The following is a 121,718-nucleotide window of genomic DNA, read 5'->3' as shown; positions in this document are numbered from 1 at the left end:
GTTGGTATATTGGGTCCAGGTCGATGTGTTTGTTGATGGAGTTTGTGGATGAATGCCATGCCTCTAGGAATTCCCTGGCTGTTCTCTGTCTGGCTTGCCCTATGATAGTAGTGTTTTCCCAGTCGAATTCATGTTGCTTGTTGTCTGAGTGTGTGGCTACTAGGGATAGCTGGTCGTGTCGTTTCGTGGCTAGTTGATGTTCATGTATGCGGATTGTTAGCTGTCTTCCTGTTTGTCCTATATAGTGTTTTGTGCAGTCCTTGCATGGTATTTTGTAAACTACATTAGTTTTGCTCATGTTGGGTATTGGATCCTTTGTTCTAGTAAGTTGTTGTCTGAGCATGGCTGTTGGTTTGTGTGACGTTATGAGTCCTAAGGGTCACAGTAGTCTGGCTGTCAGTTCTGAAACGCTCCTGATGTATGGTAGTGTGGCTAGTCCTTTTGGTTGTGGCATGTCCTCGAAACTGAAACACCTGGTCAGCGGATCCAAACACTCCATACAATCAACACAGGAATTCTTGGACGCCATCAGGAATACACACATAGACAAAGAAGAAACCATGATCTCATTCGACGTGACGGCACTGTTCACTTCGATTGACAAAACCCTAGCCAGAGAAACAATAGCCAACCTACTGGACATACAGAACAGAAAACAGGAGGCGGAACCTATCAACAAAGATGGCATACTTAAACTACTGGACTTGTGCCTCACTACACACTTTACATTCAACAATCAGATATACGAACAAATCAATGGAACACCCATGGGATCACCAATCTCGGGACTCATAGCAGAGGCAGTTATGCAAAGGTTAGAACAAACAGCCCTACCACAAATTCAACCCAAACTCTGGGTCAGATATGTCAATGACATGTTTGTAATCATCAAAAACACGGAAATAGAAAAAACACACCGGATCATCAACGCCACACTCACAGGAATCCGATTCACGAGAGAAGAAGAAAAGGATAGCCAACTCCCATTCCTAGACGTGATAGTACAGAGAACACCGAACGGAGAATTCACCACAAGGGTACACAGGAAAACAACACACACAGACCAAGTCCTAAACTATGAAAGTAACCACCCCAACACACACAAATGAAGCTGCATCAGGACACTATTCAAAAGAGCTACAACACACTGCAGTACACCAGAACTGCGAAAAGAGGAAGAGGAACACCTATACAAGGTATTCGCCAAAAACGGATACCAGCGCAACTTTATCAACAGATGCCTAAGAGATAGACCACGGAACGAGGACATGCCACAACCAAAAGGACTAGCCACACTACCATACATCAGGAGCGTTTCAGAACTGACAGCCAGACTACTGCGACCCTTAGGACTCATAACGGCACACAAACCAACAGCCACGCTCAGACAACAACTTACTAGAACAAAGGATCCAATACCCAACATGAGCAAAACTAATGTAGTTTACAAAATACCATGCAAGGACTGCACAAAACACTATATAGGACAAACAGGTAGACAGCTAACAATCCGCATACATGAACATCAACTAGCCACGAAACGACACGACCAGCTATCCCTAGTAGCCACACACTCAGACAACAAGCAACATGAATTCGACTGGGAAAACACTACTATCATAGGGCAAGCCAGACAGAGAACAGCCAGGGAATTCCTAGAGGCATGGCATTCATCCACAAACTCCATCAACAAACACATCGACCTGGACCCAATATACCAACCACTACAGCGGACAGCTGAAACTGACACCGGAAGCGGCAAGGACAGACCACTATAAATACCGGAAGAAACATCAAAGAAGCGCTTCGCAGGAGGCTCCAGAGCACTGATGATGTCTCCTAGCCAGGGGACGAAACGTTTGCAACAAAAACTTCCAGCTCGGCGAACAGAACCACAACAACGAGCATCCGAGCTACAAATCTTCGCACAAACCTTGAGTAACATTTTTACTGAGTGGTTTTCATTTCTTAATGCGTTAAGATGCTGATAAACTCTACAGTGTAAATACCCTCTAGCAGGAAAGGATTTTACAAATGGATTGTAGCTCCACACATTCCAAGTTAGTTCTGCTGGTGAAATATTTTCGCTTATTGTTTCTTGGGAGAGGGGGGGGTGCGGGGGCATCTATTTTCTGTCATCATCGACCAGTATTCCCAGCATAGGTACAATTGTTTGTGTTCAAAATGGGAAGCTGATTTCCAACGATGCAGGTCAAATTCAATTTAGCATCTTGGAACCTCTTATACAAAATGTGGTGAAGCAAAAGGTCATAGGAATTTCAGTAAATTCCCGATATTCTGTGATAATGTGCAGGAGATGCTAATAGCCATCACAAAGGAAATCACCTTCCCAATAAATGATTGACAAATACCAAGCCAAATCAGTCGACAGTTATTGGGTGCATGTTGACAATGCAAATGTCATCACTGTTATTGTCAACATCTGGTCATCATCGAGAATGAGAAAAGTTATAATGATATGACTGTGACAGCCAGTAGCGACAACTGTTTGTATTCAAAATGGGAAGCCAATTTCCAATGATGCAGGACAAAGTCAATTTAGCATCTCGGTACTTCTAACAAAAAAATGTAATTAAAACTCTTTCAGAAAGTTTACTGTAGCACTCATAGAGACCTTATACCTGTGTTGTTATACCTCAAATTATGACTTGTGCATGGGAAGAAAATGTTTAATATTTTTCGTTCTGTGTGAGGAAGAACATTCTAATGAGCTGGGTGTCAGAGAATCCTCCGGGAGTTTCGAGCTGGTGTGAGTTAGTTCTGGAACACATTCCGTACGAGTGTGGTGCACCAGGAAACTAAATTGTCTTCCAAAACATGGCTGCCCTTTTTGAATTATGTTGATGCAGACTTGTCGGCTATACTGATCAAGGCCTTTGTGTAGCCGTGAGGGTTATGTCTGGCGGTCCGGGGGCCCCTGCAGGGAAGAAACCTGAACAAATACATGTTTGTTTACTATCGCTCCCAGTGGTGGGGAGCTTTGGTGAGATTGCACTGAGTGTCGTAATTTAATTGAATATAACTTAAGTTACCTTGTTATAACGTGGTTTAATTTTATTTTGTTTGTTTATTTATTTTTCTTCTTCTTTTTCCTTGGTTATTTATTGAATTATAGGTTTTGTAGAGTTTTTTTGTTTTTTTTTCATGTTTCAGTAGTTTGTGAAGTAGAGTTGTAGTTTGTTTCCTATTATTGTTATTATATTATAAAGTTGTCATACTATTTTGTACTGGTTCTGTAATTTTGTAAAAATCTTAAATTTTTTTTTCAATAAAAATATTTGTAAAACAAAAAGAACAGGACTGCGCTTGCAAATGTTTGGAGTTAACTGGGAAGCTCCAATTCACTTCAACCATTCTTTAAAATTCTTCCAATTAGTTCATAGAACAATTCAATCTATTTTAACCATTTTTAAAAATTATCTGCTGTCATAAATGCCCTTGTTTTAATTGGATCAATTTGGCTGGTGTAACACACAAGTTGGTGCTTCTGGCTGGGGCTTAGTGTCATGGGAGATCCATTTACACCTGAGAATGCTTCCATTGTTTATAATCAGATCAGTTATCCAAACAATCAGTTATCCAAACAATCTATTATCCGAGCAATCAGTCATCCAAGCAAAATGCTCCCCACTAATCTTGTTCAGATAATCAAGGTATACTGTCTCAGAGTATGAAGGCAGATTTTATCATGGTTTTTTGAAATGGAATTGGATAAATACCTGAAAATAAACAAATTGGAGCATCTGAGATCCTGACAGGTCTTGACGGGGCATATGCAGGAAGGTTATTTCCTCCTGTTGGAGATATTCCTGTTCCAAAGTAAGGAGTCATCCATCTGAGATGACAGAAAGAGAGTTATTTTATCCTTACAGAGAGTTGAAAATCTCTGGCTTGGAGGTGCCAGTGTTGGACTGGGGGTGGACAAAGTTAAGAATCACACAACACTTGGTTGTGGGCAATAAGTTTATTTGGAAGTGCTAGCGTTCAGAACGCCGCTCCTTCATCAGGTGGTTGTGGAGGTTAAGATCATGCTCACAGAACTTATAGCCAAAGGAGTCCAGTGTCATGGAGATGTGATACAGGAAACAATCTTAGATTCTTTGGAACTTTCTTCCTCAAAAAACAATGATAACAGAGTCTTCGAATATTATAAGACTGAGGTAGATTGATTCTTAATAAGTAAGTGCATGGAAGGCATTTGGGAGTGTTGCATTATATCACATTGTCAGTAGATCAGTATTGATCGTATAAGAGACATGCTTACACTACCATCATTGTATATCACAGCACTTGATTTAAGGGTATAAAGGTCTCATGATAATTCTCACCCCAGAATCACTTGAAGAATGACATGCTACTGGAAGCATGCTGCTCAATAGTAATGTTTATGTCTATCAGATACTTCAAGTCAATAATACCCAACCTCAGATTATTATGTTATGGTAGGTAACATAAGCATTACCACATTAGGTATAAATACCTTGTATCCCTCTCTCTCTCTTTCAGAAGAAAGACATATGACAAGCTGCTAATCTGATTTGTTAAAAGAAATGGCACTGAAATGGAGGTAAAATCACAAAGAAGAAAATGCAACTTAAAAACACAAAAAAAACCTACCATTAACAAGTCTTACCAATGTCCCGATATTAATTGACCCTGCCATTTTTTTCTCCAAATTGGTTCAACATTTTTTGAAAAACTGGGTGATGTCATCACCACTTATTTAACTAGAGTCAGAGATCTACTGCTACAAGTCTGCAATTCTTAAGGTGGAACAAGTAAAAGAGAAACATGTAATAAAAAGGGAGAAAAGAAGAGAAAAACTAATAAAAGAAGTAAGAAACTATTGTATTACTTGTACCAAAAGCAAAGATCTACAAGACAATAGAAGGCCAACATTTAATTACAAACAGCATCTAATGCCAGTTTTATTTAATTACAACTGTTGAAACTGTATAAATGTCATCACCTTCACTGGATCTTTTGTCCAAGAGAAAGGGCCACATCATTGACACAAGAGCTGAGGATGGATGTAAGTATGAAACCATAGTCATAAACAAACAAACATTGACAAGATTTCGATGTAGCCAACACTATTGCCACAGTCAGCATGTGATTTGTTGGTTGTAGCACCTAACCTAAAGCTGTCCAGCACTTTTTGAGAACTACGTGGGACCAAGGGACACTGGGAATATGCACAAAATATGGTTTCAAAGTTAAGTCAAACCCAAAGAACAAATCCCAGGTGACTAACATAGTATAACACTACAACAATGGTAGCAATGAAGGAGTTAAGAAAGTGCACAAACACAAACACATTGATGATGTTCAGAGCACACCAAAAGAAAGACAAGTTTCAGAAGATGACCAAGCTCTTCATATTGTTCACTTCACATGCCATATGGATATATAAATGTGATCAGAAACTTTTACAATCATTAATATCATGTGTTCTGCAAAGGCTGGGAAACACATATTAGAAGGTAAAATGGACATGGGTCTCAGTGCCAACAAATTACCTCAATGTTTCTTCAAAGACATGTATCTCAGCTACTGTTGCTCCATGGTAAGAGACCATCTCACATTATTCGGTACATCACCAATTCTCTATGTTGGCACAATCACATTGCTATACGATACATAGCTCATTTTGCTTCTGGACATCTTCTACTTGTTAGATAAGACCAATCCAGAAGTGGCAGGACTTCCAGTATGTATGATCTCAGAATAGTCACAATTTATAAGAATTAAACCACACCCAGTGTGGAGGAACAGACCACATGTGACACACTGAGTCAATGACCTCAAATGCCAGTAAGCAGACAGATTTGAGGCAATTAGAAATTTTAAGGATGGTGCAGTTTCGGGTTTTAAAAGATGATCTAATTCCATTTATGAATCCTCAGAGGCATTGCTGAATGCACAGTCAGGACAATCTTTAAGCAGAACTGAATGAACTGGAGCAAAATGGTGTAACTTGAAATGTGACCTATCACGCAGATTGATGGAGCACTATCACATGTCTTCAAGAAAGATGGCACAATAAAAGTTTAACTAAATCCAAGGGATCCTAACCTTTCCCTTTTAAAAAATAGTGTCCACACAAAACACTGATGCAGGAAGAATTGCATTATAAATTTTCCAGAGTAATATTCTTTTTCGATCAATACTCAATGGATACAGTTCTGTCCATCTAGCTGGAGAATCCCAAAGCTCACAACATTTCACATGCCATTTGGAGGGGATGGTTTATGACAGATACGACACTTGGACCGTCAATCAGCCCAGACCAGAAGCACTTGGGTATGATTCGTAACAATGTACCTGGCTGTGGTTGCACAAATTGATGATGTCATGGTCCTGTGTAAGACAAAGACAGAACATTCACCATCAGATGGCACCAGCACAGTGACATGGTGTCATGGATCAGACCAGACCCCCTCAAAGTATGTTAAGTAACTAGTCTAGACCCCAATTCTTTCTTATTTTAAAGGTAAAGATGAGGTACTGTGTTGCAGATGCATTTTAATTGGTCAAACTACTCGACATTAAGCAAAACACAATTTACTAAAATTCTAAAGTCTAAATACAATGAGAGTAAGAAGACCTTGGGATAACAATGCTATTGGAAAACATAACAGAATTAGAAATAGAGTAACTATTACTAATTAACGTTCCAATACAGTAACATCCCACAAATGCACTCTCAGCAAAAAAGCAAATTCAGAAAGTAAATTGTCTCACATGCTGTTCTCCATCAAAAGACAATTCTGAGAGAGAGAGAGAGAGAGAGAAAGAAAGAAAGAAAGAGAGAGAGAGAAAAAAAAAACAGCCGGGATAGACTCATTGCCTTCCAACCCTGCTGAAACCTTAGCAACAATTGCTGAAAGCTAGCAAAAAAATCCTGGCTCTGTGAGAGCTTGACCACTCAGGCTGCTTCTATTGTTCCAACTTTAAAAGAAGACCAAAGTCTCACAAGTTGTTTATCCTCTCATAGATTGCTCATTGCCTGTCCTCCAATCTCTTCCTTTAAAAAAGATAACAACATAACCTCTTAAAGCCACAGCACTGCCAAAATGGTTTGGTATTTAACAGCATGAAATGCCAGATCGCCATCAGACAGATAACCTTCTTGGGTCCATTTACTATGTTCACAGAAAACCAGCACAAGATATTAAGTACACTGGAAATCAAAAATTGTTGGAAAATTGATCAGGTCTGGCAGTATCTATGGAGAGAAAATAGAGTTAACATTATGGGTTCAGTGACCATTCTTCAAAACTGTTTGTAGCTCAGAGAAGATTGCTAGATATAATCGAGAAGGGAAGGGGTGTTGGGGGGAAACATAAACGATAGGTGGAGGTGGAAAGAGAAAGAAACAGTTGGGCAGCAGTTGGGTAAAGTTGGAAGAATGATTTTTGCTAATAGGGACTGATAGTTGCTGATTAAGGGCTGTGTGTGGTCGCAGCCCATGTGATGACAAGGCCTGGTGTGTGATGGTTGGAGTAAGGACATGGGAGAAGAAGCTCAGGCACTAAAGTTGTTGAACTTGATATTGAGTCTAGAAGGTTGCAGGGTCTCCAAGTGGAAAATGAGATGCTGCTCTCCTAACCTACACTGAGCTTTGCTGGAGCACTGTAGCAAGCCCTAAATCAGAGATGTTGGCCAGGGAACACAGTGTCATGTTGAAATGGAAGGCAACCAGAGCTCAGGATCACTTTTCTGGACAGAATGTAAATGTTCCATACAGCAATCACTCAGTCTGCATTTCATTTCTGCAATGTAGACAAGATGGCACAGTGGCTCGGTGGTTAGCACTGCTGCCTCACAGCGCCATGGGCCGGGGTTCGATTCCAGCCTCAGGTGACTGTGTGGAGTTTGCACATTCTCCCTGTGTCTGTGCGGGTTTCCTCCATGGGGTCTGGTTTCCTCCCACTGTCCAAAGATGTGCAGGTTAGGTAAATTGGCCATGTTAAATTGCCATTAGTATTCAGGAGTGTGTAGGTTGGTGCATTAGTCAGGGGAATGGGTCTCTTTGTGTTACTCTTCGGAGGGTCGGTGTGGACAAGTTGGGCTAAATGGCCTGTTTCCACACTGCAGGATTCTATGATTATGATAGTGCGAGCAGGGAATACGGTAGACTAAATTGAGTGGTGCAGATAAATTGCTGCTTTACCTGGAAGATGTGTCTGGAACCTTGAATAATGAGGAGGGAGGAAGTAAACGGACTGGTGTTACATCTTCTCCAATGGCATGGGAAGGTTACATGAGGGTGTGGGGAGTAGGAGCGGACAAAGATATCCTAGAGGGAATGGTCCCTGCGAATTCTGAGACGGAAAGGGAGGGGAGTATGTGTCTGGTGGTAGCATCTTACCGGGGGTGGTGGCATTGGTGGCTAATGACCTTTTGGCTGTGGATGCTGATAGGATGAAAAGTGAGGACGAGGGGGATCCTATCACTGTTGTGGGAAGGAAGAAAGGGATTGAGGGCCAAAGTGAGGGAGATGGGTCAGATATGATTGAGGGTCCTGTCAATTACAGTGAGAGGGAATCCTCAGTTGAAGAAAAAGGTGGACATTTCTAAGGCTTCCTTATTGGAGTTGGCAAACCACACCAACTCCCACTATTACCTTGACTGTATATGCTCACATCCTGCTTCCTGTAGATATTCTATTCCATTCTCTCAGTTCCTCCATCTCCATTGTATCTGTGCAATGATGCCAATTTCAACAAGGTCACCTCGGTCAAAGCCTGTGATAGGGTGAAATTCTCACTCAGTCTCCAGATCTCACTGAGCTAAATGGTGGGTGTTTCATTGAGGTACCTCTCTGGTGTGGATGACATGTTAATCAGTAGTGAACACATTTGTTCCCACACGCAGAAAATAAATTGAACTATTCAGCCCCAGGACATGTTAAGGAAAACTTAATCTGTGATCCTCATCACAATTATGAGTCAAACCCAGAATATGATTTTGGAAGTAGATGAGATATGTTGATATTGTGCTTCTAAAAATAAGGATAAAGTCACCTTGATTTTTTCCTGCAGAAATGCTAAGTACAACTGTCACCGGAAGTAAGCCATCTAATCCACTGCATTTTCTCCTTTTGTGAACAACATCATAATCAAAATATGATTTGAAAAACATAAAAGGAACTGAGTAGGATTGTAAAGGAATATCTTTATATTGTCTGGGGAAGGGAGATGTTCTGCTGCAGTCTATTCTGAAATATTTAATGCTTAAATAAATGCTGAAAATGGAGATAGTACCACAGCATGATGCAGAAAGTGATACAGCAGATTTTGCCATTGACACCGATTATGAAATATCAGAGTATTAGCAAACATTGAGGAAGTAGATTTAGATGTTGATTAATCCTAAGGGTTCTGAAAATGACAAAGAGGATGTAAAAAATGACTATGAGAATACGTACAATAAGCACATGTAAATCTAATTAAATTAGATTCAAGACCTGTAAAGCAAATAAGAGCCAATATATATTGAAAATAAATAACTTCTGTCAAATAATATTTTTGAGTAAAATAACTGTGTGATTGAAAGTATTGTGTTTCGTATTTGTTTGGTTAAAATGATTAATTACAATAAATTTATGAAAGAAGTTAATTAAGTGAATTGTTGAATCAAATCTATTGGATTTAAGAAATGTTTGAATTAAGTCACTTTGTTGAAGCATTTTTAAGTTGGGACTTTCTGGTTTAATATTTCTCTCATATGCATGTGGCAGTTTATGACTTCAAAAACCTATCCTTCGTTTTAGTTTTAACTTCCATCCCTTTATTTGTCAGATGTAAGATGGATAGCCCAGCTTGAAAACACATAACAGGAAATGCAGGGGATTCACATGCAGGGAAACCCCATTATATTCCTGTCATTCAAAAAAACAATAATTCAATGACCTCTCTCTGTGTTTCCTGTCAGTCAGTCAATTTCACAGCCACTGCATTATCCATTTTATTCCACGAGCTCAAGCTTCACTGACAAGCCTGTTACATGGCACTTTATTAAAGGGCTGTTGGAAGTCCATGTACTCCACATTGCTAATATTAACCTTATCAATCCTCTTTTGCTACCTGATCAATAGGTTCAAACATGCAAAACACCAAAAGAACTGCAGATACTGGATATCAGAGACAAAAACAAAAACAGAAACTACTGGAAAAACTCAGCAGGTCTGGCAGCATCTGTGCAGAGAAATCAGAGTTAACATTTCAGATCCAGTGACCCTTCTTCAGAACTCAAATACAATTTGCCTTGAACTTATCTGTACTGGCTTTCTCTATATAGTCCGTATTTTTTTGAATTGTCATTGTTATTTTTATTTTGAATTATTGTTTCCAAAAGCAACTCACCACAGAGATTAAACCTGAATGCTCATTTTGTACCCTCAGTCATGGCTCTATTTGTAATTCATCCTTTAGGTCCCTGTTTGGCCCCACTCCTGTTTTATCACCCTTTTAACAATTATAACTCTCTGGAAGACTTTTGAATTTTATTTGGTGATAGCTGTCAGTCCCTTCTCTCATTTCTTCCTTCATTTCCTTTCAGCACCTTTTGGATTTAGCCTAGTTCTCAATTGAATTAGCTACCTAACATCCATCATATTCACCTAGTTTACACTTGATCATATTCTTTATCTCTTGAATTCATTTGCCCTTCCTTTCCTCTCAAGGGAATAAGCTTTGACTGTACACAAATAATCTTTTTTTTTAGAAAAAAGCCAATTGTTCTATTACTGTTTAACCTGCCAATTATTGATTTCTGTTTACCTGAGCCAGATCTATTGTCACTCTATTGAAGTTGATTTTTAGATTAGATTACTTACAGTGTGGAAACAGGCCCTTCAGCCCAACAAGTCCACACGGACCCTCCGAAGAGCAACCCACCCAGGTCCATTCCCCTAACACTATGGGCAGTTTAACATGGCCAATTCACCTAACCTGCACATTTTTGGACTGTGGGAGGAAACCAGAGCACCCAGAGTAAACCCGCGCAGACACGGGGAGAATGTGCAAACTCCACACAGACAACTGCCTGAGGCAGGAATTGAACCCGGGTATCTAGCGCTGTGAGGCAGCAGTGCTAACCACTGCGCTGCCCACTAGAGATAGATTGGATGCTATCTATCAGATGCTGGAGGGTCAAAACGGATAAAAAGTGGAGCTGGGAAAAGCACAGCACGTCAAGCAGCATCAGAAGAAGAGGGGAATCAATGTTTCAGGTCGGAACCTTTCACCAGGAGCTGAATCATCAACTCCCACCCCCATCTGATGCTGCTTGAACTGCTGTGCTTTTTTCAGCTCCATTCTTTATCCACTCTGAAGTTGATTACCTCCTAATTCATGATTCAAATTTTAGACCGCTCCTAGTAATTTCCAAAGCCAACCTAAAGCTTATGATACCATGATCACTGTCCCTAAATGCTCCCCTCCTGATAATTGATCCACTTGAACCAACTCATACTCAAGAACCCAGTGAAGCAATGACACCTACATCATTAGACTGGAAACATAATAACGTGGCAAATTCACCTGAATACACTATGGAAACTCTTACCATCTGCCCTTCAGACTGTTAGACTGTTACTACCCTAACTTATGTTTTATCTCCTCATCCATCGTCATAGTTCCTGTATAAAAACTTCTCTGTTATTCTCTTGCAAATTTGTTCCTCTCTATCTGTCCCACAATTATATGGCCTTTAGACCACATCAAGCAATGTCCTGCTATTTCTATTGTCTCTTAGCTTTAACAAAAAAATTCTGCACTTGAACCATCTAGGACATCGTTACTCACTGTTACTTCACCTTAATCAGAATTGCAACCCATCTTCCTTTCGTTCCCTAACTTCCTAAACATTTCCAGTAATATGTATTATCCACTCCTACCATTCTTTGAACTAGATTTTCGTGATAGCCATAACATCATTCTCTCATGTAGTTGCCATTGCCTGCAACTCACCAACATGATCTCAAGGACACTATGCAATCAGATACCCGCTAAATAGACTTAAAAATGGATTTCATTACATTGACTCTAACTCAGACCACACGTAATATCCTACTATTCCATTCTCTAATTCAAGTCATCTTCTCTGTGTGGCTTGATTTTTCTTGCTAATGTTGCCTCCTATTACCAAAACCTTTAAACTTTCACTAATAACAGTAGCAAACCACCCCACAAGGACACAATGTAATTCAATATCAATGCAATCCATCTGGCTTGTGCAGGTTCCATTTCTCCAGAACTGGTCCCAGTATCCCAAGAATCTGACACTCCTCCTCCTGCACCATCATGCTATCTATTCATCTGCTCTATCCTTCTACTTTTAAAGATCATCAGCACTTAGTATAGATTAGATTCCCTACAGTGTGGAAACAGGCCCTTCGCCCCAACAAGTCCACACTGACCCTCTGAAGAGCAATCCACCCAGGCCCATTTAGCCCTAACTAATGTACCTAACAATTTAGCATGGCCAATTCACCTAACCTGCACATCTTTGGATTGTGGGAGGAAACCAGAGCACCCGAAAGAAACCTACGCAGACACGTGGAGAATGTGCAAACTCCACACAGACAGTCACCCAAGGTAGAATTTGAACCCGGGTCCCTGGTGTTGTGAGGCAGCAGTGCCAACCACTGAGCCACCGTGTACAGTAGGCAAGCTGGGAATTGTTACCTTAAAGGACCTGCTTGCTAGCTTATTCACTATCTTACTGAATTCTTCACATAAGACCTTCATTCTTCTTTCACAATCTTCAGAGTGGATAAAGGATAGAGCTGGAAAAAGCACAGCAGTGGACAACAATCATTGGCTATTCAGACTCCCTCCTAACATTTCTGTAAATGTACTGTCTATGAAATACTCATACTTCAATTAGAATGTTTGCAGCTGAGCTCAAAATTCGGAGTCCCAGATCCAGAAATTCCCGCAATTCACAATAATTCCCAAAATGTAGTTATGAATAGACCTGAAAATCCCCCAGGGAACAGGGTGTACACTCTGCAGGTCGTAGCCAGCCCACAATGACTATTTTTATTAGCCTTATAAACTTATCACTTAAATAGAGACTCACCAATTGCATGCCAATCAGCTGCTTTGCCAGAACGGACATCTTTTTGTTTTATGGAGACAATAAATGAAATGCTTTGATTTAACTCTTATCATCTAAAAAAACTTTTACAACTAAAAAATGATTTTTCATTGAAACCTTACTTAAATTTGTTTTGATCTCCTTGATTTAGTTGATTCATTAAACATTGGTTTTAATTGCATTATAAAATATCCAATTGTCTTTTTTCTAGATTTTTTATAACAATTAATCAAACAAGTTCCATTTTATAGTTGGATACTTTGGATTAAATTAAAAGTTTACCAGTATACTCAACCCAAGTCACTCCTTGGTCTGTGATTTCACTTTGCAATTATTTATTACACTCCTGGCTGGTTCATCCACAGAAGCCATAGCTTCATCCAAACTTGACCTTCACACTGGTCCCCGGCAATGCCTGACTTCAAATGACTCCATTCACACCAATCCAGTCCTGACCTGTTTCAACTGCTCCCATTTGGCATCACATTGCTCCAATCCCCGCCGTCACACTGCTCCCTGATTACTTCACTTTGCCTCAGTCAGCTTCACAATGCTGCAGTGAACCCAGAATGCTTCATACTGTTTGAGATTCAAGAGTATATTTTCTGCATACGATGTTAAAGACAACTAAATTAAAGGTTGAAGTACATCATGTGATTAAGGTGTAGCGGTCTTATTGCATGATATATGAATGAAACACAGTGAATAACATCAATACTTTGTCTTATTCATTCATGGGATGTGGGCATTGTGGGATGGGCTAGCATTTATTGCCCAGAGGGCATGAACAGTCAACCACATTGCTGTGGGTCTGGAACCACATATAGGCCAGACCAGGTCTTCCCTTCCCTAATGTTCCCTGAAGGATATTTGTGAACCAGATGTTTTTTTTCTCCTGACAATTAGTTTATGGTCATCATTAGAGTCTTAGTTCCAGATTTTTATTGAATACAAATTTCACAATCTGTCATGGTAGGTATCGAACACAGGTCCCCAGAACATTACCTGGGTCTCTGGATTATCAGTATCGCTATCATATCACCAGACTGTCACCTCCCCTACTTGTGCAATATCACCTGATCTTCCTGTGCCTTGGAGCCTCATGGCAAGCGGAAGCCAGAGTGACCCGTTTCTTAAGTAATTCGGCGATCCAAGATGGAGGGCAAGAAAAAAATTGTGGCTGTAGGAGATGTTCCTTTTATTTGAGGTATTTTCGGTGTTGGAGATGATTTCCTCAAATTCCAGGAGTAGCAATTACTGTTTTATATGCTGTTGCATTGTTTCGGAACTTTGGGGAAAAAAGATCAAAACAACGGCACTTTTAAAAGGACAAAGACAGACAAAAAACCACGACCATGCATGGTCAGTGAGGGAGAGAGAGAAAAAGAACCCTCCACTGCTAACTGACACTGCAGTGAATCTGCACAGTTACTGTCTTTGCTGTTCGACTTCACACATCTCCGGACATCAGAGTGCATCTAGGAAAAAGTAACAAACAGGGAAATTCACAGCTGACCTTGGAGGAATCTGTGTGGGACAGTTCACAGCACAGGAACAGATAAATGCATAGTTTTTAATGTGTAACCCTGCTTTAAGTCTACAGTAATGAATAGAGTGGGTTCTTTCTTGATTATATGTTTTGAGATCTGTCTCTTGATTAAATTTTTAAAATATAAATTATAAGTACTAAGTTAGCCTGGAGCACTGTTTTTAGGAGCAAAACAATGGTGCTATTTTCTGGGTGTGTAGATTATGAAGGAGCAAGGATGGCCTTTAGCAGAGTGATATGCTTGTCGTGGTGGATGTGGCGTTTAGGGAGAGTTTCCATGTAACTGATGGTTATGTCTGCAGGAAGTGTCTTTGGTTGTGAATTCTATCATGTCACATGGATTGGTTGGAGAGGCAGTTAGAGGCAATGAGGAATTTACAAGAGTTATGGGGTGTGATGAATGGCAGTTATAGGAAGAGAGAAAAGACAGAAACAGTCCGGTATATGGGTTAACTCCAGGAAAGTTAGGAGGGATAGGCAGGTAGTGCAGGAGTCTTGTGTGGCTATCCCCATTTCAAACAAGTATGCTGCTTTGGAAAATGTAGAGGATGATGGATTCTCAGGGGAATGTAGGACAAATAACCAAAGTTTTGGTATCGAGACTGGCTCTAATATAATGAGGGGTACATGGGGTACCAAGCAATTGATTGTGATAGGGGATTCTCTCGTCAAAGGCACAGACAGGCATTTCTGCAGTCAGAAGCCCAAAATCAGAATGGTGTGCTGCCTCCCTGGTGCCAGGATCAAGGATATCTCAGAGAGGGTGCAGATCATTCTCAAGGGGGAGAGGGCCCAGCAGGAGGTCATTGTACATATTGGAACCAATGACATAGGAAGGGAAAAGGATGAGATTCTGAAGGGACAATATAGAAAGTTAGACAGGAATTTAAAACAGGTCCTCGAGGGAAGTAATTTCTGGATTACTCACAGTGCTACAAGCTAGTGAGAGTAGGAATAGGAGGATAGAGCAGATGAATGCATGGCTGAGGAGCTGGTGTATGGGAAAAGGATTCACATCTTTGGATCATTTAAGTTTCTTCTGGGGTAGCAGTAACCTGTACAAGAAGAAAGAAGGGGACTAATACATTGGCAGTAGATATGCTTGAGCTGCTTGGGAGGATTTAAACTAGTTATGTTGGGAACAGTGGGATGCGGTTGGGGCCCATGGAAATAGTGAGGAAAGGGATCAATCTGAGACTTGTACAGTTGGGAAAAAGAATGAGTCAAACAGTCAGGGCAGGCAGGTCCAAAGCAGAGAACAAGGTAGGACTGAAAAATTAAATTGCATTTACTTCGATGCAAGGGGCCTAACAGGGAAAGCATATAAACGCAGGGCGTGGTTACGACCATGGGAATGGGATATCATAGTGATTACAGGAACGTGGCTCAGGGATGGACGGGACTGACAGCTTAATGTTTTAGGATACAAATGCTACAGGAAGGACAGAAAGGGGGGCAAGAAAAGAGGGGATGTGGCATTTTTGATCAGAGATAGCATTACAACTGTACTAAGGGCAGATATTCCTGGGAATACATCCAGGGAAGTTATTTGGGTGGAACTGAAAAATAAGAAAGGGATGATCAGCTTTTTGGGATTGTATTATAGACTCTCCTAATAGTCAGCAGGAAACTGAAAAACAAACTTGTAAGGCGATTTCAGTAACCAGTAAGAATAATAGTGTGGTTTTGGTAGGAGATTTTAACTTTCCAAACATAGACTGGGACTGCCATGGTGTTAACAATTTAGATAGATATGAATTTGTTAAGTGTGTACAAGAAAATTTTCTCATTCAGTATGTGGATGTACCTACGAGAGAAGGTGCAAAACTTCACTTATTCTTGGGAAATAAGGCAGGACAGGTGACTGAGGTATCAGTGAGGGAGCACTTTGGGGCCAGCGATCATAATTCTATTAGTTTCAAAATAGTGATGGAAAAGGATAGACGCGATCTAAAAGTTGAAGTTCTAAATTGGAGGAAGCCTAATGTTGACGGTATCATGCAAGAACTTTCAAAAGCTGATTGGGGACAGATGTTCGCAGGTAAAGGGATAGCTGGAAAATAAGAAGCCTTCAGAAATGAGATAACGAGAGTCGAGAGACAGTGTATTCTTGATAGATTTAAATGCAAGGCTGGTAGGTGTAGGGAAAGCTAGATGGCAAGAGAAATTGAGGGTTTGGTAAAGAACATGAAGGGAGCATATGTCAGGAATAGACAGGAGAGATCAAATGAATCTTTAGAACAGTAGAAAGGCAGTAGGAGTATACTTAAGAGGGAAGTCACGACCGCAAAAAGGGGACATGAGATAACTCTGGCAAATAGGGTAAAGGAGAATCCAAAGGGTTTTTACAAACACATTAAGGTCAAAAGGGTAACTAGGGAGAGAATAGAGCCCCTCAAAGATCAGCAAGGCGGCCTTTGTGTGGCGCCGCAGGAGATGGGGAGATACTGAATGAGTATTTTGCATCAATATTTACTGTGGAGTAGAACACAGAAGATATAGAATGTAGGGAAATAGATGGTGACATCTTGAAAAATATCCATATTACAAAGAACGTCGTCTTGAAATGCATAAAGGTGGATAAATCCCTCAGGCTTGATCAGGTGCGCCCTAGAACTCTGTGGGAAACTAAGAAAGTGATTGCTGGGCCTCTTGCTGAGATATTTGTATCATCAATAGTCACAGGTGAGGTGGCGGAAGACTGGAGATTGGCTAATGTGTTGTCACTATTTAAGAAGGGTGTTAAGGACAAGCCAGGAAACTATAGACCAGTGAGCCTGATGTCGGTGGTGGGCAAGTTGGTAGAGGGAATCCTGAGGGACAGGATTTACATGTATTTGGAAAGATAAGGACTGATTGGGTTAGTCAACATGGCTTTGTGTGTGGGAAATCATGTCTCACAAACTTGATTGAGTTTTCTGAAGAAGTAACAAAGAGGATTGATGTGGGAAGAGTGGTAGACGTGATATATATATTGACTTCAGGAAGGCATTTGACAAAGTTCCTCATGGGAGACTGGTTAGCAAGGTTATATCGCATGGTATACAGAAAGAACTAGGAGAAAGTGAGGACTGCAGATGCTGGGGATCAGAGCTTAAAAATGTGTTGCTGGAAAAGCGCAGCAGGTCAGGCAGCATCAAAGGAGAAGGAGAATTGATGTTTCGGGCATAAGCTGAAGAACGACTTATGCCCAAAACGTCCATACAGGAAGAACTAGCCATTTAGATACTGAATTGGCTTAAAGGTGATGGTGGAGGATTGCTTTTCAGACTGGAGGCCTGTGATGACTGGAGTGCCACAAGGATCGGTGCTGGGTCCACTGCTTTTCGTCATTTGTATAAATGATTTGAATGTGAACACAAAAGGTATAGTTAGTAAGTTTGCAGATGACATAAAAATCGGAGATGCAGTGGACAGCGAAGAAGGTTATCTCAGAGTACAAGGAGATCTTGATTAGATGGACCAATGAGCTAAGAGTGGCAGCTAGATTTCAATTTAGATAAATGTGGGGTGCTGCATTTTGGAAAAGCAAATCAGAGCAGGACTTATACACGTAATGGTAAGGTCCTGGGGAGTGTTGCTGAACAAAGAGACCTTGGAGTGCAGGTTCAAAGTTCCTTGAAAGTACAGTTGCAGGTATATAGGATCATGAAGGTGGCATTTGGTATGTTTTCCTTAATTGGTCAGAGTGTTGAGTATAGTTGTTGGGAGGTCTTGTTGCAGCTGTACAGTACATTGGTTAGGCACTTTTGGAATATTGCATGTAATCCTGGTCTCCTTCCTGTCAGAAGAATGTTGTGAAACTTGAAAGGGCTCATAAAAGATTAACAAGGATGTTTCCAGGGTTGGAGGGTTTGAGCTATAGGGGGAGGTTGAATGGGCTGGGGCTGTTTTCTCTGAAGCATCAGAGGCTGAGGGGTGACCTTATAGAGGTTTATAAAATCATGAGGGGCATGGATAGGATAAATAGACAAGGTATTTTCCCTGGGGTGGGGGAGTCCAAAATTGGAGGACAAAGGTTTAGGGTGAGAAGGGAAAGTTATAAAAGAGACCTAAGGGGCAACTTTTTCTCACAGAGGGTGGTGCACGTGTGGAATAGGCTGCCAGAGAAAGTGGTAGAGGCTGGTACAGTTGCAGCATTTAAAAGGCATCAGGATGGGTATGAATAGGATATGGAGGGATATGGGCCAGGTTCTGGCAAATGGGACTAGGATGTCTGGTCGGCATGGACGAGTTGGACCGAAGGGTCTGTTTCTGTGTTGTGTATCTCTGTGTCTCTAATTGAATGCTTTCTCTCTGTCAACAAAACTCTGCAAGTATTCTTTAACAGCAAAGACCAAAAATAATTTCGCAATATCGATATGGTATTATCAGTCTGGCTTCCTGAACACTCTGGCCCTCAATGACCACTTCCTCCCCCTGTTGTGCTCTGAGCTGTTTTTGCTGTTTGCCACGTTCATAAACAATATTTTGCAACATGTCAAACACCATGTCAGGCCTTTCTGACACGGCACTCTCTCACATGCATTCTAAAGCACTTGGCTATTCTGCAAACAACTGGCCAGTTACCTCCTTTCATTAATGTCATATCATATAGAGTTGAGAGCTGTCCAATGGCACCATCTGTCACCAATGAACTAGGTAACAGAAAACATGAAGCTTTATTTTAATTCATTCTTTGGAACGTAGGAGGAAGGGTAACTCTTTCAGCCCCTCGAGCCTGCTCCATCATTCATTATGGCTGACAAATACTTTAATAACTTATATTCACACTATCCATTGAATTATAGAATCCTTACAGTGTAGAAAGAGGCCATTTGGCCCATCAAGTATGCACCAACTCTCCAAAGGACATCCCACCTTCCCCCTCTTCACGATTATTTCACACTGTTCTAATCCCTAATGTCCTTTGTCAGCTGAAGTTCACTGATATTCTTTGAGTTTTTGCAGCCTGAAAGTTGTTGAGGCTAGATTAAAGCATGTTGGCTTCTCTGGATAGCCAAGCATTTATTACCTACACCTAACTGCCCTTGAGGAGGTAGATGTGAGCTGCTTCCTTGGATTGCTGAAATCCATTTGGTGAAGTAGACACACTGTGCTATTTAGGAGAAAGGTTTTTTAGATATTGACCCAGTAACACTGAAGGAAAGGCAATATATTTCCAAATCAGTTTGGTGACTGGATGGAGAAGACCTTGTGGTGTTCCCATGAATTTAAGGATTGCATAAAATCAAAAGAAAGATGGCTTGGAGGGATGGTCCACCCTTTCGCTCTCTCTCTCTCTCTCACTCTTTTGCTTTCTCTTGCTCTCTTTCGCTCTCCCTTTCTCTCTCTCTTTCTCTCTCTTTCCATCTCTTTCTCCCTCTCTTTTTTTCTCTCTTTCTCAATCTCTCTCGCTATCTCTCCCTCTCTCTTGCTATCTCTCATTCTTTCTCGGTCTCTCTCTCTCTCTGTTTTGCCCTCTCTCTCTTTCGCCCTCTCTCTTTCGCCTTCTCTCTCTTTGACTGTCTCTCTTTTGCTCTCTCTCTCTCTTTCTGTGCTGGCAGGTGGGACTAGATTGGGTTGGGATATCTGGTCAGCATAGATGGGATGGACCGAAGGGTCTGTTTCCGTTCTGTACATCTCTATGATTCTGTGACTCTATAAATGGAAATAGAGATAACTCTGAGAATTGGGACATTAGACAGACAGCAAAAGAGGACAAAGAAAATGATGAAGGAAGGAAGAATACAATATGAACACAATTTGGCAAAACATATTAAAGCAGAAATTTATTATGAACAACCAAGAATTGGCAGAGATGATTAATGATTGCTTTATATCTGTTTTTACTGGTGAAGATACAAGAAATCTCTGGGATTTTAAGATTGAAGTGACAAGGGAGAACGAAGAGTTGAAGGAAATTAGTATTAGTAGAAAATATGTCATCTGGCTTTACTCTTCTTTGGAGGGTCCTGTTGAAGGTGCATGCAAGTTTCTGCAGTGCATCTTGTAGATAGTCCACCCTGCTGCTGTTGAGTGTCGGTGATGGAAGAAGTGTAAACTTGTGGGTGTGGTGTAAACCATAGGGCCACTTTATCCTGCATGATTTCAGCTTCTTGCATAATGCTGGAGCTGGTGCAATGCAGGTGATGATGACTAGGTGCCCATAAACATAGCGTCTGTTCATCAAATTACTTCAGCAGTCCATTAATGCCGAATCACATTTTTACTTCAGTGGAGAGCAGATACAAAATATGGGCTCAAATGTCAAGACCTGAACACAGAAAAAACTTGAATCCTCTCTGACTCAAGTGTGTTGAGTTGAATATCCTTTATTGTCACTATGTGTCATCGTAGAGTCAGATTTATACATCTAAATCAGCTTTGCAGTTGAAATAAACTTGTGCTGAGAAAGATGTTTTATTGAAAGCTTTCAAGCTTGCTCGCCACAATCATAGCAAAATGTTAGTTTAGTCATCTGTGTGTTTATAACATGCATTATGTGTTTGTGTCAGAAGTGTTGGTACCTCTGCCATCATCTTGACCAAAGGAAGAGGTACGAACTGCTCAACTTCCACTATCGCTACAAATAAATTATATTTTCAAATTCTGCATTAACGTTGAGGAGGGTGGAGATATGACCAAGCCCTCAGAGTTGGAAGCTCAACAATGAAACAACAATCCCCTGGATTGTACCACCCAGTTCACCATGGAATTACTATTGAGTTCTGCATTAAACTTTCCCTGACATGTATGCCTAAGATCTTTAAGACAGTTCCTCTCATTCGGAAATCAACACAGCCAGTGCCCACACTCCCAGATGCATGCACTTACTATGGCAGCATAGGCATCCACCTGTCTGCATTGAAACTGGGCATGGCAGGTAAAACAGCTCAATCAGCAAGGATAATAACAAAATGGGAGATTTGATGGTAAGAATGAAGGACATCCTATAGATTGCGATAACACTTCCAGATATATAAAAATCAGAATCCCTACAGCGCGGCCATTCAGCCCATCAAGTCCACACCAACCCACCAAACAGCATCCCACCCAATCCCCTTAACCTAACATTCCCAGTGGCTAATCTATCTAACCTGCACATCCTGGGATATTACAGACAATCTAGTTCACCTCCACATCTTTGGACAGTGAGAGGAAACCGGAGCACCCAGAGGAACCCCATGCAGACACAGAGAGAAAGTGCAAACCCTACATGGGCAGTCACCCAAGGGTGGAATTGAACCGGGTCCCTGGTGCTGTGAGGCAGCAGTGCTAACCACTGAGCCGCCATGGAAAGAAAGGGAAGGAAAAATAGCAAGGGCAGTGTCAAGGTCAATGAGGCAGCAGAAAAATGAGTGATGGTGAACAGTAAGTTCCTGCAATGATAGTGTAAAATTATTGTCTCATTTCTACTCGCAGTGAAGATTTTGTCTTTTACCTACAGCTCTTGTTTAATGAGAAGATAATAACTTTTCCTGTAGGCAGCCGATGTTTTGAAGGAATATTCTTTTGTAAGGTGTGATTCAAGTATCTCTTCTTTATCTCTTTGCATTCCTTCAAAATTGCTACTGCCTTGTCCTTCATTGCAACAATCGTATAATCCTCTGCTGAAGACAAAAGGGAAATATTTGCTTAGAAGCTCCTTTGCATCCACAAGCAGAATCTGCCAAAGAACCTTGACAGGTTAAGTGAGTGGGCAAAACTTGGCAGTTGGAAGGTAATATAAAAAAATGTAAAGATAAGCACTTTGGCAGAAAGAATAGAGGAGGTAAATATTATTTAAGTAGGGAAAGACAGTGTTCGGCGACAGAGCTGAGGGATTTAGGAGTCCTTGTGCATGAATCGCAAAAAGCTAGCATCTAAATTCAGCAAGTAAAGACAGCAGAGGCAGTGCAGAGAAGGTTCTCTTGGCTAGTACCAGGGGTACGAAGGGACTGCCTTAAGGAGACGTTGGGCCTTTACTCATTGAAATTCAGAAGAATGAGAGCTGACCTTATTGAAACACATAAAATTCTTAGAGGGCAGACAGGGTAGATGTGGACAGGTTGTTTCCCTTCGTGGGAGAGGTAAAGACTGGGGGACACAATCCCACAATAAGGGGTTTCACTTTTAAGATAGAGGAGGAATTTCTTCTCTTAGTGAGTGGTGAATCTGTTGAAATCTTTGCCCCAGAGGATTTCTGCGGTGAAGTCATTAAATACATTCAAGGTTGAGATCAACAGATTTTCAATCAGTAAGCGAATCAAGGGTTATGGAGAAAAGGCAAGAATTGAGGATTATCAGCCATGATGTCTGGATTAGGAAAGATGGTTTAGGCTCAAAGGGCCAAATAGATTAGTGTTGCTTCTTTGCCTTATGGTCTCTTCCCAGCTCACCTGGCCCTACTTCCAATCCATTTTGAAAATGGAAGTACCGGTGGCAGTTTTTAAAAGTCAGATTTGTGGAGCGAAGAATCCCCCTGCCTCTGGGTTCCTGATCACAGGATGAAAATCAAAGTTGAAGTCTGCAGAAGATAAAGGGGATGGAACCACATTACCACGAGGTCTGTAGCATGACAGACAAATGAACAGGGGCTGCAGACAGAAGGAAAGCTCTGCACAGAGGAAGCGATTACTCCCTGCAATATATTACCTGAAATCCAAATGTGAATTCAGAAGAAACCTCCCCAGAGAATGGAGAGAATGTGGAACTCATTATCACAGGGAAGATGATATTGTTGGTACTTCAGGGGAAGCTATATAATAAGATGGATGACATACAGAAACAGAAATTGCTGGAGAAATCTAGCAGGTCTGGCAGCATCAGTGGAGAGAAAAATAGAATTAACATTTTCAGAACGCAAGGAGTTTCTCCTGGAACAGAGTGTTCCGGACCTGTTGAGATTCCCCACCATTTTCTGTCTTTGTTTCAGATCTCCAGTATCCACAGTTCTTTTTTTTTATTTATTCGTTTGAGGGAGATGGGCACAGAGGGTTAACATAAATTAAGAATAGTCAGAAGGAGGCTGAGATGTAGCAGAAACACAAGCAGGCAATGCCAAATATCCAATGTAAATAATTGAACATTTGTCCTGTTATGAACCTTAAAGGCTGAAGTGGAATTAGCCATTCATTCCAAGCCACAGCACATAGTGAGTGAAAAATCATCGAGCCACCCTCAAGGCAATTAGCAGAGAAGAATTTGTGACCTCTGATCAAGGTAAAGAGAGTAAACCAAGCTGAACTGAGAAGGTGGATGGCTCGAAAGATTCTAGAACATCTTTGGAATTGAAAAGCAAATGGCTTTCAGTCACAGAGCTGCTGCGGCAGTATAAGCAAAAGCAAGCATCCATCTTATCACAGCTCATTTGAAGGATTCATGCCAAGACAATACCCACTGTGCCAGCAATGCATTTAGAGTTTCTTTACATTGTATTGAAATATATAACAGCAAGTCAACAGGGAGGTAAAGGTATAAGTCATGTTGGAATTCCTCCAGGATTCATTAAAACCTCTTGCGTTTTGGCATGTCACCAGACATGTAAACTGACCGGCAATCCTTAACTCTCTTTCATTGTTCCATTAGATCAATGGAGGCAGCAATTTTGTCAGCTCTGATGTAAGTGGATTCTGCACACAGGGATGAATTTTCCGGCCTGTTTTCTTTAGTCCACACGGCATGTTATTAATGAAGCCATGACACTTTTCTGATAAGAGATTTAAAGTAGGTATTACTTTGACACAGGAGAATCACAAAACAGAAAGCAAGAATTAATCATGAAAGGTGACTCCAATCTTTATGACTGAATAAAATATTGCCTTCTCTGACAGTGCAACAGTCCCTCAGTTCCCCTCTGATGATGACAGGCAATGGGCACCGCATTATTCAACAAAACTGTTAATGGAATTGTTCCTGAGAATGTGAGAGATATTACTTCTTATAAAACATATTTTAACACTATATTGCTTAATTAACTTTGGCTTCACAATGTACCTTCAATGATTGAACTCGACAATTGTGTTGGACTCAATACCTTTTCCAAATCAGCGAGTTTAGATAAATGCAACTAGCATTTGCTGCTTAAATGAAAATATTCACAAAATTAAAATGGCCAGACAGAAAAATGTGGTTGGGTATTAAAAAGTCATGTTCACATCCAGCAAGTCAACTCAACTCTTGTGCTTGGAAGCTCAAACATTGCTGTCACAGAGGATTAGCAGGTTATGCCATAATGTAAACCTATTGCAGTCGTCATGTGTTCAGGATAAATGAGATCAGCTGAGATCCCCATTGCCCAGCGTACAAAGCAAGATTTCATTTAATCATTCTGCAAGGTCTGCTTTTGCTCCAATTCTGATTGTCATTGAATGGCTACTGGACTCCTAACTGGAACAAGCACAGAAGCCATGTGAGCACATTCTAATCATGTCTCAGTCAATCTTCAATCAGGAACTTGGGGCTTCTTTTGATTATGTAATGGAATATTTAGCTGTGATCCTAGCTATTGCCTAGCAACCTTGGTTCTGCTTTGAAAGCATGGGTGGCACAGTGGCTCAATGGTTAGCACTGCTACCTCACCGTGTCAGGGTTGTAGGTTCAATTCCAGCCCTGGGCATCTGTCTGTGTGGGTACTCTGGTTTCCTCCCACAGTCCAAAGATGTGCAGGTCAGGTGAATTGCCCATAGCGTTAGTCAGAGGGGGGTGGGTTGCTGGTCGGAGGGTGAAAGGGCTTGTTTCCACATTGTAGGGATTCTAAACTAATTCCCTGGTCACATGTGAGCAGATTGTACTGGTCTCTTTAGAATGCTTCATGAGAAATTAAATAATCAGTAACTTGCACTTTCTTGTATTTTCCTCTATTAATTCACCAATCTGGGAAACAGAGTTGGTTAGGCACGATCCAAGTGAGTAGGAGATGAGGATTTGGTAATGTCACTTGCTTACTTGTAGGAAAGATATTTTCTGAATCGACCTGCTCAGAGATATTGTTACACATGCCTTGAGCAGGTGGGATTTGAATCTGAGCCTCCTGGTACAGGTCTAGGGACAATACCACTAGGCAGCAAGACCCCTATACTGGCAGCTATAATGTAAGTAGTTATCAGATTGAAATGAATGTACTATCTTGTAACTTAAATTAATCTGTAAGGTCACTAGTTGTTAACTCACAGGGCATCAAGTGTAATAGCTATTTGATTAAGTAGTAAATGATGTGAGCTCAAAGCTGATTAAATAATTGCAAGTTGTTTGATTCTCAAATCTTATATTGTCTTATTTAAGTGATGTCAGCACTGCTGATCAGGCAAGCATTTAATGTTTATCTGGGTAAGGCTTTTGAGATTCAGTGGTACTGTCACTATCTCAGAATCAGAAAGTCGAGGTTCAAGTCCCACAATGTCATAGCACGACTGTATGAATACATTTAAAAATTAACAATGTAATATTCATCTAACTGCCCTTGAGAACATGCTTAATGAATCCCACAGGCCCTAGTTACTGTACCCCATTGTCCTGGACCGTGGTGGCAAAGATCTGTGTTATTGAGCTATTGCAGTCAATGTGGTGAATCTTCCCATCGTCTCGTTAGGGAGGGAGTTCCTGGATTTTGACCTGGTGAAGGGATGGTTGTATATTTTTGAGTCAGGACAGTGTATGGCTTGGAGGGGAACTGATGCTGCCAGTGTGTGCTAGTGGTGATGAGAGTGTATGTTTAATGTGGTAAATTGGCATGGATAGAAGATTGGCTAAAGGAATTGTTTTCAGGATGGCAGCCGATGACTAGTGGAGTTCCGCAGGGATCAGTGTTGGGACCACAACTATTCCAATTATACATTAACAATCTGGATGAAGAAACTGAGGGCATTGTTGTTAAGTTTGCGCATGACACAAAGGTGGGGTGGAGGGGCATGTTGTGTTGAGAAAGCAGGGAGGCTGCAGAAAGACTTGGACATGCTGGGCAAGCAGGCAAAGAATTGGGCAATTGTGAAAGTGTGAGGTTATGCACTTTGAGAGGAAGAAGAGGCATAGACAATTTTCTAAACATGGAAAAACTTCAGAAATCTGAAGCACAAAGAGATTTGGGAGTCCTGGTTCAGGGTTCTATTAAGGTTCTGTTGATGGTTAGAAAGGTAAATGCAATGTTAGCATTCATTTCAAGAGGTCTAGAATACAAGAGCAGAGATGTACTGCCGAGATTGTATAAGGCTCTGGTCAGACCACATTTTAAATATTGTGAGCAGTATTACAAGCCTCCAGAGGAGGTTTATAAGAATGATCCCAGGGATGAAGGGTTTGTCATATGAGGAGTGCTTGAGGACTCTGGGTCTGTACTCAATAGAATTTCTAAGGATGAAGGAGGATCTGATTGAAACTTACAGAATAATAAGAGGCCTGGATAGAGTGGATGTGGAGAAGATATTTCCATTAGGAGGAGAGACTAGGATCACAGCCTCAGAGCGAAAGGACAACCCTTTCGAACTGGCTGCTGTGGTGGCCAAATCATTGAGTGTATTTAAGACAGGGATAGATAGGTCCTTAATTGGTAAAGGTTACAGGGAGAAGGCAGGAGAATGGGTTTGAGAAACGTATCAGCCACGATTGAACAGCAGAGCAGAAGTGATGTGTTGAATGGCTTCATCCTAATCTTGTACATTATGACATTATGGTCTCAATTAGGTGGCAATCAAGTGGGCTGCTTTGGCCTGGATAGTATCAAACATCTTAATTGTTGTTGGAGTTACACTCATCTTAATAACTGGAGAGTATTCCATTTTGGGCAGTTTGGAACACAATTCCCTTCGGCTGTATGGCAGAACAATCCGGAATATATCATTAGGGGAAGAAACAGGCTGCTTGGATTCTGAAGAAGGGGTCTGAGGAAGGGTCACCAGATCCAAAACATTAACTCTGATTTCTCTACACAGATGCTGCCAGACTTGCTGAGATTTTCCAGCAATTTCTGTTTTCGTCTCGTAGATTTCAAGGAAAGAATTGATTTGTCTAGAGCCCAGGAACAGTTGTGCGCAATTACATTACTCAGTGTTGCATGGAGAGCACCAGCCAGCGTGAAGGATATAGAGGAATTAATCTGCAGGGAATTATAAAGAGAGACCAGCGTCATAGGGTAGTTCAATGTGATCTTTAATTACACTAATATAGGTTGGGATACTGGTAGTGAAAGGGGCAGTGAGGGGCGTTCCTGGACAGTGTACACTCCCTAGGCTCAGGAGAAGTGCCAAAAGAATGGACAATTGCAAACATTACATATTTGTTCATAAAAGGTTTTAAAAATAAGCAATTACAGATTGATCAATTTAATTTCAGTGGTGGGGAAATTTCGTGATAAAATTGCCAAGCTAGAGTTGGAAGTTGAATGGAAAAGCTGGACAGATTAGGAAGAGTCAGCATGAATATCGAAGGATATCTATTTAACTTTCTGTAGCTATTCGAAGAACTAACACAAAGGCCAGATGATGGTAACATTGTTGATACGGCATAACATGGACTTTCAGAAGGCATCGATACTTGTGCCACATAATAGACTTAGAATCATAGAACTCCCACAGTTTGGAAGCAAGCTATTTGGCCCATCACATTCATACTTACCCTCTGAAGAGCATCCCACCTAGACCCATCACCCTACCAAACCCGTGTAACACAGCATTTCCGATGGCTAATCCACCAAGCCTGTACATCCTTGGAAACTATGGGCAATTATAATGGCTAATTCAGCCTAACCTGCATGTCTTTGGATGGTGGGACGAAACCAGAGCACCCAGAGGAAACCCACACAGACACAGGGAGATTGCACAAATTCCACACAGACAGTCACCCGAGACTGGAATCAAACTTGGGTCCTTGGCATATGTGAGGCAACAGAGCCATAGTGCTGACCATCTTGCGAGAAATGTTTCAGCGCATTGAATAAAAAGGACAATAGCAATATGGATACAAAATTGGCTGAGAATTAGGAAACAGAATGTGGTGGTCTGTGTGTGCTTTGGGGGCTGGAGAAAGGTTTGAAGTGATATTCAGCAAGGTCATTATTGGGACCCTTGCTTTTTCTGTTATGCATCACTCGAAACAAAAACTATGTGCAGGATTTGCAAGTGCTTTTGCTGCCTGGTTAACCTAAGCTGGATGCCAGGAGGTAACACCAGAGCCCAGAAAACATGGAGAGATAGATAGGACGAGAATAGAGAATGGCAAGTTAATAAGTGAGTTCGGCATAGGAGGGATAATAGTGAAATCTGAGTTAGGGGTGACAGTGCATGAATGTAGATAGTAAAATTGATGTGTTATAGGTTCAGATTAGATTAGATTAGACTAGATTAGACTTACAGTGTGGAAACAGGCCCTTCGGCCCAACAAGTCCACACCGACCCGCCGAAGCGCAACCCACCCATACCCCTACATTTACCCCTACCTAACACTAGGGGCAATTTAGCATGGCCAATTCACCTGACCCGCACATCTTTGGACTGTGGGAGGAAACCGGAGTACCCGGAGGAAACCCACACAGACACGGGGAGAATGTGCAAACTCCACACAGTCAGTCGCCTGAGTCGGGAATTGAACCCGGGTCTCAGGCGCTGTGAGACAGCAGTGCTAACCACTGTGCCACCGTGCCGCCATAATTGTCAAGTGGAAATATCATATTGCAACTATCACAGAGACCTGACACAAAGTGTCAGACTGGGTATTATCTGTTTCTTGATATAAGATGTGCAGCAAAGATAAGAAAAGTGGAAAGGTAGGAGCATTGATTAAAGAGGACATTGCAGTGCTGGGGAGAGAGAATATAACTTGGAGAACAGTGAGAGTTGGATAATTTATGTTGTCACTGGAAAAGAACAAAGAAGCATCAAGAATAAGAATGATTAACTGTGAGAAGTCAACTTTAATGGGATAAGATTGGATCTGACCAAGTTAAATTGCATTTGAAATTTGGCAGGCAAATCTGTAAGAAGGGCTGAAGAAGGGCTTATGCCCGAAACGTCGAATCTCCTGTTCCTTGGATGCTGCCTGACCTGCTGCGCTTTTCCAGCAATACATTTTCAGCTCTGATCTCCAGCATCTGCAGACCTCACTTTCTCCAGGCAAATCTGTAACTCAACAATGAGCTGCCTTCAAAGAAAACAGAGTTCCAGCACAGTTAGGCCACTCTCCCATGAACAGGAAAGATAGTGCCAACATCCCTGAATGACAAAGGAATACCAATTTAGGATGAAGAAAAAGCATGCAACTGGATGTGGATAATCTCAGTATTATGTGGATAATACTGAGAACCAGACTGAGTATAAAAGGTTTGCAGGGAATTGAAAAGGAATTAAGAAAAAAAAGGCAATATGAGAGAGATTAGTGGGTAACGTTAAAGGGAATACAAACAGTTTCTACAAGCAAATAAACAATAATGGAAAAGTAAGTCTAAGCAGGGATCACTAAGAGAACTTATACATGGAGGTAGGGGACAAGATTGAGAGATGAAATGAATCCTTTACATCCTTCTTTACCAAGATAGATGTTGCTGCACAGGCCATGTTGAACAAGGAGGCAGTTCAGATACATGATGGCTTTATAAATGATGAAGTAACTCCACAAAGGCAGGTATCCTGTCACCAAGTCATCCTTTATTGATGTGAGACCACTCCAGCTCCTTCAGAGCCATCTCTCAGAGTGAGCAGAGCCTCTGACACACTTGTTTTTTTAATTATTTTTACCCCCACACTACCGCCTAACTGCGGTAGTGCTTATTCTTTTCCCCAGCACCCATGGTGTGTGTGTGCAGGTGTGAGACACAGTGAGAGACACAAAGTGTACAAATCTTTATTCAATTTCCACCACCAGGAAAATAGGAAAACACCCAGGTGGTCTGCGACAAGCAGTGCCCTTCACATCAAAGGGCAATGCTGTGTGATCAAACAGTGAAGGGAAGGGCAGGGACTAAATCAAAATAGAGTTGGAGGGGGAAATGATGCACCCCACTCCCTGCGGCGCCCACCTCTCCCTGAACAACTCCAGGGTGTTGGTGGACACCACACACCTGTTTATATGTGTCAGTCAGGCCTCCCTGATTTGTCCAGGTTAACAGCCCAAATCAGGGAACTCATATTCTAATAGGTCCATCTGGCTGACCTCGTTGCAAGCACTACAAGTGATGAGCAGGAAATATTGGGTAGGTTGACTTAAATTCAGGCATCAGGACCCCATTAAATGTATTCAAGGATGCTGATGGAAGTAACATGGAAATTGCAGAGACACTGGCTATACTTCTGTAGGCTCTCGTTGATTCAGGGATGGCCCCCAGAAAAGAGGAGATTTGCAAATGTAACAACCTCAAAAAGAATCCAAATGTAAGCCCAGCTACTACAGGCCAATCAATTTAACTTCAGTGATAGGGAAGCTTCTCAAACCAATAATTTGAGACATGATTAATTGTCACTCCAACAGATACACTGATATTAGATGAATTCAGCACAGATTTGTTGAAGGCAAATTGGTTTAACTGAGGTTTTTGTGATAATAGACAGTTGATGAGGGTAATGTTGATACGGTGCACGTGAACTTCCAGAATTGTTTGCTAAAATGCTGTCCAATAGACTTTTGAGTTAAATTGAATCTTATGGAATAAAAGATGTAGTATGGATTTGAAATTGGCTGATTGACAAAAGACAGAGGTGGTGAACAGTTGTTTTATGAACTGGAGGAAATTTGTGATTGTGTTTCAAGGACCCCTGTCCTTCCTGTTCATAGAATTCCTACAGAATGGAAACAGGCCTTTTGGCCCAACAAGTTTACACCTACCCTCTGAAAAGTAACTCACCCCAACCTATTCCCCAACATTTACCCGTGACTAATGCACCTATCTTATACATCCCTGAACACTATGTGACAATTTAGCTTGGCCAACTCACCTATTCTGCACATCTTTGGATTTTGGGAGGAAACCAGAGCGCCCGGAGGAAACCCGTGCAGACACGGGAAGAATGTGCAAACTCCATGCAGACAGTCGCCCGAGGCTGGAATCGAACCCAGGTTCCTAACGCTGTGAGGCAGCAGTGCTAACCATTGAGCCACCATGTTGCCCATAGTGTATATAATTGACCAAGAAATGGTGCTGAATGGTCATAACTTCAGATCACCTACAAACATATCAAACTTTTAAAATTCTGCATTTTTTTATTAACAGATACGGATAAAATGACTGTGGATGTAAATCCAGTGGCTGTCTGAAGAAGAACTCTGGATGTCCCATTTAATTCTATAAGCACGGTGGCACAGTGGTTAGCACTGCTGCCTCACAGCACCTGAAGACCCGGGTTCAATTCCCGACTCAGGCGACTGACTGTGTGGAGTTTGCACGTTCTCCCCGTGTCTGCGTGGGTTTCCTCCGGGTGCTCCGGTTTCCTCCCACAGTCCAAAGATGTGCGGGTCAGGTGAATTGGCCATGCTAAATTGCCCGTAGTGTTAGGTAAGGGGTAATGTAGGGGTATGGGTGGGTTTCGCTTCGGCGGGTCGGTGTGGACTTGTTGGGCCGAAGGGCCTGTTTCCACACTGTAAGTCTAATCTAAAAGAAACTTCAAAGGGCAAAATACACCACTAACTAACTTGTAATAATTGTCTCAGACTCTGAACTTGATGGTAAAAGAAAAGGGCAGCACTCAGAGTGAGAGACCCATTTACAAATTTCCTTCCAAGATTACACAGTAATGGGGCAAAAAGCAAGCCTCAACCTTGGTTTAGATAAGTAGTCTCAGATGCGAGAATGTGGTTCTAGTGTGAGCGAGGGTCAGGTGGCTTTGAAAACAGTCATTAAGCATCCCTGCACTGTAAGTAAAGAAAGGGATTAACTCACTCTAATTGCCGTCATTCTTGAAAAGAACCAGGACAAAGGAATTTCCATAAACCCCAAGGCCAAGAATCTTGATTCACTCTTAACTATCAGTGTTCATTCTCTGTTATTTTATCGAATTTTCATGAGCAAATCAAAGAAATAGATCTATACACCTTTGAATAACTATCTTACTTTGCACTCACTTTTCATTTCTAATCTGTGTGGACATGTTACTTCTTTTCACATTTTGTAACCAATAAACTCATGTTTTGCTAACTAAAAAAAGACTTGTGAAATTGGCTCCTTTTAAAATATAAATTCACTTGGATCTTGGAGAACAGTACGAATAAAAGAGGGGATCATTTAGAACCATGGCGATATGGGATAGGTGACTGAAGAAGGGAAACACTTTCTCACTTGATAATTTATGGTTTCTCAACTTGTGATGCAGACCTTGGGGTATAGGTTCATCATTCCTTGTAAGTGGAGTCACAGATAAACAGGCTGGTGAAGAAGGTGGTTGGTATGCTTACCTTTATTGGTCAATGCATTGAGTATAGGCATTGGGATGTTATGTTGCAGCTGTACAGGTTAAACCACTTTTGGAATACTATGTGCAATTTTGGTCTCCCTGCTATAGGAAAGATGTTAAACTTGAAAGGATTCAGAAAAGATTTATAAGGATGTTGCTGAGACTAGAGAGTTTGAGCTATAGGGAAAGGTTGTATAGGCTGGGGCTATTTTCCCTGGAGCATCAAAGGCTGAGGGGTGACCATCTAGAGGATTATACCATCATGAAGGGTATGGATAGGGTAAATAGCCAAGGTCCTTCTCTCAGGGTGGGGAGTGTAAAACTAGAAAGCATAGATTTAAAGTGAGAAAGGAAAGATGTAAAAAGAATCTGAGGGGTAAGTTTTCCATGCAGAGGGTGATGTGTGTATGGCATGAGCTGCCAAAGGGAGTGGAGGAGACTGATACACTTACAACATTTTAAAAGGCATTTGGATGGGTACATGAATAGGAAGGGTTCAGAGGGATATGGGCCAAATGCTGGTAAATAGGACAAAATCAATTCAGGGTATCTGGTTGATATGGATAAGTTGGACCAAAGGATCTGTTTCCATGCTGAACAACTCAATGACTGTGATTATCTGGAACCAAAATAAATTAGAGAACCTACCTTGGTTATAACAATGTAAAATTTGCAAATATCACAAAACTTGGAGCTATTGTGAAGGGTAGAGAGATTTGCTTCAAACTTCAGAGAATATAGGCTAGTTGGTAAAATGGATGGCAAATGGCAGATGCAGAAAGAAATGAGAACTCGTATATTTAGAAAGGTTTTGGACGGAATTCTAGATGGGGTGTAGGAGCAGAGTGACTCAGGTGTACATATCTGAAAATCATTGGAGGTTATAAGATGTATTCAGAGTGGTTAATAAAGTTTATGTTACCCTGGGATTTATCAATAGGTGCACACAGTAAAAGCAAGTTCTTGTATGAAAGCCTGCTTTGGCCTCAATTATTGTATCTAGCTCTGTCTTTCATACTTTAAAAAGAAGGGGAGAGATTTATTCATTCAGTCTTGGAATGTGCGCATTGCTGGCTCAACTTGCATTTATTTCTCATTCCTAATTGCCCTTAAAAAGCTGCTTTCTTGAACCGTTGCACTCCTTGGACTACAGGCGCATCCAAAGTTCTGTTAGGGAAAGAGTTCCAGGATTTTGAACTGGCAACACTCAAGGAGCAATGATATATTTCCAAGTTAGGATGGTGTGTGGCTTTAAGGGAACCTTGTATATGGTGGTTTTCCCACATTTCAGCTGCCTCTTTCCTCCAAGATGGTACAGAAAATATCCACACAAATGATTTCTGGAATGAAGAACTTTAAGTAGATTGGATAAGTCGGGATAGTCTTTTCTAGTGAAGAGATGTCAGGAGGAAATTTGATAGTGACAGTCCAAATCTTTAGTCGAGAGTATGGTGCTGGAAAAGCACAGAAGGTCAGGTAGCATCTGAGGAGCAGGAGAATCGATGCTTGGGCTTAAATGCCCTAAACATCAATTCTCCTGTTCCTCAGATGCTGCCTGACCTACTGTGCTTTTCCAGCACCACTCTCTTGACACTAATCTCCAACATCTGCAGTCCCCACTTATTCTAAATCTTTAGACAGATTTGGGAGAGACAAATGCTTGAAATTGTTAGAAGAATCAAGTACAAGAGGGTATAGGTAGAAGATAATTTGTAAAGAAAGCAATAGAGACATTCATACCCCATGATCCTGTAGTTCCATTCAAGAAGGTAACTGTTGATATGTCTGGAGAGTCAGTTTTAATTTCCTCTCAGTCTCTAGAATCCTAGACTCACTTATTAATCAGGATTCTGTCTAAATCCACCCAGAGTATTCTCCACAGCTCACTGGGTTAAATCCATAATAAATCTGAGAAATTTGAGATAGAAATGCCCGTCATGATTTTATAAACCTCTATAAGGTCACTCCTCAGCCTCTAACGCTCCAGGGAAAATAGTCCCAATCTATTCAGTCTCTCTCTATAGCTCAAACCTTCCTACCCTGGCAACATCCTTGTAAATCTTTTCTGAACCCTTTTGAGTTTCAGGAAAAGGTTAAGGATTTAACTGAAGTAGTTGCGGTCTCATAACAGCTCCACAAACATCCCTATCCTCAATGATGGTGGAGCTCGGCACAACAGTGCAAAAGATAAAGCTGTCACACTTGGAACAATCTTCAGTCAGAAGTGCCAAGTGGATGATTCATCTCAGCCTCCTCCACAAGTCTGCAGAATCACAGATGTCAGTCTTCAGCTAATTTGATTCTCCATTGATGTCAGAAAACAATTAGAATCATTGGATACTGGAAAGGCTATTTGACCTGACAACATGACAGCAGGGGATACTGGGTGAAATTCAGAAGGCGCAGATGAAATTTATCCCAGAGAGGAAGGATCATACTGAGATTAGGATGTGGCAAAAGGGAAGTCAGGGACAGCATAAAAGCAAAAGATTAAGCATACAAAGGTTAATGGGAAGCCAAAGAACTGGGAAGCCTTTAAAAACTCAGCAGAGGGTAACTAAAAAAGCAAGAAGTGGGAGAAGCTGAAATATAAGAATAAGCTAGCTAGTAATATAAAAGAAGATTGCAAGGATTTTTCAAAAAATATCCAAAAAATAGGAGCGTACACTGGATTGCTGGAAAAATGAGGGTGGAAAAGTGGGAATAGAAGCAAAGAAATGGTGGACGAACCGAACAAGCACTTTGCATCAGTCTTCATGGTGGAAGACACAAGCAGCATACCAGAGCTATAAGAACATCAAGGGGCAGAGATTAGTGTAGTGGCCATCACTCAGGAGAAGGTGGTGGGGAAGCTGAAAAGTGAAGTTGGGTAAATCATCCAGAATAGATGGACTACACCACAGAGTTCTGAAGGAGATAGCTGAGGAGATTGTGGAGGCATTGGTGGTGATCTTTCAGGAATCACTGAAGCCAGGGAGGATCCCAGAGGACTGGAAAATAGCTACTATAACACTTCTTTTTTATGAAGGGAGGGAGGCAGAAGACAGAAAACTAGAGGCACATTCGTCTGACCTCAGTTCATTAAGGGGAGGTCATGCCTGACAAATATGTTAGAATTCTTTGAGGAGGTATTGAGCAAGTTAGATAAAAGAGAGCCAGTGGTTTGAACTATTTGGATTTCAGGGAGGCCTTTGAGAAGGTGCCACACTGGAGACTGCTAAATAGGATAAGAGCCTACATAGGACTAAGCTGGATAAAGCATTGGCTGACTAGCAGAAGGCAGACAGCAGGGATAAATGGGTGTTTTTCAGGATGGCAGCTGGCAATTAGAGGAGTTGCAAAGGGGTCATTGCAGGGGGGAAACTATTCACGGTTTACATTAACAATCTGGATGAAGGACATTGTGGCTAAGGTGCAGATGATACAAAGGCAGGTGGAGAAACAGATTGTGCTGAGGAAGTGAGGGGAGGCTGCCGAACAACTTGGACTGGCAAGCAAGTTGGGCAAAAAAGTGGCAGATGGAACACAAGGTGTGAAAATATGAGATTACGTACTTTGGTAAAAAGGATAGAGGCTCAGACTATCTCTAAATGGAGAAAGACTTCAGAAATCTAAAGCTCAAAGGGACTTGGGAGTCCTAGTTCAGGAGTCCCTGAAGATTAACATGCAGGCTCAGTTGGCAGTTGGGAAGGCAAATACAATTTTAGCATTCATTTTGAAGGGTCTAGAATACAAGAGCAGAGAGATACTGCTGAGGCTATGTATTGCTTTGATCAGACCACATTTGGAATATTGTGAGTAGTTTTGGGCCCCATATCTAAGGAAGAATGTGCTGGCATAGGAGGGGGGTCCAGAGGAGGTTCACAAGACTGATCCCAGGGATGAAGGCTTGTCTTATGGAGGAGCAGTTGAGGATTCTGGGTCTATACTTGATGGACTTTATAAGGAAGAGAGGGGAATTTGATTGAAACTTACAGAATACTGAGAGGCTGGGATAGAATGGACATGTAGAAGATGTTTGCAATAGTAGGAGAGACTAGTACCCAAGGGCACAGCATCAGAGTGAAGGGACAACCTTTTAGGGCTGCGATGAGGACCAACTTCTTCAGTCACTAAGATTGATGGAGTAGCAGATAATGAAGGGTACTGTCAGAGAATACAGAAGATTATAAATAGCTTGGAGAGTTGGACAAAGAAATGGGAGATGGAGTTCAATCCAGGCAAATGCAAGGTGATGCATTTTGGAAGATCCATTTAAGAGTGAACTATACGGTAAATGGAAAGGTCTTGGGCAAAATTGATGTACAGAGAGATCTGGGTGTTCAGGTTAATTGTACCCTGAAGGTGACAATGCAGGTCGATAGAGCGATCAAGAAGGCATACAGCATGCTTTCCTTCATCGGATGAGGTATTGAGTACAAGATTTGGCAGGTTATGTTACAGTTGTGTAAGACTTTGGTTCGGCCACATTTGGAATCCTGCGTATAGTCCTGGTCACCACATTACCAAAAGGATGCGGATGTTTTGGAGAGAGTGCAGAGTAAGTACACCAGGATGTTGCTTGGTATGGAGGGCTCTAACTATGAAGAGAGGTTGAATGGATTAGGATTATTTTCATTAGAAAGACAGAAGTTGAGGGGTGTCATGATTGAGGTCTACAAAACCATGAGAGGTATAGACAGGGTGGTTAGCAAGAAGCTTTTTTCCAGAGTGGGGGACTCAATTACTAGGGATCACAAGTTCAAGGAGAGAGGAGATAAGTTTAAGGGAGATATGCGTGGAAAGTACTCTACACAGAGGGTGGTGGATGCCTAGAATGCGTTACCAGCAGGGGTGGTTGGAGGGGGGCACGATGGCATCATTTAAGATGTATCTAGACAGATACTTGAATGGGCAGGGAGCAGAGGGATGCAGATCCTTGGAAAATAGGTGACAGGTTTAGATGGAGGATCTGGATCAGTGCAGGCTTGGAGGGCCGAAAGGCCTGTTTCTGTGCTGTAATTTTCTTTGTTCTTTGTTCAGAGAGTGGTTAATCTGTGGAACTCATTGTCACAGAGAGCTGTGGAGGCCAAGTTATTGAGTGTGTTTAAGACAGAGAAAGATAGGTTATTGATTAGTGAGAAGATCAAGGTTTACAGGTAGAAGGCAGGATTTTGTGATTGATAAATATATCAGCCATGATTGAATGGTATAGCAGACTCAATTAGACTGAATGGCCTAATTCTACTCCAATGTCTTATGGTCTGATGATCTAATATGCCAGCAATAGTACTGAAGAAAGGCTCCAAAAATTGCCATATCCATAGCCAAGCTGTTCCACTGAGGTTACAGCACTAGCATCTAGCCAACAATGTGGAAAATTGTCCATGTATGTCCTGTACACAAACAGCAGGACAAATCCAAACCATCCAATTATCGCCCCATCAGTCTACTCTTGATCATCAGTAAGATTATGGAAGGTGTCAACAACAGTGCCATCAAGCAGAACCTTTTCAGCAATAACCTGCTCAATAATGCCCAGCTTGGGTTCAGGCAGGGGCATTGGTTCCTGACCTCATTGCAGCCTTGAATCAATCATAGCTAAGAAGTCTGAATTTCAGAGATGAGGTCAGAGTGACAGCTCTTGACAGCACGGCCACATTTGGCCAGTTGATCATTTAACCATATGACTATTTGAAGAAGCCCTGGCCAAACTGCAGTCAATGGGTATCAAGAGAAAACTCTCCACTGGTTGGAGTCAAATCTGGCACACAGGAAAATGGTTGTGGTTGTTGGAGGTCAGTAATCTCAGCTCCAGGACATCTCTGCAGGTGTTCCTCAGGGTAGTGTCATAAGCCTAACCATCTTCAGCTGCTTATTCATTGACCTTCCCACCATCAGAAGTGGGGATGCTCGATGATGATTGTACAATGTTCAGTGCTATTTGTGACTTCCCAGCTACTGAAGCAGTCCATGTTCAAACGTAGCAAGACCTGGACAACATCCAGGTTTGGGCTATAAAATGGGGTTTCCTCTGGATGTTCAGGTTTCCTCCCACAGTCCAAAGATATGCAGGTTAGGTGGATTGGTCCTGCTAAATTGTCCTTGATGTCCAGGGATGTGTAGGTTAGGTGAATTAGTCATGGGAAATGCAGCATTGCAGGAATAAGAGCGGAGGAATTGGTCTGGGTAGGATGCTGTTCCGAGAGTTAGTCAGATCTTGATTGTCTGAATGGCCTGCTTTAACAATGTAGGCATTCTATGATTCTATAATACACATAAGGGCCAGGCAAAAACCATCTCCAAAAAAAAGAATCTAACCGTCATTGAATTACCAGCTTTGGACATTCCTGGGGGTTACCATTGACCAGAAACTCAACTCAACTTGCCATATAAAAACCTGGTTACAAGAGCAGGCCAGAGACATGGAATATTGCAGTAAATAATTCATTTTCTAACTCCCTGTCCATCATACATAAGGCACAAGTCAGGAGTGTGATGGAATACTTCCAGCTCATCTGATGACTGCAGCTCCAACAATACTCAAGAAATTTGACACCATCCAGAATAAAGATGCTACCTGATTAGCACCACATCCACAAACATTTACAATCTCCACCACTGACACAGATTTTCATTAGTGTGCGTTATCCTCAAAACTAACTTCCAAAACCATGACCATCTACAAGGACAAATGTAGCAAGTAGATGGGAACAATCCATCTATAATTTCCCCTCTCAGCCACTTGCCATTCTTACTGAGAATTATATCATATTCCTTCAGTATTGCTGGCTCAAAACCCTGGCACTCCCTCCGCAATGGCATTGTGGATGTACCTACAGCCCAAGTATTGCAGTAGCTCAAGAAGGCAGCTCACTACCACCTTCTCAATATAATCAGAAATATCAGCACAACCAGAAACACCCACATCCCAGGAATGAATTTTTAAAAAGTCATATCAGCAGACCAGTTAACACTTTGAGACCCTTTCTGTTGTCTGGGACTTACTGGATTTGTCTACGTTCATACACTCCTATCTCCTTGGCCCTGAAAGTGGCTTCCTGCCTTTGGCAACCATTGGATTTTTTTTCAAAGCCATTGACTGTTCCTTTCCACTGTCCTCACGGTCACTGTATTCAAGGCCAGTCCCTTGTTGCAGGGACGTGTCTTTCCTCGCATGTCCCCATGCATCTCAGGTGCAAAACTTCACATCTGTGTGCCTTAGCTCTTGCATGATCAGTGAATGTGAACCATTGGCTGAGCAGCCATTCCAATATCCCTCACCAAGCAATGGTGTTGGCATGCCGAATACGGTAGTAACATCTGTGTCTGGAAGTCACTGCTGCACACAGGCCTCAGAGGCCCATACAGCTGGGAGGAAAATTAGAGGGATCGCTGTTCTCAATATGTCCCACCATGTTCAAAGGTCACTCTGTCCATACCTAGAATGAAGTCCATATCAGCACACCCTACACCTTCTCACAAAATGTATGACCTCATATGAAACAACTCCGCAGAGGCTGGTATCCCGTCACCAAGTTAAATTTGAAAGGATGCAGGAAAGATTTGCAAGAATGTTGCCAGGATTGGAGATTTTCAGCTACAGGGAGAGGCTCAATCAGCCACGGCTGTTTTCCCTGAAGCGTCAGAGGCTGAGGGAATGACCTTACAGAGGATTATAAAATCATGAGGGGCATGGATAGGGTGAATAGCCAAGGTCTTTCTCCATAGCCAAAGTAGGGGAGTCCAAAACTAGAGGGCATAGGTTTAAGGTGAGAGGGGAAAGATTTAAAGGGGACCTGAGGAGGAGAGAGTGGTACATGTTTGGACTCCCCCGCCCCAGGGAAAAGATCTTGTCTATTTATCCTATCTATGCCCCTCATGATTTTATTAATCTCTATTAGGTCAGCTTCCGACACTCCAGGGAGTCTAGCCCCAGTCTATTCAACCTTTCCCTATAGCTCAAATCCTCCAAGTCTGGCAACATCTTGTAAACCTCGGAAACACCCTTTCAAGTTTCGCAACATCTTTCTTATAGCAGGGAGACCAGGAGCACATCAAGACATGTACAAATTAACAGAGAATTTGACCTCTGGCAGTTCATCATAACATTAACTCTAGCATCTGCATATCCAGTGACATTCAGTCAGTATTCTCTATCTGAGTAAGCATAAGCTATAATAAGTATAGCATTCATGTGCCAGCCACTGCTCAACAAGGCTCATCTCACCTCCATGTCAGAATGTCAGAATTCCACATCAAGTCTTCAGTGTACAATCTAGACTGACACAGCAATGCAATTTTGAACAAGTGCCACATTGCCTGAAGTGCTGTCTTTCAGATGAGATGTTGAGATTCAGTCTTCCCTATCATAGATGTAAAACCTTCCAAGGTACAGCTAGTTCACTTATAAGTCCACAGTTGTGTTCCAGCAAAACCTTGCTTAATAGAAAATCACTTAATGTAAATGATGGGGCCAACGTAAAAGTGGGGTTGGAGCAACCAGCAAAAAACATCATTCACGATCGCTCAAACATCACCCATAGTCTAACACAAAGTATAGCACAGCTCAAATGAAGGTTGAAATCATATTTATTAATGAAACAAAAGCAAATTTAACACAGAACATTGAAAAATGTAAGAAAGCTGATCTCTGTGTAGTACCTCTCACAAAAGGTTTCTCTGTCAGCAGCTGACATCAGCGCATGTGTAGAATGGCACAGAGATTTTGGTGCTTGCGCAGAACAAAACCTGCAAACTAATGCTTGCTGGAATCATGCTATTGCAAACAGAGGTAGGTGTACTCAAAAATGTCTTCCCTAATTCTTCAGCAACGTTATCCCAAAACTACCTGTACTATTTTGAAGAAGAACAGAGAATTTCTCCCTGATGCTGTGGGGAATATTTATCCCTTAACCAACATCACCAAACAGATTATCTCCTTGTTGTTTGGTGATTGCAAATTGGATGGCCTGTTTCTGGCATGACAACCATGACCACGTTTCATCAGTAACTAAGCGGCTGTGAAGTACTTGGGGAAGTGTTGAAGTTGTGAATGGTATGATATAAATACAAAACCTTCTTCCTATGCACAACACTTTCAAAAACAACTTGCGTTTATACGTTTGCAATTTCTGTGAGGTGTCCGGTCGAGATACAGTAGCATTCACATTCTGAAATTGAAAATTCAGAGTCTAAATTAGTAATCTGACAGATTGGAGTCAAATCTTTCCACAGCAACATAACAATATGAAATCCATTAACAGACTGAACATGCAAGTATAACTTAACATAAAGTTTTCAAAGGGAATATGTAGTAAGTTGGAGTTCTCCAACTGCTCTTCTGCTCGTTCAATATTTAACTTTATTTCCTGTGTTTATCAAAATGTGGCTTGCTGCTTTTCTTCGTATAGAACCTGAGGGGAAATCTCAATTGAAATACCACTGAGTGATTGCAGTCTGACAATAACAGGCATAGAATATGCTGAAGTGTGTAGTCGCCATGAGAACACTGTGTGGACCTGTGTTCTCTTTACCATTGTTCTAGTTTAAAAGCTGTGACAAAGTCAAAGTCATTTGCAGCAAGTCACTAGATCACAACAAAGGAAAAACATAAAAGGGCACTGTCATATTCACCAGAATTCCCATCGTTTCTCAACCCGCCTCTTTCTTCTTTATAATGAGAAATGGGCACGGCTGGTTATGCCAGAATTTGTTGACCATCTCCAATCGTCCATGGAAAGGTAATGATTCCTGAATAACTGTGGACCATCTGGTGTAGTAACTGACATTGCTTTTAGGGAGGGAATTTGAGGGGTGAGATCCAGTGACAGTTCTGTCCTTCTATGTCAGGATGATGTATGGCTTGGAAAGGGTGGTGGTGTTCCCATGAATCAACCGTATTTGTCCTTCTAAGTGCATAGAGATGCCGAGTTTGGAGAGTTGGATCATTGCTGCAGTGCCTCTTGTAGATGATACACATTGCTGTGACTCTGTGTTGGGGATGGCGGAAGTGAATTGAACTGCCAAACAAAAGAGCTGCTTTATCTTGGTGGTATTGAACTTCCTGTTGGAGCTGCTTATGACAGGAAATGGGGAGTTTTCCATCGCTACCCTAACATTTTTCGATGGTAGTTTTGCAGAGTTAGGAGATGAGTTACCTGCCATTTTTACAGCCACAGTAGGTATTGCATTTCTTGATACCAGTACTTGGAGCTTCAGTGATAGTAGTACTGCTCAATGTAGAAGCGAGACGATTGATTCTTTCACGCCTAGCACTTCTGTAGCAAGAATGGTATTCTCTATTTATTAACACTAGATTGAATGTTTCCCTCTCCTTGAAAAAATGGAACTGTTTCATTAGGTTAGATGTTTCAAATGGAACTGTGCAATCATTAGCAAACATCCCAACCTCACATCTTCCCATGGAGGGAAGGGTCTATTTCCACACTCTAAGAAATCCAGAAATCTAGAAATCTAAGAAATCTAGAAATCTAGAATTCTGAGACAGCTGAAGATGGTTGGTCCAGGTAAGCTACCTTCAGGAACTCCTGCACTGAATTTCTGAGAGAGGACAACTGTTATTGCCATGATCAAAAACCTCCATTGACTTCTGGATTTTAATATGATAACACATCAACAGGATTCACAGGAGTGTGACAAAACAAAACATTGGAGCACAACCAATCTCCACATTGTCATTTAGGCTGTTCCAATCCCTTTGAGTACTTCATTCATCTTTAAAGAGTGTTGACAGTTAAAATACAATGTAACATAGGCAGAAACCTGAGGAGAGAATTTTAATTTCAAGGAAAATCAGAAGTGGCGTGACGAGCTTCTTTCAGATTTGATTGGGGTCAGCTTCAGCACAGTATCGTTGCCTCTCTCTGAGGGATGAGACCCTTCTCACAGCTGAGTGAAGCCCAGCTGATTGGACTGACAAAGGGGTTGAGAAAGTAGAAATACCCTTTCACCCGCGATAGCAACATGTGAACCACGAACACAATGGCATTGCCGAAGATTCAAATGACAGGAAATTGGGATCACTTTGGCACAACCTTTCTGTTGGCCAGTGTCTGCGCCAATGCATTCCGCAGCAGCTGTCTCTACTGGAGAGAGGTCATTTGGCAAGATGATGCTTGGGTGAACAAGAGTTGCTCACCTGAAATGACTTGGCCCAGCTCCAATTAATGACAGGTTACTGTCATGGCTCTGTGTCCAAGCTCTTCACTCCTTTTACACCAAGTTGCAGTGTGGGCCTGAGCAGAAGAGATGGCAGTACTTTGTCAGTGAAAGGTTCATGCGACTCTGGCTTCCAGGCAAGTCATTTGTTTGAAGTTTGTTCCAGCAGCCTACTTTTAAAGAACTGTTGAAGGTTTTGCACACATCCCAGGTGGTTATTTATCATTCAAAGCTTCCAACTCCTGAAACAGCAATTTAATGGAATTCACAATTTATTTTGAAAGGTTGTAGGGACGACTGAGAATGTTCCTCAAGGCTGTGTGCCTGCCCTTGGCCAATTGTTGAGAGCTGCTTTTATGTGTAGGTGTTTTGAGTTTCTTCCTAAGTGCCCTGTTCTGTGCATTGTCGACATTTCAATAACAGCTGAGAGCTCACAGTGCAGAGCCACAGCTCCCTATGCTGCAATCATCTTCTATCTCTGTCAAGAAGCAAAAACCATTGTACTCTGTCTGCAGCAGAAGCTTCACAGAATCAAAGACCTCAGGGTAAACATGCCCTTCCAACTAACACAGATCCATTCAGGGGAATGTACGATCCAAGGCCAACAACTGGAAGCTCATGTGTAAACTGAATAGCTGTGAGGGCTTTTCAGTTGTTTTGAGAGCTGTGGATTATTCGTTCCATTGTCTTTTCCCTGAACAATCTGCTGCTGGTGACAATAATTCATTTCTGTTGCTCCAAACAAAAGGTGTTGCTATGGGGTATGTGGGACTCCTTCCTTTTGTTTCTGTCCTTCACAAGCTCCCTTCCCCAAACCTTTTCTAACTTGCTGAAGACAGAATGATTGTTTCCTGACACTGAAAAACATCATCATTGCTTCTAATTTCCTCAGTTTCAATTGGGCCACCTCAGAGATTGGCTTTTTTGTTTGTTTTCATTGCTTCCATTTTTGCAGAGGGACTGCCAGTAATATTAATTCAAGTCTACTGACTTCCACAGTTACTTCAATTACACATCAAGCGCCTTGCATCCTGTAAGGAGTCTATTCCATTCTCCCTGTTTCTCCACTGCATTTAGTCCAATGATGCCACCTTCCACAACAGTGTCTGTCTCTGTCCTCAAACAAGTGGTTAATAGCTCTGCCTGTTGTATCTTACCACCTTCCGACAGTACTGCCCTTGCCCCTTCCTCCCCATCCCGGATCCATGACAGGGTTCCCCTCTCCTCACTTTCTAACCCACCAGCCTCTGTACTCAAAGGATCATCCTCTGTCATTTCTGTACAGTATAGGGCCCGCATCAAAACATAACCTCCCGTCCCCTGTCAGCACTCCAAAGCGGGGATGAGGTAGCATTGTGGTAATGTCACCGATCTATCAACCCAGTACCTCTGGCTCATAGTCTGGGGGCATCGGTTCAAATCTCACCTCAGCAGATGGTGAATTTTGAATTCAATTACAGGTTTAATGGCTGCCAATGCAACCACTCTGAAATCCTATCTCATTCACCAGTACTTTGTAGAGAAGAAAATTTGCTGTCCCTACCTGGTCTGGTCCACAAACTTCTTTGAATCTGTTATGGATACTAATAAAGTGCATATCCCAGTGAGATAAGCAACTTTGGATATCAAAAGCTCCAAATTCTCTTAAAATATATTGTGGATGTGAGCAGTGTACAGCAATATGGCTCATTCTGTACTGACTGATTTATTGTCACTTGCATTTCATAGTGAATACAGAATACAGTGAAAGCTTCAACTGTTGCCATAATCTGGCACCATTTTGAACAGTTTAAGAATAAAAAGATAGAGCTGAAAGAGAGTTTGTCTTTGTTCCACTCCCACTACCATAAGTCTTTAGCCATGAGCTGGTTCACGATCGAAAACTGCACTGCCATCCCTCCTCCACTACCTCACTGCCATTCACATAGGAGCCACCAATGTAAGAGCCAACACTTTATAGATGCCATCTCCTCACCCACTTTGCTGCTGCTGAATCCTATACTAAACACATACTCATGCCCCCCACCCCACAATCAGAAGTCCCAGACTCCACTGCCAGACCAGGCTACCACCATGCTAAGAGTCCTGCTCCAGCCGCTCTCCTCCGAGATGTCTCCTCGCCCACGCCACCATCTTGAAGATTTCTGTTGCTGCCATCTCTAGCCATTGGAGGAGCTTGCCACCAGCTGCTGCCACCAGCCCTGAACGCCAGGAGGATGTTCCCACTACCACCACCAATCGTCAGGAGGCTGCCGCCACATCGCACACTGCCCACTCTTGACACTGTACCAATGCCGCCAACCAACACGCCAAAGAAAAGAAAAACAAAATAAAGAAAATGGAAGATAAAGAGCAGAAATGAAAAGAAACAGAAAGAAAGCAGATGGGAATGGATGAGCCCTGGGTAAGAGCCCACACACAGCCCTGTCATTCTGCCACCATCTTGGATATAATTATGGGTTGGGCAGTGAACACTGGCCTAGCCAGAAATGCCTACATCCCATCAGCACATACGATGTTTAAAAAATTCCTCCTGACCAGTCTGCTCTATCATTCCCAACATCTCACCCCCTTGACATGGCATCATCCCACATAATTTAGTTGCTTTCTCCTTACTCCTTCTGAGGCCCCAAACACTCCATCCAGGTGAATGATCGCTTCACTTATTTCAATCTATTCCGCTGCATTCTCTGCCGTCAACGTGGTTGCCCCAAGATCGAGGAGACAAATTGAGATTGGGTGATGGCTTTGCAGAATGTGCTCACAGCCCAAGTTTCTTCTTGCTTCCGTTGTAGTGCACAGCACTGAGCTCTTGTTGTCATATATCTGTCCTTGGTCTGCTGTGCAGTGACAGTGAAACCCAACGCACACTTAATAAGAAACAATCCCCGAAAGAATTGCGGATGCTGCAAATCAAAAACAAGAACAGAAATTGCTGGAAAAGCTCAGCAGGTTTGGCAGCGTCTCTGGAGAGAAAGCAGAGTAATGTTTTGGGTCCGGTGACCTTTCCTCAGAACTGACGGTAGCTTGGAATGTATCAGTTCATACACAGAAGATAAAGGGTGGGGAGGGTGGAAAGTAAGGAGTGAATGTAAGTAGGGATAGAGCCCGAAGAGAAGAAGAACAGTTGGACAGACGAAGGAGTGGACAACCATCTCAGTGCTTAAAACTGCTGTCTCACAGTGCCAGGGAATTGGGTTCAATTCCAGCCTCGGGTGACTGTCTGTGTGGAGTTTGCACATTCTCCCCGTGTCTGCGTGGGTTTCCTCCGGTTTCCTCCCACAATCCAAAGGTGTGCAGATCAGGTGATTTGGCCATGCTAAATTGCCCGTACTGTTCAAGGATGTGTAGATTATTCACATTAGTCAGGGGGAATGTAGAGTAATAGGTGGGGAAATGGGTCTGGGTGGGTTACTCATCGGAAGGTCGGTGTGGACTCATTGGGCTGAATGGCCTGTTTCCACACTGTGGGATTCTATGAACTTTAAGGCTAACTAAGCCAATGGTATTGTTGTAATTTAGTGTGCCTACCTTCTCCCCTTTCCCAGACTTCCTCTCACGTTTCCTCGAATCCTTCTCACTTTCAAATGCAAACGTCTGATACATTTCTACCTTGCTTCTGTTCTGAAGAAGAGGCTTATTCAAGCCAACATCTCTTTCTATTCCCCTCTATTGATGCTGGTACTCCTGCTGAGTATTTTCAGCATTCCCTGCCTTATTTTCTTTTAACTTTTAAGTATTTTTATCGGCAGTGCATGGCTTTGATGATACATGACTTAGATAAGTGGCTGGAGGGTTAATAATTGCATTCCCATGATGCTAGTTTTCATCTCCTTTGCTGTCAAACTACATAACCATCACAAACCCATTCATGTTGATTAATGTGAACAATAATTGTTCAGAAACATTTTGCAAAATGGAATACAAAAGAATGGTTTAAAATGTGTTAAAGGTGGAGTGACACTCACTCGAGGTGGAGCCTAACCTGACTCCCCAGAGGCAGCTGATGTGAGGAACTTTCCTCATCTACTCAAAACTTTAACAGGTAAAACTGACCTCAGGAAATTTCTAAAGCAGCACTTACAAGGTCATGCCTAATTCTCCACTTGGTGGGAATTCAACAATCACAATGCTCCCAATATTCCCCCTTGCCCCTCAGAGCTCACTGACCCACTAATCAGAGCTTCCTCATCCCCTCTCAGTGTTCACTGATACACCAACCAGAACCTCCTCATCCCCTGTCAGTGCTCATTGATACACCAATCAGAGCTTCCTCATCCCCTCTCAGAGCTCACTAACCCACCAATCAGAGCTTCCTCATCCCCTCTCAGTGCTCACTGATCAAACAATCACAACCTTCCAATCACCCTACCAGTGCTCACAGATACACTAATCACAATAATCCAATTGCTCACTGATCCACCAATCACAGCTTCTCCATTCCCTCCCACTGCTCACTGATCTATCAATCACAATCTCTCCAGAACCCTCACAATGCTCATTGATCCACCAATGACAGTTTCCCCATCCCCTCCACATCTGATTGATCCATCAAACACAGCTTCCCCATCCCCTTCCAGCCCTCACTGACTCACCAATCACAATATTCCCATCAATCCACCCAGCCCTCACCAATTACAACTTCTCCATCACTCTCACAATGCTCATTGATCCACCAACCACAGCTTCCCTGTCTCCTCCCATATGCACTGATCCACCAACCACAACTTCTTTCCCCTTCCTGTTGGGTTTGTTCCTCGGTTTGTGTCCCCCAATCAACTCCCTTCTATCAGTCTCCAACAGGAATTCATGCTCCTTGATTCTGCAACACATGATATGGGAGAAATCAGAGAATTAAAGATGGACCAGGGAAACAGAGGTGGACAGCATTTGTTGGTTTATGGTGTGGAAGTGGCAGTGAGAATGGCCTTCCTGTCTCAGAGCATATCCAGGGAGCACTCACAGTTGGTCAGTAAAATGGGAATCGGAGCAGCTCAATTTTAGCTAGGGGTTTGATAAGGTAGGCTCATTCAGAAAGTAAGGAGGCATGCATTACAGGGAAATCTGGCTGTCTGGATACAGAATTGGCTGGTCCATAGAAGACAGAGGGTGGTAGCAGATGGAAAATATTTAGCATGGAGCTCGGTGACCAGTGGTGTTCTGCAGGGATCGATGCTGGGACCTCTGCTCTTTGTGATTTTTATAAATGACTTGGATGAGGATATGGAAGGGTGAGTTAGTAAGTTTGCCGATGACACAAATGTTGGTGGAGTTGTGGATAGTGTGGAGGGCTGTTGTAGGTTGCAATGAGACATTGGCAGAATACAGAGTGGGGCTGAGAAATTGCAGATGGAGTTCAACCTGGAAATGTGTGAAGTGATTCATTTTGGAAAGTCAAATTTGAATGCAGATTACAGGGTTAAAGTCAGGATTCTTGGCAGAGTGGAGGAACAGACAGATCTTGGGATTCACATCCATAGATCCCTCAATCCTGCCACCCAGGTCAATAGGGTTGTTAAGAAGGTGTATGGTGTGTTGGCTTTCATTAGTGGGGAATTGAGTTTAAAAGCCAAGAGGTTATGTTGCAGCTCTATAAAGCTCTAGTTAGACCACACTTGGAATATTGTGTTCAGTTCTGGTCGCCTCATTGTAGGCAGGATATGGAAGCTTTAGGGAGGGTGCAGAGGAGATTTACCAGGATGCTGCCTAAGTTGGAGGGCTTGTCCTATGAGGGAACTAAGGTTTTTCACACTGGAGGCAAGAATATTATAGAATCTCTTCAGTGTGGCAACAGGTTCTTTGGCCCAACAAGTCCACACCAACCCTCGAAACAGTAACTCACCCAGACCCATTATTTATCCCTGACAAATGCATCTTACCTACACATCCCTGGACAATTTAGCATGGCCAATTCACCTAACCTGCACATCTTTGGGCTATGGAAGAAAACCAGAACACTCAGTGAAAACCCACACAGACACAGGGAGAACTCCACACAGACAGTGACCCAAGGCTGGAATTGAACCCAAGTCCCTAGCACTGTAAGGCAGCAGTGCTAACCACTGAGCCACTCTACCATCCCAAAGGATGTGAGGTGACTTGATACAGGTGTACAAAATGATGAGAGGCATAGATATAGTGGGTAGCCAGGGACTTTTACCCAGGGCAGAAATGGCTATCGCAAGGGGGCATAATTTTAAGATGACCAGAGGAAGGTATAGGGAAGATGTCGGAGTTAGGTTCTTTACACAGAGAGTGGTGGATATGTGGAATGCACTGCCAGCAGTGGTAGTAGAGTCAGATACATAAGGGACACTTAGGCAACTCTTGGATGGGCACATGGATGATAGTACAATGTACGGTATGCAGGTAAGTTTGATCTTGGAGTAGGATAAAAGATCAGCACAACATCGAGGGCTGAAGGGCCTGTATTATGCTGTAATGTTCTGCATTCTATGTTCAGTGTTCTAAACCAGCAAATGGGCAGGGTGCTGATACTAGTTGTAGTAAAGATCAAAGGTCAAGCAATGGGTGAGATATCACAGTGGAATCTGATGCCAACTAGTGCACCTTGGTGATGGGTAATTATTGGAAATCTTTTGAAACCATTCGAGGACTGAAACTAGCCAAAAGAATTCCTGGACCCCCCATGCAGCTGTTAAAAAAAATTCCTAACTCTGAAGTCCTGGATACTGTGGAGATGTCAACCAACAGTTCACAGATTGGACCTGGGTGAAATTTCCCAAAAAAGAATGAATCACAACTGGATTAGTTTAGCAGCCATAAAAATAATATCATGACACAAGGAAGGACAATTCTGGTGACACTGACGTTGTCTATTGTGCGTTCAAAAGCTTAACTCTGACCGTATATCTAACAGTGTAATCCCAGTCTGAACCCTTGCCATTAGTCCCAAGCACAAGTCCTAACCAAAAATCACAAAACTTAAATCACTTGGGGAACTGAGAGTTATGTGGGACCATCAGGAATGTGGAGTTGAGGCCTCTGTCAGGCCCACTCATTGAATAAAGATCCTTTGTTTGAACTGTAGTTCAAATTTGGTTGAATGGATTGTATTTGAATTTGTAAAGGTTAAAGCCTTCTTTTTTCCCTCATCACTTTAAAGGATTCTGAAGTAACTCTAACACCATGTGTACAACAGAGTATGGTCTGCACTTCTGTCAATCGTCACAAGGACAGTGACACGTGGTTTTCTAGTGGATCAGGATCGGGAAATCAGACAAAATCGGTGTGTTCCTTTCCTGGAACTGTGATGGCTCTATCTCAGTCTCAAACTCACTTTGTTCCCTTTCTGTCAGGTCTCATCCTGCTCATTATCAAAACTTTCATCACTTCCTTCAAACTACAAAACACTTAGAAGGATAAATAGTGTAGATGCAGATAAGTTGTTTCCCCTGGTTTTGGAATTAGAATCTGGGACACAGTTTAACATGAGGGCGCTGCTATTTAATGGGAGAAAGTGAGGACTGCAGATGCTGGAGATCAGAGCTGAAAAATGTGTCGCTGGAAAAGCGCAGCAGGTCAGGCAGCATCCAAGGTGCAGGAGAATTGACGTTTCAGGCATGAGCCCTTCTTCAGTAATGAGGAAAATGTGTCCAGCACGCTAAGATAAAAGGTAGGGAGGAGGGACTTGGGGGAGGGGCGTTGGAAATGCGATAGGTGGAAGGAGGTTAAGGTGAGGGTGATAGGCCGGAGTGGGCATGGGGGTGGAGAGATCAGGAAGAAGATTGCAGGTTAGGAAGGTGGTGCTGTTTTCGAGGGTTAGGACTGAGACAAGGTTGGGAGAGGGGAAATGAGGAAACTGGAGAAATCTGAGTTCATCCATTGTGGTTGGAGGGTTCCTAGGCGGAAGATGAGGCGCTCTTCCTCCAGCCGTCATGTTGCTATGGTCTGGCGATGGAGGAGTCCAAGGACCTGCATGTCCTTGGTGGAGTGGGAGGGGGAGTTGAAGTGTTGAGCCACAGGGTGGTTGGGTTGGTTGGTCCGGGTGTCCCAGAGGTGTTCTCTGAAACGTTCCGCAAATAGGCGGCCTGTCTCCCCCAACATAGAGGAGGCCACATCGGGTGCAGTGGATGCAGTAAATGATGTGTGTGGAGGTGCAGGTGAATTTGTGGTGGATATGAAAGGATTCTTTGGGGCCTTGGAGAGAAGTAAGGGGGGAGGTGTGGGCGCAAGTTTTGCATTTCTTGTGGTTGCAGGGGAAGGTGCCGGGAGTGAAGGTTAGATTGGTGGGGGGTGTGGACCTGACGAGGGAGACACGGAGGGAGTGGTCTTTTCGGAACACTGATAGGGGAGGGGAGGGAAATATATCTCTGGTGGTGGGGTCCGTTTGGAAGTGGCAGAAATGATGATGGATGATATGATGTATATGGAGGTTGGTGTCATCCAAATGTTATTTCCGCCACCTCCAAATGGAACGTTTCAGAGAACACCTCTGGGACACCCGGACCAACCAACCCAACCACCCCGTGGTTCAACACTTCAACTCCCCCTCCCACTCCACCAAGGACATGAAGAAGGGCTCATGCCCGAAATGTCGATTCTCCTGCTCCTTGGATGCTGCCTGGCCTGCTGCGCTTTTCCAGCAACACATTTTCAGTTGCTGCTATTTAATAATGAGATGAGGATTTGTTTTTTCCTGAAAGAGTTGTGAACCTTCGGAATTTTCCAGGGTTGTGGAAGGTCAGTCTTTGAGTGCGCTTAAGGGAGAGATTTATAGATTTCTGATTACCAGTGACGAAAAGGGTTAAGGGGATGAGGCAAATTAAAGTGTTCTTACACCTATGATCACATTGAATAGTGGAGCAGGCTCGAATGATCTACTCTTGATTCTGCTTGCATATTTTCCAAGGTGATAGGATAGAAACATTTGAAATGATGTAAGGTAGGATGGGTTGGATGGAAATAGGCTCCTTACAGGGATCGAGGGCTCAAATCTAAACAACTGTGGAGATAAGGTGAAGTATTACAGATTTCAAACAGAGGGAACTGTCACACTGCAGAATTCCCTTGTAGGGTTAGTGATTGGAGCACAAAGTTCAATATTGGCAAATGACTCACCTTTTTTTACCGAAGATCAACCTTAGTCAAACCATTTGCTCCAAATATTCAGTACAATGGTTCATGTTAAGAGGCACAGGGGGATGCAGCAGGAGAAGGGTTTAGAGGGTGACAGTGGTGGCTAACAACAGCAATAAATCAAATCTGAATGTATTGCAATATTAACTCTGTTTCTCTCTCCACCGATCCTGCTGAGTTTCTCTAACATTCTCTCTATCAGGTTCGTAGGGGAGCGTTTCTCTGCTGTTCTTTGCTAAGGGCAGGAGAGTTATTAGGTCAGAGAAAGTACCTGCTCATCTGCTTGTCAAACAGCACAAACAGCAAGTGCTAGACAGAGCTTGCGATTCCACAAGCAATGCATCAGAATGAAGTTGGAGTCATGCAGCATAGAAACAGGCCTTTAGCCTGACATGTCTATGCTGACCAACAAATACCAAACGAGACTAACACTATTTACCTGGGAGAAAGTGAGAGAGCTGGAGATCAGAGTCAACGCATGACGTCAGCAATGTCACCAGCTGAATTCCGGTCAACTCAAACCCTTATTTACCTGCACTTAATGAGTCAAAGGGTCACACATCATAGAAACTGAACCTTTAATCCAAATTGTCTATGTGGACCAGACATTCCAATCTCACTCAGTCCCATTTGCCCCCATTTGGCCCATATCCATCTGAATTCTTCCTATTCATATACCCATCCAGATGCTGTTTAAATACTGTAATTGTACCCTTTCCACTACTTTCTCTGGCAGCTTATTCCATACAAGTACCACCCTCTATATGCAATGTTACCCCTCAGGCCCATTTTAAATCTTTCCTCTCTCACTTTAAACCTATGCCCTCTAGTTTTGGCCTCTTCTACGTTGGACAAAGACCCTTGCTATTCACCTCATCCATGCCTTTCATGATTTTATAAACTGTTGTAAGGCACCCCTCAGTCTCTGAATCTCTAAGGAAAAAAGGCCCAGCCTATTCAGCTTCCCTCTATAGTTCAAACTTCCAGTCCCAGCAAAATCTTTGTGAATCTTTTCTGAACCATTTCAAGTTGATGAGCATCCTTCCCACAGAAGGAAGACCAGAATTGAATGCAGTATTCCAAAAGTGGCTTCACCAATGTCCTGTACAGCCAAAACATCACATCCTAACTCCTACACTCAATGTTTTGATCAATGAAGACAAGCATGCTAAACACCCTTTTCACCATCCTGTCTACCTGCAACTCCTCTTTCGCGAGGTCTCTTTGTTTGGCAACACTTCCCAGGACCCTACCATTTTGGACTTACCGAAGCGATGCAACCTCAAATTTATCTAAATTAAGTTCCATCTGCCATCCTTCAGCCTATTGCCCCATCTGATCAAGGTCCTGTTATACTCTGAGATAATCTCCTTCACTGTCTACTACACCACCAATTTTGGTGTCATCTGCAAACTTATTCACCATGTCTCCTATATTCTCATCCAAATCATTTATATAAATGACAAAGCGCAGTGGACCCAGCACCGGTCCTTGTGGCTTGGTCCATAACCTACAATGACCTGAGTTTGTAAGTGCTCACCCAAATGCTTCTTAAATGTTGATACAGTGCTTGCTTTCACTGTCCTACCAGGCAGCTTGTCCATATTTCTATCACCCTGGGGATAATTTATTTTCTCAGGTATCCTCTAAACCATTTCTTCCTCACTTTAATTTTATGCCCTACGGTCGTAGACGCATCAGCCATGGGGAAAAGGTTTTCACTCTCTCATACACTCTCAGAACTTTGAATACCTCCATCAGACCTCCCTCAGCCTCCTCTGCTCTGGGGAAAACAAACCCAGCCAATCCAGCTTCCCCTCATAACTGAGACTTTCCATCCCAGGCAATGTCTTTGTGAATCTCCTCTGCACTCTCTCCTATGCAATCACATCCTTCTGACAGTGTGGCAACAGAATTGCACTCAGTATTCCATCTGTAGCCTAGGCAATGCTTTATCATTTTGAAACAAGACTTCTTTGCACGTATATTCCACGTCCCATTTAATGAAAGCAAGCATTGCATTTGCCTTCTTTACTAACCTGTCTACTTGTGTTGGCAACTTCAGTGATCTGTGTACTTGGATGCTAAGGTCCCTTTGTTTCTCAGTACTCCCTACGAGGTATTCACTGTGTATATCCTTCCCTTACTGGCCCTCCCAAAATGCATCACTTCATACTTATCAGGATTAAATTCCATCTGCCTAATTGGCTGATCATTATCAAAATGTACCCTGAGACTGTTCTCCACACTATCAACAATACCACCAATTTTCATGTCATCTTCAAACTTATGAATTACATCTTCTACATTCACATCTAAATCGTTAAAAGAACATAAACAGCAAGATTTCTGTGATGTACCTCTGGTCACAGATTTCCAATCACTAAAACATCCCTCCATCATCACCCCTAGCCTTCTGTTTGCCTTGGAACCCATGGGCTCTTACCTTTTGGACCAGCCTTTCATGTGGGAACTGAGCAAAGCCCTTACCAAAGTCCATGAAAACCACATCAAATGCATTACTGTCATCAATATATTTCGTCAGCTTTTTCAAAACATAAACTCAAGTGAAATTGGTCAGACAGGAGTTCCCTCTAACAAATCTGTGCTGACTATCTCTAACTTTCCAAGTGTTGATTATTCCTATCCTTCAGAAGTTTTTCCAATAATTTCCTTTTCACTGATGTCAGATTAACTGGTCTATAATTACCTGGTATACCCCTGCTTCACTTCTTGAACAAAGGAGCCATATGAGTTTTCCTCCAGTCATCCAGATTTACCTGTTGGCTGGCGAGGTACTAAATATCTCAGTCAGGGCCCCAGCAATCTCCTCTCTCATCTCCCATAGCAGCCTGGGTAGCATCTCATCAGGCCTGAGGGATTTATGCACCTGACATAATTATGGGTATGTTTGCTGGGCTGGGAAGTTGATTTGCAGATATTTCATCCCCTGTCAGGGTGACACCTTCAGTGCTTTGGAGCCTCTTGAGAATTGCTGCTGTACTTTATCTTCTGGAATTTATTTGGTTCCAGTCCTGCTGGTTTCAGTTGTTCATTGTAGTAGCCGGTATATTGGGTCTAGGTTTAAGTGTTTGTTGATGGAGTCCAAGGATGAGCGCCATGCTTCTAGAAATTCTCTGGCTGTCCTCTGTTTAGATTGTCCTATGATCGTTGAGTTGTCCCAGTTGAATTTGTGGCCCTTTTCATCGGTGTACACGGCTACTACTGACAGCTGTTGTGGCATTTAGTGGCTAGTTGGTATTTGTGGATGCAGATTGCTAGTTGTCTGCTTGTTTGTCCTTTGTAGTTTTTTATGCAGTCTTTACATGGAATCTTGTAAGTTACATTAGTCTTGCACATGATGGTTATATAGTCTGTTGTTCTGGTGAGTGGTTACCTGACGATGGTTGATGATATTACATAGTCATGGTGAGAAAACATCTGAAAACAAACCTTACAGCTCAGCAAGCTAACTTATATAAATATTTCCACTTTCCAAATGTAGAGCTACCTGCAAGTAGCTACTCCCAGTTTCTGTTTGCAGATCCTGTCTTTAATTTTGACACAACTTCTGCACGATCCTTATCCTTTCTCATAATGCTTTTCAAAGTTACAGGGTTTTGGTCACTATCCCCATAATGCTCACTCACTGAAACTTCAACCACTCAACCAGCTCACTCCCTAGGGTTAGGTCTAGCACTGCCCCATTTCTGTTGGAAATATCCATGTACTGGCACAAAAAGCTCTCCGAGGTGCACCTCAAATATCTCAACCCATCTAATCTAAGGCAATCCCAGTTGTTAGGAAAATTTGAAGTCCCCTGAAACTGTAACTCTCTCTCATACACCTTTGTGTTTTTTGCCTATATATCTGCTCCTCTAGCTCTCTCTAACTGTTCAGAAGCCTACAGAATAATCCCAGCAAAGTAATCACCCCTTTGTTTTTATTTCTAAGCTCTCATTTGAGGACTCTTCTGTGACATCCTCCCACATTGCTATAGTGATGGTTTCCTTTATCGATAACACCCAGCTCTCACTCCCCTCCACTCCCCAACACCACCCTGTCATTGCACCCGAAATTTCAATATCCTGGAATGTTGAGCTGCCAGTCTTATCCTGCCTTCAACCATGTCTCAGTGATTTCAACAACATCATGTTCCCACGTGCTGACCCATGCTCTGAATTCACCATCTTATACAGAAACATAGAAAATAGGTGCTGGAGCAGGCCATTCAGCCCTTCATGCCTGAACCACCATTCAATAGAATTGTGGCTGATCATGCAATTTCAGCATACCTTTCCCATTTTCTCCCCATGTCCCTTGATCCCCTTCAGCCGCAAGGGCCACGCCCAGCTCCCTGTTGAATATATCTAACAAATTGACCCCAACAGCTTCCTGTGAGAGAGAATTCCACAGGTTCACAACCTGAGAAATCCTTCCTCATCTCAGCCCTGAATGGCTTTCCCCTTATTCTTAGACTGTGACCCCTGATTCTGGACTTCCCCAGCATCAGGAACATTCTTCCTGCATTTAGCCAGTTCAGTCCCATCAGGATTTTCTTTTTTTTCCCCTTTTGCCACTCCAGAGTCAGTCCCTAAGCTGAGGAGACCTTCTGACACTCCGGGTTTATGTTTTTTTTGTCTCATTTTTGGTATCCCCATGTTATTGCTGTGCAACAGTAGTGCTTATTCCCATCAAGATTTTATATGTTTCCAGTCAAGCTTTCTGGACATCACATTCTCCTTACCCTTGCCATGTTTTCCCCAACCACTGCACTGTCTCAGTATTCCCTCTTGATTTGACTGGATATTGCTCCTGACTTTACTAATCTGTGCTCCATTCCCCCTCAAATTTTTAGATTAGATTACTTACAGTGTGGAAACAGGCCCTTCGGCCCAACAAGTCCACACCGACCCGCCGAAGCGCAACCCACCCATACCCCTACATTTACCCCTCACCTAACACTATGGGCAATTTAGCATGGCCAATTCACCTAGCCTGCACAACTTTGGACTGTGGGAGGAAACCGGAGCACCTGGAGGAAAGCCACGCACACATGGGGAGAACGTGCAAATGCCACACAGTCAGTCGCCTGAGGTGGAATGCGTTTAAAAGTCCCCCACGGCAGGAGGAAAATGCATGGCAAGGACCCACTCCAACTGTTCAATTCTGCATGCCCGACACGGTCTTACTGAAACCCAGCTCCAGTAGCTACGAGCTCGAAGCAGCAGACCATCATGGACTTGTATATCATCGTTGGTCACCATGCCAGCATTATGTTTGTACTGTGGGGCTGAACTGCAGCCTCTGCTCATTTTGTTTGTGTTCGCTTTTGCTGAACGCAAATAAAAGATCATCTTTGGTACTGTCCGATTGCTTACCTGTCTCTGATGCTTTCTTAAGGGATCGGGGGATGGGGGGGGAGAATAGCAGAGTGGACAGGATGGCTCGAGACAGGACCTAGGGTAGGGGCAGGTAAACTGTGTGTAAATTTGGAAAGCTAAACAGTAGATTAGATGAGAGAATGATGTAAGCTGTGAGACTGTCAGAGTGGGTCTTTCAGGGGATATCCGGTAAATGGTGAGTTATTCCAGGAAACACAGGTGGTAGGATACGGCTAGAAATGGGTAGGGGAGGTACTAGAGAGGTGAGGTATGCTATTAATGAGGCAAAATTGGTCAGACAGGAGGGAGAAAATCCTTGATGCCTCGACGAGAACAACCTTTGGTGAAACTCGACAAAACCGACACTTTGCCAAAAATGGTAATATTCAGCCCTGTTTGTTTATTCATTCATAGAATGTGGGAACCCCTGGCTATTCATTATTTAAGGAGCTGTAAGTGGAGATGAACACCTTGAAACCTGATAAACAGTCCCTGGCCTCCATTTGACAGAGATGCAGTCAATAATAGAGTAACTGAAGATGATGATTCTTCCCTGAGGAAGATCTGCAGTGGTGTCTTAGAATCAAAGTATCTAGAGTTTATTAACAGAGGCGTGGAGTATTGAGTAGAATAGTTATTTATTGATACCTTCACATTGACAAAAAAATACAGTGAAAACTGTTTAAGTCCCTGTACTCTGGTATCTATATTCATAACAGAAATCATATATAAGAAAATTAAGACAAGGTCCATCTTTGTTTAATTCATAGTTCGTGGGTTACCAAGATCAAGGAAAAGACTGAAGCCACATTCTCCACAGCCGCAGAAAGCCGACATCAAAGCCACTGAATTCTGGGCCATTGGAATCCCGGGCCAGATCCACCATGCCACCAAAGATGATGAAACAGATCACCACTCCTCAGGACCCATCAGGACGTGGCTGCAATGGCCACAAGGAGCAGGCCATCCCATCTTCACCACTGTAGCAGCCTCCCGAAACATTCATCGGTGAAAAGTAAACCGAAAGAAATGCAGATGCTGTAAATCAAAAACAAAAACAGAAATTGCTGGAAAAGCTCATCAGGACTGGCAGCATCTGTGAAGAGAAATCGGAGTTAATGTTCCGGGTCCAGTGACGCTTCTTCAGAACTTCAGTACAAGAGCAGGGAGGTTAATTTGAACTTGTATAGGACACTGGTTAGACCTCAGCTGGAGTACTGTCTTCAGCTCTGGGTCCCACATTTTCGGAAGCAGGCGAGTACAATAGAAAGAAGACATTTGCAGGATTGGTCCAGGGATGAGGCGCTTGACTAATGGGGATACATGAAAAAAGTTGGGACTGTTTTCCTTGAGGAGGAAATGGCTGAGGGATATTTAATTGAAGTTTTCAAAATCATGAAATGTTTGAATAGAGTAGATAGGGAGAAACTAAAAGGATTAAGAATCATTGGACACAGAAGAAAATGGGATTTGAAAAAAAAAGTAATGTTTCATCCAATGAAGAATTGACAGCTGATAAGAACCGTCTGGAAGTGTGGTGGAGGCGAGTTCAATTGACACATCCAAGAGGGCTTTAGATACATATCTAAATATAATGATGTGGAGATGCCAGTGTAGGACTGGGGTGGACAGAGTTAAAAATCACACAACACCAGATTATAGTCCAACAGATTTATTTGGAAACACTAGCTTTTGGAGCGTTGCGTCTTCATCATGATTTGGAGATGCCGGTGTTGGACTGGGGTGGACAAAGTTAAAAATCACACAACACCAGGTTTTAGTCCAACAGGTTTAATTGGAAGCACACTAGCTTTCGAAGCAATGCTCCTTCATCAGGTGATCCTTCATCACCTGAAGGAGCGTCGCTCCGAAAGCTAGTGTGCTTCCAATTAAACCTGTTGGACGATACCTTGGTGTTGTGTGATTTTTTAGCTTCTTCATCAGGTAGTTAGTGGGGCAGGATCATAACACACAGAATTTATAGTAAAAAAATCAAAGTCTCACTGTAAATTCTATGTTGTATGATCCTACCCCAGAGCTACCTGACAAAGGAGCAGCGCTCCAAAAGCTAGTGTTTTCAAATAAATCTGTTGGACTCTAGTCTGATATTCTGTGATTTTTAACTTTGTCAAAATATAAACAATGTGAGTGATTAAAGTGAAAAGACAGGAGGTTTGCACAAAGTGAAAATGCTCAGAGCCAGGGCAGATGTGACCAGCTTCTGCAGATGTAATAATTCTGTGGTCGCTGACCACCAGCATCAGTCTCTGGATTGAGAATAACTAACCATTGTGGTCTTTCCCTCTGATTTTGACTGTCTTCAGCTTTCAGCGGCCATTTGGGGTGACAATTGGGTTGAATGCTCCTTGATACCAAGAACAAATTTATTCAAGTCTCCAAAGTGAGAGATAAAGGAGGGTGTGATTGTTTTGGAAAGGAAAATAAATTTGTCTTCTATACATGAATACAATCAATAGTCTAACAGTCCCCAATGGGGTCATTTAAGATATAAATCATTTGCTGCATGTCACAACAATGCTAAAACTCAGCAATGTTCTGGCATTGTTTGTTTACATTTGCCATGGCAGTAATGGTGGAAATGATGATGTCAGACATCCCTTTGAATAGGTTCACCCACTTTCACATTTCTTCTCATTTCCTTTGGAAAAAGAAACAACCGCTTGACTCATTGCAACAAGTACTTTGTTCGGAGAAGTATTGGAATAAAAAAGAAACTATCCCAGAGGAGAAAAGGCCACTTTGACAGTTGCTTTACAAACCCCTGAGCACTTCAGGTTGGGAGGGTTTGGCTAGAAGATCGCCAACAAATTTACGCACACATCTGAGGAACATATCAACCTGACCAGGATAAACATACACATATCACCACTCTATTATCACTGCTAGGTCAAAATTCTGGAACTCCTTCCAAACAACACTGAGGGAGTACTTCACCACGCAGACAGCTGCAGAACACTGCCACGAGTAATAAATACTCCTCTTGCCTGACAGACAAGCTCTGAGGATACACAAAACAAATAGATGCCATCTTTACATTTGCAGTTATTCCAGTTTTCTGATATCACCAGCAGACAATAAAGTTTCCAATGGTCTACTACACAACTTGTTCCTGGAGGGTTTGGGGTCAAACTCTTATCTAACCTCTCAAAGTAAATCTGTCGGAGTTTATAGAAATTTCTGGAAGATCTCTTCAGTTACAACTTGATGTCTACACACATTCTGTTAACACTGTTCCAATCTGCTCTATCTTTTCAATTGTGTGACCCTGAAATACATTACCATTATTTCAATATTAGTCCCATTACTCTAATGACCTTATCAGCATAATGAGTTCAAGAATATTTAAATTCAAAATCGTTTTGTTTAGAGAACTATGACAGAAGAGTAAATTGCCATAAAGTATTACAAAAGAATGTGACATGCGTTCTGACTGTCCCAGACTCAATATCCTACTGTTGAACTCATGGGACAAAATGTCTTTCTTGAATGCTACCTCTGGAGTTTTGACTTCACTGCCCCACTGCTAGGTCCATGGAGTATTGGATCAGGAAAGGTGGGCACACTTTGCTGATCCAGTGAGACGTTCAAAGAGGAGAGCAGCATCTCTGTATCATGGAGAAGGATGCTGCACTGTTTTGACTTCATTCAACCATGTCAGCACCTAGTACGGAAGAAAGATAAATTTTCAAACTGGGCAAGTGGGTATCCATTTAGAGCTGGTCCATGTCAACAAGGTGCCCTGAAAAGAATGTCTTCTTCCTATGCACCATACTCAGATACAAGCCTTCCATCCCCAGCTCAGGCAGAGTGAGTCTGGTGGCTTTGACAGTGTCAGTGGAGACTTTGACAGGCTTCCTCCCATGGTTTCAGACCTATGAGGCTTCAGTCTGCTGAGAGTGACCTGCACACATGCAGACATAATCTCTTTGGCTTGACCTGCTAAAAGCAAGGAGGTCTCTTGCAGGTTAGAGGTGGAAGGGACAGGCACTGATAGAGTGTCCTACGATGTAGCTGACGGGGTGTCTGACTGATTCTCTTTCACCTCCCTGCTGGCACCACACTGACTTCAGGCAGCTGGAGTGAGGCTGAAGTGCCTCTTTCCCATCTCACCTTTCTACTGATGTTGGGCACACAGGGCTAGTGTAGTGAAGGGCAGCTCCAAGCGTATCTTTCACAGATACTGAATCTTTGGTCTCCAAGGTGGCTGACTATCTTAAAATGGAGACAGGTGAGCCCTCGCCTGTAGGAGTCACTATTGTAGACAGAAGGCAAATGAACTCCTCCGCCTTTTGCTCCAATAAGTGCCTCCTGCATCCTCACCTGATGCTACTCTGCCTCTCCCTCGCTCTTAATGTTCCCTTCCAAGCTACTTACCATCCTGAATTGGAAATATATTGCCACTCCTTCACTGTCACCAGGTTAAACTCCTGGGATTCTCTCCCTACCTGCAGCACATAGGCTGCAACGGTTCAAGAAGGCAGGCAAAAGTGAGGACTGCAGATGCTGGAGATCAGAGTCAAGATTAGATTGGTACTGAAAAAGCACAGCAGGTCAGGCAGCATCCGAGGAGCAGGAAAATTGACGTTTCGGGCAAAAGTCCTTCATCGGTTCAAGAAGGCAGCTTACCATTACATCCTCAAGGGGCAACTAGGGACTGGCAATAAATGGTGGCCCAGCCAGCGATGCTTATGTCCCATGAATGAATAGAAATAACTTATAATAATGTTGAATTAACAGCGTGGATGATATAGCAGCTCAACTGAATCATTGTTCACTTCTTCATATCTGCTTGGGAGCGCTTGATGTGCACAAATTGATTTCTTGTTTCATATATCACAAAGCTATCGACATGTCAAAGGTACTTCATTGTTGCAAAGTGCTTTGGAATGCCTTGTGGGTATGACAACAGCTGGAAAACATGTCATTCTTTCTGTTTTGTTTTGTCTATTTTTAATGGTCCACAACGTTAGTTCAGCATGGGCCAGAGCCTCAAGCTACTAATCTTTGGTCAGAGGCCATACCAAACGTGAAACAGCAGAAACTTGATTTTGCACATTTATTCATTAGTCTTTCAGCACACGAATTCATTTGTGACTGTTTTTCTACTCAGGCTCCCTATGTAGCCAAACCTTACTTTGACGTATACATGTTGTCCCAACCAACGAAGGGCTGATGCGTAGAACTTGAGCCTGATCCTCATAATCTGCTCAGAAACACACATGACAAAGATGCAACTTAAAACTAACACAGTTTCACTCTGCGGCTCCATCTTGGACTACACATATTTTCTAACCAACCTATTCAGAGATATGAAGCAGATAGGACTTGAACTTGGGTTTCCTGACAGAGAGGCAGGGACATCACCACAAGAGCCCACATCTTAGAGTACAAGCGAGTTCCCACTCATTGGACCCAATGAAACAGATAGTACACTATTAACAGGCACTGATGGATTTCTGAAAGTCTAAGAAACGCAATGAACATGTACTCGGCTGAAAACTGTATTCCTTTCCTGGAGTGATAAATCAATGTAACCATCAATTTGTCTCTTCCAAAGAGTTCCTTAGTGAGCTGGAGCGACACTGAAAAGTCAGCGTATTTGAGATGGCTTCCTGTTAAATAAACATCCTCCGGATTCACACAGTCATGCATGGTAAAACAACCGATTGAGTATTTTCCATTTACCACCTCTTACCACGCACGTGTGTTCACATACACAGACATGCGCACATGTTTGATTTGTACCTTCATACCCATCAGATCCTGAGGACTCTTGACAGGATAGATTTGGAAAGATGGTCCCTCTTGTGTGAGAACCTAGAACGAGAGGACACTGCTTAAAAATAGGATTTACCCATTTCGGACAGAGATGAGGAGATTTATTTTTCTCATACAGGATCTTTGGAAATCTTTTCTTTAAAAAGGTGGCGACAGCAGAGTCTGAATATTTTCGAAAGAAGAGCTAGATAGATTCTTGATAAGCAAGAGGGGTAGACTGGAGTGCGAAGTAATCAGATCCACCGTGATCTTATTGAAGTGCAGAATAGGCTTGAGGGGCCAAATGGCCTACTTTTGCTCCCAATTCTAAGATGCATCATGTTCTCACATGTCATTGTGTATATTTTCACCCACATTCACATGTTCCTTTTCTGGCCACTGGCAGGTCCCTGGCCAATGGGTCTGTCTGTAATGAATTCTAATCATTGTATAGGTTTAAAATAGTGAACAGACAATTACCATGCTCCTGGACGTGGAGCTGCTACTTAGTACAGGCTTTAGCTCTGCCCTTATTGTCCCCTCCCTTATATCTCCACCTATTTCCAACAGAAAGCCAGCACAGAAAGGCTTGATATAACTCACTGCATAAGAACCTCAGGCAAAATTCACTTTGAAACTGATAATGTATCAGTTCCATAACAACATGCTCTGTGCAGTCGCAGCTGCCAATGACTGAAAACATAGCATAAAACATAAGGCCCAATAAGCCATCCAGCACTTGCACTCGTCCACTTTCTAGCAACTGGTAGTGGTTTGAGTAGCTGTTCTTTTTTATTTTAGTCAGTGGTTACTGCACAGCGTGGGCGTGATGTCAAGAGGCAGCAACTAATAGCATGAAAAATATGGAGGGTTCAAAACAACTGAATTCAAGTTACAAGTGCACCCAAGATAAGTGAAAGAAAGGAAGTTGCACTTCCTATATTTATCTGTCTTTTTCTATATTAAGGACAAGCCACATCCTCTATTAGTACAGAGAAATAAAGCAAGTATGGCAGTTTCTGGAGCTCGAGCGTTAATATAAAACCACATGCCTGACAATAGAGCAGAAAACCACTGGACAGCCTACCAAAGTGGGTGGGATGAAACACTTGGAACAAAATACACAGCCATAGGACAGGTACTGTACTGTAGTCCATCAGAGTTTACTTACTTGGCAAGGTGAATATTTGGGTTTCAGTCGATGAGTTAAAAGACCATCAAACAGAGTCAAATCTGCCTTAGTTAAAAATAAAATGCTGCAGTGCCAAAACTCACACAATTCGTTTTTAGCAGCGAAAGTGTTGAAAAGTTTATATCGAGTTGCTAGGGCTGGCCTGTTTACATCAGTTGTTCTGAACAGGCAGCAAAACAAAAATAATTAGTAAATACATGCGTTCAAATGGTCCCTTTCACTATCGTGCAATTCTCAAAAGCACTTCATGAGCGTTGAAATGTTTTTGAGTGTGGGGTAACTAATAAGGTAGCCATGTAAGCTTGTAAAATGTATCATTCAGGCAATTTTCATGTACTACTGGATATTGTTTGTCATGAATCCTTTCACTCATCCCCTCGGGTTACCATTAGCTGCCATCCACATCCCACAGGTAAAGCTTTGAAATGTTTCCAACCACTTTCATTACAACTGAACTGGCCTATCTTGGAGTGGGATGCCTGCCCACAACTTGAATGACGATCAAGTACCAAAGGGAAGATTTCTTCATGCTGCCTGCATTGGGTGTTCATCAGCTCCAGAATTATTGCCATCTAGTTAGTCTCTCATACGGTTCTTTTAGCTCAGATAAAATATAATTTTTCCAACACTTATTTCTCCTATCACAGCCCTTTAATACCCCAACAACTAAAATTGTCTGTTTTATACCCTATAATTCACATGGACATCTGTCCCTTTAGCTCTCTCCTTAAAGACTTGAAGCCCATTTGTCAATGCAAGCGCTCCCATCGAAGCACCTCCATTCAGCACCTTATCTTTTTCATTAAATCCCATCCCAACAATAATAATCTATACATATGTACAACCCTTAATGTCATGAAATGTCCCAAACCATTTCACAGAAACATTATTAATGAAAATATGACTCCAGACCATATTAGGATGAACAAAGCTTGGTCAAAGAGATAGTTTTGTAGATTATCTGAAAGGGGGAAGCTATGGTATAGAGACAGAGAGATTTAGTGAGGAAATTGCAGATGGATTTGGGCTAGATAGAGAAGATACAGACACATGATTGGAGCAATTAAAATTGAGAATACTCAAGAGGTGAGACTTAGAGAAGTGCAGATATCTTGGAGAACTGCATTTGTCTGCAGGAGATAGGAACGGGTGAGACAATGAATGGATTGGAAGAATTTTTTTAAAATTTGAGTTGTTCCTTCGCTGTGGAGGACAGTTGAGGCAGGATTACATACAGATTATGACAGAGTTTTGGATGGCCTTAATCTCACAATGAGATAAAACTGGGCGTCTTCAGCATCGATATGGAAGCAGATGTTTTGTTTACAGAAGATGACACTATGGACAGCATTCAAATGAGAAATAGGAAGAAATTAGGGATAGATCTCTGTGGAAATCTCTGTGGTAACCATGTGGAAGGGTGTAGAGATGCATGTGATGCCATGTGTGACACTGCTAAAAACTGCTTTGGTTCATTGACTCAAGCAAATTGATTGTTGAATTCAAACACAAAGTTCTGAAAAAGTTAGACTCTCATTTGTGAAGTGACACACATTCACAGACTTTGAAGAGGAAAGACATTTTACAGATAGGCAGTAATTTTCAGCCATGCTGGTTCACGTTTTGAGAGAAGTGATCATGACAGATTTGGAGGGAACTGTTTACAGTGTTAGTGAGCATCAGCAGCCACATGTGGAAGAATGGTAGCTTATAGGAGAGTGATGGTCCAGGAAAAGAACTTTTCAAACAGGAGGAAAGCTTTAGAAATCACCTCATAGGTTCATTTTCCCTGTCATATTGCTTGTTGCTAACACAGGCATAAGGACTAACACAATTGGTATCACACTTGTAAATAAGACACTTCAGATTGTCAATGCGCAAAATCCTTTTGAAAAATTGGTGCGAGTTTCAAATGTGCAGACAATGACAAGAAGTGGGAAACTGATAAAACTTCAGGAGCAAAAGAGATAGTTATAGCCTGAAGATTCTCAAACAGAGATAAGATGGAGAGCTTATGGCAATTTTGAAAGTGATCATTGTCATGGTCAGACAGCATGAAAAGAAACCCCAAATACATCCTATATTCTGCATTGTATTTTTGTTTTAAGTTCTGTATATTTTTAAAATGGGCATTATAAAATAGCTGAGGCTCACCATATGGTCATTATTTTTTCAGAAGATTTTGAACTCCATTGTATTATATAGACATTCCACCTAAATTTGTCAAAAAAGTGGGTCAAATATTTTTGTGGCTAGTTGATGTTCATGTATCTTGGTGGCTAGCTTTCTGGCTGTTTGTCCAATGTAGTGTTTGTTACAGTTTCTGGCCACATAAAGTCATGAGGATGAGGAAGGACACCACGCTGACTGGGACAACACATCCATCCTAGGATAAGCCAAACAGAGACACACGCGAGAATTCCTAGAAGCATGGCATTCCAACTGGAACTCAATCAACAAATACATTGACTTGGAGCCCATTTACCACCCTCTGAGAAAAAGAACAGGAAATGACATCATCACAGAAAATGACATCACCAACCCAAGGAAACCCAAGCATATAAATAGAAAGCGGGCTATACCACCAGTGCTTCATCCAGAGGTTCACTGAAGACATTACCTAGTATAGTGACAAAACATCCAAAAACGCACCTTCCAGCTCAGTGAGCAAACTCTCATCCAGAATTTTGGCATTTATTGCAAAAGGAATAGAATGAAAAAGTAAGGAAATGTTGTTGCAATTGCACAAGACATTTGTGAGATTGCATCAGGGTCATTAGGTATCTTCAAGACTGAGTATTAGACAGATTATTAATCAGCAAAGGAATCAAAGGTTATGGGGAGAAGGGAAGTTGAGGATTATCAGATCAGTTATCAGCTAAATAGTGGAGTAGTTCAATAGGCCAACAGTCTACTTCTGTCCCTGTGACTAAGGGCTTATGGCCATATGGTCTGATGAAAAGGCACACACAAGGGAAAACATCCTTTTCAAATTGACCTTGTTACAGCCACCAAGAGAGGAAGTTAATACTAAAAGGGAGACAGTTCACTCCTCCTCACCCAGAACCGTGACAATTTTCAGTAAACTGGTGAACTTTGCCCAGCAACTAACCACAAGCATAACAGAGCAAATTTATTAATAGGAATCGTGGGGAGGCAGGAAACACTCCACTGGATGGAGTTATATTTGGCACATGGGAAGATAGTTGTGGTTTTTGGAGGTTATTTATTTCAGCTCCAGGACATTGTGCAGGAATTCTTGAGGGTAGTTCCTAGGCCCAACCATCTTCAGCTGCTTCATCAGGGACCTTCCCTCCATCATAAGGTCAGAGGTGGGAATGCTCGCTGATGATTGCACAACGTTCAGCACCATTCACAATTCCTCAGATACAGAAGCAAAACTTGCCCATATGCAGCAAGGCCTGGATGATATCCAGGTTTGAGTTGATAAGTGCCAAGTAACTTTCATGCAACACAAGTGCTAGGCAATCTCCAACAAGAGAGATTCAACCCCTGCCATTCAATGGTATCACCATCACTGAATTTTCCCACTAAGACTGGTGGTATAGTAGACAGTGAAGCAAGTTACCTGGGTATGAAAGAGATCTTGATCAACTGGACCAGTGGGCTGAGGAATGGCAAATGGAGTTTAATTTAGATAAATGCAAGGTCTTGCATTTTGGTAAAGCAATCCAGGACAGGCTTACACATTGAAAGGCAGCGCCCTAGGGAGTGTTATAGAACAAAGAGATCCAGGGGTACAGGCTTGACCTCCTTGAAAAGGGAGACACAGGTAGACAGAGCGGTGAAGAAGGCTTTTAGCATGCTAGCTTTCATCAGTTCTACTGAGTAGTTCCAGCTTTCACCAGTTGCACAAGACAATAGTGAGGTCACATTTTGCGTGCAATTCTGGCCACCCTACCACAGAAAGGATCTTATTAAACTAGAAAGAGTACAGAAAGGATTTACTGGGCTGCTACCTGGACTGGAAGGTTTGTGTTGTAGGGAGAGGTTGGATAGGCTGGAACTCTTTTGCCTGGAGTGTAGAACTCTGAGGGCTGACCTCATAGAGGTGTACAAAATCATTAGGGGCAGAGTTAAGATAGATAGCAGACAGCTTTTCACCATTGTAGGAGAGTCTAAACCTAAAGGGCAGAAGTTGAAGGTGATAGGGGAGAGATACTAAAGGGCACAGGGAGGACAGTTTTTTTTTCACATAAAGAGTGGTGAGTGTCTAGAGCAAGCTGCCAGAGACAGTGGTGAAAAGCAAGTACAATGTTGTCATTTAAGAAACATTTAGTCAGATACACGGATGGAATAGGTATGATTAGATTACTTACAGTGTGGAAACAGGCCCTTCGGCCCAACAAGTGCACACCGACCCGCCACCCACCCTACATAACACTATGGGCAATTTAGCATGGCCAATTCACCTGACCTGCACATCTTTAGACATGGAAGGAAACTGGAGTACCAGGAGGAAACCCACACAGCCACGGGGAGAATGCGCAAACTCCACACAGTCAGTCGCCTGAGGCGGGAATTGAACCCAGGTCTCTGGCGCTGCGAGGCAGCAGTGCTAACCACCGTGCCACCCACGAATGGAGGGATGTGGATCAACACAAGCAAATGGGACTAGTTTAAATTGTGAAAAGGGGGCAGCTTGAACAAGTTGGGCTGAAGGGCCTGTAATCTTCCTGTAGACCTGTATGACTCTTCCACTGAGCAGAAACTGAACTGACTGGATTCACCATATAATCACAGTGCCTTAAAGAGCCGGTCAGAGGCTGGGAATTCTTCAGTGAGTAACTTACCTCCTGCATCCCTAAAGCTTGTCCACCATCCAAAGTCAGGAGTGTGATGGAGTACTCCCCATTTGCCTAAATGGGTGCTGCTCCAACAGCACTCAAGAAGCTTGACACCATCCAGGTCAAAGCAGCCTGTTTAATAGGCACTTCATCCACCCCCTTCAACATTCACTCCCTTCACCACTGACAGGAGCAGTGCGCACCATCTACTAAATGCACTTCAGTGACTCCTCAAGCCTAACACATATTCACATATGAGATCTTCATAGTTCTCAAGAAAGGACTGGAAGGTATCAGTTGTGTCAAACTTAAAGATTTGACACAGAGGTGTCCTTTGTCTGGGATTTGAATCACCGTACCATGATAATGGGATCATAGATTCATAGAGTCCCACAGCACGGAGACAGGCTCTTCAATACAAACTGGTCCGTGCCAACAAAAATGTCCAGCCATGCTCACCCCATTTCCCTGCACTTCACCCACACACTTCTAAACATTTCCTATCCATGTATTTGTCCAACTGTCTTTTAAATGTTGTTAATATACCTGCCTCAATCACTTCCTCTGGCAGTTCATTCCATATGCGTATCACCCTCTATGTTAAAAAGTTGCCCCTCAGGTTCTCTTTTCTTCTTTCCCCTCCAATTTTTAAACTGATGCCCTCTAGCCCTCAATTCCCCAACTCTAGCAAACAGACTGAGTGCATTCACTCTAGCCAGGCCTTTCATGTTCTTATATACGTCTATAAGATCTCCCTTCAGTCTCCTACACTCTAAAGATAAAAGTCCTTGTTTTTCCAACCTCTCCCTATAACTCAGACCCTTGAATCCTGGCAACATCCTTGTAAATGTCTTATGAACTCTTTCAAGTTTAATAACACCCTTCCTATAGCAAAGTGGCCAAAACTGAACACAATACATTAAGTACGGCCTCACCAACATCCTGTATAACTGCAACATACTCTTGGGGTGTCGTTTCAAACTTTGTTTTTCTAACTGTGTTCCATATATGGGTATTTCTTGTAAAATGACTTTCTGTCCTGTTGTAAGAGGAACTCTGCTGCCTCATGTGACTGAATGTCAGTGAATAACCACCACTTTGGCTAACCTAAAATAAAAACGAGCCGATCAGGACAAATTTCACTCTGAGATATTACATGTAGGGACATCAGATAGGAATCTAAAACTTGCTTAGGCCAAAGTACTGAGGGCCCTTAGCAGTGCCCTTACCAATGACATTGATGAACATTAGGGTGGCATTGTGGCTCAGTGGTTAGCACTGCTGCCTCACAGTCCCAGGTTCAATTCTGGCTTCCTGTGACTGTCTGCATGGAGCTTGCACATTCTCCCTGTGTCTGTGTGGGTTTCCTCTGGGTGCTCCGGTTTTCTTCCACAGTCCAAAGATATGCAGGTCAGGTGAATTGACCATGCTAAATTGCCCATAGTGTTAGGTGTGTTAGTCAGAGGGAAATGGAACTGGGTGGGTTACTCTTCGGAGGGTCGGTATGGACTTGTTGGGCCGAAGGGCCTGTTTCCACACTGTAGGGAATCTAATCATCTTCAAACGTTGCACAAGAACAGTTAACATGCAAAGTTCCTGCTTCATCAAGTGAGGTTAGCCACGACCCAGTGATGGAACTTTGCAAACTCCAGACTGACATTTCAGTGGAGCGCTGAGGAACCGCTGCACTGTCGGAGCTGCTATCTTCTTTGTATGTTAAACCTAATTCCTGCCTGCCCTCACAAATGGATTTAAAACTTCCCAAGGTACTACACCAAACAACCATGGGCAGCCCTTCCCTAAAACCCATTATTGTTCTGCTGCATGTGGGAGCCTTCTGTACACAAGCTGGCTGCTTCATTTCTAAGAACGGTAACCCCAATGTTTTGGGTAAAAAGCTCATTGGGATATACCATAGAGGCATTGAATCATAGACCCATACAGCATAGATATAGGCCCTTTGGCCCATCGTGTCTATCCTGACCAACAAGCACTAATTATACTAATCCCATTTACCTGCACTTGGCCCATAGCCTACTGTGCCCTGGTATTTTAATGCTCATTCTTAAATGTTGTGAGAGTACCAGCCTCCACCAGCCTTTCAGGCATCATGTTCCATATTTCTCTCTAGGTGAAAATAATTTTTCTCAGATCTCCTCTCAACCACTTACTCTTCACCTTAAATTTACTCCCTCTGGTCTTAGGCATGACTGCAATGAGGAAGAGATTCTCACAGTTCCCTCTGTCTCTGCCTCTCATAATTTTGCAGGCAGGTAGTTCTTCTATAACACAATGGTTGTGTTATTTTGCAACCCCACGTTATAGAAAAATCGCACTTTAGAAACAGAGCTTAAAGTGCTGACTATGTGATCGTGTTCTTGCTTTAGAAACAATGTCGCCGATACGTCAATTGCATTACAGTGAATTTGCACTAACGAATGCATGTTATAGCAGAACGGCCTGTACCCGCTAAGCCACTTCTGCTCCAAGAAAAACAAACCTAGCCTATCCAGTCTCTCCTCGTAACTGAGATTTTTCATCCCAGGCAACATCGTGGTGAATCTCCTCTGCATCCTCTCCAGTGCAAACACAACCTTCCGAAAATATGGTGACCAGAACTGCACACAATATTCCATCTCTGGTTTAACCAATGGTTTATAAAGTGGTAACAAGATTGTCTTGTTCCTTTATCCTATGCCCCGGCTAATGAAGGCAAGCATCCAAGATGCTTTCTTCACACCTGCCTACCTGTGCTGACACCTTCAAGGATTTATGTAGTGATACACCAAGGTCCCTTTGTTCCTCAGTATTCCCTAGGAAGCCACCATTCATTGAGTATATCCTTCCCTTATTGCTTCCTAAATGCACTACCTCACACTCATCAGGATTAAACACCGTCTGCCATTGCTCTATCCAATTTACGAGCTGATCACAATCAGACCATAGACTGAGACCGTCCTGCTCACTACCAACAGCACCAACAATTTTCATGTCATCTGCAAACATGCGACTTATACCTTCCACATTTGCAACCAAATGAGTTGTTAAGGTGCATAACAAACAGGTGCATTGCTGGTCACAGGTTTCCAATCACAAAGCCATGTCTCCAATATCATCTTTTGCCTTCTATTTGTAAGACAACTCGGACCCAGTTTGCTCTAACCTTTTGGACCAGCCTTCCATGTGGGACTTTGTCAAAGGTCTTATTGAAGTCCATGTAACTGACATAAACTGCACTACCCTCATCAATATATTTCGTCAAAAATCTCAATTAAATTAGACAGATAGGATCTCCTTCTAATAAATCAATGCTGACAATCCCTGATTAACCCCTGTCTTCCCAAGTATTGATGAACCAAATCCCTCAGAATATTTTCCAATAATTTCCCTTCCTCTGATGTCAGACTAACTGGCCTGTAAGTGCCTGATCTTTCCCTTTTTAAACAAAAGAACCACCATGTGTTGAGTTCATGGGACACACTATAAATTCATAGAGTCATACTGGTCCTTTGCCCCACACTGATCCATGCTGACCAAAATGTCCGTCCACACATTAACTTAAACTCCTTTTTTTTTCATAGATGTTAATTGCACAGATGAAGACTATTCAATCCATACTTCCATGCTGTTGCCATCGTTCTGAAGGCTAAGGCATGACAAGTGAATCCTTAAATATAACTCGGGCAACATGGTGGCTCAGTGGTTAGCACTGCTGCCTCACAGTGCCAGAGACCTGGGTTCAATTCCACCCTCAGGCAACTGTCTGTGTGGAGTTTGTACATTCACCCCGTGTCTGTGTGGGTTTCCTCCGGGTGCTCCGGTTTCCTCCCACAGTCCAAAGATGTGCAGGTCAGGTGAACTGGCCATGCTAAATTGTCCATAGTGATCAGGGATAAGTAGTCAGGGGCAATGAAAGTAGTAGGGAAATTGGTCTGGGTTGAGGGTTATTGTGGACTTGCTGGGCCTAGTGCCCTGTTTCCACACTGTAGGGATTCTAGGTAGTGTAATGGAGGTTTTTGCTCAACCACTCAGTGAGTACTGCACTCCCACCGCCCTCTCTGTGACAAGAAATTCTCCTCAACTCTCATCCATCTCTTACTTAAATCTGTGCCCCTTGTTACTGAGCCTCTCTCACTGGAAGAGGTGCCTTCCCATACACCCCTTCTGTGCTCCTCCATAATCTTATACCCCTCTACCCTTCTCAACCTTCACTGCTGCAAGGAAAACATGCTGAATTTATCCAATCTTTTATTGCGTTTCAGACCCTCCAGTCCACGCAGTATTCCTGTAAATCTCCTCTATACCATCTCCAGTGCAGTCACACCCGCTTATAATGCAGTGAGCAGAACTATATGCAATACCTCTAACTGTTGTTGAACCAGTGTTCCAGACAGATCTAGCATAATGTCCCTATTCCTGCACTCAATGCCTCAACTAATAAATGCAAGTGTCTTCTTAACCACCTTATCTGCCAGTCCTGCTATATTCAGGATCTGTAGATCTGCACACCAAGGTCTTCATTCAGAGTGTAATCCCTTTCCTGTTCGCCCGCCCTACATGCTTTACCACGTAAATTCTTCATTTCTGTTCTGCACAGCTGACCAATCCATTGATATCCTCCTGTGCATGATGATTTCCTCATCACTATTTAGCCCCTACCAAACCCTGAGTCATTCCTGAACTCTTGTCCCTTATAATTCTAATAACTTCCTGACTTGACTGACTGAGCAGTAATGTCCTGGCCTATCCCTGCTTCCTGTATTAAATAATGGAACAACGTTAACAGTCATCCAGTTCTCTGGCACCTCATCTGTGTTTGGGAGAAGATTTGTAGCTCAGATGCTCATTGTTGTGGTTCTGTTCGCTGAGCTGGGAATTTGTGTTGCAGACATTTTGTCCCCTGTCTAGGTGACATCCTCAGTGCTTGGGAGCCTCCTGTGAAGCGCTTCAGTGATCTTTTCTCCGGCATTTGTAATGGTTTGTATCTGCCACTTCCGGTTGTCAGTTCCAGCTGTCCGCTGCAGTAGCCGGTATATTGGGTCCAGGTCGATGTGCTTATTGATTGAATCTGTGGATGAGTGCCATGCCTCTAGGAATTCCCTGGCTGTTCTCTGTTTGGCTTGTCCTATAATAGTAGTGTTGTCCCAGTTGAACTCATGTTGCTTGTCATCTGAGTGTGTGGCTGCTAAGGATAGCTGGTCGTGTTATTTCGTGGCTAGTTGGTGTTCGTGGATGCGGACCGTTAGCTGTCTTCCTGTTTGTCCTATGTAGTGTTTTGTGCAGTCCTTGCATGGGATTTTGTACACTACATTGGTTTTGCTCATCTGGGTATCGGGTCCTTCGTCCTGGTCAGTTGTTGTCTGAGAGTGGCTGTTGGTTTGTGTGCTGTTATGAATCCTAGTGGTCATAGTAGTCTGGCTGTCAGTTCAGAAATGTTTTTGATGTATGGTAATGTGGCTAGTCCTTTGGGTTGCTGCATGTCCTCGTTCTGTTGTCTTTCCCTCAGGCATCTGTTGATGAGATATCGCGGGTATCCATTTTTGGCGAATACATTGTATAGGTGTTCTTCTTCCTTTTTTTGCAGTTCTGGTGTACTGCAGTGTGTTGTGGCCCTTCTGAACAGTGTCTTGATGCCACTTCTTTTTGTGTGTGTTGGGGTGGTTGCTTTCATAGTTCAGGACTTGGTCTGTGTGTGTGGCTTTCCTGTATACTTTTGTGGTGAATTCTCCGTTTGGTTTTCGCTGTACCATCATGTCTAGGAATGGGAGCTGGTTGTCCTTTGCTTCCTCTCTCGTGAATCGGATTCCTGTGAGTGTGGCGTTGATGATCCAGTGTGTGTTCTCTATTTCTGTGTTTTAATGATTACAAAGGTGTCATCCACATATCTGACCCAGAGTTTGGGTTGAATTTGCGGTAAGACTGTTTGTTCTAACCTTTGCATTACTGCTTCTGCTATGAGTCCAGAGATGGGTGAGCCCATGGGTGTGCCGTTGATTTGTTTATATATTTGGTTGTTGAATGTGAAGTGTCTTGTAAGGCACAGGTCCAGTAGTTTGAGTATGCCGTCTTTGTTGATAGGTTCACCGTCCTGTTGTCTGTTCTGTATGTCCAGTAGGTTGGCTATTGTTTCTCTGGATAGGGTTTTGTCGATAGAGGTGAACAGTGCTGTTACATCGAATGAGACCATAGTTTCTTCCTTGTCTATGTGTATATTTCTGATGATGTCCATGAATTCCTGTGTTGACTGTATAGAGTGTCTCAATCCGCTGATCAGGTGTTTCAGTTTCTGCTGTAGTTCTTTAGCCAGTTTGTGTGATGGTGTCCCTGGTAGTGATACTATGGGTCTGAGTGGGATGTCTGGTTTGTGCACTTTAGATAGTCCATAGAATCTAGGAGTGTTATTGATTTCAGGTTTCATTCTCTGTAGGTCAAACCTGGTTATCTGTCTGTTTTTTGTAGGTTCCTCAGTGTGTTGTTTATCCTATTGGTGAGCTGTGGGGTGGGGTCAAACTCCCTCTTTTGGTAGGTATTGGTATCTGCAAGTAGTTGTTGCGCTTTTTGGATGTACTCTGCTTTGTCCAGGATGGCCGTCATTCTGCCTTTGTCTGCTGGTAGTATGATTATGTTCTTATTGTTTCTTAGTGATTTTAGTGCTTCCCTCTCCTTGGTATGATGTTATGTGTTTGTCTTTTCCTTGTTATCAGGGGTCCGATACTTTGTCTCACTGTTTGTTGTGTCTCTTCTGTCAGTCAATTGTTTCTGAGTATGCATTCTAGTGCTGCTAGGAAGTCTGCTATCTTGGCGTCCCTGTGGTTGTAGTTGAGTCCCTTGGCCAGTATTGTTCTTTCCGTGTCTGTGAACTTTCTGTAGGAGAGGTCTCTAACCCACGAGTGTGTTGTGTTTGCATGAGCAAAACCAATGTAGTGTACAAAATCCCATGCAAGGACTGCACAAAACACTACATAGGACAAACAGGAAGACAGTTAACAACCCGCATCCATGAACACCAACTAGCCACGAAATAACATGACCAGATATCCTTAGTAGCCACACACTCAGATGACAAGCAACATGAGTTCGACTGGGACAACACTACTATTATAGGACAAGCCAAACAGAGAACAGCCAGGGAATTCCTAGAGCATGGCGCTCATCCACAGATTCAATCAATAAGTACGTCGACCTGGACCCAATATATCGGCTACTGCAGCGGACAGCTGGAACTGACAACCGGAAGCGGCAGATACTAATCACTATAAATGCCGAAGGAAATATCACAGAAGCGCTTCACAGGAGGCTCCCAAGCACTGAGGATGTCACCTATACAGGGGACAAAACGTCTGCAACACAAACTCCCAGCTCGGCAAACAGAACCACAACAACCTCATCTGTGGCCACACAGTATTTGAAAAATCCCTTGGTTTCTCCTTACTTAGCTCCCTCAACAGCCTGGAGTCTACAACTCATCTAGGCCAGTGGATTTAAGGCTGTTAAACCCACTTGTGCCTCTTCTGTCTCTATATTCATTTCTTTTAATATTTCACAGTGCTGCATTGTGATGTCTATAGCTATGCCACCTTTTCCATTGTGAAAACAGGTACAAAATATTCATTGAGGACTGTGCCCATGACTTCCAAGTTCACATGCAGATTACCTCTATAGTGCCAAATAGGGCCTAGTTACTCTCTTGTTCTTAGAATCAAAGAGGTAAAAACAATAACTGCAGATGCTGGAAACCAGATTCTGGATTAGAACAGTGCTGGAAAAGCACAGCAGTTCAGGCAGCATCCGAGGAGCAGGAAAATTGACATTTCGGGCAAAGGCCTCTATTCCTGATGAAGGGCTTTTGCCCAAAACGTTGATTTTCCTGCTCCTCAGATGCTGCCTGAACTGCTGTGCTTTTCCAGCACTGCTCTAATCCAAAACTTAGAATCAAAGAGTGATACAACTCAAGGTCCTTTGACCCAATCTGCCCATGCTGGTCAAAAACATCACTGAACTATCCTAATCCCATTCCCAGCACTTGGTCCATAGCCTTGTATGCCTGGATAGCACACATGCACTCTGAAATGTTATGAGGGTTTCTGCCTTTCCCACCCTTACAGGCAGTGAGTTCCAGATACCTACCACCTTCTGAGTGAAAAGGTTCTCCCTCATCTCCTCTAAACCTTCTGCCCTTTACTTGATTCCTCCATCAAGTTTATTCCTGTCTACCGTGTCTATGTCCCTCATAATTTTATATCTTTCACGCATGTTCCCTCTCAATTTCCTCTGCTCTAGTGAAAACAAACCCAATCTGTCCAACCTTGCTTTGTAACTGAAATTTTCCGGCTCAGGAGACACCCTGGTAAAGCTCCTCAGCACTCTCTCCACTCTTGTCATATCAATCTTACAATGTCGGTTCCACTGAAAGCTGGAGCTGTGGCTCAGCCAACCTTTTATACAGTTATGTCTATACCTGCATTGTCCTTTCCCATCGTGAAGCCAGTCTTAATAAAGTTTTAAAAGCCTGTTTACAAAGAAAATTACAGGACAGGAACAGGCCCTTCGGCCCACCGGGATTGTGCCAACACATGATGCCTTTCTCGACTGAAAACCTTTATTCCACCTACCAATGATTTCTCATGTACTCATTTGGCTTCCCCGATTTCCTTTTTAAGTTCCGTCCTGCACATTATGCGCTGTCAAGGGTCCTCCAAGACTCTCCAACTGGAGCTTTAGTTATCTGCCATGAGCTTGTCCTTTTCTCTTTACCTTAAACTTGACATCCCTTGACATCCAAGGTTCATGTGGTCTTGGTCTAACCCTCAGACTGCACGGGAACACATTTGTCCTGCACTCTCATTACTTCCTCCCGCTGCTCTGACACACTTATATTTCCAAATATCTGCTCCCAAATATCTGCTTGGAACAAATCATATCTTCATAATATTAGCTTTTCCCCAGCTTAGAGCTTTTACTATCAAACAGATACTTGCGACAACGCAATGTTTTCAGCAATGTCATTGCTTCTGCTTTTGCCTACTCTGATCTAGAACAGCCAACAACAAACAGCAAAATCTAATATCATTACTTTCTATTTACAAGCTACACTCTGTACAGACTCGATTTCATACTATGAGCACCACCTGCTGGTCTGACCGACCTACAACAACGCAGCCCAGCTTCTCACGCAAAGCAACAGCAAATAAAAACAGATCTAAATTTCAGATTTAACAGCGCCAATGAAGAATCCCCACCTGAAATCTCTCCACTCAGATATTCATCGTATTTTTTCAGTTTCGATATGTCGAGTGGGCACATCACCCCTCGCATCGTTCACAGTTTGTCTGGATCCAAAGCACTGCAGCAATTGACCCAAGTGCTAATATCCCTCAGTTTGCAAACAGTTCACACATTTAAATGACACATACACACACATCGCTTTGAAGAACTCATTTGAACTCAAGTGAGGAAACATTTGTTTCACTCAGAGGCATGTGATTATTTGGAATTCCCTTCCTCAAAGGGCAATGGTTACAAAATCATTAAATATCTGTAAGGCAGAATTAAATAGGTTCTTGATTACCAAGTCAAAAATTGCATGACACCAGGTTATAGGCCAACAAATAAACTTGTTATAGTCTCTGCCCTCCTACTGCCCCTGGACCACGACCTCATCTCCCATCAACCAAACTATCATCTCCCAAACTGTCCACAACCACATCACCTCCTGGAATCTCCCATCCACAGCCTCCAACCTCATAATCCTGTCAACCACACTACCCAGTTCTACCTCTTATCCTAAATTCACAAAGCTGACTGTCCCCTGCTCCTGCCCCACAGAACCTACCTCCTCATACCTTGACACCGTCCTGTCCCCCTTCATTCAGGAAGTCCCCACAGACATTCGGGACACTACCCACACCCTCCACGGACTTTCGGTTCCCTGATCCCAATGCCTCATCTTCACCATGGACATCCAGTCCCTATACATGTCCATCCACCATGGTGAAGGCCTCCAAGCCGTCTGTTTTTTCCTCTCCCACTTACCCAACCAGTAACCCTCCAGCAATACATTCATTCCATTGGTGGAACTGGTCCTTATCCTCAACACCTTCTCCTTGGAATCCTCCCACTTCCTTCAGACCAAAGGGATAGCCATGAACACCTGCATTGGCTCCAGCTATGCCTGTCTCTTCATTGGGTATGTGAAACAATCCATCTTCCACAGTTATACCAGCACCACCGTTTCCTCTGCTACATCGATGACTGCATCAGCGCCACCTCGTGCTCTCACAAGGAGGTTGAACAGTTCATTAACACCTTCCACCCTGACCTCAATTTCACCCGGATCATTTCAGACACTGCCCTCCCCTTCCTGAACCTCTCCATCTCCATTTCCAGTGACCAACTCAACACAGACATCAACTTCAAACTCACCAACTCCCACAGCTACCTGGATTGCACTTCCTCCCAACCCCTCCAGCAAAACGTTATCCCTTACTCCCAATTCCTCCGGCTCCACTGTATCTGCACCCATGAAGATCAATTCCATTCCTAAACATCCCAGATGGCCTCAAGGACCGCAATGTCCCCTCCAAAGTGGGCAACAATGCCATCCAGCGCATCTCCTCCACTGCCTACACCACTGCCCTAAAAGCCCACCCCTCCAACAGCAACAAGGATAGAACCCACCATCCCTCTCCCACCCCCCCCCATCCTACTCTTCACCTTCCATCCTACCAATCTCTGGATACAACGCATCACCCTCCGCCATTCCTGCCACCTACAGTTAGACCCCACCCCCAGAGATATATTTCGCTCCCAACCCCTTTCAACATTCCATAAATACCATTCCCTCTATACGCCCACCCATCACCAACCCACCCTGTACTCCTGGCACCTTCCCCTGCCACTGCAAAATGGGTAAAACCTGCACCCACACCTGGCCCCAACGATCCTTCCATATCTGGCAAAAGTCTTCCTGCTTCTCTAAATACCTCACCTACTGCTTCTGTTGTTCTCGATGTGGTCTCCTGTACATTGGGGAGATAGGATGCCAACTTGCAGAACATTTCAGGGAACATCTCTAGGACACCCACATTAAATAAGCCTACTGCCCTGTGGCCAATCACTTCAACTTCCCCTTCCACTCTGCCAAGGACATGCAAATCCTGGGACTCCAACACCATCAAATCCTAGCCACCTGATGACTGGAGGAAGGACACCTCATCTTCCACCTTGGGACCCTCCAACCACATGGGATCAATGTTGATTTCAACAGCTTCCTCATCTTCCCTTCCCCCCCCAACCTTATCCCAGATCCAATCCTCCAACTCGGCACTGCTCTTTTGAACTATCCCACCTGCCATCTTCCTTCTCACCCATCTTCTCCACTCTCCACTCTGACCTATCACCATCGCTCCATATCTGTGTCCAACTATCGTCTTCCCAGCTACCTTCAACCACACCTATCCCCCTTCTATTTATTAAATCTCACCCCCCTTAAGCCACCCCCACATTCCTGATGAAGAGTCTATGCTCAAAACGTCAACTCTTTGGCTCCTCAGATACTCCCTGACTGGCTGTGCTTCTCTAGCACCACACGATTTGAGTGTAACCTGATGATTTTTTACTTTGTCCAACACCGGTACCTCCAAATCTTGATTACCAGGAAAAGTTATCAGGGATGTACAGGTAAGTGCTACTGTTGCCAGAGCTCTACTGAACCAGTGTCTGCTTTCTCATTCGAGAGAAAGAGGGATCGCCATGCCTCAGGGAAAGGGAAGGGTTAAGAGGGAGCCCAGTTGCTGATGGGAATTACATCCACACCATCTGCAATGCAAACCAGCCATCCAGCGAAATGAACTAACTGACCCCATCGCAGTATGTAAGGATGGAGAGTTCAGTATAACAATATCGGAGTAAGCTCGAAGTGTTGAGTGGCCGGATTTTGGTCATATGCCCAGATGTTGTTCATTTGGAGTGCTGGTGCAGACTCAATAAACCACATCGCCTGTTTCTTCACTATTTCTGTGATTCTGCATTCAATAAGGGAAAGCTTTAGATCTTTGTGATTTACAGTACACTACAGCGATAGAGAGGAACATTATACAAGTGAACTTTAACGTTGATTGACAGTGTTGTGGGGAAAAATCACCAGTCTCAGAGTCAGAATCTGGATTCGATGACAGAGTTTATTGTACTAAGAAACCAGAGCTCCAGGCAGAGAGAGCGAGATGGCTGTCAGCTGTGGGCTTCTCTCACCCTCGGAGCACATGTCACAATATTTTATACATTTCATGGTATAATGGTCCAGATATCAAATCTTTGTACAGCATGGCTCGTTTACAGAAAACATTTCAGCGTCATTGTCAGTTTCAGAGGAATGTTGCAGAGTCATTGTCAGTTTCAGCAGCTACACAGAAGTTCATTGCTGCAGTAATTGGTCATGATCATTCTTCCCGAGGAGGAAGATTGTTTTCCATTGCTGCAAATCTAAGGTATTAACACTCATATACAAGCAGTCTCAAGTAGTTAACATTTCTATTGAAGGTGGTGGCTGGATTCAGACACTTCGGCAGGCAGTAGACATTACTGATGTGTATTCTCTCTCCCACCCACCTTAAACTAATTATCTATGTTCTGTGTCTACTATGCTGGTATCCTGTTAGCCTCAGGCAGTATCTGTGTATGCTTCACTGTACTTTCCCATGTAATGGCTCAGTGACCATCTTGTGTGCTAAGTGACCAACTTATGGTTCAGCGGCCATCTTGTGTCTGTGTGCCCTTTGTCAGCATGCCCTGTGTCAACTCCCACTTCAACAGACAAACAGAGGAACAAACTGCATCAAATTGCTGCAAAATCTATACCAGAGAGGCCAGTAAGTAATGAAAGTGGTTCACTGATCAGGTTTCTCTTCCATTCTGTTATCTACTTTGACTTGGTGTCCACTTATCCGACTACGGATCTGAGAAACTAACTTAGAGATCGGGAGAGAAGAGAAATGGACAGCATCAGACCAATCCAGCAACTAACTCTGTCACTGGTTAATTCTTAAATTCAAGTATGTTTCCTTTTCAGAAAGATATAAAACAACTTAAAATGATATCTAATTTAATACACAAAGCCAGCAGTTAAATGCTCCACTAAGAGATTAGCTGGACACATTGGAATTGACACAGTGTCAACAAACCATCCAGACTAATTAAGGCTCATCTGGAGACAGATTAACCAACAGATGCTCAACCTATTTTTCTAAGCCTGTTCAGTGATGTTATTACGCACTTAGAGTCATAGAGTTTGACAGCATGGAAACAGACCCATCATTCCAACATGTCCATACCAAAAAGATATCCTAAATTATTTTAGCTTCATTTGCCAGCATTTGGCCCATATCCCTCTAAACCCTTCGTACTCATATACACATCCAGATGCCCTTTAAATGCTGTAATTGTACCAGCCTCAACCACTTCCTATTCCACACACACACCACCCTCTGCATGAAAAGATCACCCCTTAGGTCCCTTTTAAATCTTTCCCCTCTCACTTTACCATCATGTAAACAATAGCTAATTTGTTCTGGTTGAGGTAAAATAGGTTTTCTCATCATGATGACTCTCTCACCAGCTGTCCCAGATACAATCCGGCCAAAATGTTCTTCAGGATTTGGTCAGTTCAGTTATGAACGTACTACTGGGCTCTTCATTAGTGATAGGCATGGAAATCCTCCACCCAGAGCTCAGTCTAACTCCTTACTGAGCCATTGCCTTTGGTGGGTCTCTTATGTTGCTGGGAAGAAATCTAGCCAGGGATTCTGATTGAGGAACACTGTTGGTTCTGATCAAGTCTGGCTAGTCTGTGGGTCAGCTTCCACAATTCACAAGCACGTGCCAAGGTGGTTGGAGATGTGGAGTGTGAAATGAAGAGTACATACGAATGGTCGTTTACTATCATTTCTCCCTGGAACATGGAGATTGCTAGCAAAGCCAAAATTTATTGCCCATCCTTACTGTCCCTTGAGAAGAGGGTAGTGCACCTCCTTCCAAAATCACTGGTGTCCGTGTTGTGAAGACACACCCACAATTCCTTGTGATGGAGCGAACGCCAGCAGTTTGACCCAGTTGTAGTCACAGTGATATATTTTAAACTCCACTCTGCATGCCGAGAAAAGAGCTTTATGGGATTGACTTGGTTCATCATGCCTTTGTCTTTACTGATCCCACGATTCCTAGTGGATGGGTCAATCCAGCTTTTGCCTTTGTGTGGTCGTTTGATTCAATTGAGTGGCTTAAGAGGAATGCAGATTTCTGTGAGGGCAGCATCAAAGATCAGGTTACAGATGACAGATTTCCTTCTGTGAACAACACTAGTGAACCAGTGAATTAGAATCCACTACTTTTATTCAGAGTAATATTCCAGAGTTATCTAATTAACTGGAATTTGAACTGACTCTGTAATACAAGCCACTGGATGTTTCACCCAGTCACACAGCAGTGTGGAAATGTGTTGCTGGAAAAGCGCAGCAGGTCAGGCAGCATCCAAGCAACAGGAAATTTGCCGTTTCGGGCATAAGCCCTTCATCAGGAAACGTCGAATTTGCCCGAAACATCGAATTTCCTGTTCGTTGGATGCTGCCTGACCTGCTTCACTTTTCCAGCAATACATTTTCAGCTCTGATACTCCAGCATCTGCAGACCTCACTTTCTCCACACAACAGTGTGCCCTTGTGTAGTTTGATAATGATGGTAGAGTGTGACTGTGGGCAGGTTTGTATACAGCAGACCTGGAGGGGCTGTTTGAGCTGTATATGGAGTGCGATCTGATATAACCTAGCTGTGCAGGTCTGTAATGTAGGAATGCCTGACAAACTGTTGGAATTGTGACTGTAAGAATATCTGAGGCATGCATACAATGAGATGACTGGAGCATTCTTGAGGAGTGTGGAGTGCGACTTTGGGAATGGTGTGAAATGGGACCCGGATGGGTGTGGGGTTAGGCTATAGGAGGAGCTGGGACATGAGTGGAGTACGAGTGTTGCTTTTGTTATAGTGGACTGTGGTGCCCCCTGCTGCCATCATGTTATATTGGTTTGTTATGCCTACCACCAGATAATGGTGCCTCAGATGAATATGCTGCCACCATTCTTTCTTGCTGTTGTTAGCCTGAACTGCTAATACCATGTGGGGAAGGTTACCCAGACAACATCTTAGACAGAAGATGGGCTCAATTTTGATGAAGAGTTAATAGATTTGATATAAATTACTTCTAGAAAGTTCTACTAAACGGAGATTGCCTCAAGAGGCAATCAGGCTCAGTTTCAGTCAGTTCACTTTATTCCATCAGCTATGTGCTGATAACATTAAGAAAAATCACTGAACACAACTCTGGGGTGACCGTAGCGAATCATAGAGTACATTGAGCAAACTTTGCACAGTTGAATTCAAGATGCTAGTTAGCTCCTCCCAGGATCAGTCCTTCATATCGTGATGGACTGAGCTTGTGTGGTGATGCCAGTTCACCCTTACGGGTAGAAACTATCTTACACTTGAGCTATAGCTGCGAGAGTTAGGAGTGGATCTATAGGAATAGCCAGAGCTGCCTGCAGCAGGGGAGTGGAAGAGTTGCTGAGAGTTGTAGCACAGGAATATATGAGGACCAGAGGGAAGGAAGTTGGAGGCAGAAGTATCTAAGGAGTACAAGAGAAGCACTTGGACATGAATATAAAAACAGGAATGTACTTCTGAGGCTTTATAAGGCTCTGGTCAGACCACATTTAGAGTATTGTGTGCAGTTTTGAGCCCCATGTCTCAGGAAGGATGTACTGGCCCTGGAACAGGTTCACAAGAATGGTCCCAGGAATGAAAAGCTTAACACATGAGGACTCTGAAACGATACTCTATTCAGTTTAGAAGGACGAGGAGATAGCAAATTGAAACTTACAGTATACTGAATGGCTTAGACAGAGTGGATGTTGGGAAGATGTTTCCATTCTGAAAATGTGTTGCTGGTTAAAGCACAGCAGGTCAGGCAGCATCCAAGGAACAGAAAATTCGACGTTTCGGGCCAGAGCCCTTCATCAGGAATGAGGACGAAACGTCGAATTTCCTGTTCCTTGGATGCTGCCTGACCTGCTGTGCTTTAACCAGCAACACATTTTCAGCTCTGATCTCCAGCATCTGCAGACCTCACTTTTTACTCTAAGATGTTTCCATTGGTAAGAGAGACTTGGAATCAAGGGCACAGCCTTAGAATGAAGGGAAAGCTTTTTAGAATAGAGATAAGGAGAAAGGTCTTCAGCCAGAGACTGGTGAATCTATGGAATTCACTGCCACAGAAGGCTGTGGAGGCCAGCTCCTTGAGGGTTTTTAAGATGGAGATAGGTTCTTGATTGTCAACGGAATCAAAGGTTATGGGGAAAATGGTGTTGAGAAACTTATCAGACATCATTGAGTGGTGGAGCAGACTTGATGGGCTTAATGGCCTAATTTCTGCTCCTCCATCTTATGGTCTTATGGAAACTGCGTTGGGGTGAGGGGAGAGTTATGGTGCATGTGGTCCACACAGAGACCACTGATATGAAGGAAACAAACTTCCCAAGCAATCCCCACAGAAAAATCCAATGAACAAGATTTTACTTTTTAAAACTTTAATTGTAATCATGAAACCAAAATCAATAGAACTCAAACATAAATAATGAGCAAAGTAAAAGCAAAATATTGCAGATGTTGAAAATCTGAACCAAACATGGAGAATGCTGGAGGAACTCAGCAGATCTGGCAGCATCTGAGCAGAGAGAGCAACAGAGGTAATATTGCAACTCCAGTTATGATTCTTCTTCATTACTTTCTCCTGCATTTTCTGTGCTTGTTACAGGCAAAGTATATTCAGTGGAAATGAAAAACTGCACTTAAAATAACCAAGATAATTCTCACTGAATTATCATAGTCCCCTTCACTCTAAAGGGCATTAATCACAGCCAAAAATCCCACAAAACTGTCCTGACCAGATAGACTTTCAGTATCTTGATTCTCCCAAGATTCAGTTACTGTACTGAGTTGCATTTGACAGGCAGCTATACCACAGATACACTGTCCATCAAAAGGCACACCTTTCTGGACACTGTAAGCTCTGCTACCAGAATCAGTCTTTTGGTTTTTCTTTTCCACTGCTTGGCTTCTCTCCTTCACTGTGCCTCACTCACAGCATGACGTGTGCTCCTCTCCTTCTCCTGACAGTCTGAACTATTCAAGAGCTCTTCCTATTCTGAATCCCATTGCCCTCTTCTGAAATGCAACTGCTCAACTTTGTTAATTCTGTCCCAATCATCTGTCTCCCTAGCAACCTGAACCGTGTTCATTTCACAGATATGATTTCGCAGCCAGAAATTCCCTTGAACACCTCCACTTCTTGGAAAACAATTGTCTAGTTTTACTTTTGTTTTGAAAGTCTCAAATATCATGACTTCAAACTCAGATCAGGGCTGTTTGCTATCTGAGAACATCATCAGTGAGCTGACAGCCTGACTAGTGTGTGTCTCGGAAGTGGGGTGCTGTGCATCTGCTTCACTGAGTCAGTGTGGTGTAAGACTGTAGCAGAACCTGAATACAATGTCAAGTAAGACTGTAACAGTGACTGAGTGTGCTGTGTAGTAAACCTGTAGCAAGGACTCATTGTAGTGTGGAGCAAGACTGTAGCAGAGACTGAGTGCGGTTTGAAGTAAAACTGTAGCAAGATCTAAATTGAATGTTGAGTAAGTCTGGCGATCTCTCGCAGGTACATGAGATTGCTAGGTCTGATTGTTCCAATACACGTGTGGCCGGTCTGCCATATTCTTGGTAAACTTCACGTTGTCTAAACTCTCTTGCCCATGTCCTAACATGAAGCAAATCCTTTTCATCTATCACTTTTCCACTCTCTGGCCAACACACTGAATCCATGTCAAGCAATGTCCTACAGGAGAGACTCAGCAGAGTTGGCATTCAGTTGAGTGTACTAGCCTCCAGTTGACTGAATGTTGTGCTTAACTTGAAGGGAGGCCTGAGGAGGGTACTCAGAGTGAGGGACTCAATGTTGATCACTAAAAGTGGCTCAGCAGCGTGTCAAATCCAAAAAGGCACAGAGAGGAACCTCGAATACCCGAACGAGTTGGGTGGGCACTATTTTGTTCGGCTAATTGATTACTCAGTTAATTGATTTCCTCTGGGGCTCGGAGTTTTCGGTGAAGTCTGCTCCCCATTCAATGGACCAGGCAAAAGCACACTGCGCACAAGACCCTGCCCCACCCCCCGCCCACCCCCAACCTCGTCTAGCACTTCCCTCCCGTCCGCTCCCCTCACCTGCCTCCAACCCCGCCCATGGTCCCACCCCCGTCTGCACCCCCTAGCCAACCCACCCCTCCGTCCGCCCCCACTCCGGGGCAGCTGGACTGTAAACCAACAATAAGACCGCAACTGCCTTTGTGGGGTAAGTCTCCAAGTACCACACACACAACTTGTGACAGGTTCCACCTTTGCCTTGTAGGACAATGTTGAAGAAATTATCTGGGGAGGGGGTTTCGGTTACACCCCTGTGTAGAACTCTAGGGAAAATGTCAGACGAGAGAGAGAGGGTAGGAGGTCAGTCATTTGGAGACTATGCCTGGACTGTCCAGGACTGTTCTCGGCAGCATTTCAGTGAGCCAAGTTCATTTTTAATCATTGTACCTGTAAACAAAAGATGCAATCAGGGTTGAAACAGCTCTTTGACGTAACATTTCTCTCAGGACCTTGACACCCCCTTCGGATAATCTGATATTCAGATAATCTAGGTTCCTCTGTAGCTGCTAGACTGGGTCTGTAGTAGTTGGTGAGGGAACCAACATGAGAGAAAAAAACATACTTGACCTCATCCTCAATCTGCTGGCCGTAGATGCATCTGTCCATGATAGTGTCGGTAAGAGTGACTACTGCATAGTCCTTATGGAGACAAGTCCTGCTTTCACATTGGAACAACTCTCCATTATGTTGTGTGGCACTACACAGGTGCTAAACAGGTAGTGAGCAGATGTAGCATCCAAAACTGTGCATCCACGAGTCCTTGTAAACCATCAGCGATTTAATTGTGCAACAGCTCAATTGCAACCTCCGAAATGGGACCTCTGAAATGTCCACCTGCTTCCTCAACTGGGGATTCCCCAGCACAGGGTCCTCAGCCAGGTCTGACCCATCTCCCAGACTCCGCTTCGGACCTCAGCCCTCTCTTCTCTCCCACAACAGCAATAGGGTCCCCCTTGTCCTCATCTATCATCCCACCAGTATCCACATTTGCTGCCACTTCTGCCACCTCCAGCAGGTTGCCACCAACAGTAACATATTCCTCTCTCCACACTTTGTCAGCCTTCCCCAGGGACCATTCCCTCTGGGACATCCAGGTCCATTCCTCCTTCATTCCCAACACCACCCCCCCCTCCCCCACCCCACAGCCCCATGGCATCTTCCCCTGCAACTGCTGAAGATGTAACACATGCCCATTTACCTCCTCCCTCCTCAGCATCCATGGGCCCAAACACACCTTCCAGGTGAATCAGCGCTTTACCTGTACTTCGCACAATCTAGTCTATTGCATCACAATGTGGTAAAAACGATGACTGCAGATGTTGGAAACCAGATTCTGGATCAGTGGTACTGGAAGAGCACAGCAGTTCAGGCAGCATCCAAGGAGCAGTGAAATCGACATTTCAGGCAAAAGCCCTTCATCAGGAATAAAGGCAGAGAGCCTGAAGCGTGGAGAGATAAGCTAGAGGAGGGTGAGGGTGGGGAGAAAGTAGCATAGAGTACAATAGGTGAGTGGGGGAGGGGATGAAGGTGATAGGTCAGAGAGGAGACGGTGGAGTGGATAGGTGGAAAAGGAGATAGGCAGGTAGGACAAGTCCGGACAAGTCATGGGGACAGTGCTGAGCTGGAAGTTTGGAACTAGGGTGAGGTGGGGGAAGGGGAAATGAGGAAACTATTGAAGTCCACATTGATGCCCTGGGGTTGAAGTGTTCCGAGGCGGAAGATGAGGCGTTCTTCCTCTAGGCTTCTGGTGGTGAGGGAGTGGCGCTGAAGGAGGCCCAGGACCTCCATGCCCTCGGCAGAGTGGGAGGGGGAGTTGAAATGTTGGGCCACGGGGCGGTGTGGTTGATTAGTGCGGGTGTCCCGGAGATGTTCCCTAAAACGCTCTGATAGGAGGTGCCCAGTCTCCCCAGTGTAGAGGAGATCGCATCAGGAGCAACGGATACAATAAATGATATTAGTGGATGTGCAGGTAAAATTTTGATGGATGCGGAAGGCTCCTTTAGGGCCTTGGATGGAGGTGAGACAGGAGGTGTGGGTGGATGATTTGGTTTATGTGAATATTGGTAGGGTGGAAGGTGAGCACCAGGGGTGTTCTGTCCTTGTTACGATTGGAGGGGTGGGGTCTGAGGGCGGAGGTGCAACCCTCACCTCCGCCCTCAAACCCAACCCCTCCAACCATAACAAGAACTGACTGTACCTCCGCCCTCAGACCCTACCCCTCCAACCGTAACAAGGACAGAACGCCCCTGGTGCTCACCTTCCACCCTACAAACCTTCGCATAAACCAAATCATCTGCCGACATTTCCGCCACCTCCAAAAAGACCCCACCACCAGGGATATATTTCCCTCCCCACCCCTTTCCGCCTTCCGGAAAGACTGTTCCCTCTGTGACTACCTGGTCAGGTCCACGCCCCCCTACAACCCACCCTCCCATTCTGGCACCTTCCCCTACCACCGCAGGAACTGTAAAACTTGCGCCCACACCTCCACCCTCACCTCCATCCAAGGCCCTAAAGGAGCCTTCCACATCCATCAAAGTTTTACCTGCACATCCACCAATATCATTTATTGTATCCGTTGCTCACAATGTGGTCTCCTCTACATTGGGAAGACTGGGTGCCTCCTAACAGAGCGCTTTAGGGAACATCTCCGGGACACCCTCACTAATCAACCACATCGCCCCGTGGCCCAACATTTCAACTCCCCCTCCCACTCTGCCGAGGACATGGAGGTCCTGGGCCTCTTTCACCGCCACTCCCTCACCACCAGATGCCTGGAGAAAGAACGCCTCATCTTCCGCCTCGGAACACTTCAACCCCAGGGCATCAATGTGGACTTCAACAGTTTCCTCATTTCCCCTTCCCCCACCTCACCTTAGTTCCAAACTGTCCCCATGACTTGTCGGGACTTGTCCTACCTATCTCCTTTTCCACCTATCCACTCCACCCTCTCCTCCCTGACCTATCACCTTCATCCCCTCCCCCACTCACCTATTGTACTCTATGCTACTTTCTCCCCACCCTCCTCTAGCCTATCTCTCCACACTTCAGACTCTCTGCCTTTATTCCTGATGAAGGGCTTTTGCCCAAAACGTCAATTTCACTGCTCCTTAGATGCTGCTTGAACTGCTGTGCTCTCCATGCATCACAATGTGGTCTTCTCCACATTGCGAGATAAAGCATAGAAAGGGTGACCACTTTGCAGAATACCTATGTTCTGCTCACAAAAAAGACCCTGAGCTCCCAGCTGCTGGCCACTTTGACACATCACCGGGTTCCCTGGCCAACATCTCTGTCTCAGGCTTGCTGCAATGTTTAGATTAGATTAGATTACATTACTTACAGTGTGGAAACAGGCCCTTCGGCCCAACAAGTCCACACCAACGCGCCGAAGCACAACCCACCCATACCCTTAAATTTGCCCCTTACCTAACACTACGGGCAATTTAGCATAGCCAATTCACCTGACCCGCACATCTTTGGACTGTGGGAGGAAACCGGAGAACCCGGAGGAAACCCACGCAGACACGGGGAGAATGTGCAAACTCCACACAGTCTGTCGCCTGAGTCAGGAATTGAACCCGGGTCTCAGGCGCTGTGAGGCAGCAGTGCTAACCATTGTGCCACCGTGCCGCCCATAGTTGGTGGTCAATGGAAAGATACCATGGCAGAAAAGCATTGAGTTCTGAGGACAATATAACACAGGCCCATGTTTCCTTGAATATAACAAAAAACTGAGGGATGACCTAGTTGACCTTGAATGGTTATGACACAGGAACAGGCCATTCAGCTGGTGAGTCTGTGATGGCCTTCAGCAAGAACAATGCATTCAGTGCCATTCCCCATGCAATCCTGCTATTTTATTTCTCAGATCTTTTTTGGATTCATTTTCCAGATAAGGACATTGCTGGCTAGGTCAGTATCTAGGGCAGGACTTATACACTTAATGGTAAGGTCCTGGGGAGTGTTGCTGAACAAAGAGACCTTGGAGTACAGGTTCATAGCACCTTGAATGTGGAGTCACAGGTAGATAGAATAGTGAAGGTGGTGTTTGGTATGTTTTCCTTTATTGGTCAGAGTATTGAGTACAGGAGTTGGGAGGTCATGTTGCGGCTATACAGGACATTGGTTAGGCCACTGTTGGAATATTGTGTACAATTCTGGTCTCCTTCCTATCGGAAAGATGTTGTGAACTTGAAAGGGTTCAGAAAAGATTTACAAGGATGTTGCCAGGTTTGGAGGATTTGATCTATAGGGAGAAGCTGAACAGGCTGGAGCTGTTTTCCCTGGAGCGTCAGAGGCTGAGGAGTGACCTTAAAGAGGTTTATAAAATCATGAGGGGCATTAATGCGTTAAATAAACAAGGTCTTTTCCCTGGGGTGGGGGTCCAGAACTAGAGAGCATAGATTTAGGGTGAAAAGGCACCTAAGGGGCAACTTCTTCACACAGAGGGTGTGCATGCATGCAATGAGCTGCCAGAGGAAGTGGTGGAGGCTGGTACAATTACAGCATTTAAAAAGGATCCGGAAGGGTATATGAATAGGAAAGGATTAGAGGCCTATGGGCCAATTGCTGGCAAATGGGACTAGATTAGTTTAGGATATCTGGTCAGCATGGACGAGTTGGACCGAAGGGTCTGTTTCCGTGTTGTACATCTCTATGACTCTATGACTTTTTTTACCCATCTCTAACTTGCCTAGTGGGCAGTTTACTGCCAAGTTGCTGTGCATCTAGCGTCTCATTTGGGCTAGATCAGGTAAGGATCCTCGTAAACCAGATGTGTTTTCCAATAATCAACAGTGGTTACACAGTCACTGTTAGGCTACCTTTAAAATTCATATTGCATGCAAAATTCTCCACCTGCCATCATGGGATTTGGACCCAGGGCCCCAACAATTAACATGAGTCTTTGAATTATTCATCTAGTGTTATTACTACATACCCCCATCTCCCCATCTAGATGCAGGATGCATCATGGACTTGCAAGGCTGGATTAAAGGAAATTACAGTTCTGGTGTGAGAGTCTAATGAGAGGTGCATCAACATAAAATGAGTCTTTGTCCGACAGGGTTGAGATCAAGAAGCACTTAGTTAGACAAAGGATAGTAGAGATCTGAAACTCCAGCTACTCCCCCTTCCCCACCCCATGTTACCTCCACCCTGAACAATGAAAACTGAAATCAAGTTTTGTTTACTTTGAGTGTGAAGGGTTACAGAACAAAGAGCAATGGATAAAAATAAATGCAGATCAGCCATGATCTAATTAAATGGGAAAACAGAATCCAAGGGATAAATTATGTTATAATGTTACTTTTTAACAGTTTAAAATCATAAAGGTTCTGATCAAAGTTTGATATCAGGAAAACATTGGGTGATAGGATGCCTGCAAGTTGTAAATTTTTGATACAGTCATTCCTGATCTTTGCTAGTTCTTCCTTTTCATTAAATATCCTGCAATGATTTCCCATTGATTTGAGATCATTATCAATTTTAGATCGCACAAAGTAGAATTTCCTCCCAAGCCGTGTAATTTCTTTGGCAAGTTTTGCATCGTTTTCTTTGAACCGGCAGTGTGAGATAATGATGAAGAAATCATACCTATTAAAGTTCATTTCCCTGAAGTATTTATCTGCTGGGAATTTTGTTGTTCCAATTCCTGGCAGATCCCAGAAACGGACATTTGACATTTTGAGATCTTTGTACCCAATCGGCTCTATTGTGGTTTCAATGTTCCCAGTTTCAGCTGCCCCTTCATCACCACTCTGCAGGCTCCTCATTGCATTGATGAAGGTGGATTTCCCAGAGCCTGTTTCTCCTGTCACTGCAATGTTCAGCTCTGTAGAATCCAGATCATCTAACTTTGTGTGTAATGGCATAACCTTTACTACCCACGAAGGTTCATCATCAGACTTCAGTTTGTTGAGCTCTTTCTGAGTGAAGGAGAAGGTGTTTGGAGATGGAGCCATCTGATCACTGAAAACAAAAATGTTGCACATGATGTTTTGCATCAGACTACTTGAAATAATTTGCAGTAACACAACATAACAAATTGAATTTTGAAGACATTAGTGAACAAATGGCATTCGTCATTCATTACTATGGGTTTTTGTGACACAGTCAGAAATGCAAAATAACATTAATCCTCAGTGAGGGATCTGGGATCTGTATGATCCAGGGCAATCAGTTCTGAGCTGGGTTTTCGCCATGGAGATGGAAGACAAGGGTTAGGTTTGACTGTAGGTCATGAACTTGTCTCTTTTGGGGAATTGATACAAGCCACAATTTTCAATCTTTAATTTAACTGATATGGAAATTGGTGTCAATTTGCTATTCATCCACTTCTGAGGTAGAGGTCAGTCTGCTTCTCCAACTACAAATTTGCATTTAATAATTCAATACAAACACCAGTCTGCTTTCATCACTTCCTAAACAACTCCCCTTACTGGTGCAAACCAAACCTTAAATACATGCCCAATGAATATCGGCTGTTTTCTATTACTTATTGAGCATGTCCAGCTTCAATGTAGAAGGTTTACATCATTTCCAACATTGTCAGCGATCTCGTAGACTATTCCAAAGGAGAGGAACCAGATGGCAAGTAGGGTGAGCACTAAACAAGGGAGATGAGCAGTGATTAAGTGGGTGACGGTGGGTTGGACATTGTTGGGGGATTTGAGGAGGGCTTGAGTAATGTTGGGGGATGGGAGGCATGAGAGGGATGGACTTTGTCAGAATCGGAGCAGTGTTGCGATGGGACACACTGCTGTGTCAAGGGCAGACATGTCCATTGAGAACTCTGTCAAAAAATAGGAGATAGAGCCCCAAACGAGTGAACCTTCAGTTTCTGATGAAAAAGGGATGTGGCTTTGTTTTCCCTGCAACCGGCTACCCCCTCCTCCTCCCCAACTCCTCCTCTTTACCCCCTCCCCTCACATCCCTACCCAATTGTGCTCATCACTGAAGACAACCTGGAGCTGGGACTGGAAGCATAAAACCAAGTGGATGGTTTCAATCGCTGTCAGAGGGCTGTACTCCCACTCCATTGCTAACTGGAAGATCTGGACCAGTGGTGCACTGAACAGTGAAAAGATTCCTTTGCTTCTCTCTCTCTCTCTCTTTCTCTCTCTCACACACACACACACACACACAATTACAGATAGAGATGGAGCTCCTGAGGGACTGGGCAGGCCAACAATAATAACAGGATGTGTGCAGGAACATTAAATAATAATAAAAATTCTGATTCTCCTTTGCTCTGCGTGTTCACTTTCCATTTTCAAAAAGAGATTCATTGAATCACACTGACCACCGCTCACTGAAACATTTGCAGTCTATCTATTGAAAGATGAGGATATATAAGGTCCTGTGTGAAAGACATTACAGCCAGTCTGGGCCTTGCAATGACCCCCTGGATTTGTAATGATTGTCTGGTCAGACATTGGGTTGATCACTGTGGTCCGGAGACACCACTGTTCCACACGCAGATTGGGAACATTGTGTACAATCAAAGCGAGACCAGGTTACAAAGTTCCAATCGGATATTGGAGAATCAATGGATTTGTTCTGCCCCCTTTATGGCCAAGTTCCCCAGGCCACAACTGACCAATTGAGGAACTTTGACAGATGAATCCACAGTCCATAGTGTGACTGAACACAGCCAATGCGCTGTTGGGTGTAAAGAAGTTGGGAGATTAAACGGAGGTAGTGGAACTGGAGAATTGCCAGTACACAACTCATTAAAAGTGATGCCACTGAGCAAGGGGAGAGCAAGGGACATGTCGTTACAATGTGTTGGAACAGGAGACACAATATAAGGAGTTTCTTGACCAACCTGGAGCTGGCTCCTCCCATCCTCCTTCTGTGTCTCTCACTGCTTTCCCCGTCTGACTGCCCAGTGATTCCAGAGAACCCTCCTCAGAAAGGGGGGGAGGGGCCAGAGGGTCGTAGCTCCTCCCACGATGTCACTTCCTTGTCTTTAGTTGTGTTCGGTTTTCTCCTGTTAGAGGGAGAGTGAGTGGCAGCACTTTATTCACCATCAGATAAAGTACGAGACTGGTGTGAAGAACCACAGCAGAGAAATGGCTGAGAGAGAGAGAGAGACAGACTTTCACAGTTTTAGAATGCACAACCTGAAACACGAAGTTTAAAGCCAGGGAGTGGGACAATTTGCACGGTAGCTCTCTCCATTGGGATCTGTGTCCGCCTCGAAGCTCAGCAAGTGGACCGGACACCTGGAAAGCTACAGATCATTTTAAAAGATTTTGTTTTTACCCCTGCTATTTGCAGGCGGGGTTTCAGTCGAGGGTGGTCATTTCGCTGGCTTTCTGAAGACCCACCGTCACCAAACAACACCGCCATGTCCCACTTCATGTCATCAAACATTTCCGGAACTGGCACTTCCTAATTTCATGCTTTCACCTCAGCGCTCCTGAGTTTTCAGAGCTGGTGTTTTGAATAATCTCTTTTTGAAGAGATCGAAACAGTATAGGGAATCACTCGTTACAGTGTTTAAAGTTGAGCTGTAATTTAGTTTAAACCTATTGAATGTGATTCTCCCTCATTATTTCACCGACTCCCCTCCCCTCCAGTTTGTTGTTTGATTCTTGGTCCTTACTTGTGCTGCTTCCTTGAAGGAGGAGAGTCTATCAGTGAAGTTCTCCCGCTGTCAGCACCTTAATGCAGAGCTGCTGTTATTCTCTCGCACTCGCGCAATGTTGTATGAAACAGCCTGACAGTGTGGAACGGCCCTCTGTCTCATCAGTGGGCCAGACTGCTGTATGGTCCTCCAATCAGAATCACAGTTGGTGCTCATGTGTTGCTGGGAGGATTTTGTTTTAACAAACATGAATAATTCGGAAGATATTTCAGACATGTTTGAAAACGTTGTGGATGGGTGAAAGTCTGTATTGTGGAGAAATGAGTCCAGGCCCAAGCAGAGTTTTAAACTTTTCAAGAGAGGATTTGGATTTCTTTTCAACAAAGTCAGCCCCAGCTCAGTCAGGAGGACGTTTGCCGAATTCACAGCTTTCTCAGTCTAAAGTCCCACTTCAGGACAGGAGCACAGTAATCAAAGGTGACATTCCGGTCCAGTGCTGAGAGAACATGGATAAAAGATTGAACTGAGCCCCTATCTGCCTCCATCGGGTTGATGTAGAAATCCTATATCAAAGTGGTAGATTGTCCCTGGTTAATATATAGTCCTTAATCAACATCACAAGAACAGATTACCTCACTACGATAATTTTTTTTTGGGTGTGGGAGCTTGTTGTGCATACATTGTCTGTTTTCTTTCCATAATGTGGAGGTGTCAGTGTTGGGGTGGGGTGGACGAAGTTGAAAATCGCAAAACACCAGGTTATGGTTCAACAGGTTCATTTGAAAGTATAAGCTTGTACTTTCAAATAAACCCGGTGGACTATAATCTGTTGTCGTGTGCTTTATTTCCTACATTACAACCGTGGCAATAATTGCTTCATTGTCTATAAATCACTTTGAGTTGTAGCTGGCCATGAAAGGTGCTACATAAATGAAAGTTTCTCTTTAGTTTTCACTTTTTCAGCAACAGTTACATAACATTTTACACTACAGGAATAGGTCATTCAGTATGTGTATGTTCCACAAATGCTATCTCCAACCTCACTTAATTTAACACTCTCTTATCAAATCTTCTTTTTTCCTCACGCATTTTATTAACTTCCCATTTATGTGTCTGTGCTATCTTCCTCAAGTTCTCTATCACAGGGAATTCCACATTTTCTGTTCTCAAAGTGGGATTTAAATAAATGTTCCTGTGCAGATGGAGAGTCCATTTGTCCTATTGTGTCTGCACCAGCTGTCAGTGCATTCTAACTTGGTGAAAATTTCCTGCCTTTGCCCCATAACCCAACAATAATGACATAGGACACTCTCTGGGAAAATCTGCAGATGATGTGCATAAGTTTTCACTTTTTAGTGCTAAGCAAACACAAGATACAAAGAGTCAGCACCACATCAGGTCTGCCTGCAGAGTGATCCATGAATTGTGAATTTGTATAGCTCATTTAAACACCTCTTACTTTTTCCAGTGTTTTACTTAAAATAATACCAGTAACAAAACTTTGATTTCAAACCAGTTAAAGATCAGTTTAGTCGCAACTATTGATGAAAGCTATTGCCTGTTAAAAATAGTAATTGGCTAAAATAGAGATACAAAAATTGAAAGTAGGCACAGATAAGATACTTACAAATATGAGAACAAAGGCATTTGGATGGGTATATGAATAGGAAAGGTTTGGAAGGATATGGGCCAGGTGCTGGTAGGTGGGACTAGATTGGATTGGGATATCTGGTCGGCATGGACTGAAGGATCTGTTTCCATGCTGTACATCTCTATGACTCTAAGATCAGGAGAAAGTGAAGACTGCAGATGCTGGAGATGTGTCAAAAAGCATGGTGCTGGAAAAACACAACAGATCAGGCAGCATCCGAGGAGCATGATGTCCTGATGAAGAGCTTATTCTCAAAATGTCAACTCTCTTGCTCCTCGGATGCTGCCTGACCGGTTGTGATTTTCCAGCACCACACTTTTTGACTGATAACAGTTGGATATCACTGCAGATGTGCTACTTGATTGAAGGTCTCCCTTCAGACCAGACGAGATTGATAATTGAAGTAAGATTCAGCAGCGGCATTGGATTCTGTAGTTACTTGGAGGTTACTTGTACATTAGTTCTGCAATTATAGCACTTGCAGCTTGCCCAGAATTTTTCAGCAGAACTGTGGTTGATTTCTTCCTCCAATTAATTGTCCACTGCCAATCATGAGCTGATATAGTAGGACTCCAAAGCATAGAGGAGAAAGTGATGCTGGAGATCAGAGTCAAGTGTGTGTTGTTGGAAAAGCACAGCATGTCAGGCAGAATCCAAGAAGCAGAAGAATCGACGTTTCGGGCATTAGGCCTTCATCAGGAATGAGGTGGAGGTGGCAGAAGTGGCAGAGGACGATGCGATGCATGCGGAGGTTGTTGGAGTGGATGGTGATCTTCCCGGCACTGGCATCACTCCCACCTTTTCCTCCGCTACATTGATGTCTGTATTGGCATTGCCTCATGCTCCCACGAGGAGTTTGAACAGTTCATCAACTTCAGTTACACCTTTCACCCCAGCCTCAAATTTATCTGTACCATCTTGGACACCTCCCTCCCCTTCCTGGACTTCTCCATCACCATCTCTGGTGACTGACTAACCACAGACATCTACTACAAGCCCACCAACTCCCACAGCTCCCTAAACTACACCTCCTCCCACCCTACCTCCTGTAAAAAACCATTCCTTATTCCCAATTCCTCCGCCTCCGCCACATCTTTTCCCAGGATGACCAAGTCCACCTCAGGAAGCCCCAGATGGCCTCTTTCTTCCACAATTGCAATTTCTCTTCCCATGTGGTTGACAATGCCCTCCAGCGCATCTCCTCCACTTCACGCATCATCGCACTTGAACCCCACCCCTCCCAATGCAATGAGGACAGAACCCCTGGTCCTCATCTTTCACTCCACCAACCTCCGCATACATCGCATCATCCTCTGCCACTTCCACCACCTACAAACAGAGCCAACCACCAAGGATATGTTTCCCTCTCTACCCCTATCAGCGTTCCGGAAAGACCATTCCCTCCGCCGCTCCCTCATCAGGTCCATCCCTCCCACCAGCCCACACCCCACCCCTGGCACCTTTCCCTGCCACCATAGGAAATGAAAAACCTGCACCCACACCACTCCCCTCACCTCTGTCGATGGCCCCAAGGGATTCTTCCACATCTGTCAGAAATTTGCCTGTACCTCTACCAATGTTGCACCCAGTGTGTGGTCTCCTCTACATCGGGGAGACAGGACGCCTCCTTGTGGATCATTCCAGAGAACATCTCTGGGACACCCGCACCCACCAACCCCATCGCCCCGTAGCTGAACACTTGAACTCCTTCTCCCACTCTGTCAATGACATGCAGGTCCTGGGCCTCCTCCATCACCAAACTGTTACCACCCGATGCCTGGAGGAAGAACACCTCATCTTCTGTCTTGGGACCCTGCAACCACACAGGATAAATGTGGATTTCAACAGCTTCTTCATTTCCCTTTCCCCCACATTATCCCAGTCCAAAGCCGCCAACACAGACGCAACCTCCGGACCCGTCCATCACTGCCCCCTCTGACCTATCACCTTCTCCCTCAACTTCATCCACCTATTGCTTTCCCAGCTACCTTCCCCCAAAGCCCACCCCCTCCCATTTTTCTCTCAGCCCCGAACCACAGGCCTCATTATTAATGTAGTGTTTATGCCCGAAACATTGATTCTCCTGCTCCTCGGATGCTGCCTGACCTGCTGTGCTTTTCCAGCACCACACTCTCGACATGAAATCATAGATCTGAGCTTTTGACTCGGGAATTAGTTAGCTGTATCACATACATGTGGCCCTGTGAGGGGTACCTCATTCTTATGTATCTCTGGTGCAACGCCAGATAAAGATCCTGCTCTCTTCATTGAATAGAGCCCATTGCCTGGTTATTGGGAATGGTAAATTGGCATATCTAGAATCTTGCTACAGATTGTTATTGAATACGGTTTTTGCTGCTGATGGTGGTCCACAATATCTCATGGATTTCAAGTTTTCATTTTATAGACCTGATAATGAACCAGCTGTATTTAGCATTGTGGTGGTGCAATATTTAGATTTTATTGTCATGTGAGTTAAAATACATGAGTATTGGAGTACAGCATAAAGTGTATAGTGTTGCCACGTATGATTCCATTTTAGGTACGAAGGCACCTAGGTACAAAAAACTTATGTACAAAATAGAAAAAGAAACAAAGTTAAAATGTTAAGCTCAGCAGGACCGGTAGCATATGTGAAGTGAAATCAGAATTAACACTGAGGGTCTGGTGACAACTCCTCAGAACTCTGAGTTACAGCATCCACAGTTCTTTTTTTAAAAGTTAAGCTTCACTTTCATAAAAGAAGTAAAAAAAAATAAAGAAATAAGATAATAGTTAACATTAGGATGCTTCTTAATTTAAACTCAAAAAATAATGGAATAAAGTTAAAAGTTCAGCAGTCTTTGATTAATCCTCCACTTAGCTCGCCCACCAGGAGACCTCTGCTATCTGTGCTCGACATCACTGCTGCAAATACTGGGGGGCCTCCCTCACCGCTTGATCTTCCCGTATTGGGCTGTGATGGCATTGCTGCCTCTGCTGAAGTGCCATTTCCCCGATCTCCTCCTAGTGCCTCTGGGCAGGAGCCACTTGCACAGTGAGATACCGTCACTCCTGGCTGAGAGACCAAGTTGAGAGACTGTCATGAGCCACTGAGCGACTAGGCCAGGATACTGCTATGTGCTGCTGAGAAACTGGGCCAAAACACACACCAGTCTGAGGTGTTGATGGGAAAATGACCATGTGACGATCACATCTACCATTACTGTCATGATACTGCAACAGAGAATTTGTTGACGGTGAATTCAGGTAGATTTTAGATTCTTGTTGGTTTCCTCACCAGTGACTGAAAGACCAAATCTTGCAATTTTATCCCTGAGGACTATGTCAGCAACGGGGCCACCAAGCTACTGTTGGAGATGAAAGTTGAATTCTCCCACTTGGAAGATCTACTCTCATCCTAAGTGCCTCTTCCAAGTGTTATCAACATGTTTGGTTAGCTGAGGAAAGGGTGAGGAAATAATCAGCAGATTTCCATGGCCAAGTTTAACCTGGTGTATACGGAAGTGAAGGCTGAGTGGTGGATAATGTAGATTCTCACCGATATCTTAGATAATCAGAAGTTACTTAATCTTTTTTTCCACAGTCTGGATAGTTCCTGGATTGGTGCAGATCACACTGTCTGCATGCAAACCTCACCAGCCTCTTCTGCAGGTTTCAGTTCTCAGTGATTGGCAGCCTGCGTTTATATCGGTGAACAAGCAGAAGTTCCGAAGATCCTTCTGACCTTATTGCCGCTGACCCTTACCCCCTGCCAAATGGGAGTGAGCTTCCTACATCCATCTCAGATTTTACTGCAGTTTTCTTTCCTGCTGTTCAGGAACTGATGTTGCTCATTAACTGCCGACAAAGATGAAGCACTATTTCTTGATGCAGTAGCAATCAGAAAATACTGTTCCGCAGTCACTCTATAGATTCCAGCGTGGGTTAGGATGATTGGTGACATTTCATATCTATTGTTAAGAGTGTGAAGAATATTCATTTATTTTAGGAGCACAGTAAGAATCATTGACAGTGTATGGGGCTGGAGTCATAGGTCCAGCAAATCCAAGGATTAAGGATCATTCGAAAAGACAGCAATAATGGATAGCTAGCCCAGACGGGCTGTCTCTCCCACACACAAGACATCAAGGGTTATTAACAATTCATTCATAAGATGTCCCTCACTGGCCAACCAGTATTTATTGCTATCTCTAATTGCCCAGAGGGTAGTTCAGAGTCAACCATAATGCAGTATCACATGTTGGCCAGACTGGATAACAACTTTCCCAATCATCCTCCAACTCTATCTCCAGCTTCGCATCCTCCCTTCCTTTCCTCTGATTCACCCTTCCTTGTATCTACAAACCAGATTCATTTCTCCCACAAACCAAACAGGTCGTGTCCATCACCTGTATTCCCCTATCACTACTTCACTATTCTGACCCTCTCCCCAGCTATAAACCACCAGCCCCACCCTCGGCCCATCCCCATTTATCAGCAGTATCCACTACTCCCACCTTGATTCCTGAAGAAGGGTTATATCTGAAACATTGACTTCTCCACCTCCTGATGTTGCCTGGCTTGCTGTGTTCCTCCAGCCTCCTGCTTGTCTACTCTCGACCGAATAAGGACAGCAATTTCCTTTCCCCAAGGACATGAGTGAACTAGATGGGTTATTTTTCCCAACAATTGGCAATGGTTTCATGGTCACCATGAGACTCTTCATTCCAGATTTGTTATTGAACTCACATTTCACCATCTATCCTGGCAGTATTCGAACCCATTTCCTGATGCATTACCTGGGTCCCGATCTCGGAAGGCCATTGTTCCCCAGCGATATGTTATAATATGTCTGAACAGATGGATTAAAAATGTCTTTATAATCAGAGATTGAGGGGTTTGCTTTGAGGAGCCGTTTGTCCTTTAACCGGTTAAGTGTTGGCTGGTGTTTGATCTTTGTTTGTTGGTGAAATTTCAATCGAAACTGCTGACGTGTTCCTGAGCTGAGTGATGTACAGATTCTTTTCATGAACTGAATTCCCGGAAAGTGAAACTTCATGGAGCTAAAGGGCTACTTTTAAACAGAGCAAAGTCATTTCGTCAAATAGGAATTGTTTGAACCCACCCATCTCCAACTATCCAGCCCAGTGACTGCATCTGAAATTCAAGCAGATACCAGTTCCCAACTTCTTGTCTGGGGTAAAGTTGTGTTTTGTTTAGTTCTCATTTTTTGTGTAACCTGTAAAAGCAAAATCTCCCCAGTAACAAGTGACCTTTGCTTGGCCTTTGATTTTCATTGGTCAGATTTGCTGCGCATTGACCTTCAAAATTTGTATTTAAATATCCAGATTCCTTGTTTACTGACAAAGTGAGGGCGACGCCGAGATCACAGACATCTCGGTGTGCATTCAGTGTGAACTACACGGAGAAATTCGCCCCCTCCACGGAAACAGTGCAGGTAAGGACCAGGAAATGGAAACAAAACAGTGCAGCTGTCACATTCAGAGAGAATTGCATTTAAATTTAAACAGGATTACAGCACAACTTGGGCAGAGTCTGGCTCTGTCGATCTGCTTCACCCCTCGAACTCTGAAGTTGAGTGCGCATATCTCGTTGGCTTAAAATACTTTAAGTGGTTTAAAGTGTGATCATATATGTTTTTAAAAATCATTCATGATGTACACAGCCCTAGTTGTCCTTGAGAATGTGGTGGTGAGCAGCCTCCTTGGACCATGTTCAAACATGCACAAAGAGATAAATCCCGGAGGGGAGGTGAGAGTGTTAGGCCTTGACATCAAGGCTGCATTTGGCTAAAACTTCCACACCACCGTCGAGAGGGATAGGGACAGCAGATACATGGGAACACCACGCCTGCAAATTTCCCTCCAAGTCACACTCCATCCTGACTTGGAAATATATTACTATTCCTTCACATTCCCTGGAATTCTCTCTCTGAGGGCATTGTGGATGGATTGACAGAAGATGGACTGCAGCAGTTCAAAAAAGCAACTCACTACCACCTCCACAAGGGTAGCAAGAGACTGGCAATAAATGCTGGCCAGCCACTGACACCATATCCTCATGAATCAATTAAAAAAAACCTTTGAGTTAGCCTACAACACAGCTATTCCTGCTGATTTGTCTTGGCACAATGAATTCCCACTCCTTACCACAGGTTTACTTGGTAGAATTACAGAAAAGGAGGTAAACCATCATGATGGAAATCAGGAGTCACTTGAAAATCATGGTCCTGTTAATGGATGAGCCCTTGACTGTGAAAAAGCTCCTGTATAGCAGTAGTAATTCCAGAACAGGAGCCCAAGAAAGAAATGAAATAAGACATGTCGATCAGAATGTGCCGGATTTTGCTGGTGTGAGGTATTTCTCAATATGTCCTACTAGTTACACTTGCTGATATATTGAACACTTGCTTTTGAACAATTTTCATCCAGTGTTGCTGAAATTAGTTGTTAATACCAGCTGCAACCCAATCTTAGTGAATAACAGCACTGAGTAATCCTTAACATGTCAGATTTAAAGATGGTAAATACATGAAGATGAATGAAAACTTGTGGTAATCTAACTAAGACCAAATCAGTTCCAGAAAGAAGAAAGTAGTAGATCAAGTTAATTGGAGCTATGTACAGTTATAGAATAACGTCCACTGCTATCAGTTTCAGATCTGAGGAAAGACCAATCTACTCTGCAGCAGCTCTATATACTTTTAGTAATATAGGGTCATAGATGTGTACATCACGGACCAACCCATCCATGCTGACCAGATATCCTAAAATAATCGAGTCCTATTTGCCAGCGTTTGGCCCAAATCCCTCTAAACCCTTCATATTCATGTACCCATCCAGATTCCTTTTAAATTGTTTAATTGTACCAACCCCCACCCTCTCTGACAGCTCATTCCATACACGCACCACCCCTCTGCGTGAAAAGGCCTTCCCACAATTTCCTTTTAAATCTTTCCACTCTCACCTTAAACTTCTGCCCTCTAGTTTTGGACTCTCCTGCTTTGATGAAAAGACCCTATTCATGCCCCTCATGACTTTATAAACCTTTATTACGTCACCCTTCAGCCTCTGACATTCCAGAGCCAGTAGCCCCAGCCTATTCAATCTCTATTATAGCTCAAAACCTCCATCTCTGGCTGCATTGTTGTAAACAGTTTCTGCACACTTTCATGTTTGACAAATGGAATCAAATTGATTGTTTTCTGGCCAACCTTTCATAAGTTTACATGTAAAATATCTTTGGTTGGAAAGCACTTTTATTTATCTGATCAAATCTTCTCTTACAAACGTATTCTAAAATGTCTCTTGAAAATGCAAATGCACTACATCCACTGATTTCCGTTTAACTTCTCTGGCATTTACAGTCAACATTAGTAAGTTTGCAGATGTTACCAAAATTGAAGGTGTAGTGGACAGCGAAGAAAGTTACCTCAGACTACAATGACCCATCTAGAACATAGAACATAGAACATAGAAAAATTCAGCGCAGTACAGGCCCTTCGGCCCTCGATGTTGCGCCGACCAAATCCTACCTAACCTACACTAGCCCAATAACTTTCATATGCCTATCCAGTGCCTGTTTAAATGACCATAAAGAGGGAGAGTTCACCACTGCTACTGGCAGGGCATTCCATGAACTTACAACCCGCTGCGTAAAGAATCTACCCCTAACATCTGTCCTATACCTACCACCCCTTAATTTAAAGCTGTGTCCCCTAGTAACAGCTGACTCCATTAGCGGTAAAAGGTTCTCAGTGTCTACCCTATCTAAACCCCTAATCATCTTATACACCTCTATCTAATCTCCCCTAAACCTTCTCTTCTCCAATGAGAACAGGCCCAAGTGCCTCAGCCTTTCCTCATATGATCTTCCTACCATGCCAGGCAACATCCTGGTAAACCTCCTCTGCACTCGTTCCAATGCCTCCACATCCTTCCTATAGTATGGCGACCAAAACTGCACACAATACTCCAGATGAGGCCGCACCAGAGTCTTATACAACTGCAACATGACCTCAGGACTCCGGAACTCAATTCCTCTACCAATAAAGCCCAGTACACCATATGCCTTCCTCACAGCACTATTTACCTGGGTGGCAACTTTCAGAGATCTGTGTACATGGACACCAAGATCCCTCTGCTCATCCACACTACCAAGTAGCCTACCATTAGCCCAGTAATCCATCTTCTTGTTACTCCTACCAAAGTGAATGACTTCACACTTAGCTACATTGAATTCCATCTGCCACCTTTCTGCCCAGCTCTGCAACCTATCTATATCCTGCTGTAACCTGCCACATCCTTCTTCACTGTCCACAACTCCACCGACCTTTGTATCATCCGCAAACTTGCTCACCCAGCTTTCAAGCCCCTCCTCTAGATCATTTATAAAGATGACAAACAGCAACGGTCCCAAAACAGATCCCTGTGGTACACCGCTAGTAACTGCACTCCAAGATTAACCTAGTCCATCAACTACTACCCTCTGTCTCCTTCCAGCCAGCCAATTCCTAATCCAAACCTCTAATGCACCCTCAATGCCATACCTCCGTAGTTTTTGCATTAGCCTACCATGGGGTACCTTATCGAACGCCTTGCTAAAATCCATATACACCACATCTACTGCTTTACCCTCATCCACCTCCTTAGTCACCTTCTCAAAGAACTCAATAAGGTTTGTGAGGCACGACCTGCCCTTCACAAAACCATGCTGACTATCCTTGATCACATTATTCCTATCCAGATGTTCATAAATCTTATCCCTTACAATTCTCTCTAAGACTTTGCCCACAACAGAAGTGAGACTCACTGGCCTATAGTTACTCGGGCTGTCCCTACTCCCCTTCTTGAACAAGGGGACCACGTTTGCTATCCTCCAGTCTTCTGGTACTATTCCCGTTGACAATGACGACATAAAAATCAAGGCCAATGGCTCTGCTATCTCCTCCCTAGCTTCCCAGAGGATCCTAGGGTAAATGCCATCAGGCCCAGGAGACTTATCTATTTTCATCCTTCCCAGTACTCCCAAAACCTTCTCCCTACATACTTCAAGGCCATCCATTCTAATCACTTGTGACTCAATATTCACACCAGCAACAGAGTCCTGTTCCTGAGTGAATACTGACGAAAAGTATTGATTTAGTGTCTCACCAATCTCCTCCGCCTCCACGCACAACTTCCCACTACTATCCTTGACTGGACCGATACCTACCCTAGTCATCCTTTTATTCCTGACATACTATAGAAAGCCTTTGGGTTTTCCCTAATCCTACCAACTAAGGACTTCTCATGTCCCCTTCTCGCTGCTCTTAGCTCTCTCTTCAGATCCTTCCTGGCTACCTTATAACTCTCAATCGCCCCAACTGAACCTTCACGCCTCATCCTTACATAGGCCGCCCTCTTCCCTTTCACAAGGGATTCCAATTCCCTATTAAACCACGGCTCCCTCACAAGACCCTTTACTCCCTGCCTGACTGGTACATACTTATCAAGGACACTCAATAGGTGTTCCTTGAACAATCTCCACATATCATTAGTGTTCTTCTCCTGAAGCCTGTTTTTCCAATCCACGCATCCTAAGTCATGCCTCACCGCATCATAATTTCCCTGCCCCCAGCTATAGCTCTTGCCCTGCAGTGCACACTTATCCCTCTCCATCACTAAAGTAAAAGTCACCGAGTTGTGGTCACTGTCCCCGAAGTGCTCACCTACCTCCAAGTCTAACACCTGGCCTGGTTCATTACCTAGAACCAAATCCAGTATAGCCTCACCTCTTGTTGGCCTGTCTACATATTGTGTCAGGAAACCCTCCTGCACACATTGGACAAACACCAACCCATCTAACGAACTCGAGCTATAGCTTTCCCAGTCAATATCTGGGAAGTTAAAGTCCCCCATAACAACCACCCTGCTACTTTCACTCTTCTCCTGAATCATCCTCGCAATACTATCTTCTACTTCTCTCGGACTATTGGGAGGCCTGTAGAAAACACCTAACAGGGTGACTGACCTCACCTTTCCTATTTCTAACCTCAGCCCAAACTAACTCATATGGCAAATCTTCCTCCATCGTCCTTTCCACTGCTGTAATGCTATCCTTGACAAGCAATGCCACACCTCCCCCTCTTTTACCCCCATGTCTGACCCTACTAAAACATTTAAACCCTGGAACCTGCAACAGCCATTCCTGCCCCTGTTCTACCCACGTCTCTGATCAAAAGCCCAATGGGCTGAGGAGTGGCAGAAGGAGTTTAATTTAGATAAACAATGAGATGCTGCATTTTTTGAAAGGCATGTCAGGGCTGGGCTTATACACTTAATGGTAAGGTCCTGCGGAGTGTTGATGCACAGAGACTTTGGAGTGCATGTTCATAGTTCCGTGAAAGTGGAGTTGTATGTAGATAGGATAGTGAATAAGGCATTTGGTATGCCTGCCTTTATTGGTTAGTCAATTGAGTATAGGAGTTGGGAGGTCATATTGCAGCTGTACAGGACATTGGTGAGGTCACTATTGAAATACTGTGTTCAATTTTGGTCTCAATGCTATAGGAAGGGTGTTGTGAAAGTTGACAGGGCTCAGAAAAAATTTCCGAGGATGTTGCCAGGGTTGGAAGGTTTGAGCTATAGGGAGAGACTCAATAAACAGGAGCTTTTTTCCCTGGAATGTCAGAGGCTGAAGGGTGACCTTATTGAGGTTTATAAAATCATGAGGAGCATGGATAGGGTGAATAGACAAGGACTTTTCCCTGGAGTGGGGAAGTCCAAAACTAGAGGTGTGGGGAAAGACTTAAAAGGGACCTAAGGGACAACATTTTCACGCAAAGGGTGGTGCATGAATGGAATGTGTTACCAGACGAAGTGGTGGAGGCTGGTACAATTACAACATTGAAAAGGCATCTGGATGGGTACATGAAAAGGAAAGGTTTAGAGAGGTATGGATCAAATGCTGGCAAATGGGACAAGATGAATTTAGAATCTTTGGTTGACATGGACGAATAGGACCGAAGGGTCTGTTTCCGTGCTGTACAGCTCTATGACTTTGTAATAACATTCTTCCCAAACTGGATATTGACTTGATCCCAAGTCAAGAAGACAGGTTTAACTAAAAAAGAGCTAACAACTCAGTCATGTGACCCAGAAATCTGGCTGATGGGTATTGGCTGGTGTACTGGGGACAAGTTCCCAGCTCTTGCTTGAAGTAGTGCCTGGAGGTAGTGATTTGTCATCAGATATGTCAGGTGTAATATCTGAGTTCAGGTACTAAAGGTGGAATTGAATGCATAGCCTTGTGAATCAGAGACAGTGTGAAACTTACTGAGTCAGAGCTGACCCCTATTCTCAGTCCCTTGTATTCACAAGTTTGAAATTCAGTCACTGACCACAGACACTCTTAATCTGTTTAAAGTTGCCATTCATTGACCTTTTAATTTTATCCCAGTGTAATTCCCCATCGATGACGAACACGTTCCCTCAATTCATTTATTATCTAATATCAGTTACAAATGCAGGACCAAGGCGAGCATTACTGGCAAGGCAGAGATAAATGCAAAGTGCAATACAATTGCCATTGCAATGGATATGTGAGATGTAAATGTTAATGGTTAAGTGTATGTAGTTGGCACTAACTTGTGCTCTCCTTGGTAACAGTTTTTAGCTGGAAACTTTCTCTCCATAACTCTTTGTTGTAGTCTCATAATTTAGATAATCTGAGTGGGTAGGAGATCCCAGCCGAAAGAACATAACTAGAACATAGCCCTACAGCCCACCAGGTCTGCACCATGATGCCATTCTGAACTAATCCTGTCTGCCTGCTCATGGCCCATATCCCTCTCTTCCCTACCTGTTTGTGTCTGCCTACACGACTTTTCACCATTGTTATTGTTTCTGAATCTACCACCTCCCCAGGCTGCATTGCTATAAAATTGTCCATTTTTAGATGCATTATTTTGCCTTTGCCATTTTAAACTTGGCTAAGGATTTTCCCTTGCTCTGCCTTTCATTTTCAGCCTAGCTCAGGTAATATATTCTCCATTATGAAGACAAGTAGTCATGTAACAAATCAGCCATTTGGTGATTTTCAGTAATAATTTGATTCATGGCCAGTTCATATGTAAATGGAGAAACATCATGAAAGCCATGGTTGAAATGAAGCATAAAATGCCATGTTCATGAGGCTAAAGTTAGAAGGGGACAAATCATGAGGAAAGTTGTAGTAATTTGCCACACAGTGTTTGCACGTCACCACCAGATACCAGCCAATTTACACATTAATCAAAGGGAGGGTCATTCAGACAACTTTATTTGTACAGTAAAGCCTGCACTCACAATATTTTTCTATTTTCCACTCAGCCTGCCTTCTCTGTTTCCCCAAAGAGAGAAATTTCCTGAAAGTCTTGGGGATGAAACACATCTAACAACTCACTCCTTCCCTCACACACTGACTGGGGGAAGATGTAAAATGTTCTGGGATGAAGTTCATGTTCCTGTCCTCACTCTGATTAAGGGTGAGGGTTCCTCACACCAGTCTTGTACTTTATCTGATGGTGAATAAAGTGCTGCCACTCACACTCTCTACTCTCCCTCTAACAGGAGAAAACCGAACACCAAAGACAAAAAAGTGACATCGTGGGAGGAGCTACGACCCTCTGGCCCCTCCCCCCTTTCTGAGGAGGGTTCCCTGGAATCACTGGGCAGTCAGACGGGGAAAGCAGTGAGAGACACAGAGGGAGGATGGGAGGAGCCAGCTCCAGGTTGGTCAAGAAACTCCTCGTATTCTGCCATAGGCTCAAAGGAACATAGAAACAGGAAAAGGCCATTCAGCCCATGGAGCCTGGTCTTCCAGTAAATTAGATCAGAACTGCAGAACTCAATTGAGTCATGAATATGATCAATAATTGAGTTTCCACGTTTCTCTGGGAGAGCAAATTACAACAACCTAATACCATTTAAGTGAAGGAAGTCTCCAGTTAAGATTAGATTACTTACAGTGTGGAAACAAGTCCACACCAACCCACCAAAGCACAACCCACCCAGACCCGGTCCCCTGCATTTACCCCTGCCCCGGGCAATTTAGCATGGTCAATTCACCTAACCTGCACATGTTTGGACAGTGGGAGGAAACCGGAGCACCCGGAGGAAACCCACGCAAACACGGGGATAATGTGCAAACTCCACACAGTCAGTCTACCTGAGGTGGGGATTGGACCCCGGTCTCTGGCGCTGTGAGGCAGCAGTGCTAGCTACTGTACCACCGTGCTGCCCACGGGGCCATTTAAGATGAGCAGGAATATGTACCAGGTTTTCTACTCAAAACCCATCTTATGTATACAAATATCTGTCATGCGTGATCAGTTTTTTAAATCAGGTAAATGCAGTCACCCTTCTGCAAAATGTAGTTTCTTTAATTGCTTGTCATAGGACAATACTACCATCACAACATTAATCTGGTGAAGTTCTATTGCACTCCCTCTATGATAGTATATTCCTCCTTTAACGGGGACTAAAACTAGACACAATATGCCAATGGGCTCTCAGTAAGGATTTATAGAAGTGCATCTTTATACCTGGTCTCAAATCCCTGTGCAATTCCATTTTAACACCTGTCATTGGGTAAATATTGACTCTAAGCAATCAAGCAAAGATTTCCCTTTCCAAAAGGGAAATCCCGCCTGACACATTTTATTAGAATTGTTTCAGGAGGAATTCAGCAGATGGATAAACAGGAAGCAGAAGATATAAGGTATTTGATTTTTCAAAAAGGTGTTCAGTAAGGGATTGCCCATTGGCCCACTTATGAAGACAAGTGCCTATGCTACTGGTGGTGGTATATGAGCGTGCACGGAGAATTGGCTGGTGAGTAGAGAATATAGAAAGCTAGGATAATGAGGGAATTCTCACTTATGAGCGGACTGTCAGAGGGATCAATGCTGGGGCCATGATTATATACAATACAAACTAATGACTTTGGATGAAGGAGGAGTTGAAAATATTATAATGAAGTGTAAGGTAACACAATGGAATGGGGGCAAGCAGGGAGCAGGATAGAAAGAATCCACCTTAGACAGATTATGTGAGCAGGCAAAACATTTGGTAGGTGGACTATAATCTGTGAAAGTGTGAGATTATGCACTTTAGTAGAAAGTACAGAAGAACTGAATATTATCTAAATGGGGAAAGACTAAAGAATTTTGCATAACAGAAGGAATTTGCATCCTTGTACAGGAATCACAGGAAGCTAAAACACAAGGTCAGTGGGTAACAGGGAAGGCAAGTAGACTTAGCTTTTATTTCAAAGGAAACAGTGTCGAAAATATGTGGGTATTGCTGAAATGATACAAAGCATGAGTCAGATCATAGCTGTAATACTGGGAAGGATTATATTCCCCTTGCCTTAAGGGAAGAGGGACTGACATTGAAGGCAGCTCAGGGAAAGTTCATCAAGTCGATTATGGGAATGGAGTGTTTTTTTTGAGGATGAACAGGCTGTGCCTGTAATTCGAGTTTAGAAGAATGTAGGGAGATGTTACTGAAACATGGGATTCTGAAGGAGCTGAATAGGATGGATGTAGAGAACCTAGAACCCAAGAGCATAATGTCAAAATCAGAGTTCTTGGATTTCAAACTGAGATTGGAGGGAATTTCACTTTCTCGGAAATATTTGTGGAATTCTTCATGCAGAGGTCTGTTGAGGATGGAAAGTTAGGATGGATTGTTCAAGACTGAGATCGACAGCTTTTTGAGCATTAAAGGATTTCAGATTATTTGGATACGACAGGAAAGGAGTTGAAAATTATTAGATCAGCCGTGATGTCATTGCATGGAAGAACAGGCTCAATGGGCTGAATGGCCTATTCTGCTCCACATGCTATGCTGTTATTGTCTGTCATACTTTAACCCATTCACTGAGCCTGTCCAACACCTGTTGAGGTCTCCTTGTATCCTCTTCATAACTTATTTCAGTTTGGTATCTTCAGCAACTTTGGAAATCTGACAATTTATGCATCTTGTGAACAGCAGTGGATCAAGTGGTGCTCCTTACCAAATCCCACTGGTAAACAGTCTGACTTTCGACAATAATCTATTTATAGAGCAACCTTGATTTATCCGAAAGAGACCGATGGGGAGTATTTTGTCTGGATAACTGTTCAGATAACTCACCTGATCGTAAATAAAAGAAGCCATACTGAACACAAAATGTAAAAAAGCATGGTTTGCAGAGTTCTTATTTAATTAAATCAATTTAAAATGTGTATAAACACTGAATATTGCTTAAACATTTATGATACTTTACAAAAAAAATCACTTGTTATGTAAATAAGATTCATTGAGGTGGAGGCCAAATCCTCAAATATTCCTTCAGCACTCTACATATTTCCAGACGAGATTTGAGGATCGAATGCTGTGCTGTATGGGAGAGTTTGTTTAAATCTATAATTTTGCTAAGTCTGCTATTTAAACAAACTAATTTTTGCATTCTGCAAATTGCAGAATTTTTAAAATGTTTTGTTCAGAAGTATCTTGTGATTATAGTGACAGGAAATAACACTAGAGCAACATTCCAGGCTGTGAGGAGCATGTTGCACAAGTCGGGTTAAACTGAGAAGGGTGGAAGCCTGACCGTCACATAAATATGTAAATCTCAACATTATACAAGGTCCTGAACAGCTTCTACAATCACAAGAGCATTTGTCAGTTCCCGCTGAACTCAGTATCAAGATACAAAGGCAGAAGCAGCGCCTCTCTCAGGCGTTTACTTTCTTTGTCATTTTTTTTTCACAAGCAGCCGGCAGCACAGTGGCTCAGTGGTTAGCACTGCTGCCTCTCAGCACCAGGGGCCTAGGTTCGAGTCCAGCCTCGGGTGACTGTCTTTATGGAGTTTGCACATTCTCCACTGTCTGCATGGGTATAGGTTTGCTCTGGTTTCCTCCCACAGTCCAAAGATGTGCATAAATTACCCATTGTGTTAGCAGCATCATTCAGGAGGAAATGGGGTCTGGGCGTGGACTTGTTGGGCCGAAGGGCCTGTTTCCATACTGTAGGGAATCTAATCTATATATGGGCGGCACGGTGGCACAGCAGTTAGCACTGCTGCCTCACAGCTCCAAAGACCTGGGTTCAGTTCCTGTCTCAGGCAACTGTCTGTGTGGAGTTTGCACATTCTTCCCTGTATTTGCGTGGGTTTCCTCCCACAGTCCCAAAAAAAATGCAGGTTAGGTGAATTGGCCATGTGAAATTGCCCATAGTGTTAGGTGAAAAGGTTAATGTTGGGGAATGGGTATTGGTGGGTTGCTTTTCAGAGGGTCGGTGTGGACTTGTTGGGCCGAAGGGCCTGTTTCCACAAGATAAGTAAACTAATCTAAACTGATGGGAATAAAGCACTTAATTTTGCAAAGAGCTGTGTAGCTAACCCTTATGTTAAAAAAAATCCCGTTGCTGGTGCTTGTGCTTTTTTGTTTTTGCCAGAGTTTCCACATGTTCTTCAGCACAGATTATCCAAATTCACTTTGTATCATTGTAAACAAAAGATGCAATCGGCACACTAATGTCGGTAACTCCTCTTTAATGGAACTTTTTAGAGACCATGAGATCTTGTTCGGATAACCAAGGTTGTTCTGATTCTTAATTTCTGCTTTCTCACTGTTCACCAAATCTCAGCCCTACTTGTATGTTTTACCCCAACCCTATATCTTCTAATTTCATTCACAAACCCACATAGGGCCTTATCAAAAGGGAACTGAAAATCCAAATACACCACACCGACTGATTCTCCTGGATCAATGCTGAAAGTAATCACCTCAAAGAAACATCAATGAGTTTGTCAACAAGACTTCCCTTCACAAGTCTATGTAGACTCTGAACAATTCTATCATTCTTTTCCAGATACCCACTTATTACATCTTTTACAGATTTTAACAATGAGTGATGTCAAGGTAACAGTTCTGTAGTTCTCCCTCTTCCTCCCTTTGTGAATAGTGGTGTAACATTGCTCTTCTCAGTCCAAAGGAATGCTTTCAGAATCTACAGAAGTTTGAAATGTAATCACCAATTCATTCAGTATCCATCTGGACATCAGCTTTAGCGCTCTGGGATGAAGCTCATCTGGTCCAGGAAACCTATCAGCCTTCAACCAAGTTAACTTTTCCAGCATTAACTATTTATGAATGTTTGCTTATTTCTTTCAATTATTCAGTTTCACACTTTCTTGATCAGTTCGTATTTCTGGGAGATGTTCTGTATATTCTGCCTTGTAACTGTTTAGTTTCTCTACCTTGTTCTGCAATCTCCAACTGCAATATGCCTACATTTGTTGGACCTAGTTTATTTTCCATTGAACATAGCTGAAGAAGCTTTTATAGATTACCCTGAAATTCCTTGCTTGTTTACTTTCATGACTCTCTTTTTCCCTTTTTAAATCTTTTCATGGTCCTTCTTCACTAAGTTTGAAATTGTTCCCAATCATCAGGATTACAACTTTTTCTAAGCTAATTCCTTTGATCAACGAGGGAGGGCAATGGTGATCAACGGTTACAGGAATTTGGCAGGAGGATGATGTTGAGAAACATATCAGCCATGATCAAATGGTGGAGCAGTCCTGATGGTCCCAATGGCCTAATTCTGCTTCTGTATCTTATAATCTTGTGTGTTATGGTGGAACTCCCACCATTGTTTGCTCCCCTTTGCTGTTTCATGGCTCCACCCAAATTGATTTTACATATTGTTCCTTTGGCCTAAGATCCTGTCTTACTAATGTACTGGTTTCATCTCTTATCAGAAGTTTCTGCCACCTCCTTGCTGCCTTTCCTTCATAAATGCTAAATATCCTGAGATATTCACTTTCCAAATTTAGTAAACCTGGAGCCACAACTCCATAATAGCAATTAACTCATATCTATTTACCTCAAATTGTCCTTTCACGTTATTAACTTCTGTGAATGCTGCACAGCATGCCTTCAGATGCAATACCTTTAATTCAGATTTTTTTTCACTCAAATCTGAATTTCTCAGCTTCCCTTTCCCTTTCCAAACCACATTAAACCCCCAGCAGCACGAGCGAACTTCCCTACAAAGATGTTCATCTTCTCCATGCCCTCCCTCCCTCCACAAGATTTTCCAGCCACAAGCTCCATTTTCCTAATTCTGTGCTGACTCTCAGATGAGACCAAAGGAATTTTGAAGTTACTGCTCAAGGGCCTCTGCTTTTCAATCTCATTTCCAGCTCCCTGAAATTTGCTGTTCCTACCCAAGTCACAATCACCACGACCTCCACCAGTTCAGTTTCTCCCAGAAGAATGTCCTGCAATCACTAATGACACTGTTGGCCCTGGTACCAGGGAGTAACACACAAATGCCAGTCCCCTTAGCTCATGAATCCTCTATTACTCTCTCCTGTTGTCCAACTGAACCACCCATAGAGCCTTGAACTTGGCTCTGACTGCACTCATAAAGGAACCAATGCCTTCACCAATATCCAAACTAGAAAATTAATTAGGGTTCTCTTCCTGGTTCTCTAGAACTGTTTGACAGCCACCCATGTCCTTTCTGTCTGTAAGACCCTAGCCTGCATTTTGACTACCTCTGTGAACATGCTATCTACCTTGATCTCAGCCCTGCAGATGCATCATAGTGACTCTAGCTGCCAATCCAAACTGTAAAGCCCAGAGCTCAGGTTTCTGTGGCTGGTTGGTTACATTACCTGCATTTGTGGTTGGTTATGTCACTGGTAGCGTCCATGACTTCTCACATATAAGAGGACACACATACCATGTGACCGCACTGCCTTGCCATCCTAAACTAAACAGCTTCTACATCTTTTTCTTCTAGAATATAACCAGTGCACCATATTACACTTGATCAATGTTGCTTGTAAAGAAAGTATACTGGCAGGCATACAGCTCCTGTACCCTATTAAACTCTCCTCTTCTTCAGTCCTGCAATGCAAGAGGAACATCTTCAACAGCAAGGCCCTGGTTTGGGCTTTAACCAACCCTCACTTCACTTGATCCATCACAACACTCGAGCATCACAAACAGCAGTTTGGAGCCACCCATTTGGGAGGGCTTAGGTAGATGATTCACAGACTGGTGAAGAGAAACTTGGGGTGAGGAGGTAGACATTTGGTTGCTACTATCTAGAGAGAGACAGAGAGAGAGAGACAGAGAGAGAGAGAGAGAGAGAGGAAATGATTATCATTAACTGTGGTAGCTATGAACCGAAACATAATGGGTTCATCAGGAAGAGAGATGATGGTCGTTTATCTCATTGCTCATGTAAGACCATTTGTATAAATTGGGCATCACAATCAGCTATATTTAAAACAGTGATTATGTTTTTCCAGTCAATGGAAAATAAAGTGTGTTAGGAGGCTCTGAACATGACTAAAGATTACTTAGGCTTATTTTCTTTCAGAGATCAACGAGCTGAAACTTCAAACCGTTTAGAAGATGAATCTTCAAACTCTACATCCTTCACTGATGAAGAACTCACCAAACTCCAGTCTGATTATGACACGGGTGGAGTGGAAAAGGTTAAAACAGTGGTACAGCAGAAAGTAACTGAACTGGACAATACAGAACTTAATGTTGCAGTAACAGGACAATCAGGTGTAGGGAAATCTTCCTTAATCAATGCGATGAGAGGACTTGGGTTAAATGATGAGGGAGCAGCTGAAGTTGGTAACACAGAAACCACAAAGAAGCCAACGAGATACAAACATCCCAACCTGCCGAATGTTTGCTTCTGGGACCTGCCAGGAATTGGATCCACAGACTTGCCAGCGAATAAATACCTGAAGGAAATGAAATTTACAAAATATGATTTTTTCATTATCATCTCCGCCTGTCGATTCACAGAAAATGACACAAAACTTGCCAAAGAGATCAAACGGCTCGGAAAGAATTTCTATTTTGTTCGATCAAAAATTGATAATGATCTTGATTCAAACAGAAAGGGAGGGAGGCAATTTAATGAAGAGGAAGAACTGGAGAAGATCAGGAATGACTGTGTCAGCAAGCTGCAAAAGGCTGGGATCCCATCACCCAGAGCGTTCCTGATATCAAACTTTGACCTGAATCTGTATGATTTTAGTCTGTTAAATAAAGCTCTGGAACATGACCTTCCAAATATAAAGAAAAGTATATACATCCTCGCCCTCCCAATTATCAGCTTGGAGATTGTGGAGAAGAAAAGGAAAGAGCTAAGGAAACGAGTCTGGATGCTGGCGACACTTTCTGGGGGAATTGGGGCAGTGCCAGTTCCTGGAGTCTCCCTGGGCTGTGACATTGGGATAGTAATTGGAGGAATAATACATTTCCGTCAATGTCTGGGTCTGAATGATTCATCTCTTCAAAGTCTGGCTAAAAGGGCAGGGAAACCTGTGGAGGATCTGAAAGCAGTGGTGACAACTCCCCTGGTCGGGGGGGAGATAACCCTCGATGTCATAAACAGATTGGCCTGGGGTGCTGCTGCTGCCACCATTTCAGTAATCGAGATCACCCTTGACATCATCCCAGTGATTGGTTCAATCTTCGGAGCAGGGTCTTCGTTCCTTGTGACCTACAAACTGCTGAGTGATGCACTGGATGATCTTACAGAGAGTGCACAGAAAGTGGTGACGGCTGCATTTGGGACCGAAAATGATGCGAAATGAACATCAGTGCAGTGAGTGAATACTGCAGCTGATGGATAAATGGGATCTAGCCCTAAATACTGATGAAATTTTACTCGAATATCCCTTTGTGACTGAACTCATTTGTGGAAATATTCCTTTCTCACATCAAGGAAATGTTATTGCAGAACAGTATCTTTTGCGAGGTGTACTATAAGGAGAATTTTACGTCTCCAATTAATTTCACATGTTCCCTGAACATAGGCTGCCCCTTCATGAAATACAAATAAAATAAGTGTTCCTTGTTTCTGGAATCATCCAGCACAGGATGTATCCATTCAGCCCACCATTCTTATGGTAAGAGATATCTGTGCATCCATTTTGACGGTGATGGATTCAGTTCCAATGTTCAGCTCCTTCTCTGTAATGGTGTCTTCTAAAATATGACAACAGCATTATGACTGAGATGGACCCTTACAGAAAGAAAACTCACTGGGGTTGTGTTTTATTTTTGATTATGGGTAATTACCACATTGGTCTTTTTTTCCACCCTCACAGCTATCATTCACATGACATTTTAAACCTGTGTTAAGGTTAACAGTTTAGTCTTCCTCCCAGCACACAGCAACCCCAATATAAAGCCTTATCAAGAGGAAGCTTATTTTCCAATACAGTTAAACCCATCAGCACATTCAGTGTACAGCCCACACACCTGGCGTTAGAACAGTTATTGCACAAAGCAGAGAATGTCAGAAAAGGTTTCAGTTTTCTGCAGATCTCAATATACATGATGAAGGATGAAGGCCCAATCAGCTCCTGGCTTCGTGGCAGCTTAGCTCCAAACATGGTCCAAAGAGATGGATTGCACAGGTGATGGGAGAGAGACTGCACTTGACATCAAGGTCCCACCCCTCAGTACCAGTGAGACAGGACTTGGAACAACCCTGATTCAGCAAGGACAGTGGGTTACATTTGGTTCCAGAACATTAACAGAAATGGAACACATTACGCTCGAATGGACAAAGAATGCCTGGCCATTGTCTTTGCTTGTGAACATTTTCATCAATAACTACTTCCAAGAGACAAAATCACATTTAGGGCTGACCACAAACCACTTCAAAGTAATTTTCCACAAACTGCCACTGTCTGCTCCAAAGAATGTCGCTCACAATACAGAGGTAGCATTTGCACATGCTAGGCAGGTGACTGAAGCAGATGTAAATTGCAGACATGCTGTTGACAGCAGCTTCCCAGTGAAGACAATACAGGATACTGGAATCATAAATTGCAACATCCACAGAAACAGTTTCTTTGATGTAAGTCATCCACACTGACCAGACATTCCAATCTGACCTCGTCCCATTTGCCAGCATTTGGCATATCCCTCTAAACCCTTCCTACTCATATACCCACCCATATGCCTTTTAAATGTTGTAATTGCACCAGCCTCCACCACTTCCTTTGGCATCTCATTCCAGACATGCTCCACCCTCAACGTGAAAAGGTTACCCCTCAGGGCCTTTTTAAGTCTTTCCCCTCACCTTACAACATATTGATATAAACTGTAATCTATTGTCACTGACGGACACAATTTTTAAAATAAACCCTTCCACTGATAATTTTGTATTTTTAAGGTTCATGTTGTGCTAAAGCTGACACACTCACCTCTACGACCATATTTCTCACTTACCCTCTGCCAGTTCCCCCATGGGTCCCAGCTGCTGAGATACTATAAGACAGGAGGACCAGTGATTGCAAGGATGACTGTAACAACATATGCTCAAGATCCAAGATTCCTTTGTTCTGAATCAATCCTTCCTTTTTCAACATGTTAAACAAAAGGCAAGTTTATTTTAAGTCAAGCTCATGTTCTGCAGCTCTTTTATGGCATTGCAATGTCATTGGAGTTCAGCTTGTATTGACATTTGTATCAGAAAGTGTTCTGATTAAATGCTGTATTATCAAAAAATAATTGATTATCATTTTGGAAACTGTTAACAAAGTTATTGTTCAAAGGGTTCAAATCATTTTGGAAATCTTCCTTCCTTACCACATTTTCAAGTTTTGTTTCCTTCCATAATATGATCAGAAACTTCTAAAGACAGGAGAGTGAGTGAGAGACTAACACTGCCTC

At 43.2% G+C, this 121,718-nt stretch overlaps 2 protein-coding genes across 4 annotated transcripts; one reads left to right on the top strand and one right to left on the bottom strand.

Moving 5' to 3' along the window:
* Positions 1-59,347: 59,347 nt before the first annotated feature.
* On the bottom strand, positions 59,348-97,521 carry LOC132820444 (interferon-inducible GTPase 1-like). Of its 3 annotated transcripts, none has more exons than XM_060832585.1 (4): positions 97,345-97,520; positions 96,562-96,726; positions 94,329-94,703; positions 59,348-59,690 (listed from the first exon to the last, which is right to left on the bottom strand). In XM_060832585.1, the coding sequence occupies exons 2-4, from the start codon at positions 96,579-96,581 to the stop codon at positions 59,627-59,629; spliced, it is 459 nt and encodes a 152-aa protein (XP_060688568.1). In that variant the 5' UTR covers positions 96,582-96,726; positions 97,345-97,520; the 3' UTR covers positions 59,348-59,626. The 3 variants fall into 3 exon arrangements, with proteins under 3 accessions (XP_060688568.1, XP_060688567.1, XP_060688569.1); XM_060832584.1 differs by lacking the exon at positions 59,348-59,690 and adding an exon at positions 84,420-84,781 and having other exon boundaries at positions 97,345-97,521; XM_060832586.1 differs by lacking the exon at positions 59,348-59,690 and adding an exon at positions 84,420-84,722 and having other exon boundaries at positions 97,345-97,516.
* A 6,441-nt stretch (positions 97,522-103,962) lies between these two features.
* LOC132820443 (interferon-inducible GTPase 5-like) lies at positions 103,963-121,472 on the top strand. Its single transcript, XM_060832582.1, has 4 exons — positions 103,963-104,158; positions 104,308-104,417; positions 111,571-111,731; positions 118,387-121,472. The coding sequence occupies exons 3-4, from the start codon at positions 111,712-111,714 to the stop codon at positions 119,624-119,626; spliced, it is 1,260 nt and encodes a 419-aa protein (XP_060688565.1). The 5' UTR covers positions 103,963-104,158; positions 104,308-104,417; positions 111,571-111,711; the 3' UTR covers positions 119,627-121,472.
* Positions 121,473-121,718: the final 246 nt, after the last annotated feature.

This window comes from Hemiscyllium ocellatum, chromosome 11 (genome assembly GCF_020745735.1).
Source record: "Hemiscyllium ocellatum isolate sHemOce1 chromosome 11, sHemOce1.pat.X.cur, whole genome shotgun sequence".
NCBI lineage: Eukaryota > Metazoa > Chordata > Chondrichthyes > Orectolobiformes > Hemiscylliidae > Hemiscyllium > Hemiscyllium ocellatum.
The sequence above is the reverse complement of the archived record's forward strand: the minus strand, read 5'-3'. Positions and strand labels throughout refer to the sequence as shown.

What these genes read in the sequence shown, in the direction of transcription:
- LOC132820444 (XM_060832584.1), bottom strand. Translation starts at nt 96,581, where the DNA reads ATGGGAGGAGCCAGCTCCAG. An exon ending in ATGGGAGGAGCCAGCTCCAG is followed by an intron (nt 94,704 to 96,561) that starts GTTGGTCAAGAA and finishes TTTTGTTTTCAG; the next exon opens with TGATCAGATGGCTCCATCTC. An exon ending in AGGGAAATGAACTTTAATAG is followed by an intron (nt 84,782 to 94,328) that starts GTATGATTTCTT and finishes CTGGTTCACTAG; the next exon opens with TGTTGTTCACAGAAGGAAAT.
- LOC132820443 (XM_060832582.1), top strand. Translation starts at nt 111,712, where the DNA reads ATGGGAGGAGCCAGCTCCAG. An exon ending in ATGGGAGGAGCCAGCTCCAG is followed by an intron (nt 111,732 to 118,386) that starts GTTGGTCAAGAA and finishes ATTTTCTTTCAG; the next exon opens with AGATCAACGAGCTGAAACTT.